At 39.2% G+C, this 144,179-nt stretch overlaps 4 protein-coding genes across 11 annotated transcripts in view; 2 read left to right on the top strand and 2 right to left on the bottom strand.

The window, feature by feature from the left end:
- LOC114492418 (aldo-keto reductase family 1 member C15-like) overlaps positions 1-4,974 on the bottom strand; it is a 355,773-nt gene extending 350,799 nt beyond the window's left edge. For 3 of the 7 annotated variants that reach the window (XM_036025062.1, XM_036025061.1, XM_036025060.1), the window contains exons 1-2: positions 4,811-4,974; positions 438-605 (exon numbers count right to left, since the gene is read on the bottom strand). In XM_036025062.1, coding sequence (XP_035880955.1) covers positions 438-605; positions 4,811-4,897 — 255 coding nt within the window. In that variant the 5' untranslated portion in view covers positions 4,898-4,974. The remainder of the gene's footprint in view (positions 1-437; positions 606-4,810) is intronic. The other 4 variants (XM_036025054.1, XM_036025049.1, XM_036025059.1 and 1 more) reach the window with 3 other exon arrangements.
- Positions 4,975-60,455: 55,481 nt separating this feature from the next.
- UCN3 (urocortin 3) lies at positions 60,456-61,494 on the top strand. The gene has a single exon (XM_028506538.2). It carries the CDS (start codon positions 60,457-60,459, stop codon positions 60,955-60,957), a length of 501 nt encoding a protein of 166 aa, XP_028362339.1. The 5' UTR covers position 60,456; the 3' UTR covers positions 60,958-61,494.
- A 5,520-nt stretch (positions 61,495-67,014) lies between these two features.
- TUBAL3 (tubulin alpha like 3) lies at positions 67,015-76,813 on the bottom strand. Its single transcript, XM_036025029.1, has 4 exons — positions 76,712-76,813; positions 72,896-73,139; positions 70,079-70,227; positions 67,015-68,738 (listed from the first exon to the last, which is right to left on the bottom strand). The coding sequence occupies exons 1-4, from the start codon at positions 76,712-76,714 to the stop codon at positions 67,794-67,796; spliced, it is 1,341 nt and encodes a 446-aa protein (XP_035880922.1). The 5' UTR covers positions 76,715-76,813; the 3' UTR covers positions 67,015-67,793.
- A 5,348-nt stretch (positions 76,814-82,161) lies between these two features.
- Positions 82,162-131,517, top strand: NET1 (neuroepithelial cell transforming 1). 2 transcript variants are annotated; one of them, XM_028505945.2, is made up of 12 exons: positions 82,162-82,367; positions 96,057-96,123; positions 105,072-105,131; positions 124,588-124,695; positions 125,107-125,274; positions 125,660-125,722; positions 126,056-126,152; positions 126,276-126,352; positions 127,046-127,303; positions 127,738-127,908; positions 129,115-129,301; positions 129,640-130,622. In XM_028505945.2, the coding sequence occupies exons 1-12, from the start codon at positions 82,240-82,242 to the stop codon at positions 130,044-130,046; spliced, it is 1,791 nt and encodes a 596-aa protein (XP_028361746.1). In that variant the 5' UTR covers positions 82,162-82,239; the 3' UTR covers positions 130,047-130,622. The 2 variants fall into 2 exon arrangements, with proteins under 2 accessions (XP_028361746.1, XP_028361747.1); XM_028505946.2 differs by lacking the exons at positions 82,162-82,367; positions 96,057-96,123; positions 105,072-105,131 and adding an exon at positions 119,306-119,586 and having other exon boundaries at positions 129,640-131,517.
- The last annotated feature ends 12,662 nt before the right edge of the window (positions 131,518-144,179 follow it).

Genomic DNA, 144,179 nt, shown 5'->3' with positions numbered 1-144,179 from the left:
CACCTAAGAAAATGTTTACAAATTTCAGTGCTGACTTGAAAACGGTATATCCTAGTCAGACTGTCTTTTCAAGATAATATGTCCACCTCACTTGGATATGTCCTGAGGGAATCTGCTGAAGAATGAAAGGAGTGGGCCCACCCTGCAGTGGCTCAGTCATCCCACACAGCAGATGAAGAAGGTGAGTATCTTACTCCAGTTTTACCTGTGAATGGGACCCTGTTCACAGAGGCTGGGAACCTGTGTCCCACCCCTAACACATTCCAGAGCAGAGCAGTCCCTTCCTGTGTTCTGTTTTTCTAGATGGGTCTCTACAATGTTAGGAGGTCAATGAATTATTCAACTAAGACCAGAGCTTTTTGCTTTTTTTGTCTCTTGTGTTTCCAAAATAACATATCTGCTCTAACAGCGGGCTCTCGTCACCCCGCACACAGCACCTTGGTGGTGTAGAATATGTCCTCTCTCTTCACAGTGCCATCCGCGATTTTGTCTCGAATGGCCTGGCCGACCTCCTTCTCGTTTTGATAGACGTATGCCGCATCAATGTGACGGAAACCTACATCAATTGCCATTTTGGTGGCCTCAGCAGCCTTGCTCTTAGGAACCTACAAAATATAAGTAAGGAGGGTTGGCAATTAGCCCGACTCAGAGAGAAGTAATTTATTTCCTTAAGAGTAGTTTCTCCAGCTGTCTCTCCATGTGTCCTCTTCCCCTGCTTGAGTAGCAAACAGCCTCAGTGACAAACCTATACCCTAGAGGCATGTACTAAACTCCAGTTTCATCAACTGGAGTTTACAAACTCTATAAACTCATGAATTCACGTTTATGAACTCTACCCTTGTCTGAAATGAGCTAGGGGAAAGGCCTTCACATGCAACATGGAAAATCAAGCCATTGAGTAGAGAAGTTGTTCAACGTGCCCAAGAATGAGACATCACCTGGCACATTATCCTCCTCCCGTCCCTTTACCACTTAGGGGTTTATGGTGTCTGTGTGCTCAACTTTAGGACCTGCCTGGCTAGAGAACCTCGTTCCCAGTGACAAAAACCTTTACCAGGTGACACAGGAAGGGCTCCACCTAACCCAGTGCCATGGCTACCCCCTAGTTATTCCTGGTACCTGCCAATAGATCCTGGGTTTACATGGCAATTACTGTGTGGACAGTGGTAACTGAATGACTGGTCCTGCTTTTCAGAAGAAGATAGAGTTTCCTCTCTATGCTGGTGGCAGGGAGGAGCATGTCTGGAGTTCAGGCAGTCACTAGGGCAGCTCTGGGTGCTTCTTTGCCTGGGAAGAGCTGTGAATGAGCAATGTTAGCAATTACCGCTGAGCGAGGGCATTGACCAGGTGCTCAGGCCTGTCAGCTATTACCCCATGAGGCAAGTGACCCAGGCCCCAGAAGTACTGCCTGCATGTGGCTGGGGTCTAGAAGGGCTGGCAGTGGGGACAAGGAAGATTATAATGGCCTGGGACCCAACTGGATCACCAGGGAATTTTAAACCTTGGTTTTGTTTTGGCTGTCATTGTATAGATATACAGATAGGTTATTTAATGAAAACATCATGGATAATTTCTAAATCTCATTGCAACTTTTAAAAGGGGTCTTTAAATTAATTCCCTGTTCCCATAGGAAAACATGAGGTCTCCTCTGCCTGAAGTCCATCCTCTCTACTTCAGGCAACTTTTTGTCCTCCATCTTCAGTCCCCCATGCCTTCTGTTTCACTCCCAGGGACCAGGGGCTGCGTGGGGCCACCCCTGGGTCAGCATCACAGCTTCTGTGAAGGGACTGAAGTAGAACTGTGCCTCTGCTACTTGGAAGAAGCCAGAAAGTTCAGAACATTCAGAAGCCACTTGTAGGCTAAGTGGAGGCAGTCTGGCTTCCTTACCCAGCTGTCTGGGTAGCTAAAGGAAACAGTGTTCCCATAGACGTGGAGGGGCCTGATAACTAGCGTTCTCATAGCCTTGAGACTGGGTCCAGTAAACTGTTCCCATAACATGAAGAGGGCTCGCATGTACGGAATTATGTTATATTATGTAATGTTTGGGCATCTTGCTGGCTTTGATCCCCTCTACTATTTAAAACAGGTAGGGACTTCCTGTTGGGGGTGATTATGAGAGATATGCAAGGGGACAGGTGACACGATGGGTGCCATGCCGGGGAGCAAGGGCCATGACATGTGACATGTGGAAAGACTTGCAGCCTGCAGTGTGCATGGCTTACCCACCCATGAGTAAAGAGGCATGCCAGACATCCCAATGCCTTCGTGAGTATTTTTCCAACTGCTTGAACACCGTGAACCTGCCTGGCCTTGAAGGGTGGCAGCACACCACTGCTCACCAGAACATCTATTTCCGACATCAAGCCTGCTTAATCTCAGCTCAGCTCAGCTCGTCCTTGAACCCTTCCCAGAACCCCCCACTTCACACGAGCCTCCCTCTTTCCAAACATTTCAACTTCCCTTGGCAATTACTGATATAATATCTAGTATTGTTAGGTAGCTGCTCATTGTGCTTCAAGGACTTTACCTAGCAGTCAAAACTCCAGAGAAGCAGAACTATTTTCTGTGCAGACTTTCTCTACTGCTAGTGATATTTTAATATCGAGAAGAAGTTTATTCTTCATTGTGGAATTGGTTAATTAATTTCATTAATAATTACCCTTCCTACCCTGATTATCTTGATAGGTACACCCGTAAAATCAAACAGCTTATTTTTCCTTTCTTCCCACCAAGCCAAACATTACAAAATAAATTCTAATATTTATCTCAGCCTCTGAGGCAGCTAAAATCAACATGGTGGTTTCACAAACAGGCAGTTACATGAATCTGTCCCCTGCTCAGCATCAGAACTTTATGAAAGGACTGAGAGGACAGCACACCTGAGCCACTCCCAGGAAAACCCACAGCAACAGCAGGTGGTGCCTGAGGAGTGGCTGCTCATCCCCTCAGCACACAGGCTCTGCCTGGGGTCAGCGTGGGCACGTTCGCACAGCCTGCCTCAGAGTTGCAGTGCTCCATGCCTTCACGACTGAGTCTGAGACACTGAGTTTGCTTGTTTCCCAGAACACACACCTGACTGGACAAAAGAAGTCACAGGCACGGGTGCGGGACCAGGCTCCCTGTTCCTCCTGTGATGCTCAACAACTGTGGGTGAGGTTGGGGGAGCTGCATTCAGAACAGAACTCTGGTTAGGGTGCAGAAGAAGTCTCCATTTCACTTTGCACCTTGTATACTGTGCTAAGCAGATGCATATGTTTTTTTTATTCTTCAGAGAAGAGTATGAGATTTTTTTTTTCCTATTCTCTGCCTTTAACAAATGTATTGGTTTGGCCAAAAAGTCCATTTTGTTTTTTCCATTAAATAGAAGTTGTATTTTTTCATTTTACCAATAACTTTATTGGTTTGTATATTTCAAGTATGTAAGCTATCCTCTACATGGTATAATATTGATTGTTCTCAATTAATGTCTTGATTTGATCACTATCAACTTCGACTACTCTACCCAATGATAAAGTATCATCCAGTGAGGAATCTCCACCAAGAAACTTTGTAAACCACTTTTGACACTTTCAATCATTCACAGAACCTTCCTCATACACTGTAGAAATGATTTTTTGCATTTCAGTTATCCTTTTACTTTTCTTGAATAGATAAAGCCTCATATGCCAAAAAGTTGCTTGTTTTCTTTCATCTTCAATATTAAAATGGCTACACAAAAATTCACCAATTTTGATAAGTTTTTTTAATGCAAGCTAATATGGCAGCTGGCATTGAAATACAATCTAACAAATACATTGTCACAAATACAATGTAACAAAGAGATTGTCACAATACAATCGAACAAAATTATTTCCAATGAAGTTAAAGATAAGGAAGGGCTACTAGAGCCATCTTAGGGAAAATAATGAACTTTTTGGACAACCCAATGATAAAAGTTTGATGTATTGAATGTAAGACATGCCCTGAGCTTAAGCTGTGACAGTGGTCACACAGATAATCATGTCACTGCAAACAAACTGGGCCTGTCTGACAGCTGTCAGCTATTGAAATTTCATTCATGGCTCTGTGGAATGGAGGGCCTCTGTCACTCACTGGGCATCCCTTCCAGGCCACCCCAGAGCTGCCCCTTCTGCACCATGACCAGAGTTTGACATTTGGAGAATATTGTAGTTAACCATGAGGATGAGCATATAATACAACTGAGAAGCCCAGTTCTAACTCATTGTTACTTATGCCTCTTCAGGTATCCTCCCTAAGTGCCTTATGCTTGGAACAACAGTGGCTCCTTTGCTGACAAAAGTTTCAGTGACAGACATTCTCTGGCAAATACTTCCAGCCCCACAAACCCTCAGCAAAGCTGCCACATGCAGTCACCTTAGCTGTCCTCTCCTCCTGGGCCCACTGCCCATTGGGAGTCCTAACCAAGAGCAGAGTGACTCTGACTGAGGAGCAGAGAGGTCTAGCAAGAGCAGCCAACCTTAGATGTTAAACAAGTAAGAAATAAGAAGAGTCATAGCACTTACCTGGGCCAGTTGTGGAGGAATTAAAGAAGAGAATGCAGGTAAAGTACTTACAATACATGGTGAGCATATACATGAAGTAACTCAAACAATAATAACATTAATAACCATAGAGGTAACTCATCCTCGGAATTCCCACCTCTGACTCCCCAGAGCCAGCAGCTCATCATCCCACTTAGTACAAAGTCAGAGGTGATGAAGCAGAAGCCACATGAGTCCTTCCAAATGACCCAGCGTATACTAGGCCCTGGTAGGGTAGTTTGTCCCCTGGTCCCCTGGGTTTGACTTACATCATCAGAAGCAAGAGTGCCAAATGCAAGCACTGGCATGAAATGCCCATCATTCAGTTTCACAGAACGACTGTGTTTGAGGTCCATTACTGCTTACAGTCCTGGGGAAGCTGACTCTGTCTTTCCTTCCTTCTGCTGACTGCAAACCTAGTACAAGGCCAGGCTCCAGCATTTTTTATTACCAACCACAAGCAGGGTGGGGCTGATGGTAGCTGCCCAGAATTCTGCATTGAAAACAAATCATTTCATTAACTTTTTGTATCTCTTCCAAGTCCTGGCAGGCACAGCTCCAGGGAGTGCACACAGAAATGTCACACCCATTGCTGGAGATGGATTTTCTCTCCATCATTGCTCGCCATGGACTCATAAGTTAAAAACAAACAAACAAACAAAAAACAAAAAAGAAATTCAACATGTCATGTTGTCCTTGATAATCACAGCTGACTTACACAAAATGAAAAATAGTTACTATGGTGGTCATTTCTAAATACGAATTCTACTACAGGACCTTAGTTAAGTCCCTCACCCTTCACTTGGTCAAAAATGCCATCAAAAAAGGCATTATTCAGCATTCGCTGAACTTAGCTCCAGTCCTGGTATCCAGCACACATGTAACAACATTCCTTAAGAAGCCCAACTCTTAATTTCATTACATATTTCCCTGTATCAGAACCTCATTCTAACATCTGATTCTCTGTGGCTTCTTTCTTTGAATCGTCTTGGCAAGAAAATAGTTGTCTGAGCTCTAAGATCAATTTCTGTAGTGGTGCCTTTGTTTCAGCAATGCCTCCTGCTGGGACAGACCACTCAAGTCCCCTCTCAGTCTTGTGAACTCCCACTTTCCTAACAGCTCCTGCTGCTGCCCACATCTTTGATGACTTCGCCAGAGGGGCAATCCCTCTTTCTTGTGTGCCCTCACATTATTATAGCCTGTGTTAGGGCAGTTCAGGAAACCAAATCAGTGAAATTACACCTGGAACTAATAAGAAACTTGTGCTAGATAGAACCCGTAAGTGTTGCTTTGTTTAATGTTACCATTTTGCCAGCCCTGCTTCCTTTGCAGCCTGCCACAGGATGTAACACTATAATTTATTTTCAACCCATCCGTCCCTCTGGCTGGTCAAGGTCAGAATTCTACTAGATTCTATTATTCCATATATTTAAGTGTTCATCACAAGTATAAATGTGATGAGTATAAGCTATATATTTTTATTGTAAAAGTAGGGCTATGTTCTGTGTCAGATAACAAGAAAATTCTCACACTTGATGTGAATACCCTTAAGCACATCATTCAACCTGTCAGAAATTTGTCTAATGTCCCCTGCACATTTACCTGTGGTTTGCACTAAATGCCTTGTTAAAGTGCAGAGACACTATTTCTTCCTTTCTTCTTGTTTCAGCAGCCTAGGAACTTTGTCAGTCAGGGAGAATGGGTCAATTCCTTCCTCAGTGAAGTCATACCAGGTTACCAGGCTCCCCACTTCTCCTTTAAAACAGTCTCATAAAGCTTGCATTTCAACATTTTCTGGAAACATTTCTAGAGATTGATATCACACCTGACAGCATTGGCGACTAGAGAGACATTTAGTGTCTACTGCAGACACCTCTCCTGTTTTCTAAGGTTTCTCAAAGGCTGCCAGTGAGAGAGGATGCTCTCATGGTACCAGCTCCTGGGCCTTTAGCAGAGCAGCAGACACATCAGGTTGTCCCCAAGGGTCCCTGCCACCTGCTATATATGCCTTGGTGTAATACTCCCTCTGGAGTGTGTGTGGGTGGTTCTCGTGACTTGCTCCTAATCCATGAACACTGTAATGTAAAAACAGTATGATTTTCATTATTAAGTTATACAGGACTGTGATGTCTACCTCCCTGATCAACTCCATTGTTTCTCAGCTTGCATACTTTGATAAAATAAGGGGAATGGTGGGAAGGTCTGTGTGGTAAGGAGTTGTGGGTAGCTTTTGGACACCAGCCAGCAAGAAACTGAGGCCTTCATTTCAGCAGCTCCCAAAGAAAAGAATTCTGTCAATCACCATTTTGGAAGCAGACCCTTCCCCTGCTGAGCCCTCAGATGTGACCCCCCACTTTGGCTGACACCTGGATTGCAGCCCACTGAGGAATCTGAGTAGAGTATCTAGCTCAGCTGTGCCATGCCACATAGCACATCATCACAAACTTAGCAGTTGGATACTAGTACAGGCAGATGGGTAAAATGGCAATTGTAAGTCACCATAAGGAGACAGGATGTACAGAGTCCTGGGAGAACATGAGATAGAAGGCAGGTAACCCAGCCTGAGTGTGTTAGAGATGTGACCTCTGCCTATGATGACATCTGAATATTCAAGAACCGTATGGAAGTGTGTTTCATTTAATAATATAGGAGTGGGAATGAAAAAAAAGGAATTTATTTATTAAAAATTTGTGTATTTATTCTTACATGTTTAAACTTCAGTCACCTACAAAGTACTCTCCATTTGATGCAATACACCTATCGAGATGTTTTTGAATTTTTCATATTTGATGCCTGTTAGTGCTTCTGCCATTTTTTGTTTCACCTCTTCCACGTTGGCAAAACTTTTCCTTTAGAGGACTATTTTCATACAGGCAAACAAAAACTGTTGCTCAGTTAAGATTGGGTGAATAGGGAAGGTGGGGCATGGGCATCACACTGTTTTTGGTCAAAAACTGCTCAATACTCAGTGCAGTGTGGACAGGTACACTCATAAATCATCCATATGAAATGGACCAACACATTGAAAGAGTCTTCAAAAAAATTCCCTGGAGCTGAATGCACCCTCTCACAACAACCAGCTAGTACACTGTTACAAATGGGTTCCTAGAACACTCACCTAGTGGGGGAAGCCTGTGCTACATGGGGCTCACCCTCCAGAAGAGAATTCCAGTTTTCTGGGTCCCTCTTCATACATATTAATTGAGTAGCTATGATGTGCCAGACATAGTTGTAGGCATTATGAACAAAACAAACAAAATATAAATATCTGCCCTGGTAGAGATGATGTTCCAGTAGTAAGACAATAAACTAATTAACACGGAGAATGAATGTCCTGTTACATGATAAGAAATGCTGGCTGAGAGAAGTAGCTACTACAGATCTTCAGGAAGTATGAAGAGAGGGCATTGTAAGATTTCTTGATCCCTATCACAGACCTCTCACCTTTCCCTTCCTTTAAGAATCTGCCCCACCATGCCTCACTTTTCTGGACATTGGTGCACTTTTTCTCCACCCTACTTAGTCCCTCTTCTATTTCCCCTGAAAGCCAGGACAGAACAGTGCCCTAGGCAAGATTTTTTTCTCCTTCCTGAGCAAATCCCAGCAATCAGCACCACCCTTGTAGCTGGACGAGGGAGAGGCTTGCTGGGTTTTCTCTCAGGGCCCAGCAGCAAGGATCAAGTACTGTCCAAGAAAAGGCAGCACTGTTCTAAAGCATTTTGCTGGGATGGAAGAACAATAATTATTGACGCAAATCCTAAGAAGAGTAGGATGGAGTCCAAGTTACTCTAAAAGGAAATTTAACCAAAGAGAGGACAAAGTTCAGTTAGGTCTCTGCGATACTGAAGGGTGACTCATGGTATTGAGAGAAGTATTCACATTGCGTGGGAATAAAATTTTGCACTTAGAGTCCTCCCTGAACAGGTGGGAATCCATTGTGAAGCAACAAAAATAAACTGCCTAATAAGCTGGGAACCTGTTTCAATCTGATTTCACCACTCATACAAACAGAACAGATATGGCCTTCAGGGCTCTTAACATGACTCCTGAAGAATCTGGTTAAATTCATGCCCCTTCTTGCTGGCCACACGAGCAGGTGGCCAGTGAGAAGCTGTTTCTATTCTGGGGCTATTCACTGGCCCTCACTCCTGAACCAGCTGCCACCCCAGCCAAGGCCTCCCGCTCTGGGCCTCTGGTCTCCCTAACCCAGGTCAGCCATTGCAAACAGAGGCTTCATCCGTACATGTCCCTGCTGCTGGAACAATATGACTAGGTCGTTGCCAAGTTCTCAGCTAGAAGAACATCCAAGTCATACAAGATGTGAACCCCAAGCTGAAGCTCCCCCAGAGCTGTGCGGTACTCCCTCCTTCCCAGCACTTGCACCTCAGCTCCAGTGTCACCTCCTCAAGGTGGTCCTCTCAGCTGGATCCCTCTAATCAAAGTACACTCCCCATTCTCCACAGCTTCTCTTCATCTCACACATGTTCAACTTCTTCAGAACATTTACCACTCACTGAAATAACCTTATCCACACATTTATTTGCTGATGTGGTTTCAAGCATATTGAATCATTCATCACCAACCCCTTCACCTAGAACAGTCCCCAGCATGTAGCTTGTGCTCAGTAAATATTTCTGGAATGAATGCACAGTCACATTTGCTAGTTTTTTAGTCTCTGTTCTTAGATTCTGTGAATCCAAAACTGTTTCTAAACTTCTATTAAAAATTTCAACCAAAACTGTGCTCTGCTCTGGAAAATTGACAGGCTCTTCTCACATGAAGAACAGAGTAACAGCATTTTTCATCCCTCCCTTCAAGGCTGGTACTGATAACAGTAGTGACAGTTTTCAGCAGGTACAGTTGCACCCAGCTGAATGACAAGCCTAGGCACATTGAAAGCAGCAGCACAGCAAGCTGTTGTGACAGGTGACCACAAGGGTAGAACATGAACAGCTTGATAATAAACATCCCTAAGGAGTTTCCAAGATCACAGGAGACACTTTGAGGGTACAGCTCCAGCCACAAGTCAGCCAGGAAGACAGAAATCATGCTGAAAATTTAAATAGAGGGAATTCAAGATAAGGAACTGGTATTCAATTGTGAGAGCATCAGGAAAGCCAATCAGGGAACAATGAAACTACCCAGAAATTCACAGAAACAGGTAGCCACCACTTGCTGCTCATGTAGCTAAGACACAAAGAAAAGGACAGTTATGAAGCCCAGAGCTGGTGAGGTGGGGGAGTGTCCACTGGGAGGACATGCAGGTATGGTGGGCCCACTGGGTGGGAGCTAGAACTACTGACAAGATAGAAGCTTCTATCGCATTTTTCAAAAAAGGAAGAAAAAGCACCCCAGCATGTCCTTCCATTTTTACTCTCTCCTTAGTGCCTCTCAATACCCAAACCCAACTGGAAACCAGCAGACAGAGAAGCCAGGACACAGCTTGAGGAGGTCAGTCCTCCCAGTTATGGCCGCAGGAAAAGCTTAAAAACGGACTGAAGGCCAGCAGCATAATGTCAACCAATCCAGCTGCTTCTGGTTCAGTGTTTTAAATATGATACTGATGAAATACAGCCTTCATTTGTACTCCATACAGATGGGATCAGAATACTAGATTTCATCATCATAAGGGTGTGAACTGCATGGGTAACTAGAATATATTAAAACTTGCTCCTGGGGAACTGCTAACATTCTTTAGTATTCATAAGTCAGGTCACCTTTGACAACAGTTAGGATTAGCACAGATGGGGCTATAATCACATCTCCTAACAGATATAGTTAAGCAAATATTTGCAAAACCCTGGTCCTATTTTTTTTTTTTTTAGGTCATGCACATAGGAACAAATCTAAGAGTTCTGAAATGTGTTTGGCAAGGCTGTATCCTTAAATCTTTCCATGCAACTAAAATGGCAGCAACCATCTTTGAAACAAGGACATAGGAGTCATTATGCTGGACCTCAAAGTCTCTAGTCCCAGGGTTAAACTCCTTCCCAAACCCAGCCTAGGGGTCCAAGCATTATGCTGTGGATTATGCTGCAGCAAACATCAGGAATGTGAGTACCTGTGACTCTGCCATCTGTCAGTTATAACACACTTGGCCCAGAGAGCCCAACAGATGGACTATCTGGCTTTTTGAAGGTGCAGGCAAGAGAAACCAAGAAGAGCACATCAGTCTTGTTAAGTTAAGCAGATTGAAATCATAGCAGGCTGAGGTATCTGGATATTGCATGGTAGAGTTCCAAAAAACAGGAGCAAGATAGCAAAGGAGTCTCAGAAATGTGCATAGGAGACCCCTGGACTGTATGACTGAATACTGAAATGTGAAAATACACAAAGTCACACAAATAAGATGAGGGACCTATTAGTTGAACAGTTCCCCGAGATGCCAGAAAGCTAGGACATGTTTGAGTTCTAACCAGCCAGAGTGAACAACCTTTGTTGAACACCCATGGAATTCAATACAGACACTAGAAGATTCATATTTTAAATTCTAGAGGAACCACAAAAAAAAGATTAAAAGGGGTAAGCTAATAAGACAGTAAGTAAGCTAAATCCACAATTAATAGAATGTTAATACAAAAGAAAGCAGAAAAACATAAAGCAAAGGAACAAAGAACAGATGAGACAAATAGAAAACAAATGGATAAATGGTGGATTTAAGTCCAAGCATATAGATAATTACATTAGATATAAATGGTTTAAACACTCCATTTAAAAGGCAGAGATATGCACATTGGATAAAGCAAAATCTTTTTATACACTTTCTAAAAGAAACAGAGACATAACACTGTTTCTATTTACAGATGACACGTTCTCAAATACAAGGTTCCAAAAACAATGTTTAAACTAATACAACTGATATGTCAGTTTAGCATGAACACAGAATACAAAATCAATATTGAAAAGATCAATGAGGGTAGAGTAGGTGAAAGCTACATTTATCTCTTCCCAGGACCAACTGAAATTACAGCTAAATTATAGAACCATCCTAGAAACCAACTGAAAACTAGCTTAGGTCTTATAACCAAGAACTTGCAGAAGCCACATCAAGACAGGTAGGAAGGGCAGAGATGTGAAAAGGTTTTGGCCTTTTGGCCATGGGTGGTGGCAGAGGTTCCAGAGGGCACTCTCAATGATGGTGGACTCTGCCTAACAAGCACAGGGTCTAAACTCCAAGCTGAACTCTAGAGCCCAGAACACCAGAGCCAGGAAGAAGCATCTATATAATATCTGTCTGTGAAAAGCAGCAGGGTTTCTCTCTGCCAGAGAGAAACATTAGTCTACTAGGGACACAGAAAACTTCTTAAAGGGCCAATGCACAAAATTCTGTTCACAGCCATTCACCCTGGGCTATAGCAGAGGGAGGGCAATGTGGACTAGAGTCACATGGGGAGAGTTTTGGATTTGTGGCTCAGGGGAGCTGAAGGGACAGCCACAAGGATCCATATGCTGAGTCATTTTCCCAACCCATAGATGCTATCTTTCTTGGGTGGGGCACTCCTCTCCAAGCAGCATCAACCTGGGGAAAAGGAATAGCCCCACCCTCTGCACTCCTCCTCACCCCAAACTATGGAGCTTAATCCCTGCTGAGATACACAGCCAGAGTTTCTTTCAGTGACTGAGTCTAGCAGGCAGCTGGAAGGAAAAGGCAGGCAGAGGCAGATCTCAGAGAGCCTTGAAACTTTCTCCAACTTGTCCTCCAGCCTGGTGGTGGTAAAAGCCAGCCTTGGTATGCAGCTTGGTCATTCCTGCATGCAACCAGGCCCAGCTGAAGTAGCCAGAAACTGTGGGTCACTTATAGCTCCAAAGGTTGCACAAGGCCAATCAGAGGCAATGTCTAACACAGGTCTGCATCAGAGTTCCTCCTAAGAAACCCAGAACAAACACACCTAGTAGCTATCTTCAGACAACATTAAAGCAGGATCCAATGAACTTGACAAGCAGCATATTCAAAGAGAGATCTCAGCAGGCACCAAACCCAACTGATGTGATTCCACTATGTGGGATCAGTACCTGCACCAAAGCTTATAGGCCGTGGTTGGGGTTGAGCCTCAGAGTCAGCAAGTCAGAGACTTATTCACCTGCACAAAAGGGCCCTTATCAGTCAAGACTCAGTTATAGCAGGAGGGCCCACATAACCCATACAAGGAACATTCCTGAAACACCAAGCTCAGGTGATCAAGGAGACTTTACTATTAGACACCACAGTATACCCACTACATAAGGCCACCCCACAAAGACTAGAAGTCATAGCAGACCTATCTAATACATAGAAACAAACATGAAGAGGTGTTCTAAATGGGAGGATTAAGAAACAGGCCTCAAATGAAAGAACAGGAGAAATCTCCAGAAAAAGAGCTATATGAAATAGAGGTAAACAATTTATCAGACATATAGATCAAAGTAATGGTTATAAGGATGCTGAACACCATGAAAAAGGACACAAAACATCTAAAAAAGTAGCAGTCAGAAATGAAGACTATATGAAGGCAACAGTACTTGAACAACAATAAAAAAGATAAATAGATAGATAGATAGATAAATAAATAAATAGAAAGAAAGAAATGAAGAATATAATATCTGAAATGACAAATACACTGGAAGGAATAAAACAGTAGTTTGAATGAAGCAGAAGACTAAATCAGTGATTTCTAAGACAAGGTAGAAAGAAACATCCAATCAGAACAGCAAAAAGGAAAAAAAATTAATGAAGATAGTTTAATGGACCTTTGAGACAACATAAAGTGTAACTACATCTGCAACATAGGAGTACCAGGAGAAGAGAGAAAGTGAGATTGAGAACTTATTTGAACAAATAATGACTGAATGCGTCCCTAACCTGGTGAAGGAAAAAGACATATAGATCTGGGAAGCACAGAGAATCCCAAACAAGATGGACCCAAAGAGATCTACACCAAGACACATCATAATTAAAATGGCAAATGTTAAAGACAAGAAGAGAATCTTAAAAGCCACAAAAGAAAAATAGTTCTACAAGGGAGCTCCTATAAGATTGTCAGCTGATTTCTCAACAGAAACATTTCAGGTCAGAAGGGACTGGCATAAAATATCAAAGTAATGAAAAACAATGATCTTCAACCAAGACTACTTTACACAGTAAAGCTATCATTTAAAATTGAAGGAGAAATAAAGAGCTTCCCAGACCACCACCACCCCAAAAAAACACTTAAGGAGTTCACTACCTCTCAAACCAGTATTATAAGAAATGTTAAAAGGTCTACTTTAGGAAGAAAGAGGAGGAGGAGAAGAAGAAAAAGGAGGAGGAGAAGGAGGAGGAGGAGGCGAAGAAGAACAAGAAACATAGTTAAAAGAATAAAAAGGCAATAAATACATACCTATAGATAATATCTTTATATGTAAATGGCTTATATACTCTAATCAAAAGATATAGGGTAGCTGAATGGATAAAAAAACAAGATCTATATATTTTGTCTATGAGACCCACCTCAAAACTAAAGATGCAAACAGACTGAAAGTAAAGAGATGAAAAACATATTTCATATAAATAGAAATGAAATAAAAAAGCAGGAGTAGCAATACTTATATAAGGCAACTAGATTTTAAAACAAAGGCTATAGTAAGAGACAAAGAAAGACACTATATAATGATAAAGGGGTCAATCCAACAAGAAAATATAATCCTTATAAACATTTAAGCACCTAACATAAGAGCATCTAAATATGTAAAGAAAATCTTGTTGGACATAAAGGGGGAAAAAATAGTAACAATCATAGTAGGGGATTTTAACACCCCATTGACATCAATGGATGTACGTTTCAGATAGAAAACAAACAAGGAAACGGCTGCCTGGCACACCAGATTGATGCATAATTGATATCTTCAGAGCATTTTACCCCAAAGCAGCAGGAAAAAAATGGAACACTCTTTAGGATAGACCGCATAGTAGGACACAAAACAAGTCACAATAAATTTAAGAAGACTGAGATCATATTAAGAATCTTCTCTGACCTTAATGGCATAAAACTAGAAATCAAACATAAGAAAAAACTAAAAAACAAACAAAGACATGGAGGCTAAAATAACATGTTACTAAACAATAAATAGGTTAACAATGAGATCAAAGAAGAAATCAAAAGATACCTTGAAACAAATGAAAATGAGAACACAACAACCTAAATTCTGTGGGACACAGGCAAAGCAATCCTAAGAGGGAATATCATAGCATTACAGGTTTATCTCAAGAAATAAACAAACAAATAAAACTCATATAAACTATCTACCTTTACACTGAAAGGAACTTAAAAAGAACAAGAAAGAAAGACCAAAGCAAGTAGGAAAAAAAGGAATATAAAAATCAGGGCAGAAATAAACAAAATAAAGTCTAAAAAAAACAATACAAAAGATAAATGAAACCAAGACCTGTGCATTTGAAAAGATAAACAAGATTAACAAAACTGTAACCAGATTCATCAAGAAAAAAGAGAGAACCCCAATACGTAATATCAGAAATGAAAGAAGAGAAGTGACAACTGACACAAAAGAAATACAAAGGGTTGTAAGAAAATATTATGAACAACTATATAACAACAAATTGGGCAATCTGAACAAAATGGATAAGTTCTCCTTATACAATTCTTCTAAAACTGAATCAGGAAGATTTAGACAACCTGCATAAACAGATTACAAGTGAAATTGAAGTAGTAATCAAAAAACTCTTCACAAAGAAAAGTCCTGGACCAATGGCTGCACAGGCAAATTTTACCAAATATTCAGAAAAGAATTAACACCTATCCTTTTCAAACTACTCCCAAAAATTCAAGAGGAGGAAAGACCTCCAAACTTATTTTACAAGGCCAGCTTTATCCTAATTCCAAAACCAGAAAAATGCGCTACAAAGAAAGAAAGTATAGGCCAATGTCATTGATCAATGTATATATAAAAATCCTCAACAAAATATTAACAAATGGGATTCAGTATTAAATTAAAAAGATCATACACCATGATCAAGTAGAATTTATTCTGGGGATGCAAGTTTGGTACAATATATGCAAATCAATAAACTTCATACACTACAGAAACAAAATGAAAGATAAAAACCACATGATCATATCAATAGATGCAAAAAAAAAAAAAATCCAATGCCCATTTATGATAAAAAAAAACTCTCAGCAAAGTGGGAAGATGGGACAATTATCTAAAAATCAGTTATATTTTTATACACCAATAATAAACTCTCAGAGAGGGAAACTAAGAAAACAACCCCATTTACAATTGCTTCAAAAAATAAAATTAAATACCTAGGAATTACTTTAACCAAGGATATAAAGACCTGTACTCAGAACATTAGAAGATACTGAAGAAAGAAACTGAAGAAGATACAAGTAAGTGGAAGCATATTCCATGTTCATGGACAGGAAAAATTAACATCATTAAAATGTCCATACTATCCAAACCGACCTACAAATTCAATGCAATTCCTATAAAGATATCAATGGCAAATTTCACAGAACTATTGCAATTACTCCAAAAATTTATATGGAACTACAAAAGCCCCCAAAATAGCCACAGTGATCTTGAGAAAGAAGAACAAAGTTGGTGGTGTGGAAGTATCACACTACCTGATATCAAACTATACTACAAAGCTACAGTAATCAAAACAGCATAGTACTAGAATAAAAACAGACGTATAGATTAATGGAACAGAAGAGAGAGCCCAGAAATAAACCAACACCCTATGTTCAATCAATATTTGGCAAAGGAGGCAAGATCCCTCAATGGGGTAATGGCAGTCTCTTCAATAAATGAGAGTATTGGACAGATATGTGCAAAAAAGTGAAACTAGACCACCTTCTTACACCATACACAAGAATAACTTAAAAGGGGTAAAAGATTAAATGTTAGTCTCAAAACCATGAAAATTCTAGAAGGAAATTTTCTAGACATTTCTCACAGCAGTATTTTTTTATATATCTTCTGGGATAAGGGAAATGAAAAGAAAAATGAAGTGGGGATACATTAAAAATAAAAATATTTTGCAGCAAAGAAACCATCAACAAAATAAAATGACAACCTATTGAATGGGAGAACATATGTACCAATGATACATCTAATAAGGGCTTAATATCCAAAATTTATTTTAAAAAACTTATACAATTCAACACCAACCCCTCCAAAATAACCAAATGAAAAAAATTCAATTAAAAATAGCCAAAGGAGCCAAATAAACACTTCTCGAGAGGGGACATGCAGATGGTCAACAGAGATGTGAAAAGATGCTTAATGTCATCAATCATCAGAGAAATGAAAAAGGTAAAGACAGTATCTTCAGTAAATGGTGTTGGGAAAATTAGACAGATATGTGCAAAAAAATGAAACTACAACACCTTCTTATAACATACACAAGAATAAACTGAAAATGGATAAAGTCTTAAATGTTAGACTCAAAACCATGAAAAGTTTACAAGAAACATAGACAGTAAAATTTCAGACATTTCTCATAGCAATATTTTTTCTGATATGTCTCCTGAGCAAAGGAAACAAAAGAAAAAATAAACAAATGGGACTACATCAAACTAAAAAGTTTTTACAGCAAAGGAAACCATCAACCCAATGAAAAGACAACCCACTGAATGGGAGAGCATATTCACCAATGATATATCTGATAAGAGTTAATATCCAAAATTTATAAAAAACATATATAATTCAACACCCCAAAAATTCAATTAAAAAATAAGCAAAGGACCTGAATAAACACTTTTCCAAAGAGGACCTACAGATAGCCCATAGACATATGAAAAGATGCTCAATGTCATTAACCATCAGAAAAACACAAATTAAATCCACAATGAGCTATCACCTCATACCTATCAGAATGGTTATCATTAGTAAATCAATAAACAGCAAGTGCTGGCAAGGATGTGGAGAAAAAGGAATGCTTCTTCATTGTTGATGAGAATGCAGATTTGTGCTGCCACTGTGGAAAGCAGAATGGAGTTACCTCAAAAAAATTAAAAATGAAACTGCCTTATGACCCTGCAATTCCACCTCTGGGAATTCATAAGTAATTCAAAACACTAATTAAAACACTAATTAGAAAGAATATATGCTCCCTTTTGTTCATTACAACATTATTTAGAATAACCAAGATTTGAAAGCAGTCCAAGTGTCCAACAGCAGATGAATAGATTTAAAAAAAAACAAACTGTGGTACATTTATACAATGGAACACTAGGCAGCAGAAATAAAGTAGGAATTTTTATCTTTTGCAACAGTATGGATGGAACTGGAGAGTATTATGCTAAGTGAAATAAGCTAAGAGGCACAAGACAAATACCATATGATCTCAAGTATATAAGAGGAAACTAATGAACAAAACAAACAAGCAAGCAAAATAGAACCAGAGGCATGGAAACAAGGTACAGACTGAGAGTGACCAAAGGGGAGGAAGGGTGAAAAGGTGGGAAAGAAGGGGAAAGGTCTAGTCAAGGGACAGGTATGGATGGCCCATGGGCATGGACAACAGGATGGGGTCTGACTATGGGAGCTACAGATAGGCCGAGAAGGGAAGAGCAATGTGGGAAAATTGGGACAACTGTAATAAAACAACAATTTTAAGAAAAAGCAGTGGTCAGATTATACAATGGGATACTACTCAGCCATAAAAAAGGAAATCTTACTTTTTGTGACCTGGAGAGCATTATGCTTAGTAAAATAAGCCAGTCCAAGTAAGACAAATACCATATGATTTCACTCATATGTGGAATCTAATGAACAAAATGAACTAACAAGCAGGATAGAGACAGACTCATAGAGAGAAAGTGGATAGATGTTGAGTGTTGGGAGGAATAGTTGGCAGGGTGGAGGGATTGAGTGAAAAAAAAACAAAGAATAAGAGAAAAAACTCATAAACATGAACAACAGGATAGTGATTGCCAGGGTGAGGGGCTGGGTGGAGGAGGGTACAGGGGAAATAAATGGTGATGAATGGAGACTTGACTTGGGGTGGTAAACACACAATGCAGTGTACAGATGATACATTGTAGAATTTTTGCACCTAAAACTTGTATAACTTTGTTAACCAGTGTCACCTCAATAAACTCACTACAAATAAATAAAGCAAAAATAAATAAAAGATCAATGGTATTTTTATATACCAGAAATAAAACTATCAGAAATTGAAATTTTAAAAACTATCATTTAGTATTATATTAAGAAAGACAATATTTAGGGACAAATCTAAACACGTGGGCAAAATTTGTATGCTAAGATATACAATGTATTGGTGAGATAAATTAAGAATACCTAACTAGATGGAGAGATACACTGTGCTCTTAGGTCAGGAGACTCAATATTGCTAAGATGTCAGTTCTTCCCAAAATGTTTCTCTAGATTGAATGTAATCCTGCTAAAAATCCTAGCACCCTTTTTTTTTTAATTGACATACTGGCTCTAAAATTTATACAAACAAGCAAAGGAGTTGGAGTAGTGAAAGCAATTCTGAAAAAGAAGGAATTTGGAGGATTCAAACTGCCTTATTTCAAGACTTACGATAAAGGTATAGTAAGAGAGGGTTCCTGTCTAGAGAAAAGAAAACGTTAAACGACTTGAATGCCCTGGGAAAAGTAGCTCACTGAGTAGATAAGCTGCACTCACTCCACCACAATCTTCATTGCTGATACGTGCTGAAACAAAGAAAAACAAATTTCTCAGAACATTTTAATCAATTAAACACTCCCCCCTAGTGTGTGGCCATGACATTACATCATAGCCCAGGATTCTGACCACAGACATCAAAGAGTTTGAGGACATCTAGTGGCCATTTCCAAATTGCTTACTTCACAAATGAGGAAACTGAAAAGTCAGATGTTTGTCCCAGGTCACACAGGGAGTGGCTGGCAGAGATAACCAGACTGCAGGATTCCTATCTTCCATCTTCTGTCACCTCAGCAGTTAACAACAGGCAGGCTGGCAACAAAGGGCTCCATGTATGAGGTGAGGCTCCCTGTAAGGCTTTCAAAAACTCAACAAACTGGAAAGCACTCACTACTGCCCCATAGGAATTTGTCATCTAAGTGAGATTATGCCATAGCTAAAAAAATAATAATAATAAAATAATCCCAATTCATGCAAGCAGGATCCTTGTGGGGGATAATTTGCATATGAAGCCAGAAAAACTGAGGAGGTAACAGAGGCCAAATAATAAGGTTTTGTGCCAAACTAAGGATTGCTAACTTAATCCTGGCAAGAAGAATGGCTGTGGAAGAGTCTTGAGCAGAGGAGAACTATGACCTGGTTTTAAATTTAGCAAAACCATTCTGGCTAAGGCAGAGGAAAGCAGGCCTGGGAACAAAAAGATAAGCACGGCTTTGTCTTGGTATTACAGGGTATGCAGGATCTGAACTTACAGTGAAGACTCCTCATTTCCTAGGTCGACGACGTTATGAAGCTTTATAGAGAATACAGGAGGAGTGAGAAGATTTGTGAGGTCAACGAAGTAATCATTGCAACACTAGACATATTGAGTTTAAAGGCCCTACAGATAGGACATCCAGATAGAAATATCTGGTAGGCAATTACACAGGCAAGCCTAGACCTCAAGTACACAGTGTAAATTTTAGTTACAAGTTAGCTGAGCCTTGGAGACACACAGAGCTGCCCAGGCAGCTCATATAGAACAAGAGCACAAGAGGGCAATGGGTACAAACCCACTTTATAGGATGAGCAGAATCCACATGAGACAGAGGAGAGCAGTATGGGCTCACATCACGGAAGAGAGGCAGGCAACTTCACGGAAAAAAATGTGCTAAACTCTGTCAAATGCTAAAAAAAAATGTTAATAGTGCTGATAGTTCAGGTAAAGCAAGGAAAAAGAATGCATCATGAGATCTGACAACATGAAGGTCACTGGTGTTCTTGAGAAGAATAATCTCATGGGAGAAAGACCATGCAGGTGGATTCAAGAGGGTAGAAGAACAGGGAATAGAGATAGTGGAGACATACTTTTCAAGCACTTTTGCCTGGAAGAGAAATGAGAAAATGTTCGGTTCTCTTGTTTCTTTAAAAGGGTTGTACAGTCTCAGACCTATATGAACAATTGATGAATACCATCTTATTATGTCACTCTTCTCATAAAATATTTGTCTTTTACAAGGGAAAACAGTTTTAGGCCAAAGATGTCACTCCTTCCTGTTTGGGCCATAGGTCTACCACAGACAGATGTCCCTCCATCCCACTGCAGAGTTGCATGGCCATTGTGGTGGCTAAACCATGTTGCACAGCCAAAAAGCTGCGGCTGTGTCTCTCTTGGTTTTAGTGGTCCCTTAAAGAAAATTTTAAGCACAGCACAAAGACTTAGGTGGAGGATGCTACTTAGTTAATATTATCAGGAAGCAACAACTGACTGTCTTGACCTTGGAAAGTATGTCAATAATATCAAGTGCCCTATTACTTTCAATATCTCATGAGTGAATAATATTTATGAACCTACCTTCTAACGCTTGCTGGAGCAATAGAGTATCTTTGCTGTTTAGGGGCAGCCATAACTGCTAGAAGCATATTTCAAGAATTGGCACCAGTTGCAAACTAGCTCTCCACCTCTCTCCAGAGTGCTAAAGTTTTCCTTTGCACCAGGAAATTCTCTCTGTCCCCACACACTGTTAGTGTTCCATGTCAAGAATGGGAAGGTATGATCAGAGAGAAAGATTTAATTGGTTGAAGAAAGAACCATGAGGGATTCTAGAATTGTCCAACTAGCACTGATCTTAGACGCAATCCAGACAGCACTCTTGTCTAACTAAGGCCAGCAGAGGTGGGTGACTCTGCAGAGCTCACCCAGAAAGTTACTGGGGACACTGAGATTTTAAAGGTGACTGGTGCTTTTTGCAAAATGTCACACTATCAAGAGGGGCAATGCCATCTAATGGTACACTAGAGGGTGGGATCTGGAGCCAGTCTGCTTTGTTCAAATCCCAGCCCTGTCACTGATGCACTGTCATGGTAGTCAGTTTCCTGAATCTTTCCTTCACCTGCAGTAAATTGAATGAGCTACTTACCTTCCCTGGGCAACACGAATAGGACTGTTGGGACGAGTACATAACTTAAGACAAAAAAGCTCTTAGCTCATCATATCAACAGCACTCAATGAATGTTAACTTTATGTTATTGCCTGTCTGAGACATTCAAGTCTAAGAGTTATGCAACAACTCTACCAGAAAGGAGCCTGAAGTTGTTCAAGGAAGAATAACAAGTTTTAAAATTGTGAAAGCTCAGTAGTGATTATTCTTCATTGGAGGGCAATAGCAGCCCCCAGGAGCTCCTCTAGAGGAACTGGCAGGCCTACTTGCTGCCCTTGGGGCTGCCATGGGTTCTTATACAAGCAACCCTGTAAAGTGGCTTCAAGTTTGAGGGAAGAGGGCCAAACACAAAGCCCCTAGGTAGATGCCAGGCAGCCAGCAGACCCACCCAGGGAAGGATAACCCAGGGAACTAACCATCTGACCTGAGCCAGACAGAAAGGGCCTGGTGTCAGCAGACACTGGGGCTAGGTGGGGGGTAGGAGGGAGGTTGGAAGTGGGTGGAGGAAGGTCAGGGAGATAAGAATGTAGCTCACAGGTGAGAACAGCCCTGAACAACCTGTGGGTCAGGGTCTGTTTGCCTGCTTTCAGATCTAGGATGGGTACCTGGAAGAGAACTGGCAAGGAGCTTAAGCGAGGATAACAGCCTTGTAGGTCAATGGTCCCCTCATTATTGGGTCCTACTCCCCACCAGTCAAACCTGATATGTTTTTGCTGAAAAGATAACAACCATTCCAGCCAATACTAGAAGAGCGAATAAGTTTAAGCTTATGCTTCCCAAAGTCATTTGCCACATTCTCTCAGTAATTGCCTTAAAATGGAGGTTTTACCAGTTTTTTTCTCTTCACCTCAGTATATCTGAGAAGTGTGGGAATGTAAAGCCCAGTTGAAGAACAAAGCACAATTCTAAACTTCTCTGTCTTCAGCATTCATTCACTTGGTAAATATCCATGAGCACTCTGTGTCAGGCACATGAAGAAGGTGGAAACATGGGCACCTGCCCATATTGAGGGCCTCGGGTGCCAGGGTAGACTATGCAGTGTGTGTGTTGCTGTGTGAATTTAGGGTTCCTAGAAAGTCCCAGAGGCACAGAGCTACATTCAGAAGGTTTGGGGCAAATGTCCTTGGAAAATATAGCTGTAAAGATGTGAGGAAGGCAAGACTGAGTGAGGGAGAAGCTGGCCTGTAAAGCAGTTGCAACTGAGGCCTCTGCTAATCCTATGGAGAGCTCTAGACTGGGGATGGTCTTTCTGAGTAGTCCAATTGAGGCAAGGAGGCTACGCCTTTGCATACCTGCACTAGCGGTCACTGGCAGTGAATCCTCTCTTCAGGGTGAGCAGTGTCATGCTTTCAATGGCAATTACCAGTGAGGGGCACAGCTGTGGACCATCCTGCCCACTGAGAACTTCTAGAACTATAGACAAATCATCATACACAGTAGTCATACCCTCCTCCTTACACTTTATGAACAGCAAATACTGCATCCCAGATGAATGAGCCAGACTTACCCCAGACCCTTAGAAAATTTCAGTGAGTGGGGCTGCCTATTAGTATATCCCTCTAGGCAAATGAGAACTCAGAGACAGCCTGATTGAATGTTTCACCGTCTCTGAGAGTTTAATCACCCAGAAGAGCATCTATTGCTTCATTAACGCTCTGTGACCATTACAGTTAGAAAAGCAAACAGAGCAACTAAACAATGCAAATACTACCTAGCCACCAGCCAGGTGAAGATGGAGGCCATAGTGCTGCCAGGCAGTAGTTACCTGAGCAACAAGTTCACAGCTAATCCTGCCTTAAGTAAGCCTTTTTAAGAGGCCTCCTGTGTCTTCAAGTAACACTCAGGGCAAGAGAAGCCAGAATAACAACTTAAATGGTTAAACCTCCCAATGGCAGTCACCAAATGCTGACTTTCTTTCTCCAGTGGAGGAGCATCTGAGACTATTATAGAATCCAAACATACTGGTCTGCAGCACCAGGCTGTCACACAACTGAGTGAATGAGGGGAGGATGTGGGGCCAGGATGGAAGGTGAGAGGAAGTGAGAATGGGAGGGTGGGTAGACGAGGTCCTGTTACTGTGGCATCGAGACTGGTGAGGCAAGCTCAGTCCAACGGAAGAGTGAGCTGTCATATGAAAGAAGAGGAGAGGTCAGAATGGTTGTCAGAATTTGTCTAGTCTAGTCCCTCATTTTACAGAAAAAAAACAAAAAAAAAACAAAAAAAACCCCACTAAAACCCAGAGAGGAGAGTGGCCTTGCCCAAGGTCACACAGCTGGCTCATGACAGAACTCACATTAGAATTAAATTTCCTGATTTCTATTGCAAGATTCTCTCCATCTCCCTAAAAAAAATGGAGGAAAAGGAGAAAAGTGGGTGACAAGACAAGTAAAGAGGTGAAACTACAAATAAAAAAGGAGAAGAAAAGGGTAAAAGATTAAACTAAGAAAGAGATAGAAATGGGCAAAGAACACATAATCATCAAAACTGATGCTGACTCTAGCTCTGACTGGTTGGCTCAGTGAGTTGGGTGTTATCCCACAAACTGAAAGATCACTGGTTTAATTCCACATCAGGGCACATGCCTGGCCTGTGGGCCAGGTGCTGGGCTGGGGGATCAATCAGTGTTTCTCTCCCTCTCTTTTTCTATCCCTCACCCTCTCTCTAAAAATAAGTAAATAAAATCTTTCAAAAAAAAAACTGATGCTGATTCTAAAATTCATGTGCACAAGAAGAGCACTGAAGCTAAATTCTCCAATTTTTACTTTCATGTGTAAGCAAATGAATACCTTACTTGTCACTCTTGTAGTAAGAAGGGTCATTTGGACCAAAAATTAGAGACCAAAAGTCAGCCTGGCATTCTGAGCAGGGAAAGATATTTGCTTTCATTCTTATCTCAGCCCACAGGTAAGGCCAGGAGGGCACAGTCAGACCTGGGGACCAAAGCAGGGCAGGGAAGGAGACCAACGTGAGGGCCCTCCTCTCATCCCTCCTTCATGGTGTTTGATGCCACTGGCTGATCCATGGAGGGAAGACAGCTTCATCATCAGGTTATCTCATTTTCCAAGCTTTAGTGATGAATCTCTAAAGGTTGGAAAGTGAAGCAATTAAATTCTTGTGTGGTGGGGTTACTTGGTGCTAAGTAAAAAGTCTGATTCTGCTGGACAAGAGACTCATGTCATTACTCACATCATGGTCCCCAGATGTCCACTGTCATGTTCCTCATCAGCCTCCCTTCCTTGAGCCGACTCATTCTTGATCTCATTCCTTTCAGAGTGTCCAGAAAGGGTGCACTAGAGATCCGGATGGGAAGGGAAGTTATTTACATATTGGTTACCTAGGAAATTGAAAATCTGCCATGAGCACAGAGTGAATTGATTTCCTGTAATATCTGGATTCTAAAATTACTAGTAAAATAATATTAGAAGCAGGTAAGAATCTAGTGAGTCTGAACGAGCATAAGTTAACAAGCAGAGCAGGAAGATGTGGAGGCAGGTGCGACCTTCAGTAAAGCTAGGTGTTAGAAGCCCTTGCTCACTTGCTTTACCCGTGAGCCTGTCTCTACATTTCTAGATGATTCCAAACTTAAAACCTGAATCTTGGAGTCTCTCCCATCTTGCTGAATATGACTCTCACTTCCCTTGGCTTGGTGACCAAATCTTTTGTGTTCCTGACCTTCTTTCTTCTTTCTATCCTAAGATTGCCCTCCTTGCTCCTGACTCAGTAACACTATGTCATTTATTCAGTATTAGGCACAATGATAAGCACTTTACATGAACTATCACATCTAATAAACTCTGAATCCCTGGTTTTAGTAGTACATGGACATATACCCAAGGTCCATCTCCTCTGCACAGTTGGGGTTGGTGCACCACCTCATCCATGGGGTGTGCCCCAGAGTCACCAGGGAAACTTTGTCAAAATATGCATACCGGACCCATCAAAACCTTCCACAATAGAACTTATTCCTAGGAGTTCCCCAGATGGATGGAAGGATGACTCCTGGTTAAGAGCTGAGGATCTGAGCTCTAATGGGCATCCTGGCTTTCCTGACCCTGTCACACGAGGAAGACACTAACCTCATTTGCCTACCATGGAGCCCCTGTTGCGGCCCCAGTCTGGACACAGGAACATTTAGCTTCTCCCACACATTTTATTCCAAAGTTTTTAAAAAAGTGACCAGGGGTTAACCAATGGTTCGGGTAATCCATATTTCATCTCTCTTTCTCACACTGTGCTCAGAAACCCCTTTGTCAGAGACCCTGGAAGAACTTTTGAGCATGCTATACCCATAATTCAAAAAGCCTGCAAAATAAAATACTAACAACAACCAGAAATAGGATTGTTCTGCCCCCAGATCCCATGATAATAGAAGACAGCCTATGAATCAGACAATCTAAAGGGCAGGGGGCAGGGAAGCTTGAAGAAAAAGTGAGCGGGGAGCCCATCACCTGATAACACCACCCAACCCACCATTCTGTCTGAGCATTAAATAGGAAAGTAATTAAGAGTAATAAAAACAATAGAACTGAGTTACGCTGCTTGAAAGAATGTATGGGAGATGAGGAGGTGGTGCCCTTGACCTCATCCACTAAGAGAATGGGAAAAATTTTTTTAAATGTGGAAGCCACCCACTGAACAAGGTATTGAGGAGCTGCAGAGAAAAGAAACTTCCAATGTTGCCCAAGGCAAACAAAGAAGGAAAGTGCCAGGATGGTAGAGCAGAGTGGTCAAGAGCAATCAGGATTTTGAACCAGACAGGCTTCTTGCATTCAAATCCTAATTTCTCCACTTCTTACCTATGTGATTTCAGGGAAAGACACAGCTTCTTCAACTATAAGTGAGAAGAATCATCATACCTATGCCAAAGGGCAAAGGTTGTATGTTAATAACCAGACAACTTAGTTCCCTAAGAAACTTTAATTAAAATAATATGTGTAAAACATTTACCTCAGTGCCTACAACTGAGTAAGACTTCAACAGATGGATGATAATGACCATGGTGACATAGATGTTCCCTCCCCTCAGGACTTCCATTTCTAATTTGATGAATGTTAGGCAGGGGCTTTATTACTCAGAGCCTTATTTTTCCACACACACAAAAGGGAGTAATTACCTCTAACCCCAATCCTACTTAAGTCCTTATTTTCCCAAAGGGTTAAGATATGTAGGGTGATACACAGTTTAAAAAGATATTGATCTTCATCCTTAAAAAAAGAGATCCTGTTGTTTGGGACAACATGGATGAACCTGGAGGACATTATACTGAGTGAAATAAGCCAGACATAGAAAGACAAATACCACACAATCCCACTTACACGTGTAATCAAACATAATTGAACACATAGAAGCAGAGGCTGGAATGGTGATTGCAGAGGCTGGAGGTAGGGGTGATGAAGAGATGTTGGTCAAAGGACACGAAGTTCCATGATACAAGATGAACATGGCCTGGCAATTTAGTGTACAGCATGGTGACTACAGGTAAACATCCTGTTGCATACTTCAAATTTGCTAAGAGGGTAATAAAAGGTTTTCTTATACTCCACCGAAAAATAAATGCCAATCAGCCACAAAGCTAGGCAGTATAGAGCTTTATTGGGCTTTGCGCTCCCGGGCGAGGTTCTCCGGTGCACACGGTAGGGCCCAGGAAGTCGCACCCGAGCAGGGAATATGGCGGAGTTTTATCTTGGTTGGCTCTCTTCATGGGAGCTGGGGACTGGTCCTCTCCAAACACGGTGGTTCCCCTCACACCCTGGTTTGACATCAGCCGTCTTTTCCGGGTTGTAGTTCGGCCGCCATTTTGTCCTACCCCACCCAGCCTGACGTTCCAGCCTCTTTGGAAGGATAAGGGGCGCCAGTTCCATCGGCTGCTTCCTGCTGTCAGGGGACGTAGGGGGGGAGGGGCTAGAGGTTGACCGTTTCTGGTTCGTCGGGGAGGGGCAAGTAGGTCTGGGCCTGAAGCAGCATGGGGTTAAATGTAACCCGGGAGGCTTCGAGAATTCTTTCCTGGAGGAATCTCAGGAAACAGGGGCCAAGCATTAATAGTATGCAGATTATTATGACTGGCCCTAGGACCGGGGCCAGGGTGGTAAGGAGTAGGGAATGCCACCACGGGGCTATTGTTTCGAGAGAGGTGGGGTCTCAGCGTAATTTGTCCCTGAGGTTCTGTAGGATATTAGCATTTTCCTCTACTATGCCGCTTTCGTTTACATAGAAGCAGCACTGTTCCTGAAAAAAGAGACACGTTCCTCCCTTTTCTGCCGTTGGTAGGTCTAGAGCTCTGCGGTTCTGGAGGGCAACCTGGGCTACCGAGGTTATCTGTCTCTGCAAAGATGCCCGAGAGGTGGCAGAGGCATCAAGGGCCTGCTCCAACTCAGTCCGTAATTGGCGAGTGGCTTGGAGACTGTGTGCTAACCCAGTGCTGCCTATCCCAGCTGCTGCCAGGGTTGTGGTGAGGGTTAGACCTACTAGTATGGGCAGGAAGATGGCTCGTTTTTCTTTATGCCTGGTTAGTTTGTCCCTGAGCTCTCCTTCTCCAGTTTCTTCAGATCTTCCTTCTCCTTCTTGCTCACCCATGCCTGTCAGAGACCACTCCTAAACTACAAAGCAAATACATTTGGAGATTCTTCGTACGTGAAACCTATAACAAAGATGGACGGGTGGCTTCTCACCCAGTCACTTCTGCAGATTGCCCTCCCTTTGGGTGCTCTACATCCATCTTTCTCTCTACACCAGCCAGTAGCTTTAGAGGACTAGACAGTGTCAGACACTTAGATAATTTCCCCACTATGTGTTTCCTCTACGATCAGACAGAGGAAAGATGCAAGTGTTGGCCAGACAAATATGGAGGCTACCCTTATTACTCCTGCAGGCATCATAAATGGCCCAAAAAACAACCATGGAACCTAATTATCACAGATCCATGGGATTCCAAATGGGAAAAAGGAAAATTATACCAAGACTTTTCATACTCAAACCCCCAGAGTTCGACTGAAATATACCGAGCCCTCGTCCCAAGCCCATGGAATAAAACCATACTGACAAATACTATCCTAACACATGAACAGTCTCTACTAACAAAAATCCCACAAGAAAAACAAGAAAACACCCCCTTCTCTTGGCTTTGCCTCGTACGTCAAGGTATTTCCCTCCTAAACCTTACTGATATAGGAAATATTACTGAATGTTTCTTATGTGCTTATCTCGACCGTTCCCCAATCCCAGCAGTCCCCATTCTCACTCCTCTCAATGTCATCAACTCCCCCACACCTTTCCTCCTAAAGGACGTACCTCTTCTCCAAGATCCTGAGCGCCAGCCACAGGTATGTTATACCACTGATAGCACCTCCCCATGCAACCAAATTATACCCATATCAGGAACCACCACCAGCATCCCCCCATCCCCCGGCACAGTTTTTTGGTGCAATGGAACGCTACTGCGAACCATTAACTCCGCCTCTGCCTTCCCCTGCTTTGTCCCCTGTGTGACAAAATGGAAATTCATCTATGTACAAAAGCACAGAGATGGTCCCAAGGAAAAGCACATGTGTAACTATTTCAGCTGCAGACTGAACATATCACTTTTTCCAGAGAGTATTATTTTTACCTGAAAGAACAATTGCCAAACTCATTTTCTCATGCGAGGAAGACAACTAACAATATTTGTTGCCAATGATAAAGTTTGAGCTTTCAGGAGAAAACTACAGGTTTGGAAAACTTGCGTAAGCCCCTAAGAGCTCACTTGAGAAGAAAGAGATATGGGACTTGTCCAATATTGATGAATGAAGCTGAAGTTGACACTAAAAATCTTCCCACATAGTAAACTTCAGACCTAGATAATTTCACTGGTGAATCCCACCAAATATTTGAAGATGAATTTACATTATTTCTATACAAACTCTTCCACAAAATAGAAGAGCACATTTCTCTACTCCTTTTATGAGCCTATTATGCTGATACCAAAGCCAAAGATACCACAAGGAAACTACAGAGCTTCCATCAAGATGGCAGAGTAGGTAAATGCAGTACTTGCATCCTCCCACAACAACATCGAAATTACAACTCAACCACAGGACAACCACCATTGAGAACTGCCTGAAAGCTAGCTGAACAGAAGTACTATAACTAAAGGTATACAAAAGAAGCCCCATCGAGACTGGTAGGAGGGTTGAAGACTCAGAATTGTCTGGTCCCACACTCAGGTGTGACATATAAAAATTAGGAGGGGTATCTTGACTGTGGAGGTCCCCTTTGGGTAGTGAGGGGTCCCAGCCCACACCAGTCTTTCCAGCCCAAGGTTCCAGTGCCAAGAAAAGAAGTCCCCATAACTTATGTCTGGGAAAACCAGCAGAAATTGTGGCTGAGTGAGACAGAGGCTTGTGGAGCCCCAGGCATTCCTTTTAAAGGACCAGCACGTGGATTTACTCTAACTCACTCATTCTAAGCTCCAGAGCTGAGGCAGCAGCTCAATAGGTGCCAAGGATACATGAGTGGGAACTGAATTGTCTGTATTCGGTGTGAGGGCAAGAGGGGCAGTTTTCTCTCAGACAGCGTGCTAACAGAGGCCATTTTTCTTTTGCTGTGCCCTTCCCCTTTAGGCTCAGGCAGGTACTATATTTAAGTCTCCATCAACCTAATACTTTTTATCTCACCGTGGTAATTACTTGAGATTCCAGTGTAGGAGATGATTCTGCATGGTGTGGGCCCAGCTCCCACTCAGAGATACACAGGACCCAAGCCTACGGATAGGTTCTCCCATGGGGAATCAGGCCTGCAATGTACCTAGGCTGCTATGAGTCTTGCTATTTGCTAAAACTCCCTGGCCCTGAATTGAGCACCTGAGCTGGGTGCTCCATTTACTGCAAAGTAACTTCCTAAAATCCATGCTAAACCTTGCAAGGATGAGTGTAACCGATTCAGCCACTTTTGCCTTTTCATTTGCAAATATCCCTCTTCTGTGATGTGATTAGTAGCATTTGCTCCTTTGTTTTCTGTGAAATATAACCACCTAAAGCCAACTGGGCATAGTAAATGAGGACCATCAAGTAATGTGCCAAGAAAGAGAAATAAAGGCCAGTCATGGCAAGGGCCGTGGCTTTTGCTCCCCTTGAGATAAAAGCCATGCTGTCCCTTTTCCTCCACCTGACGAGGAAGTCCATGTGAATGTCTCATTTCATCCATAATGACACAGACACTGCAGGCCAGTGTCTGCATCACTCCAGCCCACCAAATTTGTGGGCCCACCCAAGCTGCATCCAGTGGCTTTTTCATACAAACATACTGTGTTAGGTCATGCTGCAGACTTCCTAAATTCTCTCAAAGGTACCCAAATCTCAAAAATGCCCATCTGGCCTTGGTGTGTCATGTATGTGTTGCTAAGTGCCCCAGGCCCAGCACTAGTGGTAGTTGGACTTAGTTTTCAGCTTGGCCTCTCTGGGACAGCTCCAAAACCAGCATAAGTGGCAGCTATATACAGGTCAATTTTTAGCTCATGTTGGGAGGCCTGGGCAGGGCACAGGTGGTTGCTGACCTTGGCCTGTACTTCCCAGGAGGCCCCAGAACCAGCACACCCAGTGGCCAGCCTCATACCATGACAGAGCACTACCCCCAACCCCCTCTAAAAGTTACACACTCAAGGAACAGACTTGGTGGGCACCAGAACCCTGCCGAAGTGAGCTCTGCTCCATGGAGTCAGCCCCTACAGTGCAGCTACTCTGTCATAGCTACAAACAGTCCTCACAGACGATCAACCTGGAGGGTCAATTACTCCAGTTGACTGCCAACAACAATCAAGGCTCAACTACAACAAGAAAATGAACACAGCCCACACAGGGGGCTCATCTGGAGCACCCAGCTCAGGTGACTGCAGAGGCTGTGGCACCAGACCCTACAGGTTACCTACCATAAGGACACTCTGGCAAGACTGAAAGGTATATCAGATCTACATAATACACAGAAACTAACACAGAAGAGATGAAGAAACATGCCCCAAATAGGGGGGAAACAACAGGAGAAATCTCTGGGGAAAAAGAATTAAATAAAATAAAGGCAAGCAAACTACCAAATACAGAGTTCAAAACAGTGGTTATAAGGATGCCTAAGGAGCTTAAACTTCAACAGCATAAAAAGGACCTAGACACTATAAAAATGAACCAATCAGAAATAAAAAAATACAATAACTGAAATAAAGAATACACTAGAAGGAATCAAGAACAAATTGGAAGAAACAGAGGACTGAATCAGCAATTTGCAGCAAAAAGAGAAAAAAATTTAAAAAATGAGGATAGCTTAAGGTACTCCTGGAGCAACATCAAGTATAACAACATTCTCATCACAGTGGTACCAGAAGGAGAAGAAGGAGACCTATTTGAAAAAATAATGACTAAAAGCTTCCCTAATCTGGTGAAAGAAAAAGACATACAAGTCCAGGAAGTGCAGAGTCCAAAACAAGGTGAACCCAAAGAGGCCCACACCAAGATACACCATAATTAAAATGGAAAAACTTAGGCAAAGAGAATCTTAAAAGCCACAAGAGAAAAAAGCTAGTTACCTACAAGGGAGCTCCCATAAGAATGTCAACTGATTTTTCACCAGAAACATTTCAGGCTGGAAGGGACTGGCACAAACTATTCAAAGTGATGTAAAGCAAGGACCTACAACCAAGATTACTCTACCTAGCAAGACTATCATTCATAATTGAAGGACAGATAAAGAGCTCTCCAAGTAAAAAAAAGCTAAAGGAGTTTGCCACCACCACACCAATATTATAAGAAATGTTAAATGGTATTCTTTAAGAAGAAGAAGGAAAAAAGATAAAAAATATGAATAATAAAGTGTCAATAAATGCATATCTATCAATAATTACTTTAAATACAAATGGACTGGTTCTATCAAAAGACATAGAGGGGATTTATGGATAAGAAAGAAAGATCCTTACATATGCTCTCTACAGGAGACTCACTTCAGATCGAAAGACACACACAGAATAAAAGTTAGGGTATGAAAAAGTATTTCATGAAAATACAAAAATTTTTAAAATCCAGAGTAGTAATACTTATACCAGACAAAAAACTTTAAAACGAAGGCTATAAGAGAGCACAAAGAAAGATCCAGCAATTCAACTTCTGGGTATTTATCCAAAGAAACCTAAACACTCAATCAAAAAGACATATGCATTCATATTTTCACTGCAGCATTATATGCAATAGTCAAGACACAGGAGTAACTTAAGTGTCCATCAATAGATTAATGGATAAAAAATAAATTGTGCATATGTGCCCTGGAATATGACTCAGCAATAAAAAAGAAAGAAATCTTGTCATCTGAAGAAACAGGAATGGACCTAGAGGGTATTGTGCTGTCAGACAGAGAAAGATAAATGCTATATGACTTTATTTATATGTGGAATCTAAAAAACAAAATAAACAAGCAGGATAGAAATATTGTAGATACAGAGATCATTTCCATGGTTGTCAGGTGGGAGGGGCTTGGGAGTATGGTTGAAAAGTGGCAGGGATTAAGAAGTACAAATTGGTAGTTACAAAATAGTCATGGGAATGTAAAGAATAGGATGGCAAACATAGTCAATAACATTATAATAACTATGTATAGTGTCAAATGGGTACTAGTTTCATCGGGGTGATTACTTCATAAGTTATATAAATGTCTAATCACTGGGTTTTATACCTTATGCTAATATAATATTGTATGTCAACTATAAATAAAAAATAAATTATTTTTGGAAAGGAAACTACAGAATGACATCCATCATGAACATAGATACAAAAATTTTCAACAAAATATTAGCTAATCAAATACAATGGTATTTAAAAAGATAATACATTATGACTAAATGATATTAAATCCCAGAAACATGTAAAGACAAAATTTTACAAATACCATTGATTCTCATTACTTTTGGTTTTTATGTTCTTTAAAGTTTCTGCAAACATTGAATTAGAAAATATCATACCATTTCCAGGGAAATACAGGGCTAGGTTCCTGCCAGCCTCTAGTCACAACATTCTCATCGACTAATAAATATTTAAGTTTGTTTTATGTGTTTATACTTAAGGCTTCATTTAATATATATTGCTGATTCATTAATATTGAACTCATGGTCAATAATGCTATTCTATGCATAAATGAAACTCTAACACAGGCATTTTCTCCTTAAAACACATATCCTTCTTGCACTTAGGTACACTTAGGTAGACCACATTTCAGCACTGTGCTTGGGGACCATTTTAAACAGTGTAATCACTAACAAAAAGCACAAAAAAGCTAAAAATGTGACACTTAATAGATTGTGTGAAAAGGGTCCTGTGTATAGTATGAACTGAGACACAAATGTGTGCATCAGGTGTGCGCTTGAATTTATTTATTTTTATATTATTTATTTATTTATTTATTTATTGCCCTTCTGCAGGTCTGTGAATGACCACAAACAGAAAAACTCCACAAGTATTGATTCTGGAGTTAAAAATAAATTGTAGCAGGTAGGAAAATTCACAAACACAGAATCAGTGAATAATGAGAATAGACTGCAATGATGGAAAAAAAATGTCCATGAGTTGAAGAAACATCCAAGGCTAGGGCTCATTGAATCCTAGTTTAAATTGATGAGAAAGACACATATATAAACATATCTTAATAAAGTTTTTAATTATAATAATCAAGAGAGACATTTGAAAACTTCCTGGAAAAGAACAAGTTACCCATTTGCAGGGGAGTGGTGGTGGGAATCTAACTTGCATTGGACTTATCGTCTGCTGTCCAATAAACCGAAACATTGTGGGTGAAATTGTGGTGTACCCATTGCACCATACTGGGAGCTTCTTAGAAAAGCAGAATCTCAAGCCCCACTCCAGTCCTACTGGATTAGAATCTACATTTTAACAAGATGCCCAGTGATTATGAACATTGAGAAAGAAGACAGTAAGAGAACATCTACTGTTGAGAATGAAGCTGTCACCCAAGTGCCCTTTAAGCAGTCGAGATACCATTTGCCTATCAGGATACAAGAGAGATATTTAATGACAGACTTGAACTTAGATAGTATACTACCTCTAGATCCCATCTAAGAAAAATATGTGAGAAAAAATAGTTAAACAGTATATGAAACAAAGAGAAAGATTTCAAGATGGAGGAAGGTGGGGTGGAGAGAAAACAAATGGAACTAAGAGCCTTGCAATATTCAACTAAATATTAATGGTAAGAATAAATCCTCTGATAATCTACAAATGAGAACCTTCATACCCAGAGAAATATAAGGAAAATTCTAATAACATAAAATATGGAAAATCTCTGTACTTTCTGCCTAGTTTTTGCTGTGAACTTAAAATTGCTCTAAAAAAATAAGTGTATTTGTTTTAAAAAGTTTTCAGGAGAAAAAAAAGTGATTTTTTAAATTCAATTTCTACCCATTCCAGAGCCATAGTCTTGTCAAATCAAATAAATGACCAGATGAGACAACTATGAATTTTACATCTCTTTGCTTGTTTTGATTTGAAGTTTGACTCTAAACAAACAAAAAACCTGTGGCATATTTTAAAAAGTAGTTAATTGACTTTCAAGTCACTTTGGAGTCAAAACTCTCTTCTGGCCCTGGCTGGCGTAGCTCAGTGGATTGAGCTCGGGCTGCGAACCAGGCATCGCAGGTTCGATTCCCAGTCAGGGCATATGCCTAGTTGCAGGCCACAGCCCCCAGCAACTGCACATTGATGTTTCTCTCTCTCTCTCTCTCTCTCACTCTCTCTCTCTCTCTCTCCCCCCTTCCCTTCCCTCTCTAAAAAAGAAAAATAAATAAAATCTTAAAAAAAAAACAAAACTCTCCTCTGAATTGAGGTGAAGATTGAAAAAATAGGCTTAGATCAAAGATGCATTCGCTAACAGAGGTGAGTGTAAAATTCTACAACGGGTGAAAGAAAGGGAATGTGAACTCTGCTTCTGTAGACACATACAGGGAGTCTGTGAAGTAGATATGCACAGCAGAGAGTGCTAGTGCTGGAAGGTCCAGGGCTTTTGCATTCCCAGGAGTACAGTCCTGGGGCTCGGATGCCTTTGGAGCTGCCTGTGCAGTAAATGAATGGAGGTCTGCCCACCATGAACTTAGCAGCCTGGCTTATATATATTTTGTACATTAAAGTTCTAAGTAAACTTGCATTTGGTAAAATAGTGTCACTGTTTTTATTTTTATTTGAAAAAAAAACAGGGAAGGGAGAAACTGAAAACCACTTACAATTCAATCACCTGTTCTTTTGAACTTGCAATATTGATTTCTTTTTTCAGAACAAAGTGAAGTGTTACTTTCCACAGCAGGCAGCCAATCTCTGAAACTTGTTTCCCTCAGAGGTGTTAAGAGTTGAGAAACAGAGCCGCACACATATCTTGCTCACATATTTACTGAGTGTCTACTCTGCCAAGATTACAGTGTCAATAAAATATGCATGATTCCTACTGCATATCTTTCCAAACAGAGTTGAAAGAAAATCATGAATAGAGGCCCACAATTAGCAAAGAAAAGAAGAAATTATCTTCCCACAAAGCATATAAGTTGGACCAGAGGCCCTAACAGTTAGCTTATTCTTCTTATTGTCCAGAATACCCACTCAGGAAATAATCGTCCTGCACTGTTTGTGATTGGAGCCATCCCTGGATGAAGATTGTGAACCTGATCTGGTTCATCTAAGATAGACTCAATTCCTCTTTCTCCTCCCAAATATGTCTTGTTCCACTACCTCCACTTTGTCTACTCAAGGGCCCCTGCTGGAGATGGTTGAGTTATTCTTTCCTTGGCATTTGGATCTAAGTCTGGATTTCTGGGAAGCCCCAAGCTTCAGAGCAGAAAATTTTCAATGGTTCAATTCCAGACACCGTGATCATTCAGTAAGAGGGATAATTGTGAACTACCCTCACAATTTACACCATGTAATGTGCACTGCTTTCTTTCAAGTCTCCCATGGTGGGGACACAGAACAGAAGTGCAGGTGCTCATGGAATTCAACACTTAAGATGCTGCCGAACTTCGTGTGAGATGGGAAGACTCCACCCTTGCTTTATTTTAAGCTCCATTATAAATCCTTCCTATAAAGCCCTGTCCCCTCTCCCTGCTCACTGAACCAGCACCACTTCCTTCCACTACTAAAAGTGATGGAAATGACCAGCAAAGCCCGTGAGCCCATGACTTAAAGGAGTTTCTCTGTTCCTCAGTGATCAGATTTGACTCTGATTTTATTTCCAAGTGCAGAGAACACAGATCAGTCATCATGTTGGGCTTAATACAGTTAAAGTCCTTGTCTCCTGTCCTCATTCTGGCATTAGCCTGGACCAGAAACCAGTGAGGTGGAAAATAACTTTAAATATAAGTCTGGACAGTCATCCCACAATGGAGAACAAGACGTGCCTTCCTTCCTGCCTTTGTTAGAAACCACATCCCCACCTGGAGATTATGCCTGTCTTCCCCTGAAACGAGAACATGGAGACAAATGTATTTTCACTAAGCAGTCGATCTCATAGGTCCCTGCATGCAGTACCCCTCCCCACCTCAGGTCCAGAACATCTCTCCATTCCTTTGGCCAAGGGTTTAGCCACTTGTCTCACTCCCCTTCCTGCTGATTGATGACTCTCCTGTTTGACTGCTGAACCCATTTTTCCTGCCTGTCAATTCCTTTTATTCCAACTGCAGTTGGCCTATGATATTCTGAACTGCTGCCTGCTCTGATGGCCATAGGACCCTTTAGCAGTCTTTCCTTTGCATCTCAGGCACTGACAGTACCTCTTTTTGTGCACTTTTGTTCACATTTTGGCCCAACTCCATAGCTCACGTGAGATCAAATAGGATCTCACATGAGAATATATGAGAGGCATCAGAGAGCTGTGGAGGTGAGCTAGATTGATCCAGCCAACAGTCAGGTGGGCCCCATACTTGTAACTGAGCCTGGTCAAGACCAGAAGGACCACCAGCCTAAGTAGGTGACCCACAGAATTGTGAACGAATGATATGATTATAATTTTAAGCCAACTAGGTTGTAGGTGTTACACAACACTATTTGTGCAATTGGTTACTGCTAATATTATCAATATTATCGTATTCACCAACATTATGTTCATTGATCGAACTAAAGTTCCTTCTGTTTGTTTCTCGCAATATTTTCTGTTTTTATTGCCAATATCAGTATCTCATTGCCTTCAGAGCAGTTAAGCCACACCCCAAAGTCATTCCTTTCCCTATCACCTGCTATAATAAAAAAGGAGATTAATACAAGATTTTGAAAGACTAGTTCAAAGGACTATTAGAAGAAATCACTTATAAGTGAAAACTTCTTACTGATGATCAAGTATGTATTTATTGGGTTCTTAGTTGGCCCAGCACTTCTGATAGAAAAAATCAGGTTATAGAAATATATAACCTACAGTTTTAGCCCTCACAGCAAGTGAAACTCTGAGGAGCTTAAATCTGAATAGCTTAAAATTTTAAAACTGAGGACAATAAAACTAATTCACATGAAATTATTAGAAAACAAAGTGTTGATTTGCATGATAAAGGTTAGACACACAATAGGAGTTTGCAGAGGAGCAAGACGATGTGTGTTTCAATCAAGAGAAAGGTTGTTCTTGGAGCAGAGACAAGGAGGGGAGCATTGTTTGGGTACCATGGCAGGTACATCAAAATAAAAAAGCATAGAAGGAGGAATGAGTTTCAGGACAGTGAATGCAGCATGAACTGGGACCCCTGCAGAGACTGTCCCACTAAAGTATGAAGTGCCCATTGGGGAATAGTGAGGAGAGACACTCAGTCATGAGGGTCATGTTTTTAGGTTGCAATTGTATAGCTGGTTCTGCTCCTATGTACACTCTTTTAACAGCTGGAATACAGCAATGCACAAACAGACAAAAACCCCATGGGAGCTTACATTCTTTATCTGTCAATTCATTTTAAAAATATTTATTGATCTCATACTACATGAGGAACAATATTTCCGGAGAAAGGAATTGCATAAACAAACAGCTGAGGTGTGATGGTGTCTGCATGTTAAAGGAAGCGTGAGGAAGAGAGTATACGGTCTTCTTTTTTTTCTTTTTTGTGTTGGATGCTGATTAGGACCTCCAATATAACACTGACTAGAAATGGTAATAATAATCATTCCTGTCTTGCTCCTGATTTTGAAGGGAATGCTACTAATACTTCTCAATTTAGGCTGATGACTTTTGTAGACTTTATACCCTTTATTCATTTAAAGAAATTCTAATTTAGTAAGTTTTTAATCAAAATTTATGTTAAGTATTATTAAATGTTTTTTTTTCTGTAGCTATTGAGATAATCATCATTTTTAATCAGTGAATGTGATGAATCACACTTATGGATTTTTTAAATATTCTAAATATATTTTGAAGGTCAAGCCTACACGATTTGAGACAGAAGAGTAAAAGAAAGTCAAATGTGATGTTGGAAGTTTTGGCCTAAGCATGTGAGTAAATAAAATTGCTATTTACACAAACAGGGAAGGCTATAGGGAGAATGTTTGGTTTTTTTAAGGGGGGGAGTGAAGGTGGTGAAATAGGGAGGTCTTCTGATTAGGTCAATTTTGCAGATGTGAAATGTAAGATGCCTGAAAGACATTACATAGAGATGAAGATGAGGCAGCTAGATGTATACAGTGCAGTGAGGAGAAATGTACAAGGCAAAGATCGGGGTATATGAATTTGCGAGTCATCAGCACTTGTGGAAATTGAGCTGAAGGAAATAGTCTTAAAAACCTACATATACAGGAGTAAATAAATCTCAAACTTATTTGCAACATGCCTTGCCCCTTCTCTTCCTCAGGTGAAAGTACATATATAGGCAGAATATCTATCATGTGTATCTATCCAGCAGATCCTTTTGCTGTGACTTCAGTAATATTCCCCACCACACATACAAGTTTTTTTCTGCTGGTAGTAATTTTGCCTGACCGGTTGCCTTCAGGACTCTACTCACCTGCTCATCAGAAAAGAAAATCTGTAACTATGGGGATGGATGTGAACTAGACTTACTATGGTGATCATTTCACAGGGTATACAAAATCTCTCTCTCTCTCTCTCCCTCTCTCTCTCTCTCTCTCTCTCTCTGTAATACACATACCCCAACACATCAATCTTCTTATAAATTTAAGTTAGAATATTTTTTAAAAATGCTTCAGCTCCAGAAGTTCTACCTTTGAAGTTTTCCAAAGGTACCAATCACTCTACAGAGAAGGAATTGTACTCTTCAGATAAAATGGAAGGTGCTAGTATTTAAAAAGTGGAGTGGCTTATGATTACGGACCTCTCTTTGTTACTTATGTTAAATTATGTGAGATCTGATTGAGTGAAAGACAATGTCCTCCTATTCTACTGTTCTTGGGTCTAAATTCATAGCATAAAATGAAGGCTGGAAGGGGGCTTCAAAGCTTGCACAGCTACCTACAGTCCATTCATTGTTCTGCCTCTAAGTAGTATACTTAGAACCATTCTGGACTAAACTACCCTAACTATAAAAACATTCTTTTTCACACCTTTCTTTGTGAATCCAAACTTACCAATCATTTTTATCGTACAGGTAAGGAACTCAAAGTCATAAAAGTTGTCAGGAATTAATATATTCCTTTAACATTTAGCAGGATTACTTCAATATATTCATAGTTACCCTGTAGTCTTCTCTTCCCATTATTTGGTTTCCTTTTCTGAAACTTAGCAAATTTATTGGATTCCTGATGAGATTGCTCTAACTCCTACATCCTCTCTCCACTCTTTTCATTCCTGACTGACGTGTGACCTTTTTTGACTGAATTATTGAAATCTATTAATGATTTTATTGCTTCTGATTGCTGGCATTTGCCAAATGTGCTGTGGCATTTATCAAGCTCTTGATAATCCGGACAAGGTCACTTCCAGAATTGATTTAAGTTCCACAAACTAATTTTCCTTAACTCGCATCAGCTCAGATGCAACAGCTCAGGGTAACAAGTGACTAATGAGTTTGCTATGAATTTTATAACAATAACAAGAGAAAAAAAACACAGAATTAGTGGGTATTTAGCAAAGTTAAAAGGTATTAAACCTTCAAAAAAGGATGCCATTTCTCTAGAGCTCTGGCAAGATTTGGGGTGATAAACCCCACAGGGAGTCCAGAGCACTGTTCTGGACTGTGCCTTCATACAGAAGGCGGGAGACAGGAAGCTGCTTTACACTTGGGAAGGGGGAGAGGTGGGTCTCATATCCCCCTTCTCTTAACTTTAGCTACCTACTATATCAGTATCTAGGATGACTTCTGATAAATTCACAGCCCAAAAAAAGAAAGGCATTTACGTCAATGTGAAATCATTGGGAAGTTGACTCATTCCTCAGAAAACATCAAGCTGATCTATCTCTTCACTTTATTGCTCAAGCAGCTTCAGAGTGTTTGAGAAAACAGATTTGCCTTAAAAGCCAGAAGATCTAGGTTCTTACTAACTTTTGGGCAAACCATGTAACTCCTTATCTTCAGTTTACTTACACCTTCAATAAAGTACATAAGGGTAATAAAACCTTTCCTGTTCCCAACAACAAAATTTGGTCAGGTAAATTCTACCCAACATTGCCTCCATGACTGAAAGGTAGAAGATCATAGATTTCATTTGGTTGCTGTCCTAATTTCAGTACTCACATCCCTCCTCATTTTCAGAAGGCTAAAACTTTCTTCTTTGATGGCTGGAGAAGTTCAGCTATATCAGATTTAAAAGCATGGTTTCCATGGACAACCAGTCAAACCAAATCAAAATCCTCCTAGGTTTGAATAGAAGAAATGCGGTGGGTAGGAGAAACTCCAGGTAATAGGAAAGAGAGAATGGGTTGAGGTTCTTCATGCTTTCTTTCCATGGCTCTGTCCTCCACCCTAAGGCTTCTCTCACTTTATCCTTGTCACCACCAACAAAGTTGGCCCCCCAAAATAATATGCTCCTTCTAACCTTCACTCATTCCCCTTCAATTAGCACTTAGTACTGGCTTTGGGATAAAAATCTTGCAGTAAATAGGGCTTAGCCCCTGTCCTTAGCAAATCACAAGATAGCAGAGGAGTTAGCTAGGCAAAGAGATAATTATACTAAAATGTGACAAATGATATCATAATAGTAATACAAGGTGATGTGGGAGCCTTAAGACAGGAAAGACTAGCCCTGAAGAAAATTTTCATGGACAAAGTAACTTTTCTACCATGTCTTGAAAGGATAAACTGGAAGGTGCTATGTACTCCCAGAGAACCTGTAAATCTCTCTGGTGTAGCACTGACCACCCTTTGGGTGGTCTCCTCTGCCAGACAGTGAACTCCTTGAGGGAAAGAATTGCCATATTCATCTTTGTGTTTCCTGCACCCTGCACAGTTCCCAGCATATGGAAGGAGCCCAACAAAAGGCTGATGAATGAGTGAATGAGTAAAGAACAAATTAGCAAAATTTCTCATTTATTTTTGGAAAAGCATAGCTATTAAAGTAAGAAGAGAATGATAAAAGCTCAACTAAAGCAGACCCAGAGTCTAGGAGGTTTTTGATTGTTTAAGTTGCAAGCCTTGCTTGTGACCATAAATTGAGGGGCAGGAGCTGGTGCAAAGGGAAGGAGTAAGGGAAGGGGATCTTTGGGGAGATGAAAGGATTGGTGCACAGAAGTGCCCCTTTGAATAGGGGCTGACTACATTTTACTTAGCAGCAAGAGTATAAGGGGTAATAAATGGGTGAAAAATTGGTAAGAGCACAGAAGTAGCCATTTGAGTAAGGGCTGGATGTATTTTTCTTAGCGGCAAGAGTAAAAAGGGATAAGAAATGTGTAACAAAGTATTTGAGACTATTGTAGTCTAACATCATGAAGTGTGGTAGGAATTGAGGAAGTTCACTCTTGTTTCTCTGTGTCAAGTAAAAGCACTAACATTTGCTCAGGCCTTAATGTTGGGGGAAGTTGCCTGCCTGGTAATTACCATGTTTCTTGATTAAATGTGCCCTCTTAAATCTGGGTTCTCAGAAGCAGCCCTTACCCTCTGAAAATCTTGAAAAATCCACCTTGCTTGAGGAATCAAGTTGACAGAATGTTTTCCATCAAATCCCTCACAAGGTGGCATCTAAAAGAGTTTAAATGTTTGAAAAATGACAATGTCCCCAATCTCAATGGTTTGAGAAGCTGGTCTTTGCATCCACAGGTACTAAAACAAACTTAGTTAAAAAGCTCTTTTATTCTTATTTCCCTTACCAAGTCATTTCCAATTTCCCTGTCAATTGTCAGATATACTTGTTGTCCAATCAGTCAGAGCAGGTCTTTGACAATATAACATACAGTGTGTGTGTGTGTGTGTGTGTGTGTGTGTGTGTGTGTGTGTAAGAGAGAGAGAGAAAGAGAGATTCTCTCATGGTTCATGACCTCAAATGCCAGATCAGTTCCCTGGATGACAAGAAGGCTTTTCTCAGCTTTCCACTGATCCTTTGTCTGATTCACTTCCACTCTAAAAACTGACCATCTTTTTCTGCCTGAGTTGTTCTGTATAGGAGAAAATAGATGAGCTACTGATGGAGCTGATCACCAAGGGTCCCTGAGGATAAAGGGCTCAGCATAAGCAGAAAGGTTGGTTATGGAGAAGAGCCAGGGACTGGGGCATTGTGAAGGGAGAGCAAATACTTGCTACTCAGCTCAACTACAGTCTTCCTTCTCTCATACATGCTGAGTCCTGTGGGCACCCAGGCAGGGCATCTTATAAAGGCATCTGGAAATGCTGACGCCCAAAGAAGAAATGAGAAGTGTTTGGTGAGTCCCAAGGTGGCAAAACAATTCAGCACACATGAACCCAAGTGAAATGTGTTTATTTTGAGGCTGGGAAGACCAACAGCAAGTACGATTTTTATCTTCCTGAAAAGTCTGTGCACCTGATGAAGAAATATGTTGAAAACAGATGTTGGACCTTTCAGAGCCATGGTATGTAATCTGCCCAAAGGAGTCAACCCACATCTAAGGATCTGGAGAGTGGCTGAAGCTCAGTCCTAGGAAAAACAGTACAGAAGGCAATGGCTCCCCAACATGCTGCTTGGCAATCCCTCTTGCATCAGTCTCATTCCAGATCCCAGGTACCTTTCTGATTGCCCCTGTCTCTATCCAAAAAAAAGCAGTCTTACAAATGGGTGATAAAATGGACAAAATACTCTCCCATGGGAACTCTGAAGCAACATGATACATATGTGAAGAATTCCTTTTGGATACAGGGGGGCCCTTTCCTTGCCCTCAAATCCCACAGAGTTTTTACTTCTGTTGATGACCAACCAAAGATACTTGTTTTTATAAAATTCTCTAAGTTTTGTGAAATTCCTTTTTAGGTTTCTTTAGTAAATTTCATTTCCGAATAAGAAAACTAAAGATCCTTACTCTTTCCTTCCCTCCTTCCCTTCCTTCCTTCCTTCCTTCCTTCCTTCCTTCCTTCCTTCCTTCCTTCCTTCCTTCCTTCCTTCCTTAATTTTTAATATATTTTGTGCCCACTATAGGCCATGCATCTTGCCAGCAAGGCACTGAGCACACTCTCCACCCCTCCACAGGAGGCCACCACCGATTCATGGCATGTCTATTGAACCCTTAGATTTTCATGGCACTATGCTATGTACCAGGAGCATGTTCACTCTTACTGAAATGAGTGATAGCAGCTTACTTCATTCCATCCCACAACCATCTTTCTCCAACTGGTCATCTATATAACCAAGTACTTTCTAGACAGGTGTGATCAATGGTGTCAAGCCCATCTAATCATGGCTTCTTTCACTGGTAAACATTTGCTCCTAGGAAGTTTGTTTTTTGCACCGAGCTGCCAATGTCCATGCTTTAATTACCATACCAAACACTATTTTTAAATCACAGTTAAATGAATGGGAACTATATCTAGCCTTTTATAAAGCTAATTTACAAAAATAGTTATTACCTTATTGGAGCTTTTGACACTATCACTTAGTAATATATAATACTAACAATAGCAAACAATTATTAGACATGTCTATTTGTCTATTATTTTACTCAACAACCTTATAAGGTAGTTACAGGATTAAAGAAATAGGTCTTGTGGGAGCCATGGCAATTCAGTAGGCAATGTTATATTCAATAAATATTGAATATAATCTCACTATAAAAGACTGAATGATCCATCTTTCCAAAGTCACCCAGCCAGCCAGACCTGAGGTAGCAGTTGAATTCAGGTCTGTTTGGCTCCCCAATCTATGTACATCCCCTTTCTACACTAACTCCCTGCTTAGTTTGAGGCAGCAATTGGACCCCAAATCTCACACATAACTTCCTCTCCCATCCCACCAAGGGGGAAAAATGCCTATCTGGTTGATGTCTCAAAAGGACCTCTATTCAGATCTTTGATTTGGCCCCACTCTGATCAAATCCTTGAGTGATGTAATCACTGGGAGATACAGCACCTGCCACAGTCTTCCTGCTGCAGCCTGTGAGTAAGGGGCTGAGCTGCCAGGGGTGTCACAGGATTCATTGCTGGGGTTGAAACAATCAACTGTGTTTTGCCTTAAGCATCTATGTGGAGCTACAGGAGCTATTTGGGAACAATGATGCTTGGAAAGTATTGGCATATACAATTTTTAGATGATTAGTAGGACCATCATCATCAATCAAAGTATTTATATGATGGGTTTACTTAGTAAAAATAGGCACAATTTCTTCCTTAAGAATCCTGAAACAAAATAACCCCCACAATGCTCATCTTTACAACATGATGCTATCCACTCCCAAAGCCACTGCCCTAGTTAAGATTCTCATTACTTTTCATGAAATTCTTGTGGTGCTTTGCTAATAGATCTCACTGCTTTCACATTTCTATTCTCCAGAATTAATCTAGTCATCTTCCTAAAGCACAGCTATGCCCACACCACAGAGCCCACCCCTCTGTTGTTAATATCCCCTACACTGTAAACTTCTCAGGCATCATTCAAAAAAGCAGCCCCCAAAGAAAGGTTCTGAGATTCTATCTTTCAAAGACACCAGTCAAATCATACTATGCTGTTCCCTGAATACCCCAGGCTTTTGCTCATATTCTTCTCTCTGCTGAGAATATTTCCCACATTCCACATTCATAACCTTTACCTTTCAAAATTCTGCTTAGATGCAAAAACACCCTCCTCTATGAAGACTTTGATATCTTCTTATTCAAATCCTGCTTTGAGACTCCATATCACTTTGTTTGGAATTCTCCTGTGATTCTTCTCTTAGTATTGTGGCCCTGGGAAAGTCAGTTAACCATAGAGAATAATGCTTACCTTACATGGTTGTTGATAGGATCAAACGAAATTAAAATAAATGACTTAGCATGGCTAAGCACCCAAGAGAAAGCACCCAATCTATGGAAGCTTTTCTGGTGGTTATTTTTTGTCCTAATAGCACACACACACACACAGCTGTAAAACCAGAGGATAGTTCAAACTCTGTTCATCTTTATAGCCCTTGCAGAGCCTCTCAAAAAACGGGTGGTAAGTCTTCAGAAAACGTTGGTTAAGTTGAAAGCGTCAATATCCCACATTAAGACACCAATTCTTAATGTCCAGAAGGGGGAAGTTTTGAGAAAAGGAATAATTCACTTACCTACTGATATACCTAGACTTTGTAAATATGTTCCTCTTTTTCCTTCTTGCACAGTATGTTGGTGATTAAAGAGGTATGTATTGTCTTTCCTAACAAAAACACTGGTATATACCCAACTGATATAATAATTACTCCATTTCCATAGCACCTAAAAAACTTAATGGTATTTCTTGTGGACTAAATTATGTGACTTCTGTTTTCTCCATTTGTCTGTGGAACATGAAGGACAGTGGAATGGCACTATTGTATCTGCTTTGGTCCCTAGAGCCTAAAACAGAACCTGGTACAAAACTGTGTTCCAGAAAATGCTTTCTGAACATTGCTGGCCCAGATCCTCACTCACGTGTCTCAGTGAAGTTCATGAGACAGAAGAAACAATAGGCCAGTCTTGGCACCATCAGAGGGCTCAGCTGGTCTTAAAAGGTCCTTCTCACCTCAATCCTGCCATTTCCTTATCGCCCTCAGGACAGTTTGCTCAGGTTAATTTTGGCATCAGCCAATTAGGGCAAAGGGTCCTGGATATCCTAATGGTATCAGGATTGTGTTAAGATTTGTTGCTGAGGTTTGACAACATATTTAGAGGCAGTTCTGTAACTTTGGTACTCACAGAGTTCTGCCTTGCTAATCAACGTATCAAAAACTGATGCTAGGAGGGTTATTAAACCATCTATCACAGGTCTTTGCTTGAGGGAAACCCGATCATAATGAATGTATTTGTTAAAGTGCTTTCTTCCTCAGTAATGATCAAGAAACAAACAAACAAAACCCAATCACTGTTTATACAGATTCTTATTTTTGTCTAGGATCTGGGTGAAAAAAAATGAAAATCTCCCATGAGCCCATATTGAGTGCAAGTTTCAATGTCTAAAAATCTTTCTGTGGCCCCCAAGACAGGGCAAGAGGCCACTTCGATGTCCTCACAGCACCCTGGGCTTCCCCTCTTATAGCAGTCAGTTTTCTTTCTGTTCTTCACTGACTTTCTTCAGCCCACACAAGCTCACCCTGCAGGTGATTGAGAATCAGTGGATCCTAACACATATTCTTATATGGCTTAAGGGTATAAACTGGTACAATCACTTTAAAGGGCAATGGGCAATAATTTTCAAACACTGTATCTTTTTAAATGACAGATTAAAAAGATCCTTTGATCTCACAGTTCTTAGACAGTCAACCTAACACAATCTGAGAACTGGAAAAAATGAATAGGAATTATCCATTCTCAGCAGGCAACAAGTTCATCATTTATTCTGCTTTGAAAGATGCTGCTCTGAGAGCAAGAATCAGGACTGTCCAACTCCATTTTTAATCTCCAGCAGTTAAGACTGTCCCTCTCACTCCTAGGCATTCAATCAATATTTAAGTGAATAAGTGACCTTACCAAAAATTCAGATTTTCTTCATGATGTAAAATCTATTTTTAAAAACCCAGCATGCTCCTCTTCCAAATGGGACAATTAACCAGTCCTATAATTTTGAATGACAAAGCAGGGTGTCTCTGAAGCACTTCCTTTGTTGAAAACTGAAACATATTTATTAGTGACATTTAAGGTTTTCTCCCACCTACTCCCCCTTGCAAATATTTCTGACGAAAATCCATTTCTGAACATTTATCCACTTATCCTCATTTACATCTAATTCTCCAAAGACTACAATCACTGGAGGAGTGTCAGAAAAGGTCAGGGCACTGGAGAAGTGTGACAGCCGAAGAATCAAGCATATGCAAAGCATTAATTGACAATTAGAATGGAAAAAAAGGCAAAGGAACCAGATGTTTGTTCTAACATGCAGCAAAGAACTACCCATTACAACAGACAGTTGCAAAGAACACAGGGAAAAAAATGACTTTTTTTTTATCTGAGACTCTAGATCTGTGGACAAGCACCAAGCTGGAAAAAGCCTTAAGGTAACAGATGAACAGGTGAATACAACAGGTTGCCTGATCAAATATGGTCAGAACCAGAGCATTCCCGACTCACCTGGCAAAGTACATCTTCCTTTCACTTAGCATTGTTCTAGGTTAAAGTGCTTCTAAAGCACCTGCTGCAGTAGGTGATGCTGTCTATGAATCTCATAGTAACCATTGTGAGAAACTGGCATTTAAGGGCCATATGTGAGCCTCACCAAGTCAGGCATCTAATGAAACCAAAGTGATTTGAAAATAACCTTCCCTTAATTTGCACAAGAGCCTTTCCTCATAGAACACCTGGCTGATACAACTACAAAAAATGCTGGCGCTGAACTCGTCTACCTATTGTCTGTAACAGCAAATCCCAAACTCCTTGGTCTCAGGGTCCCTTTACATTCTAAGGAAAATGACAGAGAGTTTTTGTTTATGTTAGTTATATCCATCAATGTTTATCAAAATCAACATTAAAACAGAAAAAATAAATATGTATTAATTTAAAAAAAACTAGCAAGCTTAATTGCTTATTAAATAAAAAACATCCTATGGAAAATAACTATATAATCCAAAAATAAGAACTAAATTTAGTGAGAAGAGTGCCATTGTCTTATAGTATTGCAAATGTTTTTAATATTTGAGAAGATTCTTTTATAAATATTGAATCTAAATTTTTTGTCAGAAATGTAATTTGTAAATATTTACTCCTAGTAGGTGTCTTCTTTTCATTTTCTTACTGGTGATCTTGAAGAATAGAGGGTCAAAATTTTAATGAAGTCTAATTCATCATTTTTTCAATGGTTCATGCTTCTGATGCTGTATCTTAGAAATTTTCACCTAACCTAAATGCATAAGAAAGTCATTCCTATGTTTTCTTCTGAAAGTTTTGTCGTCTTAGGTTTTAAATTTAGACCTATGCTTAATTTTGAGCTAATTCTTATATGCGGAGTTATATATGGATTGAGAGTCTTTTTGCTTTTTATGGATATCCAACTGTTCCAGCGCCATTTGTTGAGACTATCCATTCATTCTCCACAGAATTGCCTTTGCTCCTCTATCGAAAGTCAATTGATCATGCATATATACATCAATTTATGGACTCAATTCTCTTCCATTAATCTATGCGTCTATCTTTTCTCTAAAATCACATTCTCTTGGTTACTGTAGCATTATAGTAACCCTTGATATCAAAAAAAGTCCTTCATTTTCTTTATTTTCAATGTTGGTTTGGCAATTCTAGCTTCTTAGCATTTCATATACATTAGAATTGGGTCATCAATTTTTAAAAATCCTCCTGGAACTTTAATTGGAGTTTTGTTGATTTTATAAGTTAATATGGGGAGAATTACTACCTTTAATATACTCTTGCAGTCCATGGACATGGTATAGGTCTGCATTTATATAGGTAATCTTTGAGTTCTTTTATGTGTTTTATAGTTTTCAACACACAGATCTCACACATAATTTGTTACTTTTATGTCTACGTAGATTTTTTGGTGCTATTTTAAGTGGTACTTTTTATTTAAATTTCTAATTGTTCATTGCCAATATATAGAAATAATACAAATTTTGTCTGTTGACCTTATGTCTTGCGATTTTTACTAAACTAACTTATTTGTTTGAGATTTCTAGTATGATGTTGAATAGAAAGAGACAGCAGACATCCTTGTTTTGTTCTCAATCTTAGGAAGGAAGCATTTAGTTTTTTACCACAAAATATGTTAATGTACATACATTTATTAGGTTGAAGAAGTTCTCTTGCATTACTAGTTTGCTGACTTTTTCATTATTATTTTTATGAAGGGATGCTGAATTTTGCCAAAAGCTTCTTCTGCATCTGTTGAGATGATCATATGGTTTTTCTTTTTTAATCTGATATGGTTAATTAAATTTATCAATTTTTGAATGTTGAACCCACTTTGCATTCCTAGGGTAAATTCTGCTTGGTGATAATGTATATATTGCTTTTTAAAATACATATTGTTCATTTGATTTGTTAGTATTTGTTTGAGGATTTTTGTATCTATGTTCATGAGGGATATTAGTCCATAGTTGTCTTTTCTTGTAGGACTTACAGAATGAGTTGGGAGGCGTTCTTTACAGGGCAGGGACTAGGGTAATGTAACCGAGACACCCTAGGTACAAACTGTATGGAGGCAGTCACTCACAGTTGCTGACCCTACACTCACATAAGTATTCTCTTGCTTCATCCTGGTCCCAGCCCTGCTTCTATATTCTGAGTAGTTTGTGTAGGACTTGTAGTATTCCTTTTTTCAGAGTTTGATTGTTTTTGCCTGTGAAGCCATCTAAGCTTAAAGTTTTCTCTGTGCTAACTACAAATTCAGTTTCTTTAATAGATAAAGAACTATTCCAGGTATCTCTTTCTTCTTGAGTGATCTATGGACAATTGTGTCAATTGAGAAATTTTTTCATTTCATCTAACTTGTTGAGTTTATGGACATAGATTTATTCCTAATACACATTGTTACCCTGAAGGGTCAGTAATGTCCCTTTTTTATTCCTGGTATTGGTAATTTGTATCTTCTCTCTTTTCATGGTCTGTCTAGCTAGAAGTTTATCAACTGTGTCGATCTTTTAAAGGAAAAACTTTTATTTTCATTGATTCTCTTTTTCTAGTTTCAATTTTACTTACATATGTTTTTATCTTTACTCTCTAATTCCTTTTGCTTGCTTTGGGTTTAATTTGATTTTCTTTTTTCTAGTTTTATATTTAAAAAAGCTAATAGGAGCATCTTAAGAACACAGGTGCTAGCTTGAAGGGCCAATATTGAACAGATTGTGAATAATTTGAAAGTAAAAATATTATACTAATGGATTTTAATACCTGGAATTTTAAAAGTAATTTATATATTTATGGTAATATTCTGAAATAAGAGAAAAAGGAAAAAAGTGGTAAGGGAGATAAGGGATAGGGAGTTTTCTAGAGAAGAATACCAGTCAATACATGTAGAAGGAAATGCAAAATTCAAAAATCACCATTTGTAATTCACAATGTTATATTTTATTCAATAAAATGTTGTCAATAAATGTTAAAACCACTAGGTAAAAGGTCATGGGAAACAGGATATTCACATGCACTCAAAATATGAGCACACAGAGTATTTATTAACTAGGAAAGAGAAAAGATACCTTAAAATAGAGAAATCTAACAAAACTATCTTAACTAAGTGATCAAAATTAAAATGACTGGTAATGGAATAAACTGTTACTCACTTCTTGATGTGATATAATAAGAAGTATATAGCATCATGAATGTGGTAATCTTGCCAAAAATGTTTAACCTAATCTAAACATAGGGAAGCGAACAAACCCAGAATGTGGGGCATTTTACAAGATACCTGGCCTAGATGCTTCATGCACACATGCATACACCATCACAAGTCAACAACTGGTTGACTAAAGTAAAGAATACACCAGTGTCTATTATACTCTTCTTTCAACTTTTCTGGAGAATAGAAAATTTTCCAAATAAAAAGTTGGGGTGAAAAGAGTGTGCATAAGAAGTCATTTGGGCAACTTGCTTATTTTACAAAGGGGAAGTTGCCTTCATGGTAGAGGACTGACAAACCAGTCATCTCTTCAATAACAATGTTTGGATGTTTGAAAACAAGCCTAGCAGAGAAGGATCAAGCCAGTAGGGAATGAACAATGAGTTATTGCTTGAGGAAATCTCATTTTCACTTCTGAGCTGCTGCAGAAAGACTCTAAAGAGCAGTGATGTTCTCATTAGCAGCTCAGGCTAAGCCCAGATTTCTCTGCATCCTATGTGTTTGGCCTTAGCAAATTTTTCTGCAAACACCAGGAGAAGGGTGCCTGCCTGCTACTCAAACATCCCTTTCCCACAGGGGAACTTGAGGAACCCCGTGAAGTTCAGTGAGCCACCCCTCAATATACAGAGTGTGAAGTGGGAATAGTAATGTTATTACACCCCTGACACAGAGCAGAAAAATAACTCTCTATTGAGCAGAAACAGAATTAGTCTCTTTAAATGATTGAAAATGCAGTGAAAGAATGGAAAGTTAGAATATAAACTAATAGCTATGCTATGGCTACCAATACATGTAACCAAAGTTTTCCCAGGCTAGAAATTGAGGTACCCATGCCCTGGTCTGAATGGCATAGGACCTATGGTGACACACCATCCCGAGGCCCAAAGAGCTATTTCTGGGATGTCTTACATGAAACTACTGAGTAGTACTTTTTATTCTCCCACATCCACCTCCCCACCATCATGACATGAATGTCCTCAAAGCTACAGACTCTAGTTGGACCAAAGCAGCATTATTCCCCTTAGCTTTGCTGTGGTGAAGTCAAGCTGGATTCCACAAAGAATCAAAAAGTTGATCATTTCTAATCTTCTTGAGAGGCTCACTTTCTAGTCGATCATCTGATTTCTCAAACTTGTCTACAAAAATTATTTCTATAACAAAGTCATTTATAGTAGGAATAATAACTGCTCTTTCTCACCTGGAATTCTGGTTAAAATGCAGATTTGGGCTCATTAGCTCTGGGAACTGAGATTCTGCATCTCTAACAGGCTGTTAGGGGTGCTGATGCTGCTGGTCACTAGATCACATTTTGAACAGCAGGCTCCTATAATACTTAGTACTAAGTACTATCATACTAAGCACCTATGTTCCTCGTACTTACTAGGTATCTAATAAACACATTTTGGAGAGGTGACTGAATTTATTGACTATTTCTATAATAGTAGAATGAAGAAAAGAAACTTTAACAAGATATGTCTTTCATCCTACTCACATTCCTTTTTTTTTCTTAGACTAAGGAGGCTGTGGCATTGTTAGAGGGTAGCAGAACTGGCAAGGGGGTGTTTACCGTTTGGCCTGTGAAGCAAAACAAGAAACAGCATCACTAGTTGAGGGCTCTGCCCATTCCACCCAGTGATCTGGCGTCACAGAGTGAACCTGTTTTTCTACATGCAGCAGCTTCTGTCCTTACCCTCATTACAATCACTGGCCAGAACTGCAGATCTATGTGTTGTTTACTTTCCCCTACTTTCCCTGAACACACACACACATGTATACAGGCACACCCCTTTTAATTTAAATTGTTTCTTCTACTTTAATAATGGAAGTGAATCACACGATTTTACATTATCAAAAGCTATTAGTGCCTTCTAACCTAGCCCTAGCATAGAAAAAAAAAACACACATTCTCTGCCTTTCTTTGATTATTAGAGATGAAATGTAATCTCAATGTAATCTGACTCCCTACACCTGTCTTTTTGGACAAATATCTAAATCTTTCATTTTTATTTTATTTCAATAATATTATCTTCACTTATAGACTCCATGTCTAACTCAATCAAGGCAAAGTTCTGTTTCCTTCTCAGGGTCAGAAATGCAGCACATCCAGCTTTGTAAAAAAAAACCCCTCAAGAATATTCACATCAGGAGGTCTGAGCTCTGACAATAACTTGTGTGTAACCCTATCTAAATAATTTAACACATCTGTGCCTCAGTTTCCTCTTCTGAAAAATGAGGAAACTGAACTAGATTATGTAGCCTCTTTTAAGTCAAACATTCTATGATTCTAGAACAGTTCACAAAAACAAAGGCGTTTAAAATACCCATTGAATATCTTTTCAGGTATATAAGATTAACTGCAGTACATATATGTATATGTGTATATATATGCATATGTACATGTATATACATATGCATACAAAATTTTGCTATTTCTATCTTGTTCTAGATTTTATAGACACATAAAAAGCATTTGATAAAATCCAGCAATACTTATGATAAAAACGCTCAACAAAGTGGGAATAGAGGGATCATACTTCAACATAATAAAGCCCATCTATGATAGACCTACAGCCAATATCATGCTCAATGGGCAAAAACTAAAAGGATTTACCTTAAGATCAGGAACAAGACAGGGATATCTGTTTTTACCACTCTTATTAACTGGAAGTGCTAGCCACAGCAATCATACAAAAAGAAGAAATAAAAGACATACAAACTGGAAAGAAAGAAGTAAAACTTTCATTATTCACAGATGACATGATGTTGTACACAGAAAGCCCTAAAGAGTCTACCAAAAAACTACTGGATCTAATAAATGAATTTGACAAAATAGCAGGATACAAAATTAATATTCAGAAATCGGTTGCATTTTTATACACCAATAATGAAATAAATATCAGAAAGCAAAATTAAGGAAAAAATCTCATTTACTACTACCACCAAAAAATTTATCCCTAGGAATAAATTTAACCTAAAAGCTAAGAGATTTATACTTAGAAAATTATAAGATACTGAAAAAAAGAAATGGAGGAAGATTAAATAAGTAGAAGCATATACTGTGTGCATGGATAGAAAAAATTAACATCATTAACATGTCAGGGCTACCCAAAGCAATCTTCAGATTCAGTGTAATTCCTATTAAAATACCAATGGCATGCCTCACAGATGTAAAACAAATATTCCAAAACTTTATTTGGAACCACAGGAGACCCTATATAGCCTCAGCAATCTTGAAAAAAAAACAAAAATGGAGGTATCACACTACTTAGTATCAAAATATACTATAAGGCCATGGTATTCACAAGAGAACTGGCATAAAAATCAATGGGGCATAACAGAGAACACAGAAAATAAACTCACACCTCTGTCGTCAATAATTAATATTTGACAAAGGAGGCAAGAGCATACAATAGGGTAAATACAGACTCTTCAATAAATGGTGTTGCAAAAACTGAACAGATATAAGCAAAAATATAAAACTAGACCACCAACTTACACCATACACAATAATAAATTCAAGATGGATTAAAGACAAATATAAGTAACAAAACCAAAAAAAAAATCCTAGAAGAAACACAAGCAGTAAAATTTTGGACATTTCAACTCAATGCCAACAATACAAAAAACCCAATTAAAAAATGAGCAAAGGACTTGAATAGACACTTCTCCAAAGAGGACATACAGAGGGCCAATAGACATATGAAAACATGCTCACTGTCACTAATCATAAGAGAGGTGCAAATGAAAACCACAAGGAGATATCATCTCCATGTCTGTCAGAATGGCTATCATCAATAAATCACCAACAACAAATGTTGGTAAGGATGTGGAGAAAAGTGATCCCCATGCATTCTTGGTGGGAATGCAGACTGATGCAGATACTATGGAAAACAATATGGATCCTCAAAAAGTTAAAAATGGATCTGCCTTTTGACCCAGGATTCCCACTTCTGGGAATATATCCAAAGAAACCCAAAACACTAATTTGAAAGTATATAGACACCCCTATGTTTATTTTAATGTTATTAACAATACCCAAGATTTGGAAGCAGTGCAAGCGTCCACCAGGACATGAGTGGATAAAACAATTATGGGGCATTGCACATTGGAATACTATTCAGCTGTAAAAAAAAGAAGAAAATTTTACCCTTTGCAACAGCATGTATTGACCTGGAGAACATTATACTAAGTGAACTAAGCCAGTCAGAGAAAGACAAATACCATATGATCTCACTTATATGTGGAATCTAATGAACAAAATAAACTGAGGAACTAAATAGAAACAGAGGCACGGACACATGAAACAGGCTGACAGCTGTCAGAGGGGAGGAGGGTTGAAGGGCTGGATGAAAGAAAGTAAAGGGATTAAGCAAAAAACTGTATATATAATTTTACATTATATTATATTACATATAGACACAGACAACAGTGTAGTGTTAACCAGAGGGAAAGGGGGTGGGGGAAGGTGGAAGTGGGCAAAGGCGGGATAAAGGGAAATGGAAAGAGACTTTGCTCTGGGTGATGGGCGCATGATGCGCTGTTCCGATGATGTTTTCTTGAGTGGTACACTTGAAACCTATATGGTTTTGTGAACCAATATTACCCCAATAAATTCAATTAAAACATAAAAATAAAAACAAAAAATCAGCCAAAACAACAGAATACAGAAAAGACAAAAACAGAAATAGGAGAAAACTGAGGCAATTAGAAAATGCAAAATAATTCAGCAGAGTATAATTCAAATACATTAGTCATCACTATTAGTATAAATGTGTTAACAGCCTTGTTAAAATGAAGATTGTTAGAGTAGATTTTTAAAATTTAAATAAACACTACTCTCAAAAGAATTTTAACACAGAAAAGACCGGAAATTCATGCACCAAAAAAAAAATGTTAACCAACAGAAAACTAAAGTAGTTTTATTTTTAGTTTTAGTGTTTGACATCAGGTATAGCAGACTTTAAGACAAAAAAAATGTTATGTGGCATAAAGGGGTTTGCAGTAAAATGATGAAAGGGGACATTTGTATGTACCCCCCACTCCAAATACATAAAGTGAAAAGGGACAGGCTTACAAAAAGAAATTCACAAACCCACAAACACAGGGGGAGATTAGCATACCCCCTTCAGCAACTGTGGAGTCAAACTAAAAATCAGTATGGGAAAATAAAGAGAGAATTGAAAAACAAGCATGACAATAATATTCAGTGTCCATGTAAAACTTTATCAAGTTCTTGCAAATACTAACTTGATGTCAACCTTGTTAGAAAAATAGGGAAGGTAAAACCAGAAACAGGGGCAGAGAATATGATCACCCCAATCAAACAGCCAAGCTAGCGACAGAGGCAGAGGTGCAAACTCTCCTTCCTGACACCAAGGCAAAACCTCATTCTTATAAATCAAGCATTCTGCAATTCCCTAATTCCTTTTTCCTATACCTATGCTTATATTTCTTATATTGTCCCACTCAAACATTGAGAAAATAAACTGTTATTATGTATAACTGCTTCGAGCACTTTGGAGAAATGAATTTTATAAATATAAGCCATTCCTATTCATCTACAAAGCGATCAGCTGTTCTGCCCACCCTGGCCTTCCATATACTCTCCACAGGGGTTTACATCCCTAAACGACCTTCCAATGCTGAATTCGCAGAGGAGACCAATGGCTCACATGACCAGAGGAAGTGCAAGCAGAGCAGAATGCCACACACAAACTTCAGCGGGAGCATGAAGGGAAATCACTGTTTACTGGAAATCATACCCTGGTGGGTTTTGTTCACTAACCACCCTCTTTCTGTTTAGATTCTGTGTAATGTTCCATTAGACGCAGCCAGAAAAGATTTCAAATTGCAAAGCAAATAGACTACTTCTTGAGGTTTTAATCATAAGTACGACATCCTTACACCACTGCCCAGGCCAACGAGGATCCCATGGGACACCCTGCATACTCACATGCAGGAATTCCTAGGAGCATTGGCCATTGCCAAGGCCAACCCAGGATGGTCTGGTGGGAACCCATGGGCCTGCCTGTCTGGAGGAGGAGGCAGCGGGCTCAGAGGACAGCCACCAGCCACTGATGCCAAGATGTTGTTTAGTCCCATGGAGCTTTGTCAGGTGGGGAAGTTTTCTAGAAGGCACTGAAGGCTCTAGAGAGCAGAAAGCACTGATTAGTAAGAAAAGAAACCCAGTGTTTATTGCCTCTCTGTCTAAATCCCTGCTTAAACTACATTTAGAGTAAAATCCTAACTTCCTAACCTGCATTCAGAGTACATCCCAGGATGAAGCAGCATCCCAAACCCTGCCACCCACCGATCTCCCACTCACCCTCCTGCCCACAAGTCCCTCTTGTCATTGGTGCTCTCCACCCAAACCTTTCTGTCTGAACCCCTATGCTCTGCTCTCTTGGCACATGTCATCTGTGTTGAGTCTCCAGGACAGGGATGCTCCCTTCTGTGCTGTGACATTTGTCACACTGAAAATTGGCTTTGTTTTTATGGATCTTTCTAAAGTGCAAATGTCCTATAAGAACAGGAGCTTCAACTTCCTGAATTCCTGCAGGCCCTGGCAATACCTGGCACTCAGCAGGTGCCCTCCAAATACTGGATGAATGGATAAGTAAATGGGTGAAATTAAGCACTTTCCCACCGAAAGGTCTAGGTACACTGTGCCTATCCCTTTGTGTGCCCTTTGATAACACAATTATATTGAGTTTTGTGAGACAACACTGCAGGTCAGAGCCCACAGTCTTACAAGACAACAGGTGAACTTCAAGTCACCTTCTCTACATTCAAAGCAGGTCCTGGCTCCAAATGTCTAAAAGGCAGGTTAGGGTGACAAGGATATAGAAAGGCTGAAATTAGTAAGAATTAAGATCAGTAATAAAACTCTTCAAAGAAACTGCCTCTCAGTTCAACAGTGTTTTTTCTTTTTCATCAATCAAGCAAGTTGCTAGGACAGGAGGGGAAGTGAGAGGTGGGGAGGGCTCCGAGGGAGTGCAGGTAGGAGGGGTCAAGGATACACAGTGCCTGTCATCTCCATGACGCGGACAGCTGCTTCTGGTTGTATTTTAAACAAAATCAGCATCCCAGTGTAGACACCACATCTGGAATTACGACCCTCCCTGTGATCTGTCACTTTGACATACACACACGGGGAGTGGAGCAGCCTCCATAGAGAGAAAACAGTACAAGAAAAGGAGCCAGTGATCCTAGAAGAGACAGAAGTTCAGGGGGATGTTCCCTGGGCAGATCTTCTGGTCCTGAAGCTGTGTCTGTCTCACCGAGCATCTCTACTCCAGAGGGAAGTCCACTCTTGGGTAAGATTTTGGTTAGAAACTTCTTTATGAAAGATAAATTTATTTGCCCTAAATTAGGCAGGAGGTGCTGGGGACTCAACAGCATTGAGATATGAGGGGTGAAAGACACCACGGTGTTTTAGATAAAGGGAAATGGATCCAAAGGGGCCACTGGGAAGTTTTGAAGGGAGGTAAAATGATCCCCCTTTTGTTGATATAGAAACACCTGCTTTGCAAAAGGTAATAAATCAAAGGCAGAGTGGGTTCATACAAATCTATTTTTCTGAACAGAATCCAATTGTGAACATGAAAAGTGGCCCTGGGTATAGTCTACAAATGGGGACGGGAGATAGAAACTACAGGATATTCCCCACTGCCTGCAGGAACAGTAGGAGGCTTGCAATTATTGCCTATCATGTGCCACTGTCTTTCAACCTCTGCCATCTCCTTTGCTTCTCTCAGCACACCTGTGAGGCAGATAGTCTCCTTTTTAGGATGTGGTGAGGGAAGTTTTGAACCAAGGTCCTCTGCCCTCAAAGCCCAGAGTTCTTTCCCCCTTGCTACAGAGGGGACATTGGACAATACCTGCATAACTAGCTATTACCTGTGAAGGGGAGGGAGCATATAGATGGATGTTTGAAGTCTCCATTTGATGCCGAAGTGTTCTGAGAAATCCTGTTTCCAATTTTCTCCTCAAACATAGCAATCTAGCAAACACACACACATACCCACTTCTGAGAATGGATTAAATAATATGGCAGCAATACAAATTCTGCCAATGATCTATAACCTGTCAACTCTCCCCTGGCTGATCCTCCCTCTTTGGAGGAAAAGCCTTTCATGAATAAACCCTCACCGCTCAGTTAGAGAATGAACCGCTTAGAGGTGTGTGTGTGTGTGTGTGTGTGAGAGAGATACACAAAAGGAGAGTCTACAAAAGGAAAACAGCTCACTCCTGTGCTCATGACCGTGATTTTTGAAATGTTTAAAGCTTCCCTAGGTTTACAGACACATTTTCTAAAATGTTTTTACATTCTTCATTATTTTAATTCAACTTCTTACCAGTGTTTACAGACAAACACTGGGTAAAATGGGAAATAACTCTGTCTTCCTCCCTACCTCGCCCCACTGGAAAATGGAGCTGGCAGGGGGAAAGCTACGCCTTCTGGCTTCACCACCCTGAAGCCTTCCCCCTCAGGTACCCTCTCCCTCATAGGCACTCTGGATTTCAGGCCAGCCCAAATTTCTAGGACTGGACTCTGTTGCAGCTCTCAGAAGTAAGTGTATATCTGTAAATCACCCAGAGAAGGTACTGCTGTAACAACCCTAAACAATAACTGAGTTTCATGTATACAAGTGAGAAAAATGTAGTTATGAGTGAGGCTCAATGTTTTCATAGCAGGTAGCAGGAAAATGTAGACCTTTGCGGTGTTTCACTAGAGGTGATGGTAAAGGAACCCAAAAAATGGAAGAGGAGAAACTTGCTTAGGAATTAGACTTTGGTGAGGAGCAAAAGATAGCTTTTCTGTGTGGAGAGTTTCTTTTCCTTTACTCTGCAAACCCTAAACAAAGGTAAATGGGGAGGCGGGGAATCTGCAACTCAGTCCCCTGAGAATTATCTGCATTTCTAACAAATTTCCAGATGATGCTGCTGGTCTGGAGAACTGTTGTAGCAGAGCATTAACAGGGCTGCACTGGATTTTAACCCAGTCCTTCTGAGCCTTGAACCCTCTCACAGCCCTTCCCACTTCCCTCATTTCTACCACAGGGAGAGATGCTCCTGCCGGCCCACTTCCTGATGCTGCTGCTACTGCCCATAGGGGCCCCTGGAATGGGTTTATCCCACAAGTTCTCCAAAGCCCAGTCCATCGTCTGCTGCATCGACACAGCCCTGTCTGAGGCCAAGAAGAGCCAGCTGGAGGATGCATCCCTGCTGAGCAAAAGAGTCTTCCCCTACCTGCCCAGCCAAGACCCATCCTCAGGAGAGGATGAGAGGAGGGAGGAGGAGGAAAACAAGAAAAAAAGGACCTTCTCTGGCCCTGGGGATGGCAGTAGAGCTGGAAGCTCCTCGTACAAATACCTGTCCCAAGCACAACTCAGGGGGAGGATGTACCAGGACAAGGCCAAGGGTGACCAGCGTACCAAGCTCACTCTGTCCCTTGATGTCCCCACTAACATCATGAACATCCTCTTCAACATCGCCAAGGCCAAGAACTTGCGAGCCAAGGCAGCTGCCAATGCTCATCTGATGGCACAGATTGGACGGAAGAAGTAGAATCAAGGGCAGCAGGAAGGTGAATCGAGGCCCATCAAGGACAAGAACGGAGGTCGGGGGGATGGGGAGGGTTTGCCCACCCAACCAGTTTGTATTGTGTGGATGGTGCAGTTTTATAGGCTGCCTCGCTGCTCAACCCCTCTGATCCTTTCCTGCCCCTAGCCCAAATCCTTCCTCTATACAATACACAGATGTGCAGTGTTGTCCCACCTTCATGATTCAAAGCTGTTAAGGTCTCTCCCTATGCTCTGTGTCTCTTTTCTCCTTCTCCGCACTTCCCCTTGAGAGTCCCATGGCTGAGAAGAGGACACCCAGTGGTGCTCCTCTCCTCTCCGCACACCAACCCCAGCCAAGAGTGGAAGACAAGGAGACACACTGGTTACCATCCCACCACCGAATCCCTTCCCTGCTCTCTTGCTTCCATTAAAGCCAGTGGCTTCTTGAACCCCTCACTTGTTTCAGTTCTTCTCCCATCAGCCAGCTGCCTCTAAAACTCTTCTCTCAGAAAGGAAGGCAAATGAGGGAGAACACAAAATGAGTCAATTCCCCATCTCTCCCAGGATGTGAATGGTTCTTGGAGGCCTTAGGGAGAGTAAAGAAAAGGTTGGGATAGATCAGACAGGCAGGGCTCTGTCTGCTGCCATTCAATCTAGAGCCATCTCCATGGCCCTGGTCCCACCCAAGGGGCACAGCCAGGGGTCTGCTGCCAGGATGTACCTGGGCTAGACAGCAGAGGGAGCTTTCAGTTATCCCTCTTGGGAAGCCCCACATCCTCCATAGCCTGCTAGGACATAGGGCCACAAAGCATTTAATTGGTGTTCCCTGAACCCACAGTAACTGCCCAGCATGGTGCTGATGTGTGAGGCAAGACCTCTGCTCTCCATGAGTTAACATCTAAGCAAACAGACAAAACCAAAATGAAAGAAAAGCAAATACCTCCATGGAATATATAAGTTATGGACTACAAAGCACTAGCAATTAGTATAAAGAATATATGAGAAATTCAGAGATGAGAGAGTTTAATATGAGTTAAAGTCCACTAACAACAGACATCAGCAAGTACCCTAATGGCCTGATGGCCTCTGGGAGCAGACCCTGAGGGCCAGATTCCCAGACAGGGACTGTGGTTCCACTCTCTTCATTCAGCTTGGTGATAAGTCATAAAAATACATAAAATGAACTTCTTCATGGTGGAATCAACAACCTACACACACACCAGCAGCTAACAGTACCACCACCAGCAGCAGCAAAGTCAAAATACAAATGAATGACAAATTTGGAAAAATATTTGCCACTCATATAAAAGATAAATGGTCCATTGATCACATATACAAAGAGCTACTAAAAATTGGTAAGAAAAGAAAAAAAAGAAAAATAAGCAAGAATCTGAATAGGGTATTGAGAAAATTCATCAGACAATTAAAGTTCTTAAAATAAAATGAAATACATCAAATGTATTAAGGCAATATAAAATACTAAAGAATATTTCTCTAAGATTAGAAAGAGGAACAAAAATCCATGTATATCCCCTTTAAAAGTGATTCTTTAAGTTTGCTAGACTTAGCAATAATAAGATTCACAAGCTGAACTTAAAAGTTTATGTAATAATTTGTTGTTTTATCTTAATCTCAGTAGGTTATTAATTGTTAAAAACAATAGAAAAACCTGTAAATGGTCTTTTCTGTGTGTGAGAATGCACACACACACGTACACAAATGCCCTCCAGACCAGCAACACTCATACAAACAACTGAGCAGTATTTAAGCATTTCACCACTGCCCTCCAGTGTCTGAAAAAAGAAACCATACATGTACATTTTAAAAAAAAATTTTAAGTACTTAGTAAAAGCCTAATAAAAGTTAAAAGCACTATGCAGGATATGTACATGAAAAAAAGTTTCATCACTCAGTATTTACAATACAGAGTAAGCATAGTTTTGTAAGTTTATAGTTGTGTGTATGGAAAATAATATAATTAATAAATAATAATACAAGCATTAACTCTGTGTCTCACATACCTACAACTGTAAACCTACCTTGCCTCTTGAATCCTAGAGTGGGAGTAAATGGATAATACAGATTGCTCTGGTAGCTCAAAGAGGCATGAGGAAGAAGAGTCCCAAGCAGTTACATGGAACAGGTGACATCTGAACTGGGTTTGCAATAGGAATTACAGCCCATGGTCCCACAGGAAATGAGAGAGAGCAATGAGAAGGAACAAGGCATAGGAGAGAGATAAGAATCTATGCTGAGAAGTAGGGAGAGTCTACTTTGAATGGAATGCATGACAGCAAAGTACAGGATGGGACTGGAAATTTAAGCTGTAACCAGTGGTAACAGGCTCGGCATATCACATGCAGGAGTTTACACTTCATGCCTACAACAATGGGGAATCATTAAAACCTTTTATAAGGAGCAGAATAATCCAAGATGGTCTTCAGAACATTCAGTCACAAAGTAGTAAGTAGGATGGATCAGGAAGACAAAATGAGAAGCAGAAAAACATTTAGATACAAGTGTGCTAGGGACTGGGAAAGGATTTGATGACCTGAGCTAGGATGGTGTCAATGGGAAGAAAAAGGAAGGGGTTGTGAGCCCTGGATGATGTGACTCAGTTGGTTGGAGCATTGTCCCATAAATCAAATGGTGGCAGGTTGGATTCCTGGTCTGGGCACATGCCCAGGTTGCGGGGTCAATCTCTGGTTGTGGCACATACAAGAAAGCAACAAATCAATATTTCTCTCTCTCTCTCTCCTTCCCTTCCTCTCTCTCTAAAGGAAATTTTTAAAAATATCCTCAGGTGAAGATTTAAAAAAATGAAAAGAGAGAACAATAAAAAATGATGGTGTTGCTTAGGCTCTGCTTTACTGGGGAGATGATGACATAAGACAGAACACCAAAGGAAGAACAGGTTTCTTTGGAGGAAAATGATGTTTTTCTTGGAAGAAGTTAAATGTAATTATAGGCAAAACATCTGAGAGGACAGGGTCAGTACATTAGGGAGAAATTCCAGCACAGAATTCACTCAAGAGAAAAAGAAAATCACAGTACCCATGTAGAGCTGATGTGGTTATGAATAAGATAAAAACCAGAAGAGAGAATCAAAGGCATCTTCATTAGGGGAAGATGATGGAGAAAAGGAGTCTGTGGAGATGTCTGATGAGGAGGAGAACCAAGTAGTGCCACAGCAAGCAAAGGAAAAGTTTCAAGAAAAAAAATTAACAAATGCTTAAAGTCAAGAAATCTGAAGGCTGAGAAAGTCATTGTTTTGATAAATCAGGTATGATCAGTGGTCTTTAAGACAATAGTTTAGTAGAATGATGGGGAGGTCACCAAATAACAAAGGCTAAAAAGTGAGCAGATGAGTTGTAGGCAACAGATGTATATTCTTTGGAAAGTTTGATGAAGTGGAAAGATGTGACAGTATAAGAGTAATAGAATCCAGAAAAGGGTACTGTTTTTTTTTTTTTTTTAATGAGGAGACCTTGACATACAAGAAGAGAGAAGAGGTCAATGGAGAAAGGGAGAGAGAACATACAGGGACATGGAAGAACAAGGTCATCTAGAAGAGTCAAGGAGAGAAGGTGCACAAATCAGAAGTGGCCTTGGAAAGGAGAGGTCTTTCCTCTGGGATAGTAGAGGACATGTGAAGATTCAAAATAATTTTAAGGGGAGATCAAAGAGGAACATAAGAAGTTAAAGTCAGATGGATGTGATTTAAATCAGGTAGGAAATAAGGTAAACTCCTCATGCTTTTCAATCTAATAAGTACTAAGTACCAACTCCATGCCTGACACCATAGAGACACAAACGAATTAGACAGTCCCTGACTCAAGATCACATTTAATCAGCACAGATACTCCTCAGAGTCATTTCAATCATTAGCTCAGGTGGCCTCACTCTTCAAGGAAAAAATGGCAAATATTCCCTTTCAACCCCAGATCACATTAAGAAAGAGTAAAGGCAGTTATTTTGTCCGAAGGAAAATGATGCCAGGTGGAAGTATGGTAATGGAAGAAGGAATGAAGAGTAATAATGAGGGAAAATCTGAACAAACATCTACTGTTTAAAAACACACTAATAATCAACATTTTGTAGGGTTTAAAATATGTATGGCATTAAAGTACAAGGTAAAAAATGCACAAAAGGCAGGATAGTAAATGAAGTTGAAGAATCCTATGATGTTTTCATTGCCCAGCAATGGTAAAAACACTAGTGCATACCAATAAGTCAAGTTTGAAAGTTGTAATTTCTAGGGTATCCACTAAAATATTCTAATGAATATTTAATAAACTAATAGAGAGGTAACATGAATAATAAAGAACAATGTTTGGTAAATCTCACATCTATGTATGGCATTGTACAGGTAGCATCACAAATTAATCAATTCTTAGACTCACAAAGTTTGGAACTGGAAAGGGTCTTATAAATAACCTTGTCCAAGATGAGGCTGTTAAGATATGGGAAAGCTAAGTATATATTTCAAGATCATAATAGTGCCATGAATGGGACCCATCTTTCCTAATATCTAGTTAAATATTTCTTTCATGTTACATCTTCCCTTTTACAGTGACAAATTTGATTAAAAGAAACAGCCTAAAGAAAAGTATTTGAGTCTTGATAAATAATCTCTAGGAAACCTAACCCTAAAACTCACAAATATGTGAAGTGTCCATAGTACTTAGGTCATCAAATAGCTTTATTTAAAGTTGAATAAGATAGATAATGTTTAAAATGTAAACATGAGAAACATAGGTTAATTGAAAAAAATAAGTGTTCCCCCAGTAATTTGGATACCAGTACAGGCTCCTTCAAATGTTGAAGGTTTTCTTCCACACTTATATAAAGAGCCAGACAGTCCACTATTAGTCTGCATTGGATTTGATAAGAGTAACAATTAGGCTCACCAAATCACTCCCTTTACTGGGAGGAAAAAAAATGTATACATTTTTTAACTGTCCTCCAAATGTTTGATCGATCACGGCAAGTCAGAGGTGAGAGTGAGAGTCATATTCATTACCCTGTTACTGTACTGGAAGTCCTGTGTGCATCTTAGGATTAACTGTCCTTGTTCCCAAGGGAACCCTGGTATGATTATTGTTTAGGTGTCAGCATAGATCGAGCTCTTGGTACAGGGCCTTGGAAGCCAAGGCCAAAGAATGCCCAAATGCTCTGAGATAGGACTGAGCAAAAACTTGCTGATAGTTGTGTGGGCTGGAAAACTGTCTCTTCACAGGTATTGACAAATATCTAAATACCATTTCCACCAAACCTGTGGCTGTTGGCCTCTTTGGTGACAATGGTTGGAGTTGAAAACAGACAAAACAGTACATCTTCAAATGGAGTTCTTTAAAGGCCACACCTCAGGGCAGGGATTTGAATGTGTAGAAACAGGTACCAGGAACATGTGAAAGATGGACCAGCAGTTCTAGGGTCCAGGTGAAACATGTAAGAAGGTGGCAGCATTGCAGTTTGGTAAATCTTATGATAATACACACAACTTTACACCTTCAGCCAAGGTATAGGGCCTACCAGACCAAAACCACTGACCATGTCCAGGCCAAGAGAGAGGACAACCAGAGGACCAAGGCTGAAAGGTAAACATCTGATGAATGAGTCACCTGAAAAGTATCAACCATCAGCTCAAGAGCAACACCAGCCCAAGCAAACACCTTTGCAATACCTAGTTCACCTAATTCCAACTATTAGGCTAAATAAACATCATGGATTTTAAAAATATGGCTAGTGATTTTAACATATTTATAATTTTTTTATTTTAAATTATAACTCATTTGAAAATGAGTTACTACCAAGCGGTAATACTGTTTAATATCAAAAATTAATTCCATTAAGTGTTTATTTTATTTTTTTAAAGATTTTATTATCTGTGTTTAGAGAGAGGAGAAGGTAGAGAGAAAGAAAAGGAGAAACATTGGTGTGAGAGAGAAACATCAATTGGCTGCCTCTCACATGCCCCCAACAGGGGACCTGGCCCACAACCCAGGCATGTGCCCTGACCAGGAATAGAATCAGCAACCTTTTAGTTTGCAGGCCAGCATTCAATCCACCGAGTCACACCAACAAGGGCCATTAAAGTGTCTTTTTAAAATTTCAAATCCTCAGATCACCCTGCCTCCAATCCCCAGGGTTTCTCATTTAGCAAGTGCATAGTGAAGCTTAAGAATCTACATTTTTTTTTCGAAACTTCTGAAATGGTTCTGATATAGGGTTCTGTGGGCCACAATTTGAGAACACCTCATCAAGGAAGGAAAGCTGAAAGAGATCACTTTCACCTACAGGACCTATAAGACACACAGATTCAAATTTGTGAAAGACCCAAGAATATCTTTGTTTGTTTGTTTGTATAAAAAGCAAACTGAGACCTTAAGCCCCACATTTGGAAGCAAAAAAAATCATACTGAAAATGCTCATTATTTAATCAATGTACAAAGTATAGATGTGGAGGAAATAACATTAATAATCAAAATTGTGCTGTGTCCCACGTCAGAAATAGTACAGGGTTTGATAGTGTCATGGTTGAAAAAGCAAAGAATATAGCCAGGTTTCTATTCAAAGAACAAAAAAAAGTCATACATAACTCAGAAAGGACTCCAAAGCTTAGAAGATTCACAGGTAGCAGTGCTGAATTGTACTGACAAGAAAAGATGTGCTCATTGTTAATATCAGCTGATTTAATTTAGATTTAGTGTGGAACTTATATTCTTGCTTGATTTGATTTCATTCTTCTTCTAATCAAGGGAATTCTACCCATTAACTGTACAATGTCTTAAAAAGTGAACATGGCACTTAACATTCATTTCCACCATCACATATGCATTAGGAACTTTGTGCCACCTCCTCATAATCCTTCTCTAGAGCAGCCAGATCTTCCCTGGCCTCTAAAAACTCATCTTCTTCCATGCCTTCTTTGATGTACCAATGTAGAAATGCCCTCTTGGCATACATAAGGTCAAACTTGTGATCCAGGCGGGCCCAGGCCTCTACAACTGCTGTGGTGTTGCTCAGCATGCAGACAGCCTGCTGGACCTTGGCCATTTCGCCCCCTGGCATCACTGTGGGTGGTTGACTGTTGATGCCCACCTTGAAACCTGTTGGACACCAATCTACAAACTGAATGGAGTTTCTTGACTTCATGGCTGCAATTGCGGCATTCACATCCTTGGGAACCACATCCCCCCTATAGAGTAGACAGCAGGCCATGTACTTCCCCAGTCGAGGATCACACTTGACCAGCTGGTTGGAGAACTCAAAGCAAGCAGTGGTGATATCTGACACAGAGAAGTCCTTGTGGTAGGCACTGTCAGCAGAAATGATGGGGGCAAAGGCTGTCATGGGGAAATGTATTCTTGGATAAGGTACTAGATTGGTCTGGAATTCATTTAAGTCCACATTCAAGGACCCTTCAAACCGGAGGGAAGCAGTAATGGAAGATACTGCTTGACTTATTAACCTATTAATGATGGTATAAGAGGGGCGTTCAACACCAAGTTTATGATGGCATATGTCATAGAGGGCCTCATTGTCCACCATGAAGGTACAGTCTGAGTGCTCTAATGTGAAATGGGTGGTGAGGATGGAGTTATAAGGTTCTACTATAGCAGTGGAGATCCTGGGGGCTGGATAGACAGAGAACTCCAATTTAGTCTTCCTGCCATATTGTACCGACAGCTGTTCCATTAAGAGTGATGTAAATCCTGATCCAGTGCCTCCGCCCAAGCTTCGGAAAATCAAAAATCCCTGCAGTCCACTGCACTGCTCTGCCTGGGAAAGTAAACAAGATATCAAAACTCAGTCAAATAAACCAAGAAGCAGTGGTTCCCAAAACAAGCCAAAACTTTCGTGAAGGACTGATTTACCATTATCAACTGCACAACAAACATATTCATTTTGAAACATACTTGAGTCATTACTTCTGAGGTGGCAATACAGATTTACTGTAAGTAAAGTATAAATATCCAACTGTCTTTTGCTGCCCTCCATAATTGTGATCTAAAGCAAGGTCTCTATCAATAACAAAGAAAATGACTAGCAAAACATTGAAGCAACATAGTTTCCCCCCATAGTAAACAAAGGGCCTATGTTTGTATGACCAGCCGGTCTACTGTGCTGGTGTAAAGGCATTGTATTACCTAGTGATTATGGCAAATACCAAAACATGTCCTCAACAAAGTGTTTTCCAGACACACGTCCTTAAAGAATTAACTGTCAGTAAACAGAGTAACTAATCTTCAGGTAAGATGTGCGTCTTGTTAACTTTACAAATGGTGGTTACTATTGAAAAATTACAAGTTTTAGGGTGCTTTGGAACTCTCTGATAACAAGACAAACTGTGAGTTAGCAGAAGCCAAGGGTAGATGGGGACTAGTGATTAAAGAAAAGGAAATCCTGGTGTCTGCAAACATGGAGGGACCTTGTGGGCATTATGCTAAATGAGGTAACTCAGACAGAGAAAGACAAATATTGTATCATCTCACTCATATATGGAATCCAAATAAGCCAAACATATAGAAATGAAGAGTAGAATAGTGGTTGCTGAGCACCAGAGTGGGTGAGGGAGAGGAATGGGGAGATTTTGGTTGAAGTATACAAACTTTTAGAAGATAAAACCAAGATCCAGGCCTCCAATGTCCAGCATGGTGACCATAGTTAACAATATTGTATTGTTTACTTGCAAGTTGCAAGGAGAGTAGATCTTAAATGTCTTCACTACAAAATTTTTAAAAAGGTAATTATGTGAGGGGATAGAAGTATTAACTAATCCTCTTGTGGTATACCTTAAATTTACATGTTGTATGTTAATTACATCTCAATAAAGCAGGGGGGAAATAATATATTTCCTTAATAAATCTTTTTTGAAAAAATAGAAAATGGGGCTATACAGAAGGTGTGAAGCCTGACTTTTCCTACATAACACAGTGTGAACAAAGCCCACATCAGGACACTTCCCAGCTCTGAGCACAGCAGAAGGCTCTGAGGAGAGAGGTTAGGTGGTGATTATGTTGGTGGTAGAACTGCTGGTGATGCTTAGGAGGTGTCCCGCAGAATCCCAGGCACTTGGGCACATTTTCCCTAACCCAGCTGAGAAAAAGAGAGCCACTTGCCAGTTTTCGGATTCTCTCTAGCACAAGGTCGATGATCTCTGACCCCAGAGAGTAGTGACCTCGGGCGTAGTTATTTGCAGCATCCTCCTTCCCATTAATGAGATGCTCTGGGTGGAAGAGTGAGCGGTACTTGCCTGTTCGAATCCCATCTGCAGAGGGAAAAGCAGGTCAGCCACTCTACTCCATCAACTGCTAGCCCTCTGCTAATTCTCACACAGCCCTGGACCAGGGCTCCCCACTTCTCCTCCTCCTCTCCTCCCCCAATGTTGTGGTAAAGCAATGGGTTTAAACTGCTGACTTGGCCTTCCTTAGTCTAGGAAAAGGTATAACTAGTATGCTACAAATTGAAAGTATGCTTTTCCATCATATACCCTCTATTCATTTCTTAGAGCTGCCCTAACAAATAACAACAAACCAGGTGGCTTAAAACAAGAGAAATTTATTTAGGAGGCCAGCCACCTAAAAGCAAGATGTAGTCAGTGTCGATTTGTTCCCAAGGCTCTGAGGGAGAATCTGCTTTGTGCCTGTCTCCAAGGTCTGAGGACTGCAACAGTTCCTGGGGTTCCTTGGCTGGCAGCTGCATCATGCCAGTCTCTGCCTCCATCATGCATGCTCTCTCCCCTGGGTGTTCACTCTTCTTATAAGGATATAGATCACTGGACTTAGGGCACGCTAATCCAGTATGACATCATCTTATTTCTAAACAAAGTCATATTCTGGGGTTCTAAGTGGGCATAGACTTTTAGGAGACACTCTTCAACCCACCACACATCCTGTGGCACTTTGGCATTTTAAGACAAGTATTTCTTAATCCACAAAGAGCCAACAGTGTGCTGGAAAAGTATGAAAGAGGATACCAATGCAAATTATTACTAGTATACTTTAAATACGCTTCAACAAAGAAGGTGTGGCATGCTCAAATGCCCACATGACTCAAATACATTTAACATAAATGCTTGTGGCAGGTAAATTGGTGGTAAGATGTTGGCAGTATCCAATACAACCAAGTACAACCCTTGCCTGGTTTCATGGCCTTTTAAAACCCTGGGGAGCATAAGAAAAACAACATGTCAGAGGCCCATGTCCCATTCCCCTACCTTAGAATTATCCAAATAGCAGGGCTCCTGAAGAATTATGCAGTGGTGTTTTGAGGGTTAAGCAGGCTTTTGGAATGTTGTTCTGGTTGTTATAGTGTGCTGCTGCATTGCATAGCAGTAAAGAGCATGTGTTCAAGAATTAATATCCTACATTTATATCTTGCCTTCCTCACTTAGCTATAGAGCAAGTACTTATATCTCTAGCCTCAATTATTTTACCTCACAAATAAGGGCAATTACAAGACCTACCCCACTAAGCTATTATGAGGCTTGAATGAGATCATAGGGCATGATGCATGGCCCATTAAACAAGAATCATATATAATAATGATAAATTTGGCTTCATGGCATACATTTATGCCAATTCATCTTATTATATACATCTTTGGCCTTAGCTCCAGACATCCATAGTTAGTCATGGAAACTCACTGCCTTAAAGGAAATGCACTAATTTTCTAAGAGCAAGATGGTTCTCTCAAGTCACATTGCTCTTCTGTATATAATATGACCACAAATTTTGTACACCCCCAAATGTTTAAATTTACTAAAATTGAGTTTAAATGACTTTTAACTAACATACACATACCCCCCAAAATCCTACCAAAGTTGGGTTTTTTAAAAGCTATATTTATAAACAAGACATAAGTGGGAATATAATTCTGAGTGGGCTGTTTGTTTCTCACCAGAAGATCTAAGTCTGAGTTCAATGAAAGAGTGGAATTGAAGGAATTGACAGAAGCCTGCTTCTTCATGACAATGTCCAGTTGAGATCTTAAGGGTGGTGAGTTCCATAAATTCTCTCAGTGAAAGCCACTCTCTCAGAAATCAGCAGTACCACTCTGTTCACTCAACTTCCTGAACTTCTCCATGTTGATCAATGACTTAAGTACCTGGCCCAGCATCCTCAGGGACTCCCATGGTTTTCAAACACATATTTGACTGTTCCATGGGTTCCTTAACCCTAATGCCATTCAGTTCCACTCCACTTGAGTCATCATCACTCACAACTATTAACCCTAAAATCTTAAAACTTGCAAAATTCTTTCTCTGACCATACTTCATTTCTTCCCCCACCTGAGCCCATGACCCAGACCCAACTATCTTTCCAGTCTCCTCTCCCATCACTCTCCTATTCACACTGGAAGGTCCAGCCATGCTGAACTCTTGTTAAACTTGCACGTTCCTCTATACCTCTGAATTTGCAAATGCTGTTTCCTCAGGAGGAGACCTTGGATGACTACCTCTGTAACTCACAGAAATTTCTATTATTATGAGGTTGTAGCATATGAAATTGACATTTTTTTGTAAAAAATGGTCATCTGTTGGCAATTTTATATGGCTTAACTTAATATGTTTATTAGTGTTGTATTAACTATTTTACATTTTCTCCTTCACTCAATTATGCTGCTTTCTGTTCAAAGAGAATGGCTTTATGAGAAGGCAAACCTAGAATCACAGAAGTTCAACCCTGAATAACTCAATTACCTAAGGCAAGTTCTATAACCTTCCTAAGGTGTAGTTTCCTCACCTGTAACTTGGAGATGACAATGTTTCCTAATGGAGCTGTTGAAAGATTACTTGAGCCTCCCTAGCCAACACTACATAATCTTATTTATATAGACTGGACTGTATAATCTAACAGCCCCACTCACTGATCATTGGTTTGTTTGTTTTGATTGTGGCCCTGGTAAAGTACACTAAAACATAAACCTTATCTTACCTATAACAGTTGGCTCTAGGTCAATGAAGAGTGTTCTGGGCACATGCTTCCCCGCTCTTGTCTCACAAAAGAAAGTATCAAAAGAGGCATCCTTATGCTCCATTTTAGCAACTCCCAACTGATCCTTTTTACTGTTGAGAAGAAAGCCATCCGGATGGATTCCATGTTCCAGGCAATAGAGTTCCCAGCAAGCATCCCCAATCTGGACACCAGCTTGGCCCACATGAATGGAAAGGCACTCCCTCTGAAATAAGCCAGAATGAGTTAGAACTGAGCAGGCCTCTCTAGAGCTCATGAGTCACGTCACTCAGCACTTCTTCTTACAACTGAGAGACACCAGCTACTTTATGCCAACAGGAGAAATTTATTATGAGGCAAATCGGAAGTATTCATGCAAATCAAAAACCAGGATACAGGAACAACTGAACCAAGGAAGTTGATTCCTTTAAGATGTTTTTCTCAATAACATAAATTAGTCACCTATTGTGTAACTGCTTAAGCATGAATCAAGAAAAATACATATATATATATATATATATATATATACACACACACACACACACACACACACACAAAATCAAGCTGTCTTATCCAGAAAAAAATTAGGTAGTTATCAGAAAGAATAAAACCAATATCAATGTATAGATTTGACACATATTAAAACCATAACAGTTAAATTAATGATGTTATCTTTTCATATCTTGAGAATAACAAGCGACATTTGCTATTCATATGGGCTTTGACTAAGTAAGGATGTTCTAAGCTTAAAAGTAGTGAAAAATTTACCAAGGAAATAAGCAATAGATTTCACAACGCAGATATACATAAGATAATTTTTAAATACACTGATTTTTTTTAAAAAGCCCTTGAGATATCTACTATATACATAGGCAAATGGCATCAACAAACAAATACAAAAGAAAAGAAATAACCTAAAAATGTACAATGGCATTCAAAATATTATAATTTATAAGGGTGAAAAAACAAGGACCAATCTACTCAGTCATTCACCTATTGTTGACCATTTAAAGGAATGTACATCAATATGATGGCATGGAATGCAAGCCTCAAATATTTACCAAAAAAAAAATATGACATGGAAAATGTTTATGATAAAATGTTAAGTAATAATTATATAAGTTGTATAAGTTATATAGTGTATGATGTCAAATATATTTAAAAATATAGAAAGAGTATTTTTAAAATATATAAAAATATAATTACAGTTATATCTGGATAGCGATTTTTTTTCTTATTTTAAACTTTACTGTTTTCCTTCACCACCATCAGCCTCTACTCTCCTAACCCACTTTTAAATCACTATTCACATTATTTAAAGTCAAAAAACCTTTTTATTTATTGAATAGACAATATCTACTCATCTAAGGAGAAAAAAAGAAAGAATCCTAAAAGTTGAAAGTGACAGGAACTGCTGATTTTAATATAGTTGAGTTTTGATTGCAGGTAGTCATGGGACAAGTCTAAGCAGGTGTCTTACAGGGCGATAAGGCTGTTTTTGCATCACATGGGGCCCGTCAAGCTGTCTGCCTGATAAGCTGTTAGGCAACCCTGCCTTGGTACTCTCCCAAGGTCTGAAATTCAACTACAAAAAGACTCCTGGTCAGAGGGAGGCAGGGGGCCCTGGCCGGACACACCCCTGCAATCAGACTTGGACTCTATCCTCACTCAGCCCATCATGCCTTGTACTTTGCCTCCTTGATTTACAAGTCATAACATAGCCCTTTTGCTTTATGAGAAATTCAGTCTCACTAATTGAATACTTCCCCCTTGTTTCTTCTCTGTACAACTATCAGTCTCCCCTGACAAAGGCTGTGAACTTGATTTAGAAAGCACTTCACTTAAGTACCGACCAATATTTCAAAGTCTCAGGAACATAAAAATCAAAACGACACATTCCACCATAAAGAACCTCCTCACACCCCTACATTTAAAGTCCTGTTGGACTTTAAAATGATCTCAGTACAATAGCTGCTATAATCAGATCAAAACTCATCTAAATCCCTAGGTTTAGGTAAAATTTTAAAAGTAGGGAAGGGGAACTCATTGTTTCCACAGCATGAAAACTACTTACGTGTAGATTTCTCTCACAGCATCCTTCCTCAGCTGCTGACCACCCCAGTCCACATCAGATGCACACGTGGCATTTACACACAATAATCACATACAAAAAATCACCAACATAAAAAAAAAAACAGTTGCTGCCCTGGCCAGTGTGGCTCAATTGGTTGGGGCATCGTCCCATAACCAAAAGATTGAGAGTTCAATTCCTGGTCAGGGCACATACCTAGGTGGGCAGGTTTGGTCCCCGGTCAGGGTGTGTGTGGTCCCCAGTCTGGGCACTGTTGGGAGCTACCCAATCGATGCTTCTGTCTTGCATCAATGTTTCTCTCTTTCCCTTCCTCTCTCTAAAAAGCAATAAAAAATTGTCCTCAGGTAAGGATGAAAATGTATTTTATTTTTAAAATTGCTGCTCTGTGGCCTGTTACCCAAATGGTTCAGACATAGGAGTGGCACTGTCTTTTGCAAACTCAGCAGGAACATTTGGCCCAACAAGGACCAACCTTTGCCCTTACCGTTTGAGAAGCAGCTGAGTCTGTAACATAATTGTGTCCCAGGTTACAAAATGCTATTTTCACTTTATTCTTCTCTTAGCTTTTTCCTCCTTCCCAAACTATGTTAAAATATTAACCAAACGCTCTGGCTGGTGTGGCTCAGTGGTGAATGCTGGCCTGGGAACCAAAGGGTCAGCGGTTTGATTCCCAGTCAGGGCACGTGCCTGGATTGCAGGCCAGGTCCCCAATAGGGGGATTTGAGAGACAGCCACACATTGATGTTTCTGTCCCTCTCTTTCTCCCTCCCTTTCTCTCTCTAAAAATAAATAAAGTTTAAAAAAAATTAACCAAACTATAAAATAACAAAATATTATAAAATACCCACTGAATATCAATATTGTATGTCAGAGCACATTAATATATGGTCATAAGAAATAATACAGAAGATCTCCTATACCTCTTACCCATTTTCCCCAGCGGAAATATCTTGCAAGATTATAGTAAATATCATACCCAGAATACTGAATTAATACAGTCAAGACACATTCCCATTACCATGAGGATCCCTCATGTAGGAAGACATCATTTTTAAGAGCAAAACAATTTAAACACCCTTAAAATGTTTGACAGGAGGGAAAAGATCAAAGATAAAAAAGCAGTTTGAAAGGTTACTTCCATTTCAAAATTAAAAATTCTGAGAAATTAAAATTATTGTGATTGAAACATAGAGATTAAAGGGAAAGTGGATCTTAAGAGGTGGTCCCCAAAGGACTAAACTCGAGAGAACAAAGAAGATGTTCATGCACTTTACTTGCCACACACTTATGAAATCAGTAATGGGTAACCTGGGTCTGAAGTCCCCAGAAACTCAGAAATTACAATTGAAGGTGAAGTAATTGATTTCTACAGAAAAATCAGCACGCCAGGTCTAAAAACAATGCAAAAACTAAAGGAAGCAGCAGTTCATGTTTCAGCATTTCGGTTAAAGGCAATGAACACCTGCATATTAACTATGCTTTTGCTAAAAGCAGCAAAAACAAGAGCTGAATAGAGAACAGTTTATTTAAATCTGCTTCAAACGTGGATATTAAAAGAAACAAATGGTTCTTTAAAAATTTCTTTTCTCATACCAAGAATTGATTAAGAATCGCCTGGTAAGGAAGAGGGCTAAACATGATGAGCAAAATTTGATACAGCACTGAAGCAACACTGTCAACAAGGTACAAGCACAGTAGTCACTTACCATGCTGAGCTGAAGGTGCCCCCTGGTAATGAGTGACAGAGTGTCCAGGTGAGCCTTATCACAGCCCAGGAAGTGACTCCACCTGAGGGCCTAGCTGCTGACTTCACTTAAAGCAGCACAACCTCTTTTCAGTTTTTCAGCTGCTGACTCACAAATTAGCTCTGGTGGCCTGAACACCCTGAGATAAAGCTGTGATAAACTGAGATTTGCAAAGAAATCAGACGAAAACGAGAAAAATCTCTTTTGTAATGTAATTTTTAAGTGCATTATGTTTAAGTAATGCTCTCCTTGAAAATCTAAGTCTTCAAAGAAAAAAGTTTCCTCAAGTAGTAATAATTGGAATTTCAAGTCTGGAGAAGTCTTCTGATGTGACAGTTTTATATCAACTTGGCTAGTTGATAGTGCTCAGTGATTCAATCAAACACTAATCCGGGTAATGCTGTGAAGGCATTTGGTACACGTGGTTAACACTGACAACTACTTCACCCTAAGTAAATATTGCCCTGGATAATGGGGGGGTGGGGAACAGCCTGACCTAATCAGCTGAAAGATGTTAAAAGCCAAAGAGCTTGTGTTGCAACGGATCAAGGCCGGGTAGATCCACTCTCGCCTCCAGGAGATGGAAGAAAATGCACAGAGCCATGGGGATGCTTGATGTGCCTTTATTCACGGGTGGGTGAGCCACACGGGCTAAAGGTGTGTGTCTAACTAGTGAGAAGCCCCTACTACCTGTTTAAGTGCTAGAGGGGAACAAAGACAGAAAACTGCCAAAACATTATATAACGTAACATAGCTCTATGAATTAGTTTGTCAGAGGCAGTCTCAAAGCTATAAGAACACTGGTTATCAGGCCCCTCCAAGGCTATGGGAACACTGCTCCTCTTAGTTACCCAGCACCTGGGTGAGGAAGCTGGACGGCTTCCACTTACCCTGCAGAGAAGCTTTAGCTTCAGCTCCTTTGCAAATTGCCAGTCTCACCCATCAATTTCAGACTTTACAGAACCCACAATCACATAAACCAATTATCTGAAATAAATCTCCATACATAAATAAACTATTCCATTAACTCATACACATATAAATCTCCACGTACATACATACACACACACACACACAAGTAAAGAAGCCTTAAAGGAAAAAAGTACGGCCCTGGTTGGTATGGCTCAGCTGGTTGGGCATCATCCTGCAAAATAAAGTAACAAACAAAATAGAAGCACTCACAAATAAGAAAACAGACTGACAGCTCTCAGAGGAGAGAGGAATTGGGGGCCTGAGTGAACAAGTTGAAAGTATTAACCAAAAGACAAAAAATAGTCATGTACACAAGCAACAGTATGTTGATTACCAGAGGGAAAAGGGGATAGAAGAGGTAGAACAGGGAAAAGGGGGTGTAAATGGCAACAGAAGGAGACTTGACTTTGGATGGTGAACACACAATACAATATACAAATTATGCGTTATAGAATGGTATGCCCAAAACCTATATAATTTTATTAACCATGTTACCCTAATAAATTCAATAAAAATTTTTTTAAAAGTTTTGCTTCATAAAATAAATTTATCACAAGTGGAAGTTTCCCATTGGCAGCTTAAGAAATCATACTTTCCATATCTTTAAAGCATTCTTCTAATTCTTATTTTCCTGCAAAATATTAATATGAGGGTTTGATGAAAAAACTGAAATGTCTACGATGCAGAGTGCTAAATCGGATTTTTCAAAGTGGCAAAAGAAAAAGAACATGGAGCTGGCAAGAACTGTGCATCCCCAGCATTTTTCCTCTAAAACTCAAGATACATACATTCGGTAAATACGCTGTGACCTTACTGGTTGCTGAAACCAGCACATGTATCACTTGATAAGCAGTTTTACAAAAATAGAGTTTGATTTATTTAGATAATGTAAGAGAATAAATTTTAGAATTGTTAATTTATATGTTAATTGATATTATTATACTAGTTGTTAAATATATTTAAGGTCAACATACATGATGAGTGGTATCGTTGCATATGGCCTAAGGTCTTAGAAGAAATATTTGAGGAAGTCCCCCAAGAGAATATTTGCAAATCTATGGTTACTATTCTATGATTGAAGAAATATGGAAAATATTTAGGTCTAATTAAGGTAATGAGAATATCTTCTCAGGAAGGGAAATCTAGACTCTAAAGATATGTGAAAGCTGAAATTGAATCAATTACCTCAAGCCCTGCCCTGAAGAATTTGTTAATAGAGCAGGGCAGTTTGCAAGGAGCTGGGATAAAATGGATTCAGGGAACATTTGTCAGTACTGTTCTGGCAGAGTGAGACTTTGCCTTTGTGGGCAGGGGCATTTGGACATCAGAAAGTCTACACATTAGAGAATCAAGACAGTTCACCAGGCGTTTTCATGTCTTGAATGACCAACCTTCAGCGTGGTCCACTTCCCTTTGCTCTGTTTGTATAGTCTTCAGCAATTTTCTGATTAAAATTTGTCTTCTATTTAGTCTTGCCCTAATATCTAGTACAAGGCCTTAATATAGTAGGAATTCAATAAATATTTGTGAATAATTGAACAAAATAGTGAGTTCCCAAGTGTCTGAACATTGAAAAGACACGCTCTGCAAAGAACAACAGTATTCTGATCACGAGAAAGAAATCCCTCCCCACTGAGAGTCCCTACATCAACATCCAGTATTAGCTAGTGCTTTGAAAATTGATTATTACAAGTTCCCAGAGGACTATTTCTAATTACACCAACAAAACCAGTTTCAAGAATTGTAGAACTAAGAGGTTCTAACTTCTAAAGTTCTCATCAAAGTAGTGGGTTGAAGTGTTGAAGTGAAGTTGCTGTTCTAAAAGGTCAAAGTTTGGCAATTTCACACAGTATGATCTCAGTGAGTGTGTCCTCTGAAGCTCTCTCTGAGTGGAGACCAACTCCTTAAACTGTGTGCCTCTGCTGTTTTACCAAAACTGCTACAACATCAATACTTCTTAAATTTTGAGGGAGAAGGTAGGATAAGATAGAACACAGTGGTTCTTAACTATAGGCATCTTACTCCCTAACTTCTTACCTTTTTAAACCTAAAAAAAATGTTTTCCTTGTGTTACAAATGAAATACAAGTGCCACAAAATTAAAAAAGTTATAAATACAAGAAATAAATTTTAATACCTAGTCTGACCATCTAGAGACATTTTAGTACATTGATTTCATCTCTTCCTTGTTTAATCTCTTATAATTCATAACTCTGAATATTCTAAATATGCCTCTATATCCCAAATTTTTATTTAAAAGTTATAATATACTATTCTGTTATGTGCTTCATGGTTCATTTTTATTGCCTGAAAATATTCTCTCCAGTGCATTAACCATAATTAACCATTTCCCTATTATTGTTTATTTAAATTGTCTTTATTTTCTGATACCATTAGTATCTTCATTTTGTAGGGGAAACAAAACTTTACTTCTACCCTCTTAGGGTGCCTGGTTTAGCATAAGAGTTAAAATGACAGAAGACAGACTAACAGGAGAAAGGCAGATTTTTGCATGTACATGGAAGCCCTCATAGGAAAATGAAGACTCAAAGAAGGGGCAAAATCTTAATGCTTACATACTAGGTCAAAGAAAGAGAGGCCACTGGAGAAAAGTATCCAAATATATGAGGACACCAAAGAAGAAGATCAGAATTTTTTAGTAAGGTCTGTTTATACAGAATTCACTCTCCCTTGGCTCTCCCCATCTTTGGTAAGAAGAACGTTTCACTCCTCCTGATATATGGAAGGCAGCTTTCATGTGGAAGTTTTATCTCCTACTTTCAGGAAGAAAAGGGAAGGTCAGAATGCCCTTCTTGCATCCGGTGTTCTTCAAGTGCTTGTGTTAGCACTGGTGTTTAGCTACATATTGAGAACAGAGAGCAAAAGGGACTTAGATATTGAGTTTAATAAAATGTGAAGCATAAGCCTGTTTGCTTGTTCAGCCAGGAAGTTGCAGCTTCTCACTCAAGGGTATTAAAGTATTTCTTTGCCAAGAGGATTAATATTCCTCCCTTCTCCACCTCCAGTACCAGATTGTCAGGTAGGAGCATGGCAAGATAGACATACACTCAACAGAAGTCAAAATGGTGCAGGAGGAGGTGCTGGACCATAGAGGCCTGCTGGTCTAGCCTGGAGAAAGAGGAAATTAGTTGAGAGGTGGACCCATCTAAAATCCACAAAACTTTAGGAAGTTGATTGGTGCCTTTCAAAAGGCACCAGGTCTGTCCCACACTCAAGCTAATATACTCCTGGGGGGACAAAAAAGCACTCGCTCCCTCTGTCTCTTTCTCACCTGGATAACCCACACTCACCCCATGCATTCCTAAGTCCTTTCTTCCTGGCCCTGTTGTCCTACCTGCCACATGACTCATAGCCATGCAATGTCACATGCAGGCTCCAGGAAGGAGCGTGAAGTGTACTACAGCTGGAAACACCTACTAAGCTGGCTTGATGCTGAACTGGGCTGTACTTCAATATGTAGCAGAAACTGTGAACACTGGCTTTTGTCTTGGCCTTGCTGAGAACATGGTTGGACTTTTTCCATAGCAGGACAAAGGAACATAGGACATTGGAAACCCAGGGGGCAGCTTATATCTCCACATGAATAAACCATGCCACACCACAGTCTCCCGTGCATCGGTCTCTGAAGTGTTTTTCTTGTGATATTGTGGAAAAACCTAATTCCCACAGGCAACACCTGTAGCTCAAAATAGTTATAATGACAAAGCAGCATATTTTGGATAGTGTATTCTGCCACCCCTCAATGTACATGTAGTTTTAGTACCTTGGATAGATTCCCATAAATAGAATCATAGTATCAACGGGGAGGTTAATTTAAAGCCTTGGACACATGAAATGCAATATATTTAAAATCAAAGAAGGTGCTCTTTAACAGCAGTCTTTTTTATTTGAGGTCCTTTGCTACCTTCGTCATTCTGTTGTTGAAGGGAAGAAATTGTCTTGGCCCCATCGGCAGACAGGAGGGCTCATAATTAGATTTTAATGATTTCCTAGAGCAGCTCTAGGTGTACATTTCCCTTAACTTTGGTAATGGGGAGTTTATTTCACATGAATAATTTAGCGTATGTGACCAAAACACAAACCTCATCTCAGGTCATTACTTTCAACCTCTCTTGTGCGGTGAAAGTCCTAATACTGAAATAGGTATCGGGTCTTGGAGATTCAGGAATGCAGTCAGAATAAAACCCGAGGCCACCCAGCCAATCTGCTGGTTTGTCCCATCCCAAATCTTTCCTGCTTCCGATTCGGAGCCGGACGGTGCGGAGCGGTAGAAGTGACAGGAGGGGAGAAGGGAGGGACTCACGTTTCCTAGCAACCTTACGCTGTCCCCTGATAGGCTGGTCTCAGCGCGGCCACCATTTTCAAACGCCAGAAGGTAGCTTCGACGGCGGTGGCGCTTATCTGACAAACTTGTCTCCGGACCGAAGTTGTTGGGCGCAGTGCCCATCCCGGCGGGCTTCCCGGGCAACCGGCCACCGCCCCACCCCCATCTGCGCCATGGAGCCGGAGCTGGCGGCCCAGAAACAGCCCCAGACGCGGAGACGAAGCCGCCAGGCTGCCGAGGTCTGCGCGGGTGGCGCCGCCGACCCTTTGCCCGACACCCCCAGGCCGGAGCCAGACGGCCGGTGAGCGCGGGGGACCGGCAGCGATTGGGGACCGGGGAGGCTGGTCCGAGGCCTGGTGGGGGTTAGGGGAACAAGAGGAGGGTTAGTCCTCCTCGTCCTTCTCCGGAGGCGGCTGTGGGGCTTGGCCGCGGATTTTGGTTCTTCACTCCAGCAGGGTACGGGCGGGAATGGGGGCGGTCCGAAAATGCAAAATAGTAGGGTGAAACTGCCCCGGAGCCTGCGGAGTGGGTAGGGAGGGATTGTTACTCGAGTGTGGCGACTTCTAACGAAACCCAGCATTTAGCATTGCCAGAGCCAGACTTCCTGGATGTGAATCCTGGTTCTGTCACTGCCCTTGACTAAGTTAGTTAATGCACTACCTCAGTTTCTTCATAAAGTGGGAATAGTCATTATACCTGCCTTGTAAAGTGGCTATGGGAATTCTGAGTTAAAGCATGTAACTCATATTGTATAGGCATCTCAAATGCTTAGAATAGTGTCTGGTCGAGCATTGAACATAATTTTTTGCTGCTATTAAAAAAATTGGCATCCATTTTAGTGCTGAAAGAGAGCTTTAAAAATTAGTACAACTTCTTTTCTACATTAGGCTTGTTGAAATTCAATGAAATTTCACAGCTAGATAGTGGGGAGATTTTGTCCTGTATATCTGCTAATGTAATGTTTCGTTTGCCATGCTTCCTCCACTGAATGTCTTTAAAAGAGTTGTATTAGTAATCTTAATCAGTGAAACAATTACCCTCTCACACACAAACATGTTTAAGGAGCTCTTCTTTGCAAATGCTATAAATACTGGATATAAATAACACTTTAATCTATTTTTGCCCTGTGGGGCCTTAAGAGAATTCTTTGAACATTGTATGTCACCTGTATGGCAGGAATATAAATTCATATTGGTCCTTTTAAGGATTTTATACTGTTTTCCTTTTAAGAGATTTGCAGTAATGCTATCCCTTAGTAGAAAGATAATATTGTGACCTGTGAACTACCAGTAGTGATGGAACTTACTCTTTGAATTTGTTTTTCCAGTAAAATTGATGAATTTGTAGAATGGATATCCAGGGTTAAAGGTAGTCTGAAGCCAGGCTAGGTGTTGTATAATCTCAGATCTAGGGATTATTGTTCTCTTTAAGGGAATTTAACTTTTGGGGTGGACTTTTTCAAAACATTTTAAATGATTTAGGGCATAGAAACATAAATAATTGAGCCAGTTCTTGATAACACAGGACTATTATTATTACTGTTTATAGTAATAGTTAAAAGGATGCCCACATTAGCTTTAAAACTATTTGCTTCTACATCAAATGACTTTACTTTTTAACAGTTTTTTAACAGTTATTTAGATGAAATTTGGATGTCATAACATTCACTCATTGTAAATGTGCAATTTAGTGATTGATTTAGTAACTCTATACTGTTGTGCAGCCATCACCACAGTCCAATGTTAGAACATTTCATCTCCCCAAAGATTACCACAAGTCTGTTTGCAGTCAGTCCGCACTCCCACCCCCAGGCCTAGGCAGCCATGGATATGCTTTCCATCTCTGTAAATCTCTATTTCTGGCCATCACACATAAACAGAATCATGCCATATGTAATCTCTTGCATCAGCGTGATTTTACAGTTCATACTATGGCATGCATAAATATTTCATTCCCTTTTATTGCAAAATAGTATTCTATCACATAAATGAATATTTTACATTTTGTTACTCTTTGTTGGAGATTTGAATTGTTTCCAGTTTGGGCTATTATGAATTTTGCTGCTATGAGCAATTACATACAAGTCTTCCTGTAGACACATATTTTCATTTCTGTTGGGTAGATCCCTATGAGTAGAATTGCTGGGTCATATGGTAAGCTTATGTTTAACTTTTTAAGGAATTGCCGAACTGTTTTTCAAAGGCTACTATGTTTTTAATGACTTCTAGATATTTTCTCTTCCCTCACTGTTACTTGCTGCTGTCATTATCCCTGTACCCTCACTCCTGAATTTGATGTTGGAGGCAAAGCAACCTGACAAGTATGTTAGAATTGCATAACACAAAGCTGGTGTCTAGATGTTCCACTGTGTTCTAAAGTAGAGATTTTTTCTAAGATGTATCTGTTATTTGGGACTCTCAAATACAGGTGAGAAGCCCCATATGATAGAGCTTCCCTGGAGTCTTTATGAAGTGGGAGAAGAGACAGTTCCTTAACATCAAAGATGCTGAAGAGTCAAAAGAGTAGGGGATGTCTACTGCACTAAATATTTGACTCAAATAAATGAATTATTTCTGTAATAATTGTCTTCTATTTTTTTGTCTAATTTGTGAAGAAATTGAGAACCTGAATAGTTCAGCACCCCCCAAAATCAAACCATGTTAACTATAGAGCATAGTTTACATTATTCTTGTATATTAAGGATATCCTTAGAATTTACAGATTAACATTTTTAATTTTAGCTATTTTTGAGTTATGTATAATCAAGTTTGAGTTTGTAATTAGGCTGAGGCATTTATTTGAGCTGTACTTGCTAGTGTATAGGAGCAACTTTCTTAGCTGAGCAGCTACATTTCTTGTTTTCACATAGAAAGTAATTTTCCTTAACAGATCTAGAGGCATCCCAAATAATCTTCAGTTACATTCGTCATATTTTGGAGGACCTTATGCTTCAAGTCTTTATTCTTGCTAGTGTCAGAGTTACTTCACTTATATTGTCTGCTGTACTTGATGAAAATGTTCATTGAGCTACCTTTCTGCCATTTATAATTCCAACTCAGCTCTTAATTGTCTGCCTAATTAAAGAGGGCAGTGACACAAATCATCATCTCTGAAAATATTTTTATTATTTTTTATTAACTTTATTGGAATGACATTGGTTAATGGGATCATACAGGTTTCAGGTGTACATTTCTGTAATACGTGATCTGTATATTGCTTTGTGTTCCCACCACCCAAAGTCGGGTCATCTTCTGTCACCATATATTTGGCCCCCTTCACCCTTTGCTATCCCCAACGTGCTTTCCTCCCATAACCACTATTCTGTTGTCTGTGTCTATAAATTTCAGTTTAATATTCCACATATGAGTGAAATCATGGTTCTTAACTTCTTCAGACTGACTTATTTTGCTTAGCATCCATATTGTCGCAAATCTTATGCCTGAATAATATTCCATAGTATGTATATGTACCACATTTAGCAAAAGACACTTTGGTTGTCCCACTGTGAATAATGCTGCAGTGAACATAACAGGTGTATCTTTCTGAATAAATGTTGTGAAGTTTTTCAGGTAGATACCCAGAAGAGGGATTACTGGGTTATATGGTAACTTTATTCTTAATTTTTTGAGGAACTGCTCCTTTTTCTCCATACCCTCTCTAATGTTTGTTATTACCTGTCTTGTTCATAATAGCCATTCTAACAGGTATGAGGTGGTATCTCATTGAAATGTTTATTTGCATTTCCCTGCTAGCCAGTGAAGTTGGATATCTTTTCATATATCGGTTGGCCATTTGTATGTCGTCTTGGAAGCGGTATTTTTTCAGGTCTCCTGCCCACTTTCAAATTGGATTGTTTGGTGTTGAGTTATATGAGTTCTTTATATATTTTGTATGTTAAGCCTTTGTCAGAGCTAATTGTTTGAAAATGTCATCTCCCATTCAGTTGGTTGCCTTTTTGTTTTATTGTTGGTTTCTTTTGCTGTGCAGAAGCTTTTTAGATTGATATAGTCTCATTCATTTATTTTTTGCCTTTACTTCCCCTGCCTTTGGGGTCAAATTCATAAAATGTTCTGTACAACCACGGTCCATAAGTTTAGTGCCTATGTTTTCATCTATGTAATTTATTGTTTCAGATCTTATATGTAAGTCTTTAATCCATTTTGAATTAATTCTTGTACCTTGGAGCAAACTGTAATCTAGTTTTATTCTTTTTCATGTGGCCTTCCATTTTCCCAGTACCATTTATTGAAGACGCTTTCTTTTGTCTATTGTGTGTTTTTGGCTCCTTTGTCAGAAATTATTTGACCATATACATGTGGTTTTATTTCTGGGCTCTCAATTCTATTCCATTGGCCTGTGTGTCTGTTTTTCTGCCAGTACCATGCTGTTTGTTTCTTCTTTAAATCCTTACCTGAAGATATGGTTATTAATTTTAGAGAGGGGGGGAACATTGATGTGAGAAACATCAATCAGTTCCTTCCTGCATACACCCTGACCAGAGAGGAGATCAAAACCACAACTTTTGGTGCATAAGACAGTGCTCCGACACACTGAGCCACCTGGCCAGGGTAACACCATGCTGTTTTGATTATCATAGCTCTGTAGTATAATTTGAAGGCAGGGAGTTTGATGGTGTTCCTGAATGAGAGAGGGAAACAGGCAGGCAGGCAGGCAGGCAGACATCCATCTATGTCAGCACTGTGGCCAGCACTGGCCAGATTTCCAGTATCGATAGTTCTTGTTCTTTTTACTCAGGGTTGCTTTAGCTATTCAGGATCTTTCGTGGTTCTGTACAAATCTGGTTAGTTTTGTTTTAGTTATTAAAAAATGACATTGGGGTTTTGATGGGAATTGCATTAAATCTGTATATTGCTTTTGATAATATGGCCATTTTAACTGTGTTGATTCTTCCAGTCTATGGACATGGAATATCATTCCATTTCATTGTAGTTTTTTTTATCTCTTTTAGTAATACTTTGTAGTGTTTGGTACATAAGTCCTTCATATCCTTTGTTAAGTTTATTCCTAGGTATGTTATTCTTTCTGTTGCAATTAGAAAAGGTATTGTTTTTTTCTTTTCTTTTTCTGAAGTTTCATTGGTAGTATATAGCAGCCAAGTGTGCTGTGGCACACTGATGTCCCACAAAAGGCAACACTGGCGTGCTGCAAGAATTTTTAAAACGTGAATGCCTGACTAATTAATCAGGGCAGTGACTTCTTTGTTATATTCTCAAATAAAGTGACAGCAGCCAACACAATAGCCATCAGTGTGAATGAATCATAATTATGCCTAATTTTTTGTCAAATAGCAAAAAAAAAACTTGGGGGGTAGGCCTCAGTATTTTAGTTTATGTGTGCCATGAAATGAAGAAGTTTGAAAATCACTGGTATATAGGATAACAGTGGGTTTTATTTAGAGGAAAAGCTGTCAGTTTTTCACCATTGACTATAATATTACCTAAGGATTTATTATATGTGGCCTTGGTTAGGTTGAAGTATTTTCCTTCTATGCTCATTTTATTGAGTATTTTAATCATAAATGGATGTTGTATCTTATCAAATGCTTTTCCTGCACCTATTGATAAGATCATGTGATTTTTATTCTTTGTTTTGTTAATGTGGTGTATTACACTGAATAACTTGTGTATGTTGAACCATCTATATGCCTGACCCCGGGAATGAACCCTTCTGAATCATGATGTGTTATATTTTTAATGTACTGTTGTAGATGATTTGCTAGTATTTTATTTAGGATTTTGCATCTGTATTCATCAGAGATATTGGCATACCGTTTTCTTTTTTTGTGTTATCCTTGGCCTCATAACGTGTGTTAGGAAGTATTGCCTCTTCAATTACTTGGAAGAGTTTGAGAAGGATAGGTATCAAATCATCTTCAAATGTTGGTAGAATTCACTAGTGAAGCCATCTGGTCCTGGACTTTTATTTTTGGGGAGGTTTCTGATGGTTGTTTCCATTTTTTCACTGTTGATTGGTCTATTTAAGTTTTCCAATTCTTCATGATTCGTTGTAGGAAATTATGTATTTCTAGGGATTTATCCATTTCTTCTAGGTTATTGAATTTGGTGGCATATAGTCTCTCATAGTATTTTAGTATGATCCTTCATATATTCATAATGTCTGTGATAACTTCTCTTTCAAAGAACCAGCTCTTTGTTGTATTAGTTTTTTTGTGTAGTGTTTTTGTTCTCTGTTTCATTCAGTTCTGTTCTGATTTTTATTATTTCCTTTCTTCTGTTGACTTTAGGTTGTTTTTATTCTTCTTTTGTCTAAGATGTAATGTTAGGTTGGTTACTTGGGATTTCCCCTGTTTCTTGAGATAGACCTAATGATTTAAATTTATCTCCCTTTACTGCTTTTGCTACATCCCAGAAGTTCTGATATGTCATATTGTCATTCTCGTTTATCTTTTGGTTTCACCTTTGACCTAGTCTTTTTTAGTACTATGTTGTTTGATCTCCATGTATGTGTGGGCTTCTTCCTTTTTGCAGCTGATTTCTAATTTCAAAACATTGTGGTCAGAGAATATGCTTGGTATGATTTCATCTTCGCAAATTTGTTGAGTCTGATTTTGTGACCCACCATATGGTCTATCCTTGAGAATATTCCAAGTGCACTGGAGACTAATGTATAATCTGATGTTCTGGGATAAAAGGGCCTGTAAATGTGAATTTTGTCCATTTTGTCTAGTGTGTCATTTAAGGCCGATATTTCTTTACTGATTTTCTGTTTGGATGATCTATATAGAGCTCTAAATGGAGTATTAAGGTCCCCAGCTGTGATTGTGTTTTTGCCTGTTTCTCACTTTACTTCCGTTACTAATTGCTTTATATATTTTGGTGCTCCCTGATTGGGTGCATATATATTAAGTGTCATATCTTCTTGATGTAATGTCCCCATGATCATTATAAAATGTCCATCTTTGTCTCTAATTGCTTTTGTTATCTTAAAATCTCTTTTGTCAGATGTAAGTATGCCTACACCTGCTTTTCTGTGGTGGTTATTTGCTTGGAGAATCATTTTCCACTCTAACTTTGTCTTTGCAGCTTAGATGTGTTTCCTGAAGGCAGCATATGATTGGGTTCTGTTTTTTTTTTTGTTTTTTGTTTTTTTTTTATCTAGACTGCTTGCTATTCTGTGCCTCTTTATTGGTGAGTTAAGTCCATTAACATTTAGGGTAATTATTGATGTATGAAGATTTCCTGTGGCCATTTTGTCTTTTTGTTTTCTGCTAGCTCTGTGCCTCCATTGCCTCTTTCCCTTTGTGTTTCTGTTGGTTTTGTTTTCTTTTTTTTAAGCTATGTGTCTCATGTTGGGTTTTTTATTTGTGGTTACCATTATGTTTATGAAAAATAAACTTTTATATATATATATATATATATGAATATATATTAGACCTTTTTCTTCTGAATGCATCTAATCTCTATCTTCCTTTCCAAATTCAGGCCTTTATCCCCTCCACTTTTATGTTTTTGTTGTCACAAACCATTCCTGTTTATGCTGTAAGTCTGTTGGTGTTTTTACTTGTATTTTGTGACCTTTTGTTTTTTGTTTCAGGTAGAATGACCTGCTTGAGTCTTTCCTGCAGTTAAGGCCTTGTGATAAATTCCTTCAGCTTCTGTGTGTCTGGAAAGTCTTTATTTCTCCTTCATATTTAAAGGGTAACTTTGCTGCATATATTATTCTTGGCTGGTCATTTCTCTTTCAGTAGTTGGAATATTTGGTTCCATTCTCTTATGGCTGTAGAATTCGGCAGAGAAGTCCAATGATAACCTAATGGGCTTTCTGGTATAGATTACGTTCTTCTTTTCTTTGGCTGCTGTGGGAATTCTTTCTTTGTCATCAGTTTTTCAGTTTTCATAAAATGTGCCTTGGACAAGGCCTCTTTGGATTAAAAAAGTAAGTAGGTGTTCTTTTTGCTCCTTGGATTTGAGAATCTAGCTCTTTCCATAGGTTTGAGAAGTTCTCATCAACTATTTGTTGGAATAGGTTTTCCATTCTTTCTCCCTCTCTTCTTCTTCTGATATGCCTGACATTCTTATATTGTTTTTTCTGATGAAGTCAGATAGTTCTCATAAAGTTCTTTCATTTCATTTCTGTATGTTCAAGTCTCGCTCTTCCCTCTGCCTCGTTTCTAGGTTTCCATGTTCAATGTCACTAATCCTTTCCTCTATCTGGTCTGTTCTGTTTCTTAACGTTTGCTAATTCATTCTTGATCTCTTTTATTGAGTTTTATATCTCCAGAGTTCCTGTTTGATTTTTAAAGGTCAATGTCTTGGGAAAGTACACGTTTTGTTTGTTGATTTGTTTTCTGAGTGCATTAAATTGCCTGTCTGTATTTTCTCACATCTCGTTGAGTATTTTCAGAACTGCAATCTTGAATTCTCTGTCATTTATATCACTTATTTCCGTGTCTTTAAATTCGTTTGCTGGAGAATTTTCATTTTCTTTCTGAGCTTCCTCGCTACCTTGGTTATTCATTGTATTTGGTGGATCCGTTCCCTATCTAGACATCTATGTCTAAGTGGCATTTTGCTAGCAGATTAATACAAATAAATCTGTCCCTTATTTTCCAGTAGGTGGTGCTAAATCACAAGTTTTGTTCTTTGGGGTTTTTTTGTTTGTTTTTGTTTTCATTGTTTTAGCTCTATGAAATCTCAGCCAGGTGTTAACTGACAGTGTAACTACAATGCATGGGAGTGGAGTGGGCTGTGTGAACTGGCTGGTTCCTTGGTTGTTTTGCCTTCCTCATAATGGTGACCTCTGACCTCTGCAGGGTCTCCCTGCACCCCTACCCCAGAACTGGTCACAAAATGAACCCTTTGCTCAGGGTAAAGAGCAATTCTGTAGTAGCAGTTCTTGGGTTTGCAGATAATGTGCTCTATAGTTGGACACCAAGGGTGAAGGGAGGCAAGCTTTGGGCTCCATGGCTTTGTTACTCTACTTGGAATGCCAACCACCCAAAAATAGCAGCTGCAGCTCTGGTGCTGTGTCCTTCCCAGGTCTCTAGGCCCACCTACAGCTTGTGCTACTCGTTCCTGCAGGAATGCCCATCAAATCTCTTTGCTTCTCTCTGCTGAAGGGGAGCCCCAGCTACAACCGGATTCCTTCCCTCTCCAAGCTGAACCCTGTTGTGAGCTCTGCTGCTGGGCTGCATCCACAGCTTGCCTCAGCTTATCTCATTGCCTCTCCCTTTAGCTCCCACTTTCCCACCTTTAGATATTTCAATGCACAGATCTCTCAGGTGTGCTTGTATGTTGAGCAGGGAACCCTTTTTTGAGTTATAGCTGTTCAAATTGTTGAAACTTCAAGGAGAGATCAAGGGGATCTCTCATGCCACCATTCAAGGGAATCAATCTGGAAATATAATTTGACTTAAGGATGCATTAGCAGGATGATTCTCTTTTTGCACATCAACTTTACCATTGCAGTTATGCTTTGTTTAGACTAAAACTGTCTTTGTGCAAAAATAATATACATCATTCGAAAACATACCAAATAACACAAAAGGAAGTATGAGTCCAGGGAATAATCACAAGGGGTTAATAGGAAACACAGTTTTGTATACCAAGCTAGTCCTCTCATATATTATTTATTGTATGTCTTAAATGTTATTTGGATGTATAAAAAAGGAGATTGGACAAAAATTCTTGAAAAGATCAAGGACCACCACATATTTTATCCTTGAAACTTCCCTCTAAATAGACTGTATTTTGTATCTTCTAGAAAGGGTAGTTTTAATCATAATGCTTTATGAAATCAAAAAAATTTTCCCACAAGGATTTAAAATAGCTGTTACATTTTGAGTCTGACCCCTGTGAAAAATGACTGTGTCTTTACAAGATTTTTGAAAGTTGGCATTGTCTCACATGCTTTTTGGGCACAGTTTGTTTAGGGGTTACTTTTTTCCATGGGTATTCAAAATAAATAGGTACTTGTTATTGAAATGGGAGAAAATAGCATCACTGTAAAGTTGAGTGTAGCTAGTGCTGGAAAGAATCTTGCCATCCAATTGGAAATATTTTTCCGGTTTGTTTCCCTGTTTAAAATTCCTAAGAACTATTTTTCTTTCCAGCTTTCAGACACCAAATTTATTGTAAAGTCAGTATGCTTAATTCTGTGGAATAAAGAAATAATAGCTTTGGTTTTGTGTTCTCCTTAGCACTTTCTTATACCTGAAAGCCAGTGTTTATTGAACATTTTAAGTGCCACTATGATTACTACTTGGAATAATATTTCTATTAGATTAAAAATAATCTAAGAAATCATAATTGCTGCTTCTCAGCTCAGTCCTCACTGAAGACTGTATTTAACCATGTGGTATATGATAGCACTTAGCTAGAGTAGTACTTTGTTAAAAGTGTGATCTGTAGAGTTGTGGTATGAAGGTCCTGTTTTTCTTATAATTTTGTAGCATTTGTTTATAATAGTATAGTTATGTATTGTTTAGTTATATGAATTATAATGTATTTCAGATGTTCTTTTTTATTTCACTTAAAAACCATATTCTAGTATTTTACCAAAAATCACACTGCTTTCTGATTCATTGTTGTTTAAGTTTTCTGCAGTGGCAAAATAATTTTTTAAGTTATTTTGCTCCACTAAAGAGGCCCCCTCAAAAAAAAAAAAATTGGATTCCAAGAGTAATAAGAGGCTTACTAAGTTTTTTAATCAGTTAAAGAGAAACTGTTACAGAACAAACAAGGGGGGCCTGGGACGATATACTATTATTGAAAGAAGGCCTGGGTCCGCTATGTCCGCCGCCCTAGGAAAGACGTCTCTCAACGCCAGAGATTCGTGAAAAGGAAAGGAAATGTTTATTTAATGCTATACAAACTTCAAATAGTGACCTAATGTCTTCATCAAAAATCCTAAAGTCCCTAAAAACACCCACAAACAGACACAGTCCTTCCTTCCTTCCCCCTTTGCCTAGTCCAGAGTACAGTATCTCAGGAAAGGAAATAGAAGTCCATGGCTCAGGCAGTCCCCTGGTTCTTCCCAGTTAGTACTCCATCTCGACTGGGAGACTTCCTGGGTTCCTGGCACCCTCAGCTGAGCCTCCGGGATCTCGGCTAAAACCAGGTGGTGGTTCCCCCTTCTAAAGCTGCTGGGGTCCCCACTCTGGCAAAGGCCGCATGGTCCTCTCTCCCAGGGCCACGGGAGTCTCCACTCTGTCAAGGCCGCGTGGTTCTCTCTCAGGGCTGCCACATGATTCTCCTTCCTAAAGCAGCATGGTTCTCCTCTCAGGGCTGTGCATGGTTCACCTTTCAGGGCTGCACATGGTTCTCCCAGCTCCCACATAGGCGCTGTAACTCGGGGGACCTGCCCCCCAATTATGTCTTGGTGGGGAAGTTACTTCCATTCCCCTGGCTCAGAGCCTGGCCATAGCTATTTAGCATATTTAAGCAACCAGCCAAAGGCTATAGGTATGTTAAATGACCACCCCGTGGATTAGCTGCAAAGCTGCCCTGCATGCTCTTGCTCTGTGTGCCCCTTTCCCCAACTCACACCTGTGGGGGAAGGGGTGAAGACACCTTAAAATCTCCTGGACACCTTAAGTTCTGGACCCCATTTCAAATGCCCATTTGGGGTCCCCCCTCTTGGCTGCACCCTGTAACAAAACAACAGACTTAAAATGGAGTCATTTGTGCCAAACCCCACCTCAGGGAACCAAGATTTATTACTTAAACTTATTGCAGTTTCAACTTCCCAGGAATGTAACCTTTAACTAGTCCTTATGGAATATCTGGTTAGCACTAGTGAGATAATCTGCTGATAGGTCTCTTCCATTTTGCTCAGGAGAGTAGCCTTTCCTGAAACAATGTATTCTTCACTAATAATGTTGTCAGTCCCTCCCACACCACCCGCCCCCTTTCTGTCTTTAAAAACCTATTTCACTCAGCACTCCTGGAGTTTCTTTCTATTTGCTAGATGGGATGCTGCCTGATTCATTAATAGTTCAATAAAGCAAATTAGATATTTAAAATTTACCTGGTTAAATTTTTGTTACTAAACAAATCTTTCTCAAATAATTACTTATGAAATAATTTGCTTTAAATACCTTAGGACCTTTCTGCATTTATGTCTAATTTTTACTAGTGGCATCATATTTCACTATGTGAAGAACCTTGGTAGTAACTGAACAGGCATGACAAGAAAAAGGAAAAACCTGCCCACTTTGTCATCATACCCTCTTTCTAATCTGCTTCTTTTCTCAAATCTTGCTGCTATTGCAATACTCATCCCCATACCATCTATTATAAGCAGTATTGGAGCTTCTTCCTAACTGATCTTCATGACCAGTCTGTCTTGCCTTCTTCCAATCCACCGTTCTCCTTACTTAGAATTCAATACCTAATAGCTGCCATACATTTTTGATATCAAGCTTATATTCTTTAAGGATTGTATGTAAGGCCTTTCATTATGGTCTAGCCTTTATTTCTTTAGATTATGAAACAAGGAACTACTTGCAGTTTCCTGCACTTAATTCATTTCACTCCTCAACATGTGCTATTACCTTTGCCCAAAGAGCCTTCCTGGCTCTTCTATGCTTTTTTAATTACTGGGGGTTTTTTGATGCAACTTTTTGTGTTACTTAATTATTAATTCTTCTGTGAAGCTGTTTTGACACCCTCTTTCTCCTGTAGCCCTTTTTCCTTGTGTTTCTTGTCAAAATTAAACAATCTTCTGCTTTTATTTAGCTTCATAAACTACAGAAGCCCTTGTGTTTGATTTAAATTTATAAATTCTTGTAGGATAAAACCACCATCTGTGGTGTTTCTGTAATTTACAGTAAACAAAGACCTTGAGGATCAAGGGTGAGGTATAGACTATACAAATGGACAATGGACTGATAATCCAGAAAGCTAAGTGGTAACATTTGCCCCAGATGACCAGACTTGATCAATGACTGCTAGCTTCCCTAATTTTTGTCCTCCCTTCTGAGTTAGAACCAACCAGAGCAAGCCAATTGCACCCCAATCAATCACAATAAATGCCCTGTTCCTAGTTAGCCTGCCAATAGCCTCCAGTCAAGACACATTTGAAACTCCTTCTTTTCTACAATAAAGGTTCCCCTCAGTTTGCTTTTGAGTTTGCCTAAACAGAGGTGATAGTGGCTGATTCTTTTGCTTTAGCAAGCTCTGAATAAATAGCCTTTTTTTTCCTCACTTGCTTCATCTTTATTTCCACAAAGAAGAAAAAACAAACTATATTTACATCTGAAGCAATTAGCAATTAAGTATAGTTTATAAACTCTTTTTTTCTGTGCTATTCTAGTGATATTTCTCCATGTTTTATAAACAGGTTTATATTTTATAAAGGTGAAGACAGGTGTTTGTCATAAGGATTCTCTTCTTTACATTTAATGGATAGATGACACAGAAGTAAAAATATGTCACTTAATAATAAAGAGCAAAATCCTAGTGAAATTTTAATCTTATTTGATGGTTTATTAAATCATAATTACTAAAAAATTGGTAAAGAAAGAGATTTAATGTGAAATGCAAATTAAATACATCTAGGTTTTTTTATTATGTTAAGAATGCCCTTTTATTCTAGTTTTTAAAATATTAGGCATGAATGTTAAATTTTATCAAATAATTTTTTGCATCATTTACTGTTTTTATTTAACTTATTAGTATAATATATAAAGAGATTTCACATAATTGAACCATGTATATGTTCCTAAAATAAACTCTGCTTGGCTTGGTTAATTACTTTTTTTTAAATACTCTTAATCTATCCACTAATATTATAAAGGCTCTGTCACCTTTATAGAGATTCTGAAAGTGACTAGAACCTGTACCCTGATTTTTTTTTTTGCATACTCTCCCTATTATTTCTATGATTGAATGGCTATAAGGCTACTTTAGATAGTTTTGAAACAGAAGAAAAAGTGTTTCATCTGCCCACTGCTTTATTTTACGGACATTACTCTCAACTTACTTATTGCTTTAATTTCTATTAACAGATATTCCCTTAGGAGAGGTAGCTCCTTCACATTTTTAACACCTGGCCCCCATTGGGACTTCACTTTGGTGAGTAAATGCCTGTTTGGTTTTTTTTTAATTTTAAGATACTATAATTAATTTGTGGGTTGTCTTTCAATCTGATGTGCAGCTCAGTTGTCTACTTCTCTCAACATCTTTGGCAACCCAATTTAATTCTTTTCTGCTAACACTCTAAAAGAAATTATTTCAATTAAATATAAAATGTGTTTTGAAAAGTACTAGACCTATTCATCTTTAACTCTATGCAGTCCTTTCTTTTATTCCCACCAGTATTAAAGTTAAGAGAATATATTATAAAGCATGAAGTTATTTATATATATGTTTAATTTTAACAGCTTGTTTCATGGTTGAAAAATATAAGATATAAGGAATGAATTACTTTCTGTTATTAATCATTTTAGTATAGGGAGGCTGCTTTCTTAGTTCTAGGATGATACTTTACAGAGGCATCTAACTTTGTGCAAAGTGACACCATAAAATTAATTTTTTTTTGTAGTTAAAAACTCATTACCTCATAGTATTCATATAAATAAAGTATGTATGGGGTTGACCGGAAGTCTATTACATTTTTTCTATAAAATAATAGACACATTTTTCATCTCACCAATAACTTTACTGATTTGAATATTTTGAGTTATGTCAGCTAAGTCTTGCTATTGGCTTCTAATGGGTAGAGGCAAGGGGTGTTGTTAAGCATCTTCCAATAACACAGCCCCACAGCAAAGAATTATTTAGCCAAAATGTCAGTATTACTAAGAAACTTTGGAAGCCACTTTTGACATGTTTGATTAGTCACAGACCTTCTCCATACACTGCACAGATCTTTTTTTGTGTTTCAGTGGTGTTTTATCTTTGTTGAAATAATAAGCATAATATGCTGAAAATGTTGCATATCTTCTTCCATCTTCAATATTAAAATAGTTGCACAAAAATTCACCATATTATTATTTTATTTGTTCTAGTGTGTTATAATCAGGTCATTTTCTGAAATATTTGGGTCAGAAAAAATCTTATTTAAATTCAGAAACTCACCAAGATCATTCTCAGCATGAGAATGCTCATTATTTTCTCTCCATTTTTGCCTTTTTGCCATTTTTTAAAGAATGAGCTTATTGTGAAATTCTTTTTTAAAAAATATATTTTATTGATTATGCTATTACAGTTGTCCCATTTTCCCTCTTCACTCCCCTCTGCCCTGCACACCCCCTCCCCACCCACATTTCCCCACCTTTAGTTCATGTCCATGGGTCATATTTATGAGTTCTTTAGCTTCTACATTTCCTATATTATCTTACCCTCCCCCTGTCTATTTTCTACTACCATCTATGCTACTTACTCTCTGTACGTTTTCACCCTTTCTCCCCCTCCCACTCCCCTGTTAATAATGCTCCATGTGATCTCTATTTCTATGGTTCTGTTCCTGTTCTAGCTGTTTGCTTAGTTTGTCTTTGTTTTTGTTTTAGTTGTGGTTGTTAATGATTGTGAGTTTGCTGTCATTTCACTGTTCATATTTTTTATCTTCTTTTTCTTAGGTAAATCCCTTTAACATTTAATATAATAAGTGCTTGGTGGTGATGAACTTATCTGAGAAGCACTTTATCTGCCCTTCCATTCTAAATGAAAGCTTTGCTGGATAGAGCAATCTTGGATGTAGGTCCTTGCCTTTTATGACTTGAAATACTTCTTTCCAGCCCCTTCCTGCCTATAAGGTCTCTTTTGAGAAATCAGCTGACAGTCCTATGGGAACTCCTTTGTAGGTAACTGTCTCCTTTTCTCTTGCTGCTTCTAGGATTCTCTCCTTAATTTTAATCTTGGCTAATGTAATTATGATGTGCCTTGGTGTGTTCCTCCTTGGGTCCAACTTTTCTTTGGGACTGTCTGAGCTTCCTGGACTTCCTGGAAGTCTATTTCCTTTGCCAGATTGGGCAAGTTCTCCTTTATTATTTGTTCAAATAACTTTTCCGCTTGTTCTTCTTCTCCTTCTGGTACCCCTATAATTCAGATGTTGGAATGTTTAAAGATGTCCTGGAGGTTCCTAAGCCTCTTCCTCATTTGTTTGAATTCTTGTTTCTTCATTCTTTTCTGGTTGGATGTTTCTTTCTTCCTTCTGGTGCACGCCGTTAATTCGAGTCCAGTTTCCTTACCATCACTGTTGGTTCCCTGTACATTTTCTTTTATTTCACTTATTGTTGCCTTCATTTTTTTACCTAATTTGCAACCAAATTCAACCAATTCTGTGAGCATCCTGATTACCAGTGTTTTGAACTGTGCATCTGATAGGTTGGCTATCTCCTCATCACTTAGTTGTATTTTTTCTGGAGATTTGATCCGTTCTTTCTTTTGGGCCTTTTTTTTTTTGTCTTGACTCGCCTGTTTTGTAGTGAGGGGCGGAGCCTTAGGTGTTCACCAGGGTGGGGCAACCCACACTGCTGTGTTGTGACGCTGTATGTGGGGAAGGGGTCTGAGAGGGAACAATGGCACTTGCTCCACTTTCTACCAGATTTCAGTCACTTCCCTCACTTTCCACAAGCAAAAAGGGGCCCTTCCCACATGGGAATCAGCACCCCACCGCCTCGCCGGGACTGCCAGGTACAGTTTTGCTCACCCCACTCTACAGTCCACTGCCTCACTGGGTCTGCCAGCTACCACCTTGCCGAGAGTCCTATCCACTCGGCTGCCTATCTCCACCCCTTCTACCTGTCTGGAAGAATGTGTCTTCTTGAACTCCTTGGATGTCGCACTTCCATACAGTTCGATTTTCTGTCAGATTTTAAATTGTTGTTGTTCTTCTGGTTGTGTGACGAGGCACAGTGTGTCTACCTACACCTCCATCTTGGCCAGAGGTCTCAGTTGTTTGGGTTTTTTTAATGCACGCTGACATAACAGCTGCCACAATACAATTTAACAAAATTGTTTCAAATGAAGTTAAAGTCCAATAACCACTCCTGGAGCCATTGTATGGAAAAAAACGTAATGGACTTTTTGGCCAGAACTATACAAACAGGGCATAATTCTTATATTTTTTTTACTTGGGTGAAATAGCAAAAATGATTCTATTTCTACTTTGCCAAACTTTATTAGTGTACCTATATTGATATGCTATTAGGTTCAACAATACATACTTAATTTGTGTTCTATGCTTTGTCTTTAATTTCTATTTTTGTTGGAGACTCCATTCAAGATTTCAGTGCTCTTATACTGATTACATATATTAATTTGTCAGATAGTCTTTCACAGAAAGTGCCTCTTGATTTTAATGCAATTGTGCATTTTCCTTTGAAACTTTTTCCATCTTGGTCCCTTTCCCTTACTATCTGATGAGGCTAAACTTAAACAGAAAAAGTTTAAAAGTGTTTCTAAACTTGATTTGCAAGTCTATCAGTAAAAATATTTGAACATATACCCCTCATATATTTATAATTTTTATGTTTATGCAACCATTATTAGCTAATATCTCACAGCACAATACTCACCTAGAGTGAGGTTAATGATAGTGGACATAAATACATATATTTCAGATAGCCATGATAGTGTCACAGTTTAGAACTGACTTCTTTTTATTATTATTCTTAAATTAATTTTATTATATTTTTTCTATTACCATTATCCCCCTTATGCCCTCTCCCCGCCACAATCACTATACTGTTGTCCGTGTCCATGAGTCTTTTTTCTTTCTACCCCTCCATCCCCTAACCACCACCACCCCCATTACTGTCATCCTGCTCTCCATCTATGAGTCTATCTTTGTTTATTAGTTCAGTTTGTTCATTAAATTCCACATACGAGTGAAAATATACAGTATTTGTCTTTCTCTGACTGGCTTATTTCATTTAGCATGATGTTCTTCAGGTCCATCCATGCTGTCGCAAAGGGTAAAATTTTCTTCTTTTTTACAGCTGAGTAGCAGTGTATAAATGTCCCATGGTTGTTTTATCCACTCATCTACTGATGGACACTTGGGCAGTGGCAGTGGGGAGGGCACTGCATCCATATCTTAGTGATGATAAATAACACTGCAATGAACACAGGGGTGCCATGGTACTTTGGATTTAGTGTTCTAGGTTCCTTCAGAGGTGGGATTGATGGGTCAAAAGGCAGTTCCATTTAGTTTTTTGAGGTATTTTCATACTGCTTTCCACAGTGGCTGCACCAATGTGCATTCCCATCAACAGTGAAAAAGTATTCCCCTTTCTCCACATCCTCACCAGCACTTTTTTGTTGATCTATTGTTGATAGCCATTCTGACCGGTGTGAGATGATGTCTCATTGTAGTTTTGACTTGCATTTCTCTGATGACTAGTGATGTTGAGAATTTTTTCATATGTCTGTTGGCCATCTGTATGTTCTCTTTGGAGCAGTGTTTATTCAGGTCCTCTGCCTGTCTTTCAATTGGATTGTTTGTTTTTTTTCTAAGTTTTATATAAATTTTGGATACTAACCTCTTATCACATGTATCATATTCTGAGGGTTATCTTTTTATTTTGTTGGTAGTTTACTGTGCAAAACCTTTTTATTTTGATGTAGTCCCATTTATTTATTTTTTCTTTTGTCTCCGTTGTCTGAGGAGATATATCAGATAAAATATTGCCATGAACAATGCCCGAGATTTTACTGCCTCTGTTTTCTTCTAGGATTTTTATGGTTTTGGGTCTAACATTTAAGTCTTTAATCCATTTTGAGTTTATTCTTGTGTGTGTTGTTAAGAAGGTGGTCTAGTTTCATTTTTCTGCATGTATCTGTCCAGTTTTCCCAACACTGTGTATTGAATAAACTCACTGTGTACTGAATAAACTGTCTTTAGCCCATTGTATGTGATTGCTTTCTCTGTCAAATATTGACTATAAGAATGTAGGTTTATTCTGGGCTTTCTATTTTGTTCCACTGATCTATGTGTCTTTTTATGCCAGTACCATGCTGGTTTGATTACTGTAGCCTTATAGTATAGTTTGATATTAGGTAGCATGATTCCTCCAACTTTCTTGTTCTTTCTCAAGATCGCTGTTGCTCTCTGGGGCCTTTTGTGGTTCCATATGAATTTTTGAAATATTCTAGTTCTGTGAAATACATAATTGGTATCTTGATAGGAATTATGTTGAATCTTAGATTATTTTGGGTAGAATGGACATTTTAATGATGTTAATTCTTCCTATCCATGAACATGGTGTACTTGTATTTTTTCAGTTTCTTTCTTCAGTGTAATATTCCAAGTACATGTCTTTTATTTCCTTGGTTAAATTTATTCCTAGGTACTTTATTCTTTTTGAAGCAGTTGTGAGTGGGATTGTTTTATTAATTTCCCTTTCTGCTAGTTCATTATTGGCATATAAAAATGGAACTGATTTCTGGATATTAATTTTGTATCCTGAGGACTGACTTTGTATAAGATCTGATTAGATCACTGTTATCTTTAACCATATAATGTGAGTGATGAACTCATCATCTGTACAGTAAATATTAGTAAAGCTTATTTTCAAGGATTAAGAAATACATAAAAATAAAAGTTCTAACGTCTTTTTCCTGCACTCCAGGGAACATACCTTGCATATCCTGCAGGATGGGTGGGTATCACTTGGGAAAACACTTCCATAGTGGACTCCATGACAAAAGAAAAATCTCATGGTTTATGTATTAAAACTTCCAGAATGTTATTAAGGAGTTGTAAAAGGGAGATTTATTATTTTATTTTTTAAAATATATTTTATTGATACGCTATTACAATTGTCCCCTTTTTCCCCCTCTGCCCTTTATTTCCCTTTATTCCCATCCTCCCATCAGCATTACCCACCCCTTAGTTCATGTCCATGGGTCATACATACAAGTTCTTTGACTTCTTCATTTTCTATACTATTCTTAACCTCCCCTGTCTATTTTGTACCTACCATTTATGATTCTTATTCTCTGTACCTTCCCCCCTTCTACCTGTCCCCCCACACACACTGATATTGCTCCATGTGATCTCCATTTCTGTGATTCTGTTCCTGTTCTAGTTGTTTGCTTAGTTTATTTTTGCTTTTGTTTTTTAGGCTCGGTTGTTAATAGCTGTGAGTTTGTTGTCATTTTACTGTTCCCACAGGTTTTTACAGCCAGAGGTTTTGAGGCTTTATTTCACTGTGTTGAAACCTTGGTTTCCATGGTCTGTTTCATTCCCCCATTGTTCCTTCTGGTTTATCCACACACACGTGGGACTGCCTGGTCTGCCAGCTGGTGCCTTGTCACATGTCCTCTCCACCCCAGCTGCTTGTCACCATCCCTCTTACCAGTCTGGATGAATGTTTCTTCTTAACCCCTCGGTTGTCGGACTTCTATACAGTTCAATTTTCTGGCAATTCTGGTTGTTTTTTATTTTTAAATTTGTTGTTGTCCTTCTTTTGGTTGTGTGAGAAGGCACAGTGTATCTATCTACCTACAGCTCCATCTTGGCCAGAAGACAGCAAGATTTATAACTTTAAAATGCATAGTTTAAGAAAAGAAAATAACAAAAATTAAGCATCTAACTTAAAAGGTTAGAAAAATAACAAAGTAAATCAAAGAGAAGAAAAAGTAAGAGTGGAAAAAGTAAAATCAACAACCATAAAATTCTTGTCAAACCAGGAATAGAATAGAAATATCCTTAATCAAACAATATATATTATGATAAAATATTTAAACATGTCTTTCAAATTTAGAGAAAAGCCTGCTGTCACTATGTTTATTCAGTGTTGTACTAGTGCCCCTAGCCAGCACAGTAAGACAGGAAAACAAGTGATACACAAATTAGAAAAGAAAGGACAGTATGATTTCATTACTTAAAAAACTATAATTGTCTGCATAGAATATCCAAGAGAAAATTAATAGCAGCTATTAGAACTGATGAAAGTTTAAGCAAGGTTACTGGCTATAAAAGTTCTAAAAAATATCAATAGAATATATATATACTAGCAGTAAACAGTTAATGTAATTTTAAAGATTGCTGTTATTTTATGAAGTTACAGCAATTTTAAAATCAAAGAATAAATCTATGAAAAGATCTCTGAGACTTCATGGAAACTATTGGAAAGCATTAATAAAGAACAGGACAGCTAATTACACAGAGATACACCACATTCAGGCAAGAAAAGACTCAATAATGTCAGTTCTCCCCCAAATTAATTAGTAAATTCAGTATAGTTCTGATAGAAATCCCATTGGAGTATAATAGATCTCATTCTACAATTTACATGGAAAAGTATAAGACCCAGAACAGCAAAAGTAATGTACAAGTCAGGCATCATATGACCTACTGTATTAGCTATTACTCCAGCTCTGGCTGGTGTGGCTTAGTGGATTGAGTGTCAGCCTGCAAACCAAAAGGTCACCAGTTCAATTCCCAGTCAGGGCACATGCTTGGGGTGTGGGCCAGGTCCCAGGTAGGGGGTACATGAGAGGCAACCACACAATGATGTTTCTCTCCCTCTCTTTCTCCTTCCCTTCCCCCTCTCTAAAAATAAATAAATGAAATCTTAAAAAAATTTTTGTTCTAAAGGTACAATAATTACACAGTATGATATAGGTACAGGCATGGATAAATTGGTGGAACAAAATAAATAACTCAGAAATTGACCCACTAATATTTGAGAACTTACTATATCATAAACATTATGAAGGAGTGGTAGGCTGACGTGTTGGCTGTATTACCTTATACCATGTATGTACAAAAATATGTTCTAGATGGATTGAATAAGTATGAAAAGCTAAACTTTAAAATAAAAGAAAATACAGTAGAATGTGTTAAAATCTGTTAAATTTCTTTATAGATATGCCTACACACATGTACAGTTTTATATAAATGCATAAGTATGGGCATGTATGTGCATTTTTTCCCTCAGTACAATCCTTTCACTTGGCAGTTTTCTCTCCATTTTTCCTCGCTGTATATGTCTGTCTTCCATCCCCAACCTCCACTCTAATCCATGTCAACAGCACCGTTAATGTTTCTCTCTATATTTTGCTCATATAGTTTTTTACAAATACACAGCCTCACAGATAAAATACACATATGGAGAATTTTTGCTTAGTTTGCTTTTCAAAGTTAGCGGCATATTGTTTATACTTTTCTGCATCTTCTGGATCTTGAGTTTTGTCACTTCATTTTTTAGTTTTTTCTAAGTCTGATTTATATTGTTTTTTCATGTCTTATGTCATTTTCTTGTCTTTTACCTAAATTTGAAATAATATGTTACAGTTTTTCTCTGAGCATTTCCCTCTGAGGTACCTTCATTCCCTGTAGGGGTGTTGTTCTGACACTTAGTCTCTTTTTGCTTAGTTATTTTTTGAAGGAGTCAACTTGGAGAATTTTCTGTTCTTTTCGGTGTGAATGTTGTTTCCCTGGACTCTTAACAAAGAGGCTTGGTTCAGATGGGTTTTCTAATTTCATGGAGCTCTCTCTTTTGTTGTTTTCATGTTGGCCTGCTTCTGAGACTTTCAGGCTCCACATATTTCCCCTGCTTCTTCCTGGACTTTATCTTTCTTTTTTCCTATTGTCCTTGTCCTGCTTGATTTTGATTCTACTTCCACCAGTTTCTCCTCAAGCTAATTACTTTGGGCCATGATAAAAGAATATTTTTTTTCTAGTGAAGATTCCCTCTCTCCCATAGAATAAATAATGTGTTTTCCTGTTTAAAGAACCTTTGTTGCCTTTATGTATAAATGTTTATGTATAAAACATTTACTTTTTCTCTAACAAGTATAGGCAGCCCTTGACTTATGTAAGAGTATTGTTCTGAAAAACCTTACATAAGTAAGTTTTTTAATAGGGTGGAATCACTTCACAGATAAATGATTTAATCGGGGGTGCCAATTGGACAGTATATATGGTAGAGGTAATTTATGAGTGTCCCTCATAAAAAAAATTCTTCTAAAACAGTCAAAGGCTTCACTTCTTAAAGTGATTTTTTTTCTAGTTGTATAGAGCAATGTGCATTCCTTCTATTAAGAATGAAATATTTTTTGTCTTATAGAAAAGAAAAAGAAGAGCAAAAGATGATGATGTCATAAGCCTTAGCAGCCTTGATCTGAAGGTAAGCCTTACTGCTCTGTTAAGAAAAGCACTTAAAAATATGCAGGTAGCATTTATTTCTGTGTTATAAGAACAATGGATGTTTGGAGGGGGGATTGCATTTTTTAAGTATAAAACTGAATGCTATTGGCTCTTATAAGTAGCCTCTTTTGTCTGTAGTACTTTGTTAACTATGAGGAGGAAACCCCCCTCAGAACAATGTTAGGCTATAACTGCTCATCACATATTCATATGTCTAAGGAGACCAGGCCTAGAATATATGCAAAGAAAGGTGGTGGTAGTATAAGGGCTGTGGTGAAAAGGAGGGTGCCATACCCTCCTGAAAGAGGAAGCTGCTACTCTGCTCGCGCCCACTGCTGCACATGGGACTGCAAAAATCTGGATGTTTATGTGAAATCTCCTGAATTTTAAAAGTCAGATCAAACTTTCTCTAAAACAACATGCAAGCCAAATAACTCATCTACGAGTCAAATGTGGTCCATGAGCTTCCAGTGTATCACCTAAGAAAAACTAATACAAAGTGCACACATAAAAATAATTATGTCCTTTAGTGTACAATTGTAGTTAAGTCCAAAAGCCCAGTATCTTTGGGATTAGTTATTCCATTTTTATCACTTGGCAAATTTTATAGACCTATCTTGGTTTTAAGAAACCTTTTCTAAAGATTCTTATGAAAAGTAATACATTTTTAGTGAGATTTTGAAAAATAGTTTGGCATTATGTTTAATGATGGTGGCTGCTGCTGTTTTTTAAAGACAAGGTATTTTCTAAAAATTAAATTTTAGTAGGTCTGCCCCCTCAACATATTAGCAAATCCTGCAATGGCTTGTGTGTGTGTGTGTGTGTGTGTGTACATAATGTCTTTCTAGAAGAATTATGTGTTTTCAGTGTTTGGCTTTTTACAAAACAGTTTTAACTACATTAAAAAATACACACACCTGAAATGTTTATTAAATATTCAGCTTCTTGGTGTCTATCCCAGATCTCCTGCTTTAGAATCCTGATGCTTGGGCCAGAGGTAGTTTTAGTTTATTTTTATTTTTTATTGTATTTTTCCATTACCCTTTATCCCCCTTATCCCTCTTCCACCTTTGCTCACCCTCTTCCTCCCTGCAATCACCATACTTTTGTCCACATCCATGAGTCCTTTTTCCTTTTTTGATTCATCCCTTTACCCTCTAACTCCTATCCCACAGCTGTCTGCCTGCTATCTATGAGTCTCGAATCTTGTATTCAAAGAAAGAAAAAGTGTGAAATGGTAACCCTGAGTGTTTTTAAGTATGCTTCAAATCCAGTCATATACAGAAATAAGACAGTTATTTGTAGTTAGCCATAATAAAATCATGGTCAAATCTTCTTAAAGAAAGTCCTTCTTGTCTTCACCGTAGTTTCAGCATTTATCATGTAATCAGTTCAGTCTTGTTTCATCTATCCACTCACCTACCCTCCTGTGGACTATTTTGACTCAAATCCTAGGCATTGTATCATTGCATTTATCTTATCAAATGCAGTTCCCACGGTTTCCTTGATTGTTAAACATTTTTTTTGTTTTTATTTTGTTTGTTTGAATTTCAGTTCATACAAGGTTTATACATTATGATTGATTATATCTCTTAAGTATCTTCTAATCTGTAGGTTTCCTCTCTTTGTTTTATTGTAATTTGGTTTTGTTGAAGGAATCATGTCTTTTTGCCTGTAGAGTTTTCCATTGCCTTAATATGTAATCTGAACCTGTAATTCATGATTACATACCCATGGTATCATTTACTGTGTTCCTCTATTCACTGTATTTCTGATAAATTGGTAGTTAGATCTAGAGATTGTTTTGGGCTGCGTACTTCCTTCTGAGGGTGTATAATGTCTTTTTGTGATGTTTTCAAAATTATCATTGCCTAGCTCAGTTTATTTATTGCCAGTTCAAAATTATTATATTGTGACTTTATCAGTCCTCTGTTTATTATCTGGAATATTTCTGTAAAGAGAAAATTCCCATCATCGATCATTTGGTTACTTGGAGGTACTGAGTTATAATACAGGCAGGACAAATGCTTGACTCCTTTCCTTTATTGGTATTCAAAGATAATGAGTATCAGTCATTGAAATTCTCTAAAAGTAACTAATGATTTTTTTTCTCTATAATGTTATTAATCATGGATATGAATGTATTTGTTGTATTTTGACCATTTTGGCTATTACTCTTATGCTCAAATTATCTCCTCTTTAGTGACTGTATGCTGCTTCAGGATGGTCCCTGTGTCCTTCCCCCTGTCCCCCACCCCAGCTTTATTAAGATATACTTGTCATTCAACATTGTGTAAATTTAAGGTGTACATTGCGTTGATTTCCTTTTGACATGTGCCTCATATTTAGCAGTTTATTGGCCTCCTTTTCTTCCAGGAGTTATTCTTGTTATTCCAAGTTCTAGGACATGGTTACATTACTACAAATTAATAAAAATTATACTATTACTGAAAACACTTTATGTTTTATTTTTCAGGATTTGTCTTTGACACATAGACTGTAATAAAGATGTACAAATCACTCAGTTTCTAAATTATTGAACTAGCTCTTTTCTATGTGTAATTATGCCAATAACTCACATCTTTTGATTTTCTATTTTTAAGAATTACTGCTTTTAAGTAATAGTTCTAAATAATTATGTAACAAAGGTGTGTAGATTTTCAAAGTCACTTCTGTAAGATTCTTGTTTCTATTCTTGGTTCTTGTACCCTGCTCCTTTCCTCTATGCAAAAACTTTTTTTGAATTTTATGGTTTATCCTCCACTTTTTAAAAATATAAGCAGTTGCATATATATCTGTATATCCCACTGTCTTGTATAAACAGTAGCATTTTCTCTTTCATTATCTGTTCTATTTTATTCTCTCCTTTTCTGTTTTATTTGTGTTTTTGCTTTATCTTTTGATATTTAGGAAAATGGATGTTTTCATTCTGTTGGTTATCTTTATATAATGCCTTCAGTTTCCTCTTGTTGGTAATTGTAAATTGACTCATTCCTCTCAGCATTATTTTAATTAACTAGCACATCTTCTTCTTCTCTGATTGAAGTAGTATCATTATTCTAAATTAATACATTCAAAGTAGTAAGTGCTTACGTTACCTTTCATGTGCACACCATTCTCTATTTTTTAAAATAGTTTTGCTGTGCCTAAAGGGTCAGAGCACTAGCCATTACAAGCTATAACCATCATTTAGTTTTAGTTCTACAAGTAAACAAATACATATATTTAGTGCTCAGCACCAGTCCTTATGTCACTACCTTCCTAGGTCTTTGGTTTTCTGAGGCTCATTCTCTAGTAGAGACGTCAGGAAACTGTGGCCCAGGAGGCATATCTGACCCACTCACTTATTTACATATTATTTATGGCTGCTTTTAAAAGCACTACAAAAACAAACGTTCAGTAGTTGTGACAGAGACTGTATGACCTGCAAAGACTAAAATATTTAATATTTACTATTTTGGCTTTTTACAGAAAAAGTCTGCTGACCGCTGTTCCAGAATTGAGTGATTTAGAGGAAATGTTCATGGGAACCATATTCCCTGAGTAATTGAGTGTGCATATCAGTTTGTTTGCAGTCTTTATACTTAAAGGTTAGTTTGGATGGGTATGAGTTCCATGCCTCACATTTTCTTTACTTGAATTTATTAAATATGTCACTCCATTGTTTGTGGTATAAAGGGCCACTCTTAAAAATTTATAATAAATAGGTCATTTCAAGTTATTTTATAACATTTTTTAAATGTTATGGTTTTTAGCATTGTTTCTGTTTTCTCTCTCTGTTTTTTATATTTACGTTGGGGTTTTTTATTATTTATTTATTTAGTTAGTTAGTTAGTTAGTTTTATTTTAATCATTGTTCAAGTACAGTTTTCTCCCTTTTACTCCCATTCCAGCCCACTCACCCAACCCTCCCCATTTCCCTCCCATTACCACCCTCCCCCTAGCTTTTGTCCATGTGTCCTTTAAATTTGTTCCTGTAAACCCTTCCCATTCTCCCCTGAAATTCCCTCTTCTCTCCCCTCTGGTCATTGTCAGTCTATCCCCTATTTCAGTGACTTTGGTTATATTTTGCTTATTTCTTTGTTTTGTTGTTTTGGTTCCTGTTAAAGGTGAGATCATATGGTATTTGTCTTTCACTGCCTGGCTTGTTTTGCATAGCATAATGCTCTCCAGTTCCATCCATGCTGTTGCAAAGGGTAGGAGCTCCTTCTTTCCTTCTGCTGCATAGAATTCCATTGTGTAGATGTACCATAGTTTTTTGATCCATTCATTTACTGATGGGCATCTAGGTTGCTTCCAGCACCTAGCTATTGTAAATTGTGCTGCTATGAACATCGGGGTGCAAAGGTTCTTTTGTATTGGTGTTTAGTGTTCTTAGGATAGAGTCCCAGCAGTGGAATTGCAGGGTCAAAAGGAAGATCCATTTTTAGTTTTCTGAGGAAGTTCCATACTGCTTTCCATAGTGGTTGTACCAGTCTGCAGTCCCACCAACAGTGCACTAGGGTCCCCTTTTCTCCACAACCTCTCCAACACTTGTTGTTTGTTGCTTTGTTTATGATGTCCATTCTGACTGGTGTGAAGTGGTATCTCATTGTGGTTTTAATGTGCATCTCTCTGGTAGCTAGCAATATTGAACATCGTTTCATGTGTCTTTGGATCTTCTGTATGTCCTCCTTGGAGAAGTGTCTGTTCAAGTCCTTTGCCCATTTTTTAATTGGGTTACTTGTGTTCTTAGAGTGGAGTCGTGTAAGTTCTTCATATATTTTGGAGATTAAACCCTTGTCTGAGGTATCATTGGCACATATGTCTTCCCATACAGTTGGTTCTCTTTTTATTTTGATACTGTTTTCTTTAGCTGTGCAAAAGCTTTTTATTTTGATGAGGTCCCATTTGTTTATTCTTTCCTTTATTTCTCTTGCTCTAGGAGACATGTCAGTAAAAAAGTTTCTGCGTGAACTATCTGAGGTTTTCCTGCCTACATTCTCTTCTAGGACTTTAATGGTGTCACGGTTTACATTTAAGTCTTTTATCTACCTTGAATTTATTTTTGTATAAGGTGTAAGTTGGTGCTCTAGTTTCATTTTTTTGCATGTAGCTGTCCAATTCTCCCAACACCATTTGTTGAAGAGGCTATTTTCATTCCATTTTATGTTGCTGCTTCCTTTCTCAAATATTAATTGACTGTAGAGACTTGGGTTTATTTCTGGGCTCTCTGTTGTGTTCCATTGGTCCATGTGCCTGTTTTTATGCTAGTACCAGGCTGTTTTGATTAGAGTGGCCTTGTAGTATAGTTTAGTGTCAAGTATTGTGATCCCTCCTACTTTACTCTTCTTTCTCAAAATTGCAGCAGCTATTTGGAGTCATTTATGGTTCCATATAAATTGTTGAAGTGTTTGTTCTATGTCTGTGAAATAAGCCATTGGTACTTGAATAGGTATTGCATTGAATGTGTAAATTGCTTTTGGTAGTATGGACATTTTCATGATATTAATTCTTCCAATCCATGAACTATGTTGGATTTTTTTAAAGCTCGTCTTCCTTTTTGTCTCATTTTTATCTTAATGCACTAGTCATTGTTTTTTTTAATTCTGAAGTAATATTTTTAATTCTTTCTTGGTTCTATCACCTTATTTTAAATTGTCCTCTCTCCATTCACCTAATTTCTGAATTTTATGTTCTTTCGTAGCTTCTGTAATGTGCTTATTTTATGCTATGGAGACATTATTCTACTCCATATTTTCTGTTTTCTTAAAATAGTTAGAAAGGAGGTTCATGATTCTTTTCTGTTGCTCATTTTTTAAGAGCAGTAAGTTTTCCTACATTTTTAGGTGAATACAGCCTGTTTGCAGCTTCATAACTCTAGAGCTCCCTCTTCTGTTGTTTTTACAAAGTGATTTTATTTTACTTTTTAAAGATTTTATTTACTTTTAGAAAGAGGGGAAAGGAGGGAGAAAGAGAGGGCAAGAAACATCAATGTGTGGTTGCCTGTCATGCGCCCTCTACTGGGGATCTGGCCCACAACCCAGGCATGTGCCCTAGACTGGGAATCAAACCCATAATAAGCCTTTGGTTCCCAAGCAGGTGCTCAATCCACTGAACACCAGCCAGGGCTCACAAAGTGATTTTTAAAAATTCATCCTAATACTTTCTGAGATCTTTCTTTTCTGCTCCCTTTCTTTTTATCTGAACTTTTTCTTGTCTTTGCTGCTATTGCCCTGTTCTGCTCAATTTGGATTCTACTCTTAGCAGTTTTTCTCAGAGCAGTGTTAGTTTCAAGAATTTATATAGCCTATATTGCTTCAGCGCCTTTAAACTCCTTGCATGGATGGCAGTATGCCTGCGCTCAACCTAAGAATTTGATCCTTTGAGTCCTTCCAACATTAAACTATTATTCTAAGACTAGCGTGCCATTGTGGCTGTTCCCCTAGAATCAGGGCCATCAGAGAAGCCCATTTTCCTTACCTTTTTTTCTTAATGCACAAAGACTGATACCTTGTGATTGTCATAGCTGTTTGGTTAGTCACTCACTATCTGACAACAAAAGGTTTTGATGGAAACATTGTCTCTTCATTTTGTTGTAGACTAGGTTTTCTGTTTTGCTATGCTATTTGCCCTATCTGCTTTTTTTTTCTTTAAAAGTAAAGACCTGTCAAAGATTTAATGTATTAATGAATGAACCAACAGAATGCTAAATCTGGTCAAAGGACTATAGGAAACAGTCTTTACTAGGGCTGCTAGCACTCCAGGCACTGCTGTTCGAACAGTAAGTGGTTTCCTGCCTTGGAAAGCATAGCCTACCTTGAGAATCCTAGGGCTCAGCATTGAAATCCCCTTCCAGGCCTTGACAGAGACATTACACAACATCCTTGTCTACTGTAGGTACCTTAAGCTTGATCAGAATGCTGGGTCACATGGTCTGAGTAGCAGGGCAGCTTGCACCATAGCCTGGACCTGCTACAGACTTCTCTTGCTTCGGATCCCACTCAAAACTGTCAGTGTTTCAGATTACTCTATTAATGGGTCAGAGCAGAATTTCCAAATACAGTATATGCACCCTCCAGCAGGAGTTTTACATAATGCCATGTTCCTTTCTTAGTAGTAGGGGATGCAAAGTGCCATAACTTGTTCTTTACCTTAGAGGGAAATCCCAGGCCATTGGCCTCAGCTTATCGGATCTATTAAAACTTTTCTGATACTACAGCCCCTGAATTTTCTTGGCATGTATTTGACTTCCTGTGGTGTCCAGAATCCTTGCCATTTTCTGTTCACCAAGCCCTGTTAGTGTGATATCATCAGTATATTAGACTCCCATGATATTCTGTGTATATCAGGGCTCATGTGGATACTTGATGGCAAGAAACAGAAAAATTAACAGCCTCAGTTCATGAAATACAGACTGCTGTCCTTCCCACATGAAAGCTAACTACTTTTGGTCCTCTTTACTAATGGCAATTGAAAAGAACACAGCTAGATTAGTAGCCATCTACCAAATGCTAGAGGATGTGTTGATCTGTTCCAGTGAAGGTTCTACATCTTGCATAATAGCTGAGATAAAAGTTTTAGTTAAGTTTACAGTAGTCTACTGTTAGCCAGCACAATCATTCTCATTGTAGAAGGCACAAAGATTAATTAAATAAAGACGCAGTGGAGACTACCACTCTTGCCTCTCTTTGATAGCTATCCCTATTTTCTCTTGGTATGCATGCAGTTGTGCTTCTATTTATTATCTTGGTCCAGGTGTAGAAGGTGAAGTTTTAGGGGCTTCCACTTGGCCTTCTGGTCATAATGACTCTGAGAACATTATAAAGGTTATCAGCTGTTTTTTCAAGGCTTTTAAAGCAAGTAACAAAAGCCAGCCAGCTCTTCAATCTTAACAATTACTATTGCCTCTATGTTGTTCATTTATTACCACTGCTACATAAACCATTACTTCACTGCTCCATCTATACCCAGTCCACACTTATAGCTTTTATCATCATTTTACCAATGAGTAACCCAGTTCCACAATCCCATCCTGTGTGTGTAATCTCCAGGGTCAGTCTCAATGTCAGTGTCTTAGCCAGGATTCCCTCCAGAAATCAGAGCCTGAACTTATGCAAGTGTCTATAACTAAGCTGGTCAACACTAGACAACTGAGGATTGATCTTGCTGGGACCGTCTGTAGAGTTATGTGAAGTACACTGCAGAATTGTTTTCTCAAAGGACTGAAGGGGAAGTTTTTACCCATCAGTTCCTGTGCTCCAGTAGTCACACTATACGCTACATGCCACAGTGGCTTCCGAGAACCCCAGGATGAAAAGCAAGAGGTACATGGTGCACCTGAGGCAAGGTGCTGTCGTGGAGGTGTTTGCTGGGCGAACATCAACAACTCAAGTAAGAAGTCGGCTGAGAAAATAATAGGTTGGGCATAGGCCTTAGCTGTGTTTCAGGGGAAAATCCCACTCAAAAACTTGTTACATGAACAGAAGTGATCTTACATTATACTGGGAATGATTTGTTGTCCTGTGTACTTGCAATAAAAAGTCACCACTAACAGCACCAATTCCCCATTATCTTTACTGTTTGTATTATCATTGCAAAAAGAATCATGGTTTCAGTAATACCAAACTTCTTAGCCTGTCAACTATTCTTTTTATAGTCTTTCTAGTAGTATGTAATTGATCTGAATTGATCTTTTCTGAAACCAAATTCTTAGTAAAACTTGCAGACACATTCAAATTTTTAATCCAAATGATTTTTAAAAACTCAAATCCACATGTAACTTCATTACTAATTTCTTTGTTGTTGTTTTAACTCATTACTAGATAGTTTGGAACTCTAGTTTCTCTGGAGTTCTATTTTGTTAATATTTTAGTTAGTGCTTCTTTTTAGTAAAATTTGAAATTCTGACCTGGCTGTCATGGCTCAGTGGGTTGGGTGTCATCCTGCAGACTGGGAGGTCGCTGGTTCCATTCCCAGTCAGGGCACATGCCTGGGTTGTGGGCCAGTTCCCTGGTTGGGGGTGTGCAAGAGGCAACAGATCACCGATTGATGTTTCTCTAGCCCAGCTATGTTTCTTTCCCTCTTTTTCTGTCTCCCTTCCCCTTTCTCTGAAATTAAATAAAATCTTTCATTTAAAATTCTATTCTTAACCTATTTTTAGTGAGATACATACTAGTTACTTGTATCTTGAACTCTTAAGAGTTCTAAAGTGGAATATAGTTTTCTTGTATTTAGAAAATTTTTATATACTTGTATGATTTTTAAATATGTGTTTATGTTAGTAATATAAAGCATTAGAGCTACACAATGCGGAGAATATGAATTTTACTGTCATTCATATTTCTGTACAGATTAAAAGATTGTTTATGTTTTCTTCTAGGTAAAATCCTTGCAAATAATTACCAAGTTGAAAAAAGCAGATTGGCAATTGCATTTTACATTATTACTTGTAGAGGGCAGCAGAGAGCTTAGATTTAGTTTTCGCTGCCCAAAATGGCTTTCTTAACCTAATTTCTAATTACTTGTTATTGTTCCAGACTAAAAAGTAAAGATGATTTTCAGCTCTAATTTATTTCTAAATTTTAGAATTTTTATTTCATATCAAAGGGAGGGAAAGGTCATTGTAGCCTAACAGTCCTTTTTCTATGGAGAAAGAAAACAATGTAATCTCTCTCCTTGCTTTATTCATTTTTTAGGAAATAAAACATTGAAAGCCCCATGAAAAGCAGAATAGAGCCTATAACAGCCTAGTCTTTGGAAACCAGTAACTTTACCAAAACATTTTTTTTTACAAAGCTGCATTATTTTTAGATAACTCAGTTGTCTTAAGTCTGTAAATTCTAGATTTTCTACACACATAGAAGACACTTAACCAATCTATACTTCAATTATGTTATTTGTAGAAAGTTATAAATAGTTGCTATTAATAGTATTAAAAATAATCGATTGAAATAGGGTCTTTTCTGAAACCTAAGTAACTGAAAGTATTTTATCTTTTTACTTAGTTGCCTTGATATAAAAAGGCTAGAAGGCAAGTAATCGATCAACTTTTGGTGTTTTATTCTCTGTGAAATGCCAGTAGTTATTCAGCAAACACTGGCCTGAGATTAGGAGACCGAGGCTTTAAACCTAGCTCTACCCCTGACTCACAGCATGACAGTGACCACTGACTGACCACTGAGCATGCATCCAACATGTACTATGGATATTTACATGTAGTGACTTCTCTGGGAGCTTTGTTGTAATAGGAGTTGAACAGACCAGATTCCAACCTATACAGACAGTGATTAATCATGCAACTTTTTTAATATTCTGAGTCTAGTTTTGTCATCTGTAAAATGGAGGTAATAATACATATTTTATAAAGCTGGTTAGATAACATGCATAAAGCGCCTAGCACAGAATAAGGACTCAAAATTTCCCTTTCCTTTTTCACAAATGTCCTTCAATTTCCTCCTAAGAAAACTGAAGAGGATGAGTAAATATTCTCAGAGGACTTTTCTAGCCCTCTGATTTGCAAGGAGTATTGTTAGAGTCAAGATTCTCTCAGGTTCATCACTCAGACTACTAATTGAACTTCCCATATTCATTGTTGCTTCTTTAGGTTCTATATACCATTGTCTAAATTATATTTGATCCATAAACCTGAACATTCCAGATGAAGCTGATTTTAGGATTGGTAAACGGGGATTTTTGTTCTGTGACTATCACCATTAGACCCTATTTGACCCTGTAGGCTTTTTTTAAGACTTCTACCTTTACCTTGTGAGTCCTCAGCTAAAAGAGAGAAATGAGAGATATCCCTTCCCCTCATTGGCCTTACCTGTCTCAGAACTGAATAGAAAAACATAGTTTGGAGAAAGACATCAGGTAAGAGACCATGAGAATGCCCTAGAAGCTTCATTCCTCTCACTGTACTTAGCTGTTTATTCCCTCATGAACCTGAGTGGTCATAAAGTGTTGGCCTTACTTGCACAATTTTTTAACTGATTAAACTAACTGAACCAGACTACTGGGTTCTAGTCCACTCTCTTACTACCTATGAGGGTTTAGGCCAAGGGTGTCAAACTCATTTTCACTGGGGGCCACATCAGCCTTGAGGTTGCCTTCAAAGGGCTGAATATAATTTTAGGATTGCATAAATATAACTACCCTTTAACTAGGGGCAAGGAGCTCAGCGCTGCCACTGGGTAGAAACAGGGTGCTGGGGCAGGATAAAATAAGACGGAGGCACATTTACACAATGGAATTCTATGCAGCAGAAAAAAAGAAAGAGCTCCTACTCTTTGCAACAGCATGGATGGAACTGGAAAGCATAATGCTAAGCTAAATAAGCCAGGTGGTGAAAGACAAATACCATATGATCTCACCTTTAACAGGAACCTAAACGACAAAACAAATAAGCAAAATATAACCTAAGACACTAAAATAGAGAACAGGCTGACAGTGGCCAGAGGAGAGAGGAGAGGGAATTTCAGGGAGAAAGGGGAAGGGTTTACAGGAACAAGTATAAAAACACATGGACAAAAACTAAGGAGGGTGGAAATGGGAGGGGGGAGGGAGGTCAGGAGGGATGGGTGGATGGGCTGGGATGGGAGTAAAGGACAGAAAACTGTACTTGAACAATGATTAAAATAAAATTTTTTAAAAAAGAGCTTGTGTTTGCCGCCTGTGGTTTAGACAGACCATTGTTCTTACCTGTAAAATCAGGGAATTGGATTCCATGATCTCTAAGGTGATCCCACTCTAATACTGTATATAGAACTCGCTTCTACAAACAGTCAATCACCTTTATGGCAAACCACATCACATTTCCATGTGTGACCAGGTAATAAAGGATAGGTGATGAAATATAACCAATCACCATTACTTTATGAAGCATAAAAAAAGTCATTTCAGAAAGACGAATTATTAACACCAATACAGAATACACTGGTGTTTATAGAAGGGTAGCATTGGCTCTTCCTGCAAGAAATAACATTGTCCTGCAAACCTTAGTAAATTGTTTTTATTGATTATTTGTCATTATAGTCTGTGCTACTATTTGCTCTACACGCTGTCAACCTCTGTAATCTTGTGTCTTTATTCCACTGAATTAGCACCCTTGAGGGTCCTCATTAAACTTAAAATTACTAAATCTGTGAATCTTATCCTTCTCAGCCTTTTTGCTATAACTAATACTTTTTCTCCCGTTGGCATCTTGCTTTGTTTCTTTGCTTCTGACTGTTTTGCAAAATTCTTTTTCCCTTAGCATTTCTCCAAAGTTAAATCCTTGGACCTCTGTTCTTTTCATCCAGATATTCTCTCTCAGGCATTTCATTCACTCCCAAAGCTTAACTCTGATCTGTGTCTACCCTCTGGCATCTTCCAAGTCCTTGCCAAGCATTTCCAAGTACTAGCTCAATATTTTCATTTGCATGTTCTTCCACCACCTCAGTCTCATCTGAAATGAAACTCAGAATTTTCTTTCAAAGCTTAATTCCTCTGTATTTCTTTATTTACATTAACAGTTACCCCTTTAACTTGAAAATAAATCATAAGCATCTTTGACTTCTCCCATAGGTTGTCTTTTGCATATATATTCTTTTCCTACCTTACACAGAGCTTTGGTGTCTGATTGTGACTTTTGCATTATATGTCCAGTTATTTTTAAAACCATCTTGAACACCACCTTACAACATAACTTTTATTTATCTCTTGCATCTGCTCAATAAAATCCTCTGCTTCTCTGTCTTTACCAACAGCCTGTTACCTCACGTTAAGTTCACGTCCTCATGTTACTTTGAGAAAGGCTTGCACTTTTCCCTTGCCCAAACCTATGAAAAACAACATGGCCTTCAAGGCATGAAATAACATCTCAAAGCCTCTTCCCTAGTGTCTTCCCTCATCTCAGCTCAGAAAACTACTAGAAGTGGTTTCTGCTTCTGAACTCCTATAGCACTTACAAGCTATATAGCTTATTTTGGAATTTTCAAAAGCTGTCTTGTACTGGTTGTCTTTTCATGTGACCTACCTTTACACAATGGTCTATTAAATCTTTATGAGCAAATATGAAACCTGTTTGTTTGGGGGGGTTTTGTATCACCCTCAATATCTAGAATAGTGCCTTCTACATGGTAGATTTTTCTGTTCCTAATAAATCCTTAGAATAGAAATGTTTTTGCAGATTATCAGCATTGTATCATTCATAGTAGTATATACAGTTAGGATAAAAATCCTACCTTTCAAAATACAATACAGTACTCTATATATTAAAGAAGAAAATCTGCTTCATAACAGGCCTACCAAACCAACAGAAGTAGTGTTTTTTCATAGGGGGAAGGGTTTAGACTAGAAATTTAGAGACCTTGAGCAGATCATTTCACCTCTGTGAACCTCAGTTCTTCAGCCGTAAAATGCAAGGCTTTTAAAGATTTCTTTTGACCCCATTAGGACTATATCAAGGTTAATACAGAATAGAGGACTATGTTATACATTTTTAGAACAGAAATCACCTTTTATGTATTTGTTATAAAACTTCTCTTACACAGATATCAAAATTTTAAAACAGGAAAAGTAACTGCCTTTAAGTCTAAGAAATACTGAACTTTAAACTCTGAGGTAGCCCAATTATACTTTGCATTTACTTTAGAAACAAAGTGACCTGAAGTGTGCCTGTTGTATTTACTTGGCTAGTCTTAAGAAAAAATGGCGTGAACCAGTTTCTGAAGACTTAGATAACTTTAGAATTGTGTATATACTGGTACTCATGTAAAATAAAGGCAAGACCCCTGGATAATTAGGCTTTTCTTTAGTATATTCACTTATTTAACTCTGAATTGCAATTTTCTTAAAGTAGTCAAGTTGTCCATACTAAATTTCTTCCTAGGTAATAAGGTTTTATAAAAGGTATTCCTGCCTGTGGCTAAGTACTAAAGTAGGTAACCTAGATAAGCAACTAGTTTCCCTTAGGGGATGCTTTTAAATCAGGAAAAGTTTTACATTTACCCAGTTTCCTTTTCCCTTCTGGTCTTACCCTAGATATTGCAAACCTCTAAAGGTCTTTCTATTGCACAGTGAAAACTGAGAAGCCTAGGTGTGCCTAGCTGTCAGTTAGCTGAAGTCACGTGTCCATTAGATGTCCGCCCACTGGAGCCTGGTCCGAAGTTGGCCCTGCCCACAGAGCCTTGAGGTCTGTGTGCTTTTGCACTGCTCCTCCCAGAGGCAGTTAGCTCCACCGCAAGGAAGAGGCATGGGCAAATGGCTGCCAAGGGTGGCTGAGCACTCAGAAGAAAAGTCTGTGTGCCTGTGTCGTGCTTGGTTATAGAGGCTGACTTGGATGTGGATTAATTCTAAAGATTTTAAGGGATACTTGGTGAAGCATGGTGGCGCATGATGAGATTGGAGGTCTCCTACCTATTAAAAGGACTATACGAGTCCTAGATGTGAATAATCAGTCCTTCAGAGAACCAGAGGTAAGACTTTTAGAGAAAAATTAAGCCAAAGGGATATTTTGTAACTCGACAGAAATTTAAAATTTTTAACAACTTATAAACAGTGTAATTCTAAACTTAACTTTTGATCTTACTGAGTTAAAATGTGTGACTAATTTATATGCAAGTTTGAAATGTGTCTAGGAATTTTGGTATAAGTTTAGGAACTATGGTATAGTTAGTTTATACATAGCATAGCATGAGTGTACACAAACTTTATACAAAAAGAAAAAGATTTTAAATGTTACACTACTCAATTTGGTTAAATTGGTCAAATTTCTGATGCTTAATTCAGTTACTACTTTTTTAAACTTGCATTTATATTACCTAGTCTTAGGAACTGTTTTATGGAGTAGGACTCCCTTGCCAGTTAATGCTGTGAATAAATTGCAGCTAAAATGCTATCTGACCTAGTGCTTATTTTTATTTTTCTTTCCATATCTAAATAGTTAATTGTGTGTGACTTTTTTTCTTCAGAAAGAAATATATGTTAAAATATTTCAACCAATGAATTTTTAGCTACTGCTACCCTCCTTGCTTTGTCGGAAGTCATTGTGGTTTTTAAAAATCTTTATGAACATTTATCAAAATAAGTTGTGATTTTTATGCCATTCTATTTAATTTTGACAGTTGATTTAATATTATATGAGTATACCATTTATACTGTATGCTAAAATTTATATAACATACAGCATTCCTGTTTTCCATTAACTGCATACACTTATCTTGATTATGATGATGGCTTTGTAGCTATATACATATATCAAAATTTATTAATTATATATTTTAAACATGCCGTTTTTTGTATACTTCAGTAAAGTTGTGTATCATACATACACATTTTGCTAGTTAAAATAGCTGCCATGTTTAGGAGGTTTGCCTTCATTTGATGTGGCTTAGCTTTGGTTTTGTTTTCCTCTTTGTTTGGTTTCGGGTTTTGCTTTTATGTTTTAGTTTTCTCAAAATATCTAAGCATTTCCATTGATTAGAGTGAGTCATGCATGGTCATCAGTGTAAATACTGAAACAGATCACCTTTTGGGCTATGAAGAACTAGTTTTTTTTTTTGGTGTCAGGCACTAGCCATGTTTCTGCCATACCTTTATTCCAGAGATTAAAAACACCAGGAATATTGTCAGGTTTTTAGTGCTGGCCACACAGCCTTAAAAAAATAACTGAATTTGACCATTTCAATTATTAAATTGAAAGGGAAGAAATCCTATGTGATCTTAACTCATTTTTGTCTTTTTATAAGTAACTTTTTTTTCATTCTTCAAATTATTTTAAAGTTCTTGCCAGATAGAGGAGAAAATTATTTATCCAGTAACCCGAACTAATAAACCCAGACACATTCTGTTGTAATTTAAGTGTCTTGATTTGGTTGACTATAGAAGAGACCCTCCTGAAATAAATCCTCTTATGTGACACCATTAATTAGAAGAAACTTTTTTACAATAAAAACTGAGTTCACAACAGAAGTTTTCCATGTGGTTGCTATTATATGCACAGTAATCCCAGTAAAAGACTTTAAATTGATCTTAACAATTTTCTGTTTATAGATATTCAGAAAATAAGACATAAAATCTGACTTCAGATGGATTAGTAAAATAAATAGATTGATTAAAAACTCAGTCCCAAGTAGATTCCCCACAGAAATATATGTGATTGCCTAGCTAAACTAGATAGTCTGGTTAAAAGCTAACTTAAACAAACAACATAAATTTATGTTAGAGGGTGCTGAATGTTTTTTTCCTCCATCTAAGTGAACTTTTACCCTGGTGAAAGGTTGCCTACTATAGAAAGTTCCTTAAACATAGAAAACTCATTGGTGTTCTTTGTTTCTGTAGATTTTCAGATTGTCTTTTGAGGAAACTATAGTTTTAATATCTGTATCTGGTCATTAAGCTTCTTATATCCATCATAGCATTGTTAGCAGCACTCCAAATAAAAATAAACAACCACAGTAACAAAACTATTACTATTAAGCCTTATTTTGGGTGGTGGTAAGATAGGTAGACTCCTGCTCCCCTCTTCCTTCATCACCTCCAAATACTGTACCTGCATTCTGTGTATGTGGAGGATAGGTGTAGTTTTCATACCAGTTCTCAAAAACCTTTGTCATCAAAATTTGTGTTGCGACAGTGCACATGTTTAGGCTCTTAATAACCAAACCAAGATCATTAAAAGGGTTCATCCGAACCTCGAAAGAAAAAATACTTCTGGTTATAGTTCACATGGGCCAAATCTTAACCTGTATTTTAAAAAACAAATTTTTGTCCCAACCCTATGGGTGACTTATGAATACCTGGTCAATCCATATCACTTTTCCACATTTTTTTCTGTATTATACTTTTCAAATAGATGTATTCTGAAATTAGTAGTGAACCATAGTTTAGTATTACATCTTCACATTTCAATCACACTTTTTAAATTATTCATTAAAATTTTTCATACTTTCGAAATATACATGCTAAATGTTTGTGTTGTGTATGCCAAATACTCTTAATGTGTTCTTGTTATGTTATGTTTTAGTAAGGCAGGAAAGTTACTGTTGGATCCCCAAAACTATGTGTGAAATGTGCAAAGGTGTCCTCCCATTGCCCCCACTGCCACCACTCACGGTTCCTGATTTAATACTTACTTTCTTACCATGACATTTTAAGTCTCATGCTCTACCAACTGAGCTAGCTAGGCACCCTTAGCAAGGCATTTGAGATTAGATAAATTCTTACAACCAACATGTCCTTTGTGAAGAAGTGAGATTGATTATAGAGGAGTTTCGAAAGGACTAGGGAACATACTCAAATACTGCTTAGCATGGTATCCTGCCACCCTAAAAAGACTGCACAGACAAATCCACAGTAGTTCAGAAAGATTCCTTAGACATTTATATTTAATTATCTAAATCTAAATTCTGTAGTTTTGATTTTAAATATTCTATAAAGAATTTTTATCATTAATCTGATATTATGTAATAAAGTAAATATAAAATATTTTCCTCTCAGCTAAGCTAACTATTCCTTTCAAATTCACTGGGAATAGTACCTTTCCATAGACTTTTAAATTGAAATCAAATATTTTGGGATTTACTAGGAAGTCACATTTGTTATGTTTTTAAACAAGGAAGAGAAATTAACTCACCTCTCTCCAAAAAGTAGAACAGAACTTCTAACAACTGCTTTGTTTCTAGTTAACATTGGCATATCTTACTTTGTGAGGTAATTATATCTCCATTCAAACAGAAGACTCTTTGTACTATCTTTACTAAATAGAAAGGAATGCCTTATGGTGGACCTTCTGCCCATGCATGTGTCACTGCTGTCCTGCACAGATGTATATTGTAAAGGTTTCACACATGTCATTGCCACACGGTGTGTCATTTTATTATATATCTTGAAAGTTTCTATTTCAGTTCATTTAACATTTGCACATTAGTGGCTTTATATTCAGTTTTACTTTGGAGTTAATTATTTTGGCGGGGTGGGGGGAGGGGCAGTAGGGAGTTCTGTAGTTCCACCTCTTAAGCCCCTCAAAGGCCTGAATTGATTATCTACAAAGTCTCCTTGCTTTAGTAGGTGTCCTTCCTTTTTGATTTGTATGTATACCTTTAGTAGCTTTCATAAGTCTAATTGCTTCTCTGACTTTTTGAACCATTTAAGTTTCTTTCCACAGGATTTTAACTCTGCCACTTTATTCTTAAATTACTCTAAGGGGATTATTATTACTTAATTTCTACAGCCTTTACTTTTTTATGACTTTAGTCATATCAGAGAATTTTTAGAAAAAAATGTTTCATCTGTCATTTTTAAATGGTAGTTTTTGGTTTTAAGTGGTAATTTTAATATATTTTTAATTATGTATCTTTCTGAATTCTCATCAGAATTATTTTGTCAAGTATGCCACAATTGTTAAAGGCATCAAATACAAACAAATAATTATATTTCACAGACATTTTGAAGGATAGGCCTGTTTTGTGATCTGGCTTTCTTTATTTCAATAGCTGTATGAGTCACCTAAATGCTATGCCTCCATTTTCCTAGCAGTAAAATTAGAATAATGCATTTTGTAAACTTTTGAGATCCTTCAATATGTGATGCATTTGCTACACTGTTATTATTTTTAAAAAATACATGTAGAAAAATAACTGTTTCTCCTGAATGTGTATATATTTTTCCTTAAAGTTAATAAATTGAAGGTATGAGGAAAGATCTAATTATTTATATATCCCAACATTTACATAGTAAGTGGAAATATTTCTAAGAAAAAATAGTAGTAGTAGCTAAAACTTAGTATGTTCCAAGCACTGTTCTGAGCCCTTTAAACATATCTTATTTAATCTTCACAACTTTAAAAGAGAAGTTCTAATACTAACCTCATTTTACAAATGAGAAAACTGAGGCCCAGGATGTTACCGAGCAAGTACCAGAACCAGGATTTGGGCCCAGTCAGTCTGATTCCAGAGCCTGAGTGCTCTCCTAACCACTGTCCCCCACCTGAACACTTCCTGTGACAGGCCTCACTGCCATTAGTCGACCCATTTCAGTGTCAGACATGTTCATTTAAAAGCAGTTCTCTAAATTAATTATTTAAGAATGAACTAATATAAAGTCTGGGATTTGCTTTAAAATATTTCAGTATATAAGGGGCCAACATGAAACAAATTGTTCAACTAAAAACTGTGAAGCTAAGTAATTAAGTGCGTGATTCATTATGCTAGTCAGCACTTTTGTGTGTGTTTGAAATTTGTCCTAATGTGGGTTTTTAAAAGGTTAATCTCTATTAAAATAAAAAGTTTTATAGGATTTTAGAATCTAATATCTGTGTTTTAATTTTAGTTTTTCTTCTGTTTGATGATATTTGTTAATGGTCTCAGTGGTAATTCAGAGACTTGACTGGCCTTCCTCATACCATTTATATTTTAATAAATTACTGCTACTCATTAGTGTTCTTAGTATTTTTGGATAATCTGTACTTGTTTTCACAGGAACCAAGCAATAAAAGAGTTCGACCTCTAGCTCGGGTCACATCCTTGGCAAATCTAATCTCTCCTGTAAGAAATGGAGCAGTCAGACGTTTTGGTCAAACACTACAGGTCAGTGGAGGAGAAGATGGGTAGTGAGTAATGTAGGGGGATATTTTATAGAAGCCTGAGATTTGTATTTTTCTCTAAGTTGTACAAAGAGGTTTATACTATTATACTTAAATATAAGTTTTCTTTTTGGAATATGCTGTTAAGATAGTTACTAGAACATATTTATATAACCTCATTATATGTGTATCATATCAAAGCATAGTTTTGGATATAAGATACAAAAAGTAATTTTGGCTGATAAATACTTTAAAATGATAGATTGCAGCTTGCATAAATGATTGTTTTATGCATTGAGAAATTATCAGAATTTTGTTTTAAATTTGTCTATTTTTTTTTAAGAAAAAGGAATAATTATTGTATCTTCTAAATCTTTTCTCTTTTATTCACTTCTTTCTTTCTTTATCTTTTAAGTCATTTGCCCTTCGTGGTGACAACAGATCTCCAGCTTCTGCCCAGAAGCTATCAAGCAGAGCAACAGTTCCAACACCTGCCAAAAGGAGAAGTAGCGTGCTATGGTCAGAAATGTTAGACGACAATACGAAGGAGTCTTTACCTGCCAAAGAAATCAAACGTCAGGAGGTATATTTAAAAATAGTCCCTCTTTCTTAAACATATGTTTTATGAGAAGAATAGCAAATTAATACCTCTGGCAAAAATCAACCTGCATTTTTGTATTTAAGCAACAATTAATAATACATGCTGAGCAGCACTTTTTGATGGATAGTGGTCATCAAATTTAACAACTCTTAAGGAGAGGGTAAAATGATGAAACATGGGAACCTCTTTTGAGATTCCATTGTGAATTACAGGCTTCAAACTGAGTCACTTTAAAAAGCACTGTTCAGAAACATCAGTTAGATAATGATAAATATCAATTATATATAATTTTCCTTTCTCAAAGGAAGGAATAACCTATGATGTTTGCTGGAGGGGTTTTGTTTTTTTTTGTTTTTTTTTTTTTTAGGCAATATATGAAATGTCCCGGGGTGAACAGGATTTGATTGAGGATCTCAAGCTTGCAAGAAAGGTCAGTAAATAACTTTCTTATCATATGCCCTAATTTTTAAAAATTATACTTCATAAATTGTAAAAGATAGTTTAATTGTCTTTAAAAGAAGAAAAGTAGAAAATATTTACTGGTGTGAATATTTTTTAGATGATTTATTAGATACACCCCCTCAAATATGAATACCAGTAAGAGAGAGTCTATTTGGGCATTAACATATACTTTAATTTCTTTTATATTGTAACAAATAGAATCCACGCTAGCTTTTATATAGTTAGTCATTCAAGAACAGATCTCTCATTGTGTTTTATTTGCTTGATCTCTTTGTGTGACACATTTTTTCTCCTCTGATAGGCCTACCATGACCCCATGTTAAAGTTGTCTATTATGTCAGAAGAGGAACTAACACAAATATTTGGTGATTTGGATGCTTATATACCTCTGCATGAAGGTAAAATATGCAATTTAATTTTCATTAATGTCTGAAGTAATTTTAAATCTAAACTGCTAATTTGGTGCTGAATTATTTTAAAAATAAACCTATTATTGGTATTTCTGCCCTTTTACACTTCAGATTTGTTGGCAAGATTAGGAGAAGCAACCAAACCTGATGGAACAGTGGAGCAGATTGGTCACATTCTTGTGAACTGGGTATGTAGCAAGTTGTTTGCTTTGGGCAGTTTTTTACAGGTATGCCATACTTGTCATTTTTGATGAATATCAGATTGATTTGATCCAGTAACTGGATTCTAAAAATAAGATAAATAAGTCATTAAAACTGAAAAAAATTATGTAGCTATAAGAAGTTACAGTCTATTTTAAAAACTACTTTATGAGTGATACAGTTTTTTTAAATAAAAATATGTTCCTCCTTGGACAGAATCCCCACAATATATTCCATTACTTATTTGTTTCATTCTGATGGTAGGCACTGTTCTAGGAGGGATCATTGGAGATTCAGTGATGAAAGACAGTTTCTACATTTATAATCTAGTGAGAGAGTAATCAAGTATATAAACAATCCCTAGGTTGGTGACAAACGTGTCAGAGAAACACTCAGGTGTCCTAGGAATACAAAAGACTAGCATCTAGCTGAAATTGGGGAAAGTAGAAGTCATGAGTCTTTGCTTGGATTTAGCCAAATTAGGGAAATTGGAATAGGGGGTAGTGATGTCAGCCAGAACACCATTCCACTCGCATTATTACCTATAGGAGAATTTCCACAGCTTGTTGAAATTTTCAAGAATAGCTATAGTCTTTGTGTTTCGGGTTCACAAGCTTACTAATGAACTAAATCCTAACAAAAATTTACCATACTCTTTTTTTTCTCTTATTACTCTGTAGTTGCCAGGCTTGAATGCCTACAAAGGCTACTGTAGTAACCAGCTGGCAGCCAAAGCTCTTCTTGATCAAAAGAAACAAGATCCAAGGGTCCAAGACTTTCTCCAGCGATGTCTTGAGTCTCCCTTCAGTCGAAAACTAGATCTTTGGAGCTTCCTAGATATTCCTCGAAGTCGCCTAGTCAAATACCCTTTACTATTAAAGGAAATTCTTAGACACACTCCAAAGGACCACCTTGATTTTCAGCTTCTGGAAGAAGCTGTAAGTAGTCAAATACATGATTCCTATGTTTTTACATATTTACATATTAGCTTCCCTTAGGAAGGTTTATAATGATAACTCTTAAATTTTATGCATATTAAATCAACATAGTGAAGTGTTTTGTTGTTTTAAGCACCTAGTATGTTAGTGCACTGTACACTAGGCATAAAGAGATTTAACACATTTTATATTTTAATCATAAGACTGGACTCTGATCTCTTTCACTAGCTAGTAATGTGACTTTGGGCAAATCACCCAATTTGGCTGAGGCTGTTTCTTCATCTTCAGAAAGAAGAGACTGACTGAATTTATTGATTTCTAGAGTCCCTTTAATAAAGCTTTGAAGTCCTATCATTTTAATAAAACATTGTAGCCCTACAGGAGAATGAGTTAATAGGTTAAAAGTGATCCATCAATGTTTTGATAATTTTTAGATACTGATAATACAAGGTGTTCTCTCTGATATCAACTTGAAGAAAGGTGAATCAGAATGCCAATATTACATTGACAAGTTGGAGTATCTGGATGAAAAGCAGAAGGATCCTAGAATTGAGGCAAGCAAAGTATTGCTTTGCCATGGGGAACTGAAGAACAAAAATGGACATGTGAGTACATTTGAATGCTGATGTGAAGTGAGCTATTACTTCTCTTTCCCACCCAATTTAAATTTTCCACGTAAGTTCTAAAGCAGGTTTATAAAATAAATTCATTACATAATGAAAGAAGGCTACTGGTTATCAGTTTTGATAAAGCAAATGTATGGTTTCTGTCATTACAGAATGACTTCAGTGCCTTTGGGTGAGATCAGTAATACTTCATTTTTTAGTTTGGAATCATAAGTTGTCAACTTGTTTGGCTAGGGATTCCTTTCTAAATAAATTATTAGATTCATAATGTTTGATAAAAAAGGAACATTCAAAAACAATTTTGTGGAATTTATTTTATAGTGATGGAAGTCATGTTTAGCACTATTAAACAAATTCCTGCAGCAGATTGAATGAAAACAAACATTTTTTTTTAATTTTTTTTTAAGATTTTATTCATCCATTTTTAGGGAGGGAGAGGAGGGGGCAGAGAGAGAGAGAGAAAGAGAGAGGGAGAGAGAAACATCAATGTGCGGTTGCTGGGGGCCATGACCTGCAACCCAGGAATGTACCCTGGCTGGGAATCAAACCTGGGACACTTTAGTTCCCAGCCCGCACTCAATCCACTGAGCTACGCCAGCCAGGGCAAAAACAAACTTATTTTTAAAATAATTACAACAGTACCTTCCAGAGCTATATATAAGCATGGATAGTAGTTTTGTTTCATTAAGTATTTTTCAGAAGCTCAAATTGTAAGTTGAGGTTCTTTTTGGGAAAAAGTTGAAATCTAACATCTCCGATTTCTGTCATGAGGCCTAATTGTTTTAAAAGGCTTAAATTTGTGTGTGACAGAACAGAACCATTAACACTTTTACCAGCTTACGTTTTTAAATGCTTTGTTTGAAAACTGGTATACAGTACTGGCATTTCCAGTCATGTTACTGCTGGTGATCAGGTCTTTGTGGGGAATAGCATTTACTCAGAGGCTACTTAATCTCATGTTATGCATCAATTAAAAAAAAGTTTTATATAGTCTGAGATTAGTAAAGCTCTCCAAGTAGAACATGCACAGTGTTGAAATCCTCATCTTTGTGGGGTCATTTCTGAGGGTATCTCAATAAATTAATGTGAAATTAATGTCAAATCAAGTTATTTTAACAATGGATTTCAATCACCTACAGTCACAAAGTTCCATAATTAGTAAGCATTGGTTTCCCATTTCTCCAGAAACTTTACATTTTCCTGTTTCAAGACATCTTGGTGTTGACCCGGCCTGTTACACGAAATGAACGTCACTCTTACCAGGTTTACCGGCAGCCAATCCCAGTGCAGGAGCTGGTCTTAGAAGATCTGCAAGATGGAGATGTGAGAATGGGAGGGTCCTTTCGAGGGGCTTTCAGCAACTCAGATAAAGGTAACAGTACTAGCTTTAAAACAGTTTAAGAACAAACTCAGAACCTAAATGAATTTAGTTTTTAATCTTTAAGAATTCTGTTCCTACGCACAAAAAAATTAAAAGTGAAATGGGTTCCATTGTCCTATGCAAACTATTACACTCATTGAGCTGTAAGTGCTTCTCTGCTCTAACACCAGCATGTGTATCTATTAAGTCATGTATGGACTTTTTCCATGTTTCTACCTAATTGATTTACATGTTATGTAAAGAACCAGCATCTTACTAAGATGATATGACTACTTTATCTAGAATAAACTTCTTTTTAAGTCTGTTTTCATTTTTGTTTGTTTCTCTAGCTAAAAATATTTTTAGAGTTCGCTTCCAAGATCCCTCTCCAAGCCAATCACACACTCTACAAGCAAATGATGTGTTCCACAAGCAGCAGTGGTTCAACTGCATTCGTGCCGCTGTTGCCCGTTTCCAGCGGGACACCAGTTCAGCTGAGCTGCAGGGTCTGCCAGACCTCCATGAGGAGTGTGAAGAGAACAGCCCCTCTGCTGTGAACATCAGGGCCCAGCGAAGGGCATCCACGGTGTCCAGTGTGACACAGGTTGAAGTTGATGGAGATGCTTCAGAATATGGCTCCCCAGTGCACACAGCAAACAACATTAAGGGTGTCAAAGCACAGCGAACACAGCGTGGCTTCCGAAAAGCAAGGGACAAAGCCCAGTTCAGTGGCAAACGGAAAGAAACTTTGGTATAACTGGCGGAGAAACTGTTTATTTATAAATGTGTACAGTTTGTTTTTTCTTGTAATGTGAGCATGGAAGCATTACAGGGTTACTTAATACCAGTTTTAACATTTTCGATGTTTTTTGTTGGTTTGGTTGTTCCTTACTTTTCTATTTTTTTTAAAGGCAGCTAAACATATATATATATATATACAGATTGCTGTTAAACTGCAATCCTTTTTTATTCCTTGAGATATTTTCTCAGATGGTTTAGAACATTCAAGCCTGGTATTTTTAATCAAATGAAGTATTTATGAAATGGGGTTTCTCTTCATTCTGCATCATGACTTTTCAATACCAACCAATTGTGATATTTACATTATTTGCCAAAACTTAAAGTTTTGCAAAGACTGGAATTTTACCCATGTTTCTTTGATAAATTTTGTGTGCAAAATTTGAAATCTTAACCTTGGCACCTAAAATTTACATGGAATACATGTAATATATCAGAATGTACATTGAAACAAAAGTTCCTTGGAAAACAAACCGTGAAACTTAATAGGTTTCCCATTTTATCAACTGGAATGCTTTATATTAGTTTGTTTTTTATTACACATTCCTCTTTTTTCATTCATTTTGCCTGCCAGTTATTTAATTTTTTATTGTAGTTTTTAGTGTTTGCTTTTATTTTTTTACTTTGATGCCTTTCAAATTGGCATGTCTTTAAAATATTTTTCTTCCTTGATTAAAAAATGTGTGTGTTTGTGTGTATATATATAAATATATATATTTTAAATCATATTAACTTTACCGAGTGAAACCAAGCCATACTGTTTTTGAGCCAATTAAGAAAATTGCCATTTTTAAAGTGTAGTTCATCTCGGTAATGAACACACATGAACTGACTCAGCATATTATGAACTACTGAAGGGAAACGACCTTAAGGATTTTGTTGAAAGTTTTAGTGCTACCTGAAGAGCAAGAGAGAAGGCAGTTGACTGGTAATAAGTTTTGGGGTTTTCTTAACAAAAAAAAAAAAGAGGGAAAAAGAGAGTAGCTTTGTCTTAAAGGAAAAATGTCTGGTTGTGCCAGAATGTGAAAGCAGATAGTAAAAGCTAAACTTGAGGGTGTGTAGTAAGTCGTAGAAGGCTTGGGGGAAGTGAACTTTATTTGCTTTGGTTTACAATGCCTGCAAATAATGGCTTTGAAAAGACAATGAAATATGTTGGAATTTTGACAATAACAGGTCAGTTGTGGTGGATTTATTCATGAGGAAAAATCTGATTAATCTTTTACAGTGTGAAGTGTACCTGGTCAAACGAGATCCCAGTCTTTAAGGGGGGACTGAAAGCTCTGTGTCGTGGCAGGTCAACGATGATCAAATTGAGCAAGTGTTGACTATTATGTGGAAGGGAAATTTGAAAAATATTGTAAATAGATCAATCCAAATGATTTCTCTGTATAAATGAATTATACAATTAAAAAAAAGCACACACATAATCACCCTGAAAGGTTTCTTGGCTGGTGGTGGATACTGGGGGACATTTGCCAAAATATGTTGGTATGATAAAGGAAGTAATGCCAGACCTCACAAAAGTTTTAAAAAATTGTACATACTTAAACCTTTGCACTTCATTGATGAATAAGAGAAAGATTCAGTTCAGTTATTTTGTGCATCTTATTATCCATTTAGGATGCAGTATAATCTGGAATAGTGATTGGATTAAAGACAGCTGAGTATCTGGGCAGTTTGTGGTTATGATAGTAAGGCTGATAGCAAAGCATCCTGATGAGTTTGATTAATTTCAAATTTTAATTTAGGTGTCTCAGGTTTCTAACTATGACTTAAGAGACATATCAAACAATTGCAATGTATGGACTTAATTCAATCCTAAATCAAGCAAACTGTTTTAATAATACAATTAGAAATATTCAGTACTGATTGGGTATTTAGTAGTACTCTGATTATAGTCCCCTTAGAGACAAATTCTGAAGTATTTATTGATAAAATTGTGTGATATCTAGGATTTCCTTCAAAATTACAGGGAAAGAAAGTGGTTGGAGCTAAAAATGAAATAAGATTGGCCATAAGCTCTAGGAATTACTGAAGCTGGATGAGAGTACTGCGAATTCATTATAGTCTTTGCATATCTTTTTGTATATGTTTGAAATTTTTCACTAAAAAAGGAAAAGAACTTAAGGAATTGCAGATATTTAGTGAGTTTCCAACTCTTCAACCTCTTAAGCCCCTCCAAGGTCCCAGCCTTCACTTTACAAAGTACAGTCAAAATGATGATCAAACACAGCTGCCCTTGCTGTCTACTGACTCACAGAAACTCAACATTTTGCCTGAATTCAGCATTTGTATTATTTTCATGACACCTTGGCACAGCAGTGTTAGACTAATCTGGACTCCAGTTTAATTCACATGGCCCTTTCCTCCTCTACTTTTTCTTCCCGTTTCTCTCCCTCTAGTGTACCCCTTTTGGAACCACAACTGTATCAATGAGGTATTGAGAAAGGTATGTTTCCAGTTCACCCCATGAAGCAACTCCATGTAACCCAACCCTGAGAATTTCCACATTCCTGTCTCTTAAGAAAGAAACTAGCATTATAATATCTAATAATGTCTGTACTATTGAGTAGACCAAAAGTAAGACAAAATTAGCTACATTTAAAGAATTCTGATAATCCTCCATAGAATTCAGGTTCCTCCATAGCTACTACTGGGGGCAGGGAAAAAGGTATTTACTCCCTCCACTGAGCAGGACAAGCAGAGACAGTTCAGCCACATTAGGCCTCAGCATTTAGTCTGATCCCCTCCTTACCATCCAAGGCATCTGAAATAAAACATCAAGTGACTTGACCAAGATCACACAGCTGTACGGGACAAAGCTGAGATGATAGGCAGTTATGTACCAGTCCTGTATTCTGGCTTTTAAACCAAGTATGCTTGTCACCCCAAGATCGTCCCAACCCCACTCCAGGCTACCATCATTCAGCGGTCCACCTCTGGTGGAAGACTGTCCTTCCCCCTGGGCCCAGGCATCTTGAACGTACACCACAGCTCAGTAGTCCCAGCTCGTTCTGCACCATGACTCTTCACCTTCCTCTAAACCCATCATGCCTCACTCCTCCAACTCCTGTGCCAGCACATCTCTCCTTGTTCTACCTTCCTAGCATCTTCTCTCCTTTAGACTCCTCTCCCAGATCTCTGAAGTTGGAAACCCTAGTCCTCAGTCCCCAGACCTCTTTTTTTTAATGCTCCTGGACAATCTGACCCATTCCCATAATTTGAACATCACCAACACCCAACAACCACCAAATTTACGTCTTCAGTTCTCACCTGTCCCTGAGCTCCAGACTCACTACCCAGTGGCCTATCTGACATGCCCATTTGGAAATCTGCATGTCATACTTAACACAACCCAAGAGAACTATTGCTTGTTCATTCCCAACCCTGCCCTCCCCAAAGTTTCCCATCTCAGTAAATGCCATGACCATCTAATCTGATTCTTCTTATTCCACAATCTCTCCATCGATAAGCCATGTCCACGATATATGTAGAACCCTACCACTGCCCAGCACTTTCATTGTTCCTAGTTGGTGTTAACTATAGTAGCCCTGGTGTGAAGAACAGCAACAGCCTCCTAACTGGCCCCCACACTCTGTTCTCACTACTTTTCACTCCACCCTCCATCTGGCAGCCAGTGATCTTTCTAATGTAAAAATCAGGCCATGGTAAAATAGGGTAAAACAGCTTTAAATTTTTATGCTAACAGTTTACATTTAGCTAAAAATCATGCATTTTCATTATAAAATATTTGCAAAATTCAGAAAATTACAATAAATTACCTGAAGAGAATGAGAAGACATTCAAACCCCAACTCCACAGACTAGGAGAAAAACATTTGTAAGAAACACATCTGATAAAGGACTATTACCTAAAGTATACAAAGAAAAGTCTTAAAACTCAGTAAGAAAAAGAACAAGCCAATTTTAAAATGGGCAAAAGACCTGGACACTCACCAAAGATACACAGATGTCAAATTAAGCATGGAAAGATGCCCATATCACATGTTAAGGAACTGCAAATTAAAGCAACAATGAGATACCATTACACACTCATTAGAATGTTGAAATCCAAAACACTGAACATCAAATGCTGGTGAGGATATGGAGCAACAGAAACTGAGGCATTGCTGGGAGAAGGCAAAATGGTGCAGCCACTTGGAAGACATCTTGGCAGTTCCTTACCAAATCACAAACATGATCCAGCTATTCTACTCTGATCTTTACTCAGAAAACGTACACTCAGAAACCTGCAGCTTGATGCATAATTGCTAAAACTTGGGAGGAATCAAGATGTCCTTGGTGAGTGGGTAGACTGGTTCATCCTGATAATGGAATATTATTCAGCGCTAAAAAGAAATGAACCAGCAAGCCATTAAAAGACATGGAGGAGACTTAAATGCACATTAAGTGAAAAAAGCAGATTTGAAAAGGCTACATACTATATGATTCCATCTCTGATATTCTGGGAGAGGCAAAATTATAGAAACAGTAAAAAGATCAGCGGTTGTCAGGAGTTCGGGGTGGGGAGGCATGAACAAGTGGAGCACAGGACTTTTAGGACAGTGAATCTGTGTGTGACACTAGTAGTGGATACATGTCATTAGATATTTATCCAACAGAATGTGTAACACCAAGAGTGGACCCTAATGTCTACTACGGACTTTGGGTGATCCTGATGTCAGTGTAGTTTCATCAGTTACAACAAATGTACCATCTGGTTTGGGATATTGATAATAGGTGAAGTGTTGGAGAGTGGTATTGGGAGAATATAGGAATTGTGTACTGTGCACCTAATTTAGCTATGAATCTAAAGATGCTCCAAAACACAAAGTCTGTTTAAAAAAAAAAAAATTACTCAGACCCAGAAAACAAAATGCACCATTAGGAGTACACATCATTCATATCTAGAGATCAAAACTGAAATAATACTGTACATATTCTACAGACAGACATTGAATGTAAATGCTTAGCATGGTGACCTGAGCTATGTGAGAGAAATCATGCATACAAAGGTCCGAGTCTAACCCCAGGCCCAGCTGGCCAGAGCAGACTGCACCTCCAACTGCCAAAGAATCTGAATCCAAGACATAAATGTAATTGTAGGGCCCACGCTTCACAAGTAGGGACAAAGCAAGTAGGAGTAGGGGGAAAAGAATGACAGTGTCATTCTACATCCCAATGTCAACAGCAACACCCCCTGTGTTTTTGTCCCTCCCAGTTGAGTCTGGGACTAACTGGACTCTGTTTCCAACTAACTTGGGGTTGACCAACCAAGGCCAACCACCTTTACATCTCTTTTCTCCTATGCCTGCTGGTAGAAGAGGAAAGTGTGGTGGGAGTCAGAAGCAGGTCCCTCTCCCCTACCACCCAGAAGCAGGACCAAAGCTGGGGCTCCAGCCCTCCCCGCAGCCCAGCCGGGTTGAGTGATGAGATCATGAAGGATCAGGCTGCACCCCTTTGGTTGGGTTGTTTCTTTCCCCTCCAGGCCCATTCTCTGCAGTTTAAACTATAACTTGAAAATGACTTGAAAAGTTGGCGTCAGGCCTTCCACTCCTGGAAGCTGCTGCAGGGCTGGAAAAGCGTCTGTTATCTGACATCACTCACCTTTGCCAACCATCAGGCATAGACCTTGTCTGTCTTCTCTTGGTAGAATCCACTCCAGCCCCCAACACACCCCTGCCCACCGGGGCCATATTGGTTCTCTCCATCTTGGGTGATGTCCAGGTACGAGCCCAGCCCACAGCTCTCCTCCACCCAACTGTCCAGAGACACACATGGAACCTGCGGGGACTGGGGGAGGGGAGGGAACAAACCTCAAGGGGCCGTGGTGAGAGAGAAGGGGAAATGGCAAAAGGCAGGAGGTACCCCAGGGTCCACGCTGTAGATATCAGAGAGCTAGGCACAGAGTGGAGCTGCAGCCCCACTTTCTTCCCCTGGTTTCTGTCATGTTTCAGATGCCTGTGTGCCATGTCTATGCCCAGGACAGGAGGGACAGCTTAGTACTGTCTCTGCCCCAAAGGAATATGTCATTTAAGACAGTGAAGCTGACCACAAGACTACACATACAGTAAATAGTTAGTGTATTACTTTTCCAGAGTATCAAAGGTATAGCACATATTATAGGGTGGCAGATGTAGCTGAAAACTCAACACAGCCTTTAGACTTGCCAGCACAGTCAGGCCTGTGAGTCACACTTGTTCTTAGGCCTATGTGTGCCTGCTGGTCCCAGTGGCAAACATACTTTTCCAAAACAAAGGAAAGTGACACACAGGCATATAAATACACACTCCTGCACACCCCCACCTGACAGCAACTGGGGAGGGGTCCCTAAAACCTCGAAACTGTTTGCTTACAGGCAAGAGGTATGAAACAATCTTTTCCACAAATGGAAACTATTTCTATCATTCTCTGCTGTTCTAGCTTACAGCCAAGTTCCCCAGAGCTGATGGTCCCAAGAATTTTCCATTGAGTTGCTCTGTTGCGGTAACTGGCAAACAAGCGCAGTGTTTAGCATCTGCCTGCTTAATGGTACATGTTCAAAGCATGCGAAACTTTCCACTGGTTCTGGGAGGTTCTGAAATCAGAGTACCTGAGGGAAGACACACTGACCCAACAACGCCCAGCAACTTGCTTTCCAATAGAGGAAGATGGATGTGACAATTTAATACTTCCTCCTCTGCATTGTTCTGCCTTGCCCTGCCTTCAGTCACTCACTCTGGAAGAAGATGCCATGTTGTAAGAACACTCAAGCTGGCATGTGGAGAGGGTCAGGGAAGGAGGAGCTGAGCCCTCTGCCACAGCCAGCACCAGTTTGCCCACCTGTGCGGCAGCCTCTGGGGAAGCAGACCCACCTGCCCCAGATGGAGCCTTCTGACTTCTTTTTTTTTTTTTTTTTCAGGGAGGGAGGGGAGGGGAGAGAAAGAGAGAGAGAGAGGGAGAGAAACATCAATGTGCGGTTGCTGGGGGTTATGGCCTGCAACCCAGGAATGTACCCTGGCTGGGAATCGAACCTGGGACACTTTGGTTCCCAGCCCGCGCTCAATCCACTGAGCTACGCCAGCCAGGGCTGCCTTCTGACTTCTTGACTGCAGCTTCACGAAAGATGCCAACCCAGGAACACTAGCTAAGCTGCTCCCAGAGAAATGGTGACATAATGCATGTTTATTATTGTTTTAAGCCACAATGATTTTATATAATTTTATGCAGCAATAGATAACTAACGCAAGTCCTAATATAACTGACTGACGGCCTGGCTGCCTCCCGAAACCAAAGCCAAACTCGTGACACATGTGCTGGTGAAAAAGAAAGCTTTATTCAAGTGCCGGCCACCTGAGAAGATGGCCCAAAGCCTATCTTGACTTCTCAGTGCAGGCAGGGGTTTTTATAAGGAGGGAGAGCGAAAGCAGAACAAAGAGATCAGGGGGAGGGGTTGACAAGTTCTCTATGTGCAAACAAGCACAGTCCATTCCAATAAGGACCTCGAGACTGGTCAAGTGATGGTCTGGTGTGCATCATCCCGGTTTTATGGTTGAAGGTCAGCAAGTATCCCAGACCTTGGACGACTGAAGTTCGGAGTCTGTATCTTCTGAAGTTAGTTCCTAGAATTCTTATACAAACATGCTGTTTATCTACAAGCTACATATTAGTCAGAGTCAGCACTTACCAAAACAGTGTCAAAGGAACAGTGGGCTGGGTTACAATTCCCCACTGTCACACTGAATAGTTACAGCCTATGCAACTGTTGTGGGGAGAGTTGTGGGATAACCAGGCCAGCAGGAGCTCATCAGTACACTGGGACTTGGACCAAACCAGAAAGAACAAATAAGAAGTAAGTTTCAGGAAGAGAAACCAAGGCTCTCCAGGGCCCTGAAGCAGAGGAGTAGGTCATACAAACATCAACCAGGCGTAGCTGTGGTCTGAGGTCTGAGGCCTGTGGCCTGCTGCTCTTTGTCCCTGAATCTTACATCCCAGGATACCAAGCAAATAAGCTGACCTTGAATGCCCAGTCTTACTCAACCTCTCTTAGTTTCACAGTAGGGGAAATTGACTTGTCCAGATCCTGGATATATAATAACCACGCAAGATTTGTCAAAGATGCGAACGTAGTGGTTCAAAAACACAAACAATAAACACTACCATTTATTAGGTATCTACCATCTGCAACCCCACCCCTACTCTTTGGGGGGCAAAAAAACTGCAGGCCAAGGCTCTAGCCCAGTCTGTCTTCTTCTCTTCCCACCCCCAGTACAGAGCTACAGGCCTCGTACCGAGGGAGCTGGCATGTGCTGAGCCCACACATCCACGTTCTGCCTACATCCCACCACCCAACACACCACCCATCTCCCCCACCCCCCATGCAGCTGGTCCTTGGGCTGGGGTGAGCAAATGGTTGCAGGGGACCAAATGGGGAACTCCACTGGCCTACACATCCCCTCTCCTGTAGTCAAGAGACACTGGGAAGGCTGCAGTCATCGACTGGCCATGAAGTGGGCTCTACCAGCCTGTGTTCTGAAAGACCACAGAAGTTTTGCAATCATTGTGCTTAACTCCCAATTTTACTTTTTGTGCACCTATTTTATTTTTTATTATATTTTTTCCATTACCATTTATCCCCCATACCCTCTTCCACCTCCTTTCCTCCCAATTTTAATTCTGTGCATCCTCCAAATGCCTCATTGCTCCAGCTTATTAACTTTATTTTCATGATGTTAAGCTTCTTCTGTTACTGCATCACAAGAAAGAGGCCAGAGAGGTATTTTCACTGATTCTCAGAGTAGGAGTTAGGATGGCCTGGCCTCAAGTCATAGGCTAAGTATTCTTGAAATTTACTGTGGAGAGTGGGGCGGGGGTGCAGCAGACATCTCAAAGAGACTGATGGTGACCCAAGGCAGCTGAGCCCTCCCCCAACAGGACTGTGATAGGGATGCACGTGCTGTACATGTCAAGATGCCATGGACTGAGATAACAAATGGGGGTTTCAAATGTTAGCTGCAAATCAGAAGTCACGCTCTGTTTGCTCTTCTTGGAGTGGCAGGCACAGGTCTGCAAAAGAGCCCATTGCCACATGCAGCTCCCTTCTGCAGGAAACAGCCTGTCCTTCCTCCCAACTGGTAGCTCTTGCATTTCATTGGGACCCAACTCAAAGTCCAGCCTGGGTAGCACCGCCCCTCAGAATCTGTATAATATTCCCTAGGTCTTGCCTGGGTGGTCCCCAGAGGATCCCCTAAGCTCAACCACATACCTTTCTACCCTACCCCCAAGGAACCTGGGCAGGATTTCCACCACCCAGTCCTTGGAGATGTCCCATTCTTCCTGCTCCAGTCTCTGGAGATGCAGCTCCAGGGAAAACTGGGGTGTCTGCCAGCCTCTGACAGCTGTGTTTCCACTTGTGGTGGGAGCACAGCAGAAGAATAAGATGCAGAGGATCTTGGGGAAAGCACTCTCCCTCTGTACTTCCACACTGGCCTTAGAAGGGCTATATACACTAGAAGCTTCCAGTAGCCCAAACCCCTGGCTTTAGAACCCACACAGGTTTACTAGGTGATTTGTTTGCTATCATCTGTTCATGTCAACAGCACTTCCTGGATGTCTATCCCAAATCCCTCCCGAAGTTACTGACCTTGACCTTCATTCTCTAGCTTTGCTGGTCTAGGACAAGAAGTGCCCTCTTCTTTCCTTCTGTCAGGACAGATAGTGTCAGTCCCTCTAACAGCCCCCTGCCTCTCTGCCTCTCTCTGGGCTGATAGAAATCTACAGGTCATGGTACTTTTTTTGATGAGCAAAAACAGAAGTTTTGAGGCCTCAAGGAATTTTTGAAAACCCTTGGTGAAACCAATCAGAAGATCTGGAAGCTGTATCTTTAAAAGGCTCCCTCTGTGACTGCAGCCAGATTTTGGTCCTGAGCCCACTGGGGCTTGAGAAGAACAGCAGGGGACCAGTGCTGTGTCCCTTCCTGAGGTGTGGGAGCCACAGGAGGAAGGCCGCCTGCAGGACCAAAGCACCAGGGCTCCTCTCCCTCCACCCACACCCACCCGGCAGGTAAAGTCTCTGTGTGTTCTCTGTCTCTCTCCTCCTCCAACTCCCTCACACCTTGTCCCCATCACACCCTGCTTTCCTCCCCTGGAATGCTAGGGAAGCCCATCCCTCAGTGGCCTTGGTCCCTTCCCAAGTATAAAGGAAGGTTGGGTTACATCTTGTTTCTAAAGGTCCAGTCATGTGAGAGCCACCACCACAATTTTGCATTTTTGTACTATTCTCTACCTGATATTTTTCTTATCTACGTGTTCAGCATTTAGTAAATGTATTTGAAATGACCATTTCATGTCACTTTTATAAGTGGAAAACAAGCTTCCCTTTCTATGAAAAGAAGGAAACAATAACAATGTCCTCAAAACAAAACCATGTTAATCAATCCAGCCTGGACACTTCAGCCTCAGAAAGGCAGGTCTGCTCTCTTCATTACACTGGCCAGCTTAAGGCCTAAAATCACCTCCGGTATCAGCCCCGGTACAGGTCCGAGACTGGCAGACAATGGATTTGAAGGTCTCTGGGGTCCCTTTCAGAGCTTCCAAGTTAATTATTTATTGTTCTTCATTTCTTTCTCCCTCTCCTTCCCAGCCCCTGGTTACATCCCCCTGCAATAATTAAAACACATGAATGCAGTCCTCCGGTCTAAAAGAGCCTGGTTTGTTTTCCAGCACCAGCCCACAGGACAAGGGACAGGCATTGTTTTGAGAGAGATAATGGGCTGTTTCCAGCCTCCCTCCCCTCTGGCCCTGATAGATACCATGGGGGTTCCTGACCGGAAATCCCCTCTGCCTCATGGAAAAACCCTCGAAGGAAGCAGAGCAGCCCCGTGGACTGATCAGGCCCCACCCAGAGATGGAACAGTGAAAAATGTCCATCATTCCAGGCCCAGTCAGAAGCCCTGAGACTCTGATAACACTTGTAGGGAGACAGAAGCCTGAGGAAAGACGCGTAGGAGGAAAGGCGCCTCCTACAGGTGCATCTGCACCATATTTCACCACATCCAAAACCACATCCATGGTTTTAACTCTTACAACAACTCAGTAAAGTCTGCAGAGAAGGAGGTGTTGCTAATGAGAAACCCACAGCCAAGAAGCTCTACCCAAGGTCTTACTCAAGGTCAGCACCAAGGTCAGCTTTTATCCCCTCCCCTCCTTTCCCCTTCCTATCTACAGTTGTCATGACTAACACCTCACCAAATTGATTGCATGATTGCTTCTAGAACTCATAATGCCAAGCCCTCTAAGGCCACTGGTGAAGTTGGCCTGAGCCCCTGGACTGGGAAAGAAGAGAACCTGGGTCTGTTATGGGCCAGTCTACCTTCACCTTGGTGCCCCAAGCCAGCCCACCCCTTCCCTGCCACACAGTCTTCCCAGGGCTTCCTCCTTGTGGTGGGTGGTGCACCCCGTTCTGCTTCTCTTCTCTCAAGGAACATGAGCACACACACCTTATTTCTCTTCTCTTCCCTCCTGTCCTCCTAGGGCTGGGGGAGATGTGAAGTCAGCCTCAGCCCCAAGCCCTGAGCTTACTTGGCTCACAGCTTGGCACACCTGCAGCAACCTTCCCCTCAGCCTCACCCTGTCCTGTCCCTCCTTCATTAGCTCAGGCTCAGGTCATCGGATCAGCCTCCTCCAGGGCCTGTCTCTCTGCTCCCACTCACCCTGCACAGCACTGCTGAGACAGTCTTCCCACAGCACAGTTCTGACAATTTTCCACCTCTGATTAAAAGCCCTACTGTGAGTTTCCATCTCAACTTCTGGAAAACAAAATGCGCTGATAACGCATATGAGTATAGTTTTATTACTTACATGAAATAAGCGGTTCTGGGCGTTAGTCTTAGCACTTTATCTGTATCACTCACTTAAGTTTCCCAACAGCATTGAGGGAGATATTATTATTATTTCCACCCCCACCCCACTTAACAAGTAAGGAAACTGAGGCACAGAAAGTGTAACTAACTTGCCCAAGGTCACACAGCTGGTAACTGGCTCAAATGGAATTTGAAAAGATGCCAAACTCCTGGCAGTCAGACCTCCTGTGTAACAGGCTCCAACATCTCCCTGGCCTCCCAGGCAGTGTGGATGTCCCCAAACGCAGTGCGTGTCCCCACTGCTATACTTTTACTCTCCTGGTTCCCTCTGTCAAGAGCGTCCTCTCACTTGTTGATAGCCTCACCCACCCTCAATACAGAGCCCGGGGCCACCACCTCAGCATCTCTGCCCTTTGCTGTGCACACTGGTGACACCTGCCACCCACTGTCTCTGCACATGGTCATTTATGAAACTCTGATGAAGCCCATCCCTTGGTGGCCTTGGTTCCATCGCAAGTATAAAGGAAGGTTGGGTTACTTCGAGTTTCTAAAAGTCCAGTCGTCTCATCTTCCTTCGAGGACAGAAGCTGGTGTGACATCTCACTCCATGTCTTCATAGACCCATAATAAGGTAGGTGGCTCAAGGAAACACGGAATGAATAATGAATAGATGGATGAGTGAATGAGTGAGTGAGTGTGTCACCACCGTTAGCACCTCTACCTCACTGTTGTGACCACCAGGCTCTGGGTTGGGGAAAACACAGTTCCTCAAAAGCACTGCCATTCCTGTCCTCAGGATTTGACTTCCATTTGAGTCAAAGATCAACCAGGAAGAAAGGCAGGAGTTCTCAGGTTGGTGAAGCTCCTGGCACCAAGTGTCTCTGGGTGGCAGAGTAGGTATTGGGGCTGGCAGGTCACCAAGCAGAGCACCATTTGTTCCCAAAGTGATTCAGACTTGATTTGTGCAGCCTCCCACTGTGGAGATCTCTAGAGCAGGGTGCTTATTCTCTGGATCCTCCCCGAGCTGTGCCCACATGCCCAGGGGGCATGGGCACCTGGTAGTCATGGTTTCCAGGGACAAGTCACAGCAGTGCTTTTATTCTTGCCTTCTCAGCCTTGCCCACAAGCACCTGAGAGCTTAAAGGAAATAACCAAGCCTGGGCCACCCACCAACTGAGGGTCAGAAAATCAGGGAGCCCAGGCTAACTGAGGGGCCCCCACACGGTTTTTTGATAGCGCTCTGAGTAATTGTGCAGCCCAGAAGGAGAACTGCAGAGTGCTAACAAAGGGCAGGCATGGGCTGGAAAGCCAGTGGGTGCCAGTTGCCTGTGGGCGAGGACCATCTGCAGTAGGGAAAGAGACCAGAATACAACAAGACAGGGAAGAACTGCAGATAAGCAAGCAGGAGCTCACAGAGTGAGACATTTGGGCCCTTCCCCAGATTATAGTAAAGCCAGAGAGAAGTGCAGGGAGGGGCAGGTGAGGTCATCTGCTGGCTGGGCGGCAAGGAGGTGAAGGCAGGCCCTGACTACATAGGTGCGAGACTGGGAAAAGCCGCCTCTGCTCCCTCTAGAGGGTGACCCAGCATAGTCCCAGTGAAAGAGGCATAGGGTGGCCACATTTAATGACTCAAAACTTAGAACCTGGGCTAGTTTACAGAGAAAAGAGGACAGGAATAATTTACCTAGATTGTTCCCGATACTCTGGAACATACAGCTCCTGTGCCTATTGACAATCTGCTCTTGATGACTTTCCAGGGTAGAAGGGGGATCTTCATCTTGACCTTGACCTGAAATCTTATAAACTGCTCCAAATGATCTTATAGCTAAATCTTTGTCTTTCCTACAGGTACATGCCCTAGAATCTCTGTATTTCTAGATCAAGAGGGAATGGACTTGTGAAGGTTAATTTTATGTCAACCTGACTGGGCTAAGAATGCCCAGGTAGCTGGTGAACATTATTTGTAAGGGTGTCTATGTAGGTATTTCTGGATAAAATTAGCATTTGAACTAGTGAACTGAGCAAAGCACACTGCACCTTCCCTCAATATGGTGAGCATCACCAATCCACTGAGTGCCCAAACAGAACAAAGAGGCAGAGGATGGGAGCATTCACTCTCTGCTGGAGCTGGGACATCCATCTTCCCCCACACTGGACATCAGAACTCCTGGGTCTCAGGCCTTCTGACTCAGATCAGGACCTACACCATCGGCCCCCCAGTTCTCAGGCCTTGGGACTTGAACTGAGCCATACC

The sequence above is a fragment of the Phyllostomus discolor genome, chromosome 1 (genome assembly GCF_004126475.2).
Source record: "Phyllostomus discolor isolate MPI-MPIP mPhyDis1 chromosome 1, mPhyDis1.pri.v3, whole genome shotgun sequence".
NCBI lineage: Eukaryota > Metazoa > Chordata > Mammalia > Chiroptera > Phyllostomidae > Phyllostomus > Phyllostomus discolor.
The sequence above is the reverse complement of the archived record's forward strand: the minus strand, read 5'-3'. Positions and strand labels throughout refer to the sequence as shown.

What these genes read in the sequence shown, in the direction of transcription:
- UCN3 (XM_028506538.2), top strand. Translation starts at nt 60,457, where the DNA reads ATGCTCCTGCCGGCCCACTTCCTGATGCTGCTGCTACTGCCCATAGGG.
- TUBAL3 (XM_036025029.1), bottom strand. An exon ending in CCTAGAGCCAACTGTTATAG is followed by an intron (nt 70,228 to 72,895) that starts GTAAGATAAGGT and finishes TTCCCTCTGCAG; the next exon opens with ATGGGATTCGAACAGGCAAG. An exon ending in TAGAGAGAATCCGAAAACTG is followed by an intron (nt 68,739 to 70,078) that starts GCAAGTGGCTCT and finishes TTACTTTCCCAG; the next exon opens with GCAGAGCAGTGCAGTGGACT.
- NET1 (XM_028505945.2), top strand. Translation starts at nt 82,240, where the DNA reads ATGGAGCCGGAGCTGGCGGCCCAGAAACAGCCCCAGACGCGGAGACGA. An exon ending in GTTTTGGTCAAACACTACAG is followed by an intron (nt 124,696 to 125,106) that starts GTCAGTGGAGGA and finishes TTATCTTTTAAG; the next exon opens with TCATTTGCCCTTCGTGGTGA. An exon ending in TTTCAGCAACTCAGATAAAG is followed by an intron (nt 129,302 to 129,639) that starts GTAACAGTACTA and finishes TTGTTTCTCTAG; the next exon opens with CTAAAAATATTTTTAGAGTT.